The sequence below is a fragment of the Brugia malayi genome (assembly GCF_000002995.4).
Source record: "Brugia malayi strain FR3 genome assembly, contig: Bm_v4_Chr1_scaffold_001, whole genome shotgun sequence".
Classification (NCBI taxonomy): Eukaryota; Metazoa; Nematoda; class Chromadorea; order Rhabditida; family Onchocercidae; genus Brugia; species Brugia malayi.
In genome coordinates this window covers 11,134,701-11,278,879 of record NW_025062475.1, presented here as the reverse complement: position 1 = coordinate 11,278,879, position 144,179 = coordinate 11,134,701, and the positions used below count along the sequence as shown (strand labels likewise).

The window sequence follows — 144,179 nt, the reverse complement described above, 5'->3', positions numbered from 1 at the left end:
GTTAACATGCAAAGTAAGTAGAATACTCCTAAGTTCCTTCAAATTAGCTAACTTTCTGAAAAAATTTTCAAAAGAATTTATTTAATGAAAATTATTTTGAAGTAATTCATTATCAAAAAGGTTCTAAATCCAATAAATTGCATACTTTAATAAAGAAAATTTTTGAAAAGCTTTGGTGTTTTCTACATATCATTAGAACAAAAGTCTAAAAAGTAAAGGATGAAGAAAAGAACAAAATCAGATCACATCTGTCACATAATAAATATATCCAAAATTTCAAACCTCAAAATTTTAATTATTTGCTTGCAAAAAAATCAAATTTTATATTGATGATTATGATAGAAAAGATATATAATCATATGGGAATCGATAAAAAATGATTATAGCGATGACAGGAAGGAAATTTACTAGGAGACAAGTAAAGAATTGTTTTCAATAATTTGAAAGGAAAATAAAGACAGCTTTCAAATCATCAGTATAAAATGCAATTTTAAAAATAGCAAAATTACTCTCATATCATTTTGATCTGAATACAGAGAGAGAGAGGGAGAGAGAGAGAGTTGGAGAGAAAAAAAAATGAAGAAAAAAAGAGATGAATTAAACTTTAGCCAAAAATATTTTTCAGCCTTTACTGTCCTGTAAAATAAGATAAGTGATGAAGTGTGACCTAATTTCCACTTTTTCTTTCTTCCCTTTTTGATGAGTGCAATGTTATTATAAATATTTAAAAAGTAATTCTTAAAGAAACCATTGTTAATGAATGAATTCATGAAAAGAAACAATCGGAAATGATATAATGGAAAATAATGCATTGAACTGATGGATATATAAATGAACTGAAATTAAAATTTCGAAAGTTAGAAAATTGAAAACTTTTTGAAGCTAGAAATCAAAACAAAACAGTTATCATTCCACTAAGTTTCACTAGGAATTTTTATAATTCATTTATAATTTGTTAAAAATAGGAATAAACTACTATACATTAAACCAGAAGCAATAAATTTTATTATCATTTAATATCACAACTTTTTTCAGCTTATCTCATCCTCTCTCTTTCACTCTTTCTATTCATATCCTCAAAATTATTTTGAGCTTAATAGAATCTCAAATATTCCAATCCAATAGAACAATAGTAATTTGAAAGTATTATCATTTCCAACTTTAATCAATTAGAATTAATTACGAAAGTGTAAAAATAATAATTAAAAAAAAACAATAATAATAATTTGCCAAGTATTTTGCTAAATATACATGATAACATAACATTTTCAATAACCAATAAATTATTTAATAAATGAATTTTAATATAACCCATATATCATTTTAATATTCAAGAGAATGTGAGATGCATTAATCGCTTATATTTGTTTACAAATTTTATGTGTTTATTTGAAAAGATAACTTCCAACAAATCCTAACTGTGAGATGAAAATAATAATAACTGTTCAATGGTAACGAAACAAATAAAGAATGACAGATAGGATTTCTGAAAAGTTATCATTTAAAATAAACAATGAAACGGTCAAATAAACAAAAGTAATCGATGCACATTTTATGTTATTGTAATTTAGTTAAATATGATGGAAAAAAAGCTTTTTTTTTTTTTTTGAAATGACTAATTTATTATATACAGAATATGTATCGAAATGTAATTAATGTTTAGGATTAGCTGATTTTTAAAAGAAAAATTATTTTTAACGATGATAGAGATAGTGGTGGTGCAGGAGAAAAATATTCATTTTAAAAATTTGAACTGTTTTCAGTGTGCTCTTTCATATTATCGTGGTGAAAGACTATTGCAGCTATTCAATTAAAATGAATTATACAAACAAAATATATACTATTTGAATGTGGTAGAAGAATAATGAAAAAATAATCAAATTTTGTTGGTAAGACAAATAATACTTTATATTTATATGGTTTTTCGTCAAATTCATTCTCTCTCCCTCTCTCTCTCCCTCTCTCTCTCTCTTTCTTCACGAATAAAATCCTAGAAAAAGACCGATTATTTCATAAATTGATGTATCGAAAATGTTTCATATTTAGCGCATTTTTGCACTAAAACTCAATTACTATTATATTACTATAATAAGCGCAACTATCACATTATAATTTATGAACATAAGCAATATATTTGTCGCACTTATCTATAAGCAAATTCAAAAATTGAAATTGAAATGAAACTTTAATTTTGAAAGTTAACTCTGCTTGATCCCACAAGGAAGAATTAAATATTATTTCAGTTAATTAATATCTCTATAAACCATCGTTTTTGTATGTAATAAAGTCTTTGTAAAGAAAATATTGCAAAAATATTACAATGATAACATAGCAAATCATTAAATTTATTGAAGAAATTTTAAGGAAAATATTGATTAATTTTGAACTTTTAATCATTTTATATTCTTTACTGATTACTTTGATGTCTACTGCATAATTCATTATTTTACTAATAAATCCTGAAATATTTTGTGCATTATTATACACTTGTTATTATTCTTATATGCAGATGTTATAACACCTATAAATTCGAAATGAAATTTGAATCATAGATTTTAAAATCATCCAAATATTTAAGAAGAATAGCTATCCTAAAGAAAAAATTCTGATGTCATACTATCGTACCATTTGAAATTTTATTACTTGGATTATTTTTGACCTTACCTTGCAAAATCTTTTCTCTTTTTTTTTTTTTTTAAATTATTAAATAACTTGAAAACAGATTCATCATGTTCTAAAAAAAAAAAAAAGAAAGGACAATACTACAGATAACACAAATGCACCAGCACAATATATATACGACAACAACACATTCAGGATTACCGGTGATAATTTGTGTAACATCAAAATTCGTGATGTGACGGATTTACTGAGGAAGGAAGGTGCCTTAGCAATGGAAAATACTAATAAATCAAAGTCGTAATTTTATTTGAGGCATCGATAATTTTTATATAAGAAATGATCAAAGGACAAAAAAATAAATAAATAAAAGCACTAACAGCGCGCATCGTTTGTCAAGCGACCGATGCTCGATGTCGTCGTATCGTATTGCAATTTCCGGCTTTTGATTATGGTAGGAATAATAACAATAATGTTGATAACGGCGATGATAATGATGATAATGACGATTATGATGCAGCAGAAGCTGCAGGCCGCCGCGTTGCGGCCTTGAGCTGCGATGGTGATGCAACAGAGACGACGTCCTAAAAGTTAATGGCAGTGCAGTGGATACTGCAGCAGCAGTAACCAATTCCGGAAGTACCTGTTTCCTTTGTCTAAATTCGTCTTTGAAATTAGAAAAAAAGGAAAAAAAAAGTCGAATTTTCAGTGGACAGTGACGGAACGTTACGTTATTCTGGTGATAGTAACAATTGCTATAATGGTGACCTGAATTATATCAATTACCTTTTAGGATATGTTGATAATCTATCGACGTTTTCAGACGATAATAAAACCACAATTTCTTCCTTTAGCAAAATAACATCAGAAAAGTAGAGAATAAGTGGTATCAAAAAAAAAGTGAATTTTCAAAAATGAAATAATAACATATCACGCATGGAAGAAGTGAAGAAGAATATTCAACGTACACGTAGATGCAATTCAGATTTCCCTTTTTTTCTAACTTTTGTATTCAAATCTGAAAATGAATTTTTCATTTCTGAATAATTTAATAAGATGAAAAAAACAATACAAAAAAAAAAGAAAAAGCGCAAATAATACATATGGCATTGGATGATTTGTCTTCGATACCATATATAAATTCAGTAAATTGACATACTCATTGAACATGCAAATTTAGTAAATTGATGAAGAAATTTGCTTAAATGGTAGAATTATGCTAGAGGCGCATTCGTCGTTACATTTTTCTCTCTCAATTCCACCTTTCCTCTTCTTACGTTTTATTAGTTTATCTCTCTTTTCTTTTGTTTAAAACAAAAGGTAAAATTGTTCAGAAAGAAAAAAAAAAACTTCCTTTTTTCTTTTAGGAAAACTTTTCTTCAAAGAAAATTTTCCCAAGTTTATACATGTAATCAATAAGTAAAACTTCAAGAATCTGATATATGAAATAAACAATTAAAAAAAACATTCTCTAATATTACACTTACATGTCTTTGAAATATGCAAATTTTTGATTTGCTCTTTCCCCCAAATTTTGACATTTAGTTAAATGAAATCATTTCATTATTTGCTTTCGATTAAAAAAAAAAGAATAATAATAAAATATATCGTTAGCCTTTTATCAATGAAATAATTTAAAATCATGCATTGGAATGAGAATATTTTTGAATTATTCTCTAAAGTGACAAAATTTAAATTTGAAACATTTCAATAATGACAATTGTAAGTTTTTTCACTTTATTCAAAATCATAACATTTCAATTGAAATATAAAACAGTCATAAGCGAAATTGCTTACTTTTTTCTTTTATTTTTAATCTTTGAAGATCAATGATAAAAAATAATGGATATGATTTGATAAAAAAAAATGAAATTATATTAGTGAAAAAAAAAGACAGAAAAAGACATTAAACATTTGTTTTTTTTTTTTTTTTTTTTGAATGAAATAATTAGATTAGAAGTTTGCTTGTTTGTGCAATTTCTGATATATATTATGTAACAGAAATTGATTGGATGAATGAGGTAATGATGATTTAAATTTATGGAAATGAATTGCTGAAGCCATCAAATTCATTTCATTTCAATGAATGGAAATCAACACATAAGTAATCATTGCTAGTAGCTATTTTGCCTGCCTTACTTGATTCTGATATTAGCTGAAGTTCCTTCCTCAATTACTTCTCTTCTATGCTTCACATAAACTTAATGTGATTTAAGTGATGTAAACATATGAATAAGTAAGTATTATACAAAATATGAAGTAAGTATGAAAATTGTAAATTAGTAAAATTATTTGAAAGAAAAAGAAATTTGAATGCGATTAGGATGAATAAATGAAGGTGACATTTAGCTGATGAAATAAAAATAAAAGTGAAAATTATTAGAATAATTGAAAGGTAACTTAAACAATGCAGAAAATAATTATTTATAATTTATTATAGCGGAAAAATTTTATGATAATAGAAGCGATATTTTTAAATTTCGATCATTCAATGATAGCAATCCATTGGTGGCAACAATGATAATTAACATTTGATTTGCATATAGCTAAGTTATATCTGATTAGTCTATCAAGAGTTCGACGATACGACACGTCAATAATTTAATTAGCCATTCTTCCGCTCTACTGCATTTTGTAAGATGGATACCGGAATGTTTAACTGTTATATAGAAATTTACATCACTGAATCACGTCTTTTGAAGAAAATGTAGGGAATGAATGGAGATGAACGTGAGCTAAAAACGAGACAACAATTAGATATGTCACGTATCACGTAAATTCACTCACAAAAGAACAACTAAACGTAATTTATGCAAAGTAGAAAATAAATGTCTTTTTTGATATATCGTAGAAGCATTCTATAAGAATAAAAGCCACTTTTATAATCATTAGTGGACAGCAACTTACTCAGTAATGTTAGCATCCTAAGTTTGATATGAAAACAGCCAAGCTGCATTTGTATGATAATGAAATAAGCACAATATTGCAAAATTTAAACAGTTCAAAATTTAATTGACTTTTTCTGATTGTTTTTGTTGCATGAAGCACTCAAGAACCTTACAAGGATCATTTTACAGTGGGAAACTCTAACTGTTACCTATTCGATTTAATAGTAATTTACCACAATTTGTATAATTAACTGCGTCATTTAATTAATTACTTTATCGATAGATTAAATGAGTTTTGAACAAATTAAAAAGGTGTGATCATTATAAAGCTAATCTATTGTCAAGTTTTTAGTATAGTTTACTTCATGATTGCTCGGGTTAAGAAAAGGTCAGCTAAGGATCAATAAGTTGGAAAAGGACATATTCGTGACAGTCGGATTCTATGGGGAAAAAAGAGAAATCCTTATTTCTATGACATTGTTGGATAATAACTTACTTATCGATTACAGCAATGATATCTTAAGTTCAGTGTGGGTACGAGTACCACGTACTTCTCTGGTTGGAAGTGTTAACAAGATAGGCACATAATTGAAAAAATCACGATTCAGTGATTTGGTGGCTCTGGGGCTCCGTTATTTTTTGGAAGATATTTCCGGGAATATCTGAGATCTCTAACCGTTACCTGAGAGATTTAGTGATGATTTCCATGCAGGGAAAGAACTACATTTTGCACTATTGAGGTACGCCGTTGAGGTATAACTTAATCAGTCGATGGATGAAATGAATCTTAGCTATAATTATGCATATGAAACATCAAAACTTTCACTCATCTCAATAAATCCCATTTTCATTTCATATCTTTTTTATTTAAACACCTCAATTTTTCTTAATTTTACTATAATTATAATTCATTGGAATACCATAAATAATGAAAAAAATTCATTTATTCATTGATTTACAAGACAATCTGCTCATAAAAACCACTGATATGTTTAAAATCCAAGAAAAAGATCCGATCGATGAATCGCTAAAAATCTTCGTAACTTAGAAAGCTAAACTGAAATAATTAAAGGATGAAGCAATCAAAAAGGAAAAAGGAAAAATAATTATTAACAGCGAACTAGCAATGATTTTAGAGAAACTATACTAATTCACGGAGAATGACCTGAATATTATTTAGAGGTCGATAACTCTCTCTTTCAGAAAAGCACATATAAAATTATATTTAACTCAGAAGTAAAAATTAATGAGGAAATAACTCTAAGAGACTCATCATAGTACGTTACGTTCCGAAAATGAATTCATATTACTAAAAGATGCTGGGAAATTTTTCAAAAACATCTTGAAGGTATAATTTTTTTGAAATCTTTTTCGAAAAAATTATTTAGTGTAAGAAAATGAAATGAAATTTCTAGCAAATGATGTGTAAGAAGTTTGACTGCTTTTAAAAATAAGAATAAGATAATAATAAAGTCTCATTGTTTTAAGCATAACAATGATAAAGTGAAGGGATGGATAACAAATATTATTATTTATGAAAAATTTCCAAACAAACAATTAATACTGGTAGGAATGAAAGAAATCTCAGAATATTTTCAGGCAATATTACCTAAAGCATTATAAATCATAAAAATTTTAATAGTATTGTCAAATTGTTAAAGAAATTGAAAACTTTTTAGCTTTTTGGAAGAATAGGAAAAAATCCTCAAATGTCTCTCTCTCTCTCTCTCTCTCTCTCTCTCTCTCTGATTAATCATACTTCATCATAAAAGCTTTAGATCAACAAAGATTTATTTTGCGGTTTCTCACAGCAGTTGTCAGAATATTTTTTCTCAATTTATTTATCGATTAAATCAAAAAGTATCTGACATTCCAATTAGCATTTATTTTCCTACGATAATATCAAAAGTTATTTTTAGTTTCAAAGAAGAGAATACTATGAAGCAAATTTCAATAGGATTTCTCTATAAGTGTATTTTAATCCTATAAGAAAAATCGATATGTATTTGCACAGCTTATAATATCAATTACTAAAAAAAAAAAAAAATTCTAATATTAAATAAATATTTGAATGAAGAAAGTTATTTTCATTATATTAGGGATTTATCAACATTTTAAATTTTGCAAATTTTCCGAAAAATTTTCTATCTTACTGATTTATTATTATACCATTAATCTTTTATTGTCTATTGTATCAATTTTATCTGAAAATGATTTGTTAAAATTATTTTGAAACTAAGTTTTTTTATATAAGTCTTTCAAAATGAACTGAATTAGTCAAATGTTTACAAATATGTATTACAAACTCAAATTAATGAAATCTTACTATTATCTGATGCTATTCAAATATTCATCAAGAAAATTATTAAAAAAGAAATAAAAAATTTCTTTGAATTATTTTTTTAAATTGAAACTAAATCCTTTCTTCTGGAAACAAAGTTTTCTAATTCAATGATATGGCAAATAAATATATCACTGGTGGAAATGAAGAATTTTCGAAAATATTATAAAAAAATTTTCATAAAACCACAAGGATTTTCAACCACAACACATTTATGAAAGGTTTTTAAAGAAAATTTCAAAAAAAAGAAATAAATAAAAAAGCATTTACAAAAATTTTATGACTTTGCCGCATCAGAAATACCGAGATAAAAGGATATTGCAGTTAAAGAAATTTTGATATATATACGACTCTTCGTCATTTCAAATCTGTTAAGAATTTTTAAAAATTCAGTCTTCTATTTTATGAATTTTGCAAATTTCAATTGAAAACTTAAATTGTAACTGTGAAGACTAGCCGTGTAAGTCAGAAAAGTACAGAAGCTTATTAGTTAAAGTGATCATATGATAAGGGTGAAGTGATAAGCGATCAGATATGGTAGATCGTTTCATGATTTTATAAAAATAATGCAAAAATTAAATAATAAAATAAAGGACAAAAAAAAATATTAATGCAAACAATTCATTAGTATTATATAAAAGAAAAGAAAAAAATAAAAAAAAAAATAAAGAAAAATATAACAAAATAATTTTGTAACGAATAATTTAAATATTTAAATATTGAAATAAAAAGAAAAGAAAAAGTAAAATTTTAATGTAAAGCAAAAAAAAAAAATTGCAACGATTTACGCTTATTTAAGCATATTTTAATAAAATCAAAAGTAGTTTTTTCTTTTTCTTTTTTGTTTTTGTTTTTTTGTTTTTCATCATTTTCAATCAAAATTATCGAAGTAATTCAAACTACCTTTAGATTAAATCAACTTAAATAACAAAACTTCTACGAAATGCAAACAATAATTACGTCTTTCTTTTCAATCATGCTTCAATTCATTTTCTTCCTTTCATTTCATTCCTTTTTTTTTTACCTTCTTTTCACATTTCTTCTTCTCTTATTTTATCGTATTATTTTGCAAATGCACAAAAAAAAAAAAAAAAAAAAAAAAAAAAAAAACAAAACAAAACAAATTCATTGACAAGTAAATAAACTTTTTTAAGAGAAAAAGAAATGACTGAAAACAAAGAGCAAAAATCAATTATTGATTAAATCAATAATCAATTATTACTAGTAAGTATAGAACGAGGAAAAAATTGCAAAACGGAAATAAATTCCAAAATATGATATAAAGAAATGAGAAAGAGGTATTTAATATAATAATAATAATAATAGTAATAATAATAATAATGATAATAGTAATAATAATAATAATAATTAACTAAATTTTCTTCTTAACTAATTTCTTCCTTAAGTTTATTGTTCATTTCAATTGTTTATTTATTCCACATAAACAATATGATAATATCAAGTGATACAGTTATTTCTTTAAATTTCTGAAAGTACTACTGTTTAATATTATTATTATTAGCAGCAGCCAGCAGTAGTAGTAGTAGTAGTAGTAGTAGTAGTAGTAGTAGTAGTAGTAGTAGTAGTAGTAGTAGTAGTAGTAGTAGTAGTAGTAGTAGTAGAAGTAGTAGTAGTAGTAATAGTAGTATTAATAGTAGTAGTAGTAGTAGTAGTAGTAGTAGTAGTAGTAGTAGTAGTAGTAGTAGTAGTAGTAGTAGTAGTAGTAGTAGTAGTAGTAGTAGTAGTAGTAGTAGTAGTAGTAGTAGTAGTAGTAGTAGTAGTAGTAGTAGTAGTAGTAGTAGTAGTAGTAGTAGTAGTAGTAGTAGTAGTAGTAGTAGTAGTAGTAGTAGTAGTAGTAGTAGTAGTATAGTAGTAGTAGTAGTAGTAGTAGTAGTAGTAGTAGTAGTAGTAGTAGTAGTAGTAGTAGTAGTAGTAGTAGTAGTAGTAGTAGTAGTAGTAGTAGTAGTAGTAGTAGTAGTAGTAGTAGTAGTAGTAGTAGTAGTAGTAGTAGTAGTAGTAGTATTACTAGTAGTAATATTATTGATTATCACTTACTTCCATTAGTATATTTCGTTTCAATTCATAATGATTTGCAATTTTATTCTATTTCAGTCTTTATTTGCTTTATTTTATAGATTTTTTTTAAAGAATTTATTGCTATTGTACATAATACAAGGATAGTAATTGTTATATAAAATATAAAACGAAGATTTAATGGTTCATTAATATTTAATAAAAAAAAATAATGGAAAAAATATTTATTAATATTTAAAGTATTTAGCGAGGAAAGTAGAGCAAAATAATTTGAAAAAAATAGAAAAGTACTAAGCACAAAATAAAAAACTTATTAGATTAGTAATTTGAAAGATTGTTTACATTTGTAGATTTATTTGGTAAAAAGATTTAAATTTGTAGAATGAGTTTCGTTGGAGTGATAAACTTGAATCCAATAACTTTGCAATAATTAGATTATTATAGTAATGTAAAAGAATGGAGAAAGAAAAGAATTTCTAACTTTGCACATATTCTAAAATTAATATTTTCTTTTGAAATATATTTAAATCTAAAATAAAGTTATAATTTGAGAAAATTATTGTCAATAAAAAATATGAAAATAAAGAACGAAATGCATCTAATATATGTATGATATATATATCACTAAGATGAGGAATACGCCAAAATTAATTTCTTTAAATCATTTATTTAATTATAAAATTATTTTTGACTATAATCCTCGCAACTATAAAACATAATTGTAATACTTGACTATAATATCTAACAATATGAGAGCACTTTTTTTTAAAGTGTGAAAGAATTTTTAAGGGTTAAGAAGAAATCAATCGACACTTTTTAGCAAGATATTTTGAAAAACTAGCAGTTGCATGACTAATTTTGCATAAATGCAACATGCATTCACCGATAATGGACAGTTTTAATTTTTAGATTTAATCATTTTCATCACATTCATTTCAAAATGTAATTTAAATTCTGATAAGAAAATTTTTTTAGCAAAAATAAAAATTTGCCAGCACAATTAATGTTATTAAACATAATTAACATATAAAATATAAGGGAATCTGAATAGATAAGAAAAAAGATTTACAAGAAAAAAGTGAAAATTGGCCGAGAAGGGAATAGATGAATACATATATCAAATTAGTTCTTCAATTTTCAATCAAAAAATTTGATTTAAGAAGAAAAAATGATAATACCAAGAATATTACTTCTTCAAGGATCGATCTTCTCACCTTCCAGAGGTTAATTATTTATTCATTAAGGTAAAGCATGCACAGTGCACAGGTTGGCTAATATTAGCATATAAATATTACTGTAAGGAAGGAAATGATTTTCTTTTTTCGTTTTATTAAAAGGAAGAAAAGAAGGCAAATGTAAGTATTAAATGAGAAAGGAAAAAATTATTTCACGAAATAAATCAGTGGCACTTTTCTTCGTTTACTGAAAAGATTTATTTTTTAAAAACTTTAGCAAAGAAAAAAAAAAAGAGGAAATGTTGAGATACAAAAAAATTAATAAAAGAAAAAAGAAAAAAGAATGATAATGAAATTTGTGGCCTAAAATAGCCATAATGACATCAAAATTACTTATATTTATACATATATGTTTTGTTGAAAAAAAAAAAAAACAGAACTTCTTTAGTAATTAATTGCTAGTAATTTTGATTGATTGATTCAATCATTCATTTATTTATTCATTCATTTATATTATTGTTGTATTTGTTTTAGCAAATTGATTCTATTTTATCTGTGTTAAATTGATGAAATTAATTTCAAAGATCAAAATGATAGCAAAATTTACAGTCAAAAATAGCTATAATAACATCAAAATTGCTTATAATGATTATATATCGTTTCGAATGTGAAATTAGCTAAGAGAACTATTGCTTTTAATTTATTTCATATTTGAAAGTGTTTGATAGAATTCATTTTTCATTGCATTACAAACCTAAATAAAAGAAAGAGTATGTACAAAACAAATAAGTGTACACAATCATTTAAATGCCTAGTTAATAAAAGGATAGCCAAGTGTTCTCTATTAACAGATTAACAAAATTGCAATTTATTGAGCTTGTAAAAAAGAAAAAGATTTTAATATAGCAAATATAAGAATTACGCTTGATGATATAGCATTATGAAAAGAGATTAAAATTGGGACTAATTATAATTGATATATAACTTTAAGTTCTCTTTTGAAATTCTATGTTTTAATTCTTGATTTTCATGCTGAAAATTATAATCCATGCATATCATACAAAGTAATGCAACAAGCTTATACTAAGTTGGTTAAATTTATATATATACTTCACTTAAAATTATGCTAAGAAGAAACTTATATTTTACTTAAAACTTACAGTAAGTATAAATGAATTGTGCAAATTACAACAATAAGCTGTGAGGAGTGAGGAAAAAGGAAAAATTTTACTTTGCTTATAAATATTTTTTGTAAAAATAAAAAATGTGTAACTCTGATTTCAATAGGAAAAAAATTATTGCAATAAAGTGATGGTAAATCTAATTTTAAAAAATTTGAATTCAAGAAAAGAACTCGTTTTGATGAATGTTATCTTGTTTAGCATAAGTAAACATGAGGCCTATAGCTCTTAACAATGTACTTTCTATTGCATTTCATTTCAGATTTCAAAGATAGATGATAGATCAGATAAACAGATGTGATAAGCTTGAAATATTCCTAGAAACAAAAAAAAAAAAAAAAAAAGATAATAAAGTAAATATGTAATTTTAATTTCCTTCTTCTTTTTAAAAATTCATTTCTTCTCTTTTAATTTATGAACATGAAAAGGACTAAGTGATAATTATCAACATTAACATAATCACTGATATGATTAACAATATTGTTATCATTATTGCTCTCATATCTATAATCATTCCAGATGCTTCGCATCACAGTTTTGTAAGTTTATTGCTAGGATTTCGACCACTTTCTAATATGAGGTCAATAGCTAGTTTAATAGAGCAATGAAGGAGAGAAAAAGAGAGTTAAAGAGGAGAAAAATAAATGAGTGATAAGGTCATTATCACTAGTGATATGCGCAAACTGAACAGACAGATGAACGATGTGATAAATACTCACTTAAACATTATGTATTACTTATTGCTGATAAGTTAGACAATTTACTTCACCCATTAGCATTACATATCATAATTATTGTCAATTATTATCGTTACTACTCGTCATCGTAAGGGAAATGATTGTGATGTCAGTAATAATAATAAATATAAATGATAATAATAGTATGAGTGATAATGAATAATAATAATATTAAGTAATAAATAGTAGTAAAATATTATTATTATGTAAAATAAATCTCAAGAGTGGAATGAAATGCCTTAATTTATTATTCTGTGAATAATTTACAAAGTGCGCCAAATCATTATCACTCAATGCAAATGTGATTGCAACTATAAACAGTGGCACAGAATTATTATTTTATTTATTTATTTATTTTAATTTCAAATTTTAGCAATTGAAAATTGAAATAAGAAGAAATGAAAGAGAAATGTATATCAAATAAGAGGGAAATAATGTGGGAAAAAGGATGGAAAATAGTTTATCTTTTTTAAATAGAGGATAAAAAGTGTTGTTATTTGACCAACTATAATATGATTATAATATAATATAAAACAATGTTCAATTAAGATTGAATTAAATGGGTGACGAAAGTTAAGGCCAAACTTGTCTAAATTTATTAACTTTTAACTTTAGTTGCTATTAGGAAAATAAATGAAATCTTGTGCAAGTAAAATTTAATTGATCATAAGTATATTAATTCATTAAAAATTACACATTAATAAATAATAATTTAAAAAATACTCCTATCAATAATTATTGGTAAACAAGTAAACAGAATAAGTTGAGATAGAAGAATGATGGATATTTAATGGAACGATTTTCGCATTGTTATCATATAAACAAATATGTCATATAAAATTATAATTTTGAAATTTTTGAAAATAATATTTTAAGTAATCGATGATAAGAAGGATTTAACAAAAATGAAAAAAAAAAAAGAAGAAAAAAAAATGTTCTTAACAAAATTGGAAATGATATTTTAGACTTGTGAAATTGACCAATGAAATTTCATCGTTTGTGAAATTTGAATCTAGAAATTTTATCCTGATGAGAGAATTGATAGTGTCGTGTCCAAACTCATAAAGAAGCATAACATAACATATATTTTGAAAGATTTCAAACAAATTAACAATAATACTTTATTACAAAAATTGATGCCATATATTGTTGTCAAACAATGCTTGAATTATCAATAGCTTTAATCATTTATCAGTGTGTAGTAAAATAAAGTGATAAAAAAAAAAGCAAATAAACTAATCAAAAGATAGTATAAAATTTCACTTCATTTCTTTTATCCTTTTCTTTCTTTTTTCCTTTTTTTTCCTCTTTTTTCTTTTCAAAGGAATAATAAACACAGAATGAATTTGTAATTTAATTTCCTTTTTTTTTTTTTGAGATAAACAAAACAAAAAAAGAAAAAAGCAGAAGAAGCATTTATTATCAAAAAACAAATTAAGTTTTCCTTTCTTTTTTGCTTTTTGAAATAGAAATAAATGAGTGAAAAAGTTGGATATTTCGAAAAAGTTGGATAAAAAAAAAAATTTTTTTTTTCTCCAAAATGAAAAATACATGAAGAAAATTTGGTAGAGTTAAAAGCGATCGACACGCATCTGATGACAATGCCTACTGCACAGCTGTGGTAACGGCGTCATTAGCTCAATGCTCGAACACTATTCCTTGGGTTAAACCGAATGTTAGCTTTATGTGTATGTGATATGTATGTGTATGTCTGTCCCTCTACACACACACACATAAAAGTGTGTGTGTGTCGGCTGGCAGAAAACAGATGTGAGATGGATAATAAATAATCTGGCGGTGGCCCATCTCTCTTCTTTTGCTTCAGGAAATAAATCCTCTGAAAGGGAGGAGACATAAGGAAGTGAAGAAGGGTGACGGTGACGTACGCATTGGAAGGAAGGCTAAAGGACGATGAGACAACTTATGAAATGTTCATATTAGCTGCAAATTTGAAATGATCCCTTTTGTTTGTTTGCGCTATGAATGAGAAAATGAATTGGAACAAATGAAATGTGTAAAAATTTGTTTATCATAAATTAGTTAGAAGAAATGGAGGAAGAATAATTGATGATTTTATTGATATATTAAAATTTATGAAAATTAATTGTTATAATGATTGTTTGGAAAGGTTTTTTTATAATTTTTATATGATATGATTTATATAAATGTTGTTTTAGTTACTGAATTTGAAAAAAAAAAAAAAAAAATCCGCTCAAGATTTTAAAATTCATTTCTGAAAAATACATTATTACAAATTGTTTACAACAGAGATGACCATTTTGAGATTTAATTTCAAATAAAGGAGTCTTAACACTAAAATGCATTGATAGGAATAAGTTTAATTTTATTTCTTATTCAGAAAGATTTTTTTTTAGATGAAAATCCAACAAATAAGCAAACAGACAGAGTTATATGATTAATATCAATGGATGAATTAAACTGTCCTTTCTTTTTTTTAAAGAACTTTTGCAAGTTAAATTGATTATTTTGACAGTAATCAATCAATTTATAGCTCTGTATCTGTCTTATTGTCTAAATTGATTCAGTCTATGTTGAATTTAAATATTCTTTAGAGCTGTCAATTCAAATTTTTGTGATGCAATGATTAAAATGTTTTACAATTCAAACGATTGAAATAAGAAATTTGTTAGCTTAATGCTGCTACTGCTACTGCTATTGCTGCTACTAAACAAAAAAGTCGATGGAAAATTGGGATGAAAGTTTGAAGAAGAAGAATGACGTCAAAATGCTTTTGTTTTAAATGCTAGGACAATGATATATTATAGCAAATCCAAACATAATCATACATGACAGGATTTCATTTAAAAAAAAAAAAGTGGAATTGACTAGAAATGAAAAAAATTAAAAATCCTAATTAAGTTTTAAAGTCTGATAAAAACGAGCTAAAACTGATTATTAGCACACTAACGGAAATGTTGCAAAATTCATTTTTATTTTAATTTCATCATCATATTTTAAATTGTAAATATTGAAAATTCCTTTTTTTTTTTTTAATCGTAAAGACTTCCATTATTATCAGTAAAGAATTATTAAAAATACTTCTAGGATTAATTTATTCTGAATTTTATTAATTTTTTTTTTATTTGATAATAAGCATAATATTTTACAAATATTACAAACTATTTTCATCCTATTTCTTGCTACTATGATTGAATTATTTGAAATAAATCCTATCGAATTGCCATCAATTTAGAAGTAATTTATACTCACTTATACATAAATTGCGGGAATAATATGAGATTATGTATTAATCATTTCGGTAATTAATCTATTGTTTTGTTCTAAATGATATAGCACAATTCATATATAAATTATATATTATTTGTATCAATAAAATTTAATAATTTTAGCAAAATATAAATTAGAAATTTATTTTTTTTTTAAATTTTTAAGTTTCACAATGAATTCAAACAACAACAACAACAGAAATCAAAATAATAAATATATATCTTTTTTTGGCAGAAAATAAAATTCAAAATTTTATACACCTTAAATATTATACAATATTTATAATATCAACTAATATTTATTTTTATAAAATTACCCAAAAATTTACTTTATAAAAAGGAGAAAATACTTATTTTCAATACTTATTTTTATAAAAAAAAAAAAAAAAAAAAAACAAAAAATAGGTGAAATTAATTAACCGTTAATTAATCCCATCATTTATAGCAAATGTGCGCTTCCATGTATTTATCTATTATTAAGCTTAAAACTGATATGATTTGAGGATGTTGAAATTAATTAACGATATATAATGTTGTGTATTTTAATACTGTGTACTTTGATGCTAAATTTTCAAAAGATTTTGAAAATTTTTTTTTTTTAAATTTATCTTTCTTTTAGATTTGCTTAGCCAATCATTGAGCTAATCATTAGTTTTGTTCAATGAACCATTATTATGAATCAATTCCTTTTATTTTATCAGAAAGAATGAAATAATCGTTAAAGTTGTGAGATCATTGCTAAAAACAGAAAACAAATCAAATAGCTATTGTGAAAAGATAAAAAAAAAAAAAAAGAAATTTAGTTTCAGAATTTACAAGTGAAATATGTTTCTGTTAGCAGTGCAACTGTTGCAAAACTTAGAAAATAATAATAATTAAATAGCAGCACAAAGTGAATATAACACAAAAGTCATTAAATTACGACTGATTGAAATTTTTAATTTAACAATAAAGATTTAATGATCATTGCAAATACTAGAATTACTGATGCAATTAGCTAACATTATCTTATATAATTCAAGAATTTTTTATAGCTTTATTTATTAACGTTTATTTCTAACTACTTGTCAATATAAATAATTAATTATTAATATTGGAAATACGTAATCTTTGCTAAAATGCTAATTACAACGTTTCAATATTTATGTGCGAAGAGAAAAAAAAAATTTTTTATTATTTTTAAATAACTTCACAAAACTTCGAAAAAAAAAAAGACAGAATCAAAAATTTTATAAATAATATTCTTTAAAAAAGCAAATTAATGATAAAAACTTATAATCTTTTAAATATTTAATTAAATATTGATAGTTAAAATGGAATCCGGAAATTTGTTTTCAAAAGCAGATAAATGATTACAGAATTTAATTTAATAGTATATATCAAATATTTTGAAGTATTCATTGCAATATTTTGCATTCCAATTAAACAAGAAAACAGAGTTTAGGTCAATAACAATTTACATGCCATAAGTTCCGGAATTGAATTTAATTATGAATGAAAGAGAAGCATATTATTCAATTGCCAAGCAATTCGATTAAAGAAATAAACTTTAATCATCCTAATTATGCTTTAACAGAATAAACTTTCTTTTTTCAGTGTAATTAATAAATTAAAGTTTAAAAAAGAATAATTTAAAGTAAATTAAAAACTTCTAGAATTACAGAAGTAAAAGAAAAGGTATAATAAAAGATGTATTTTATCGCATTTAATTATTGAAGTTTTATAATCAAAATGATATTATTAGACTGACATACTTCCTTTACTTGCTTATAAGTAATTTGATGAGAGCAATAAATGATAAAAGTTTGAAAGAAATAAAATGACAAAAGAGAGAGAAAGAGAGAGAGGGAGGAAGAGAAGAAGAAAGGGAGAGAGAGAAAAAAAAAGAAGATCCGAATCGTTAAAGCAATAAATCGTTGTCGTACGCTTTTGAAACTATTTTAACAAAAAAAAAAAAAAAAAAAACAAATAAATAAATGTGAAACGAAATTAATAAAAAGATCAAAGAAATAGCGAGTGAAAAAAAAAAAAGAAAAAAAACGAGAAAATGTATTATTACTAATAATGAAATTATATATCAAATATGACTAAATATTAATTAAAACTAAGCTTTCTTTCTATTTTGAAAATTTTACAAAATTAGACAAATATTTTATTATATAATTATTATGTATTTTTGTAAAATAATTTTGCTTCTGTAAAAGAAAAAAAAAAAACTCTTTTTTTTTCTTTTTCTATCATTCTTAATGTTATTATCTCAGATGAGAAATGTTCAAAAATTTTTTTAAATTTAAACCTTTTAAAATTTAGTCTAATATTTCTATCAACATTTATCAAAATTGCCAAAAGTCTTAATCGTTACTTAAAAATGAATGACGCACATTCTATTGGAATATTATAATCAAAGCCAAAGAGAAACTTTGTTTCAAAAAATAAAAAAAGAAAAGAATGGAAGCTCATTTCATTCTTATCTTTCAAATTGAATGACATGATATGATGGTGATGGTAGTGCTGCTGGTGGTGCTGGTGGTTTAGCAGTTAGCAAATTTGTGAATGTTTTTTTTTTTTTGAGAAACTTGAATATACGAATTTATTGAATCAAATTTTGTCAAAAGAAAAGAAAAAAAAAAGTGAAATGAACTGAAATGAAATGAAGCATTTCTTAAATGAGTGAAATAAGCAGCTCAAAATCTATAATTTTTTCTTGTTTTTTTGTTTCTTTTTTTTGAAACAAATTGAATTGTTAAAAAGAAATCATTGCAAAATAATGAGAGAAAATAAATGTAAAAGTAAAAAGAAAAAAGAAAACGAAAAAACAAAAAAAAAACAAAAGCAAAAAGAAGAAAAGAACTGAAATATTAGCAAAGTTTTAGAAGAATTGAAAGTTTCAAGAAATCATTTTGAAACGTTGAAGAAATCACTTGAAATTTTCATTTTTCAATTTTTTTTCCCTGATGTTTAGCTTACTAACTGATACCTTTTTTTTCCTTTTCTTTTTGCTTTCATTAGCTAACCTATTTTATTAATCATTGTTATAATCTATTTTCCTCTAATTTAATTAATATAATAAAAGAAAAAAAATAATAATAACAACACATTTTATCATTTTAGAAAAAAAAAAAGAAATATTGCAGCTAGAAATTGTATTACTAATAAATGATATAATTATTGAATTATGACAAGATATTTGTACTACAATGTGAGAATCAATATAGAAGCAGTTATAAACACCGAAAGTTAATTTCCTGATATTTTAATTAATATTTTTTAATTGTATTATCAAGGTTCTAACTTTGTATATCAAAATGTAAATATAAATTTATTATATGAAGGAATAAATATTTGAATTTCATGTGACATTTATTATGACATTAATCGTAATTATTGATTTTTATTGTCGCAAGAAAAGTAATAAACAATAGAAATTTAAAAAATTAATCAATGTTTGTTGAAATTTATGAAAGATTAGAACTTAATTAGTGTTAATTAAATGAAATAAGTGAGTTAAGTATAAAAATAATATTGAAATGATTAAAAAATTTGTAGTATTTCTGTATCATACAGTAAGATAGAGCAAATTGTGATCGAATAATGAAAGTATAGGATGAGAAAAAAAATCAAACAAACTATTTTTTTGACTTTTGCATTTTAGCACTTCAATTTTTTGATTTTTCAAGAAATCATTGAAAAGATTATCATACTGATCTTTCATTAAATCTTTTAATCCAAATTATTCCTAATTATTTGACATAAAAAATAAGAATAAAAAAAAATAAATGTTTCCATAAAATTTTATTTCAATCGTATTAAAAAATAAAGTTTATTATTATTATTATTATTTATTTATTGCTAATTTGTTTGCTAATTTTTTTATTTTGATGGAAAATACTATTCAATAAGTTTTTGTCAGCAATTAATATCAATTTAATGCATGATCTTATCAGATTGATACTTAATTAACTCCATTAATAAGTTTTAATTTATTAGTTTAATCATTAATTGTTATTATTAATATTAATTTATTAACTTCACTAAATTTCTAAGTTATTGGAAAAAAGTGATTATTAGATATTTACAAGATAATGTTAAGTGAGATAACAGTATCAGTTCCAAAACTTTATCAAATCATTTCTTAAAAAAATGACTTTTCTTGCTTGATTAATCACTAAATGATTCATTCGTAGTTTTGGTGAATTTGATTGAAAATATATGCTAAAATTTAAAATAGCCTCAAACTGCAGAAAAAAAAAAAGAAATTACTTCTGTCTTTTTTATTTTTTAGCAAAAAGAAAAAGTCTATTCGTGAAAGAAAATATAGAATCAAAATATTTTTTTTAAAAATTCGTTTAAAAATTGTTTGAATTTGTATTTTTTTTTTCTTTTTCTGTTTTGGGATTAGTTAGAAATAGAAGGGAAAAAAAGAAAGCAAAATAGCATTTTGAGAAAAAATAAGCTGAAATGATAACAATGCTTGAAGTATAAAATGAAAAAGAGAGAAGTTAAGAGGAAGAAAAAAAAAAAAAAAAAACTTCCCTATTACTTTAATTTTCATCATTTATCATTGAACTATTTACTTAGCATACTTCCAGAAAAGCAATCTGATAATAATCTCTTTTTTTTGACCTTTAACTTTAGCGCATATCATTTCTCATTAATTTCTCTTAACAACCTCTTTCTCTCTCTCTTTCTCTCTCTCTCTCTCTCCATTAAAATTCACCTCTCTATACTCGATGCAAAAATTTGAATTAACAAATTTAAATGAATGAATGAATGAATATTGAAAAATGCTCCTAAAATATTCAATTGTAAAATCATTACACATTAAATTATTTATTGTAGTAAAATATTCTTATATTTATTCAAATTTTGAAAAGTACCAATTCAGAATATTTAACAAAAATATAATCATTAATCTTTTTTTATACTTTTTTTTTAAAACTGTTACTTTGTTCAAATTAAAACTCACAAAAGAAAGGAAAGAAACGAAATAAAGTTGATCGACTTATTAATTTCATTCTCAACTTCTAGATTTCGAAGTGTTATTCCATTAGTAATCTTTAAAATTTCCCCCTCTCTCTCCCCTCTCTCTCCCTCCCTCTCCCTTCTCTCTCCCTCTCTCTCGTTCTATAGATACATATATACATTAACAGTTCATTGCTTTTATCTTACAGAGATTAATCAAATTTTAACTGATATCTCTAGGAATATATGAAAATAGTTAAAAATGATTTGTATATGTATTTTTTTTAAATATTGGATATTATCATATTGATAAGCTATGACAGATAGTTAATAAATCAAATTATTGTTCTTGTGATAAGTAATGTCTTTTAGATAAGAATTTTCAAATAAATGATTGATAAGAATTCAGTAATAGCTAATTAACGGTGAAAATTGAAATGAAATAAAAATATATTAAAAATTTTAAAATATGATTTATAAATTAGAATTGTTCGTTGATCATAAATTGAAATTGTATTATAAAAATATATTGTAAAAAAATAGATTAGTTAAATTAGTTAATAGAAAGAAAATTGCCCCTAATTTGATAAATCTTTAAAAAATATATTTATTATTATTTGAAATAAATTCAGCCAGTTTTTTAATTTTCCTGAAACGGAATTTTTGAATGCAATTCCAGAAACATCAAGAAATTTCTAACGAGAAAAATTGATTTGCAAAAAACTATGTTTCATACTTTCTCATCTTTTCCACTAGCAAATTGCCAATGATAAAATAGATTTCAAAAAATTTAAGTTTTTGAAAACAAAACAAAAGAAAAAAAAAAACATTAAAGTTCATTTCATTCACATTCATATTAAAAAGTATTAATTGAATCAAAATTATATGAAACATTCAATTAATCCTTCTTTCAATTTATTTATTTTTTCTTTTTTCTAAAATTATTTTGCATCAATTTCTTAAACTTAAAATTTATTTTAATAAAGCAAAAATTCATACTACTTATATGATATATTGCCATCATCATCAATTGAACTTGCAGTGTCGAAACGATTTGTATGCATGAAATAATTTGAAGCATATAGAATTAGTACTCTTAGTTTTTAAAATAAAATTTGTTCTATATATATTTTTTTTTTCTTCTGAATTTTGAATGTTCAAATTTAGAATTTATATTTACATATATGGCTCATTTAGTGTCTGAAAAAAAAGATAATATTACGAATTTATATTATTTTGATTAATTTGCAAATGCTAAAATTATTTTAATTAACGATAGCGATAACATTAGCTGTTCAATTCATTTGAAACTTTTTAAATATGATTGAAATGTTTAGAGAGAGAGAGAGAGAGAGAGAGAGAGAGAGAGAGAGATTACTCTTTCAATGATTAATTTTTCCCTCGAATTTGTAACTTTTCAAAGCTCAAAGAAGCATCAATGAGTTGAAAATTTTTAAGAGTTATTCTCAGATAAATTTTTAAAACTTAGTTTGACTGATTTTCTTCAATTCTGCAAAACAATGCATTTACTTACATAAATTAATTTAACTCTGTTTCTGCTTGTCGACTATAATTTTTTATGTGATTAATTTCTTACAATGATCGTTGCATAATTTTTTAGAAAATATAGTAAAAACTTTTAAAATCTTTGAAAATATAAAATACGATCGTTTCATTTTGAGCTGATTACTTGAATGCTCGACAAATATTTGCAAAAGCATATAGTTCATATCAATTAATTTTTGAATTCAAAAATTAATTGATATGATTACTTTTGTATCACGTCGTATTACGCTATATTACGTCATTACGCTATATTATTACGCTATATTACGTCATATTCTTATGCAATGAAATAATAACGTCATGAAGATACACGTATTGTCTAATATTTGTTAGGGTGTAATTTTAATAAAATGACGAATTTTCGTTTTTTTTTTTAGAGTATAGAAAAAAATGCTTATTGTAGATGACATAATTTTGGGCAATGGCCTCTTGAGCGGCAATTGTTAGCCTGGTAAAGCCTAGCTTGGCCTGGCTTTAGTGAGGGTGGATTCTGAATGACGTAATTGGTTGGCAAAATTGCTGCCAGATAATTACTCCTTTGAATATATTTCCCTTTTGCTTATACTCGTAAAGTAATCAGCAGAAAATTATTAGTTATACTAAATTTTACTGCAAATTCATCATAAAGGCAAAAATATCATTCAATGACATAAGAGGTTTTCCATTTTGAAATAACTGAAAATTGCTACTTTTCACAATAAAAAAGTAATTTTAAATTTAGCTTTAAATTTGAGATTATGAATTTGAACGCAATTTGATTCTAAATTTAATCAGTGATAAATTCTAGAAAAAACTTTTACGAAGAAAGCTTTTAATTGTAATAAAAATGACCTAAATTTTTTTAAGTGAAGTCCAATTTTTTTTTCAAAGAAATTAATAAATGAAAACAAATTTTCCTGTCTTAAAAAATTTAGGAAGTTCTTTAAAAAAAAAAAATTATATAAAGTAAGCCAAAAAAAAAATATGATATGGTAGCATTTATTATACGAAAAGGAACGACATGCACTGCATTTTGAGTTTTTTTTTTTGAAATATCATAAATTTTGGAATATATATATGTAATAAAAAATGAAAATAAAAAACTTTCTCAAACTTTTAAATCCTTAAATTTTATCATATATTTGAAATTTTAATATATTTTGCTTTGAAACAGCAATTCATTTTTTTAAATACAAAATGATTAATGTTTGGAAAAATTTGTTAATAGAAAAAAAAAATGGAAAAAAAAATTTGTTAATTGATAAAAATAAAAATAAATTATTAAAAAATATTCTATTAATTTTAACTGATAAATTTAGCATATAAATAAATAAGTAAATAAATAATTATAAAAATTTATGTAGCATTAATGGTAAAAAGAGTTGTGAAAAGATGAAAAGAATTGAAGAAAAGATGAATGATGAGAAGATTGTGATAATGTGATAATGTGACAATGTGACAATGTGACAATATGACAATGTGACAATATGACAATATGAAGATAATTTTTTCTTTTTTTTTTTTGGAAAATCTGGGAAATAAAGTTTTAAAAAGGAAGTAGGGACAAAGGTTTGCAAGTGAAGTATATAGGCTCTTTTATATTAAAATTGTTTATGCATGCCTAGAGAATCTTCTTTTTTCCATTTGGATGGCAAGCATTACAACTTAAATACTTTTTTAACTTAACCAATAATGTAATACACACACACACACACACACATACATATACATACACACACACACACACACACACACACATACATACACACACACACGTACATATATAAATTATATATAAACAAAACATTAATCACATTTGTTGACATGTAAAGGTCCAATTAATTGTTTAATTTAGGCCAAAATTGTAAAATTATATGCAAATATTGGAAATAAATTTTTGTTTGAAATGAAAAGAGACGAAATATAGATGGGATAGAATAATGGCTAAGATAAGCAATAAAGCCAAAGATTTTTAACTCTTAAAATGAAGCATTATAAAATCCTTAGAAGAAACTAACCGAATTATGAAAATGAAACTTAAATGCATTTTTTTTTTTTTTTTTTTGAATTATGCCATTATTGGATTAATTTAAATAAATTGTTCAGAGGTTCTGATATTTTGATTGTATTTATAAATGATTGACACTATAGATGAATACATACATCCAGAGGTACATTTTTAAAGTTCAAATAATTATTTCAGATATCTTTCTAACTTACAAAGTATTAGTTAGAAATATCAAAATTTAATGATAGGTTTGCTGAACTGATAAATAAAGTAAAGACAGAGCTTTGGTGTTATCAATAGCTAGAACTCATTATCAGATATCGTTAGACAATTTTTCAACTCTAAGTATAATGTTTAAAATTTTCTCCCTCTAAATATTTCGGATTTTCACCGTATATGAAAAATTTCAGATAGTAAACAGGTACATTAAAATTTCCATATATATCAGTGATAATTTCGCAAGTCAATTTAATTCTTCCTACAAAAAATCAATAATATTAAATATATTTTTTCGATCTAGGATTTATCTTAGCATTATTTTTCTGCTATGTATTTCAGAAATTCTTTATTTATCCAAAAAAAAAATTAGATCCTTTAAATTTGTTTAAGAAATTTTATTAAAAAATAATAATATTTTGAGAGATAGTAAATGTTTACTAACTGCTCACTTTGGGTAAAAGGCGTGCTAAGTTAAGTTTTTTAATACTTTTTTCTTATAAATTACCTGTGCCAAATAAAATTATTATTATTAAGATTAAGGCCTACTATAAATCTAAACTCATTGTTGTATCTTCATTTAACATTTTAATTTAGATATTAAAACCTGTCTGAAATCAAATAATTATATTATTTATTTAATTATCGATCGAAATTTTCTAATGTTTAATTTTATTTTGTAATAATTTTAGATTAGATTATTTTCTTGCAGCAAATATGCCATGAAGTGAAAAACTCTTCACCTCATCTCATCTAACTGTAGGACAGACGAGAGTTCACTAAATTCTCGACTCAATAATTCTACCATTTTTCATCACAGCGATAAACGCTTCTTGTGGGTTATGAGCTATCATTAGCATAGGAATGTTTTCATTTCTAAAAAAAGACAATGTGCATTGTCTTATTTGACATTTTAACAATATATGTAAGTTAGGAAATGAGTCATCGTGCATGCAGTTGACGTGCATGCAGCGTTATAATGCTATTATGAAGTAAAACTGCCAGAACATGAAATTAATACTATGAATTGCCTTAGATTCTTATCATCTGATCAGTCAATAGAAAAAAAAAGAGGTGCAAGACGAGTAGCAGAATGCAGAAATGCATGTGGCGAAAGCATTTTATTGTTTTAGCAGATTATAAATTTAAGGAAACCTTAAGCAAAACAAAAAAAAAAAAATTCAAGCAAAAACATTTCAATTTTTTTGCTTGAATTTTATCCGTTTTAAATTTATTTTTAACTCAATTTTTTTTTTTCAAAATTAGAATTTTATTTTTGCTATAAATGAAAAGGTTTTAAAAAAGCCTAATTATTGGAAAATTTGAAAATGAAAACATTTTAATAATAATTAATTCGCAAAAATATATTCTAAAATTAATTTGCATAATTAATGTAAATTTCATATTTTATTTAAATTTTTTTCTCATTTATCTTCAAATAATATAAATTATGGGATGAAATAAAAGAAAAAAGAAAACATATAGCAAATAAAATTCGTATAATGTTAAGATAGTAAAAATACAGTCATTTAATCATCATAAAAAAAAAAAAAGTTATCAAATATATCATATTTGGATTATTAGAATATGAGAGATTTTAATGCATCAAATGATAATGAATCATCCGATTTTATAGTATTATTTGTTGAAATGTTAAAATGATTAGTTCAGATAGATAATTGGAGATAACATTTGCATATGTGATAATGCATGAGAAAAAGTTAGGCAGAACTTCCCACTACCATTTTAAAATATGCATAACAAAATTTCAAACATTCAATAATTTATATGTCTGCAAATGATTAAATTGTAAATGGAAAAATCTAGTTGAATAGAAGATGCATTTTTAGTAATTTATAAAAAAAAAATGGATAATAAAATTTTTAATATCGTGCACTAATGATAAAATTTAGTTTTAGGAAAACAATATTTTGATTTTTTTTTTTCTGAGGAAAATATTATTTGTTCTAAAAATAAATTTCATCACTAGTAGACGATTTTAAAACGATAATTTTTCTTTTACATTAATTGTCAAACTTTTCAAAGAAACAATTAGTTTCATTGTTAAATTTGAAAATTCTTCCAAAATTCTTTTTTTGTCCTAAACTATCATTAAATTATATTCGAATTTCAATTCAAATTTATTTCATCACACATTTAAAATTCTTATAAATATTAGCTTATATTTATTTCTAAGTTTTATGATCGCTCACACTTATAATTACTATAATATTGAAGAATGAAATTTCATCGAATTTATTGCATAGCTGAATTAAACAAGAAAAGCATGGCGCTTTCTTGTCGTATTCTTAATGCTAAAACTCTCAAATTTTTAAATGCGGAAAAAATTTCAAAAGTTTCAATTAAAAAAAGTGATTTTCAGTCTAATGTTTAACAATGAAAAGGAAAAAAGAGTGTAAATTGAGAGATTGAATTACAAATAAACAATGATGAAAGCAAACATAAAATTGTTTTTTATGTTTGAAACGAATTTCTTTGCTACATTCCTCATTTTTGAAGTTTTTAAAAATATTTTTTAAATTATTCCTCATCTCACTTATTCCTTTGTGACTTTATTTGTTACGAGTCAGAGAGAAGTATATAAGAGTTTAGTTGATTTAAAAATGTGAAATGAAAAGTGATATTGAAATGATAGCCAAAATATTTCAAATCATTTTGCTAGTTTTGATTTGATAGATGTAACAAACTTTGAAATTTTAATTTAACGAAGAAGAATTGAAAATAGCATTGTTTTCCCGAAAATTTTTTTCGATAAACTTTTTTATTGTTTTATAAAATTATATCAAATTTAACAAAATCATCTTTAATGAAATGCAAAAGAAAAAATGACTGAAACGTTTGAATAAACATAATCCAACATATTGCACCAATTAATTTAGAAAAGAAATAAAAATTGAAAATAGCACTGGCAATTTTCTTGATAAATTTTATAAAATTATTTTATAAAAATCTAATAATGTAATTAATATTAAAATCAAAATGATTTATTCAGTATTATAATTAATTATAGAATTGAAAAATTATTTGAATTTCAATTTTTATGCTTTATTCTTGATTTAAGTTTAGTTTTTAACTCAAAATTATTTGTTCCATTAATAATCAAATGAAAGATATTTAATATAAGTATGAATGAAATTATTGATCTCAAAGGACAACAGTGATTACAATTGATTCTCTCTTTATCACTTTACGTCTCCATGACAATAAGGCATTATTATTACAATGCAAAATTGCCACTATATTTCTTTATAATTACACTACGCTTAATGGTAAAGCAGATAAAATTGAAATGTTAGTAATTACGGCATTTGTGATAGATTTGACTGTCACCAATGCTATCCGTGTCATCAGTGCTTCATTAAGTACTTCATTAGATGTTTTAGATAAAATATTTTTAAATTAGATATTTTAGAAATAATATTTAATATTCTTGTATGAATAATTTTTCTATTAACTAATATTTTGTTACATTAATTTTTGATATAAAAATTTTCAAATTTAAAAATTTCATACTTTATTCTATTTAAGTTTTACTTTCAATTCAAAAATATTTATTCTCATTAATATAATCGATTGATATTGCCTAAAAGGCTAATGCTTTTTAATTAACTTTTCCAATTTTTAATTACAATATTCTATCAGATTTTGAATAAATAAATATCAAAAAATTCGAAAATGTAGAAACTTAAAATTTATTATATCATTAACAAGAGTAAAGAAAAGTATAAAGAAAATAAGTAACTTCTATAAATGACATTATAATATAATAAGAAAAAAATTTTTATTTATAATTATTTGTTTATGCAAATTTCTATGGACAAGAAATTATTGATTCAGTTGAATTTAGAAAAAAAATTTTTAATTTTTATCCAACTTTCTAACAATTTTTTTGCTATAGTTTACGTTGCATTCTAACTGAAAATTATTATAGATAAGCTATCATTTAGATATTAGCATTATTACATTTTTGTAAACATTCCATGAAATTAGATCGATAAGAGCCGTAATATCCACAAATTATATCCGTATGATATAGTATACTTTTATCTTCAATGAAAATTAAAAGACAGAAATTTAATATTTCAACGTAAATTATTTATAGCTAATTCAATTTTAATAATATATTTTGTGAAAAGATACAATAAGAGAATTACATAGAGTGTTATTTAAACGAAATTAAATTTCTTTTGTAAAATAATATATTACTGTTTTAAATGTTTGCCAAAAAAGAAATATAACATTAACAAAGAAATGATTTTCTTTAATTAGCTCTGTTTTACGTGATGTGACAGTAGTGTGACAGAGAGAAAAGAGGCTTGACTACTTAGAGAAGCGGTTGATAAAATAAAACTTTCTCGAATATTTAATTTAGTTACTCAAATAGCGTTCGACTGCGATCATATGAATTAAACTTCATCTTGATTACCAATTAACGCATCTTATAATGATTAAAGTAATGAAATGAACCAAAGTACTGTTACAAAAAGAATGTAACTAACCTTAGATTAATCGTTCACAATGTATAAATTCCGCAGCTTATTTAACATTAATTCTTGAAATTGTATAAATGAAAGCTGCTTACAGATAGTGATCTTCTTAGTTTTTAAAAGAATTTAAAAGCAATCGGCGATTAGCATTAAAATTTCTACAAAGGAACACTTGTGTAAATCATCAAGAAACCAATAACAATTCCAGTGAGCCTCTATTCCCGATCAGTTGCCAATAACAAACCTCAACCTCTCACCTACACCTTATATTTCAAACCACATCAACTAACATATTCGACTGGATATAACAGTGATGGATACGACCACTCAGCAAATTGCGCTCTTTGATAATAAAACTAGTCAAATGGATTATTTTCTCTTAACCACTACTCAGTTTTTTAGTGATTCGTCGAAATATGTTATCCCTTTGAAATGGTAATTAGCATACCTCAACATCCAGTCAATGCTGAACACAGACTAGTGAATACAACACAATACACGATGCAGAAAAATTTTTTAATACATTTCGAACATATAAAACCACAAAAATCCCCACAGAAAGTCAAAAAAGACTCTCATTTGGAAAATTCAATTGAATACAGAAGTATTGCTAAAGCGAAAAAAAAAAAAAACCTCAGTGGGGAAATTTGCTACTCAAAACACTGCTTATTAAAACTTTTCAAACAATTATTATCTCTAAAAAAAAACACGAAAAATAATACATTCCTCTAAGCTGTCATAACACGAAAAACAATACATTTCTCTAAGGTGTCAAAATATTTCATATTAATAAGATGAATACAAACAACATGTAGTCAGTTTTTTTGTTTGTCTTATCACTTTTTATACCCTGTAATACAATACTGTAGATAAAAGGACAATATCAGCAAAGATGTTTAGAGAAAGTGATAACGAGAAGTGTCAATCATACTGAAAATCGAACTTAACAAATTGTCATAAGTAGCTAACTGAAAACCTCTTTTTCCTTCTATTATATATTTAACTATTTTTATAAATTCCCATGTCATTTCGAACGTAACTATCAACTAGGTCCGCCTTAACATGTAAGGATCATATAATGACGAAACGGTGCATACTGCTAAACCCTAAATATGGGTTCATTTAAGCAATTCTTTTTTTAACATCAGCTAATATAGTATATTCAGACAAGACAATATAAAGCATTATACAGTGTATAAATGTCCTCTCCTAAATGTTCTACGTGTTGGCTAGTTTTGCGGCACTTGCATCACACGCTACTATTTTAACACGGTCAACAACCCCGTCTACCGGCTGTGTCACATCACGGAATTCAACGTTTTCCATTACAAATGTCCAAACATTGTCACAAAATCGATATGCTTTTAGTTTGTCAGCCTGTAATGAAAAATAGAAAGATGGATGTGAAAAAATTCCTTCTCTTCATATTTTTTATTTCCTCTAGCACTTTTCCATTCCCCAGAAAAGTTAACATATCCTAAGGTACAACATAGCACTAATTTTGCGTTCTTTAATCAATTTATAAACATGTCAATCAAATTTTAATCTTATTTATCCATCTCAATCGTTTACTCCTAATTTTACATTTCAATTTTTTCCCTTTCGACTGAAAACACTCGACAAAAACAAAAAAAAAAAGAACAAAAAAGATTCCTACGATATCTTGATCGCGGGAAAATTTCAAGGAAATCAAAATTAAATACCTATGACATATGAATACCTATGACATATGACATACCTATTTAACTTAACAAAGTTAAATACCTATGACCAAATAAGAAAGTACCGCTTGCCTTTCATCTGGAAACCATGTTTCATGAAGGGATTTTAAAGATGTTGAGTAAGACTAAAACTCACTTACCTTGAAATTAACCTTATTTTTAACTCGCTGGGATAATGCCCTGTTAATACATTTGTCGAAAGTTGTCAGTACCGTTTGAGCTAGGGATGGTGTAATTGTACCGTCCTGCAATCATGAATGATATATAATAGTTATGTCGAAACAGCACAATCGGGATCACTTTTGCGCGAGAAAAAATAACAGAAAATTAAAATAATAGAAGTTCACCTCGACAAATTCATCTAAGGTACTTCGAAGAGCTATCCCCAATGTTGTCGATCTATATAATTGGTAAGACATCTGAAACTTAAATTTAAAGTCACTATCAAAACGACAAATAATATAAATAATATATTAATATAAATTATGAAACATACGATACAAAGAGATCGCGTGTTGAGCAAAAGAAAAGAATGGAAAACAACGATAATTACGACAAAATAAATATATAAGATCTGGGACTCTTCTTTTCGCAACATTATACATAATTTTTAAAAATTAAAAAAATATATATATATATGCAACGATTCCTTCATATCGAATCATAGAAGTTTCGCAAACTCTAGGAATCTTTATTCATTAAATATAATACAACAATAACAAATGAAAAAGGGAAATGGAAGGCAGGACCTCGTTGATTCTTAGATCCTCAACTTTATAAAACACGTTCGAATCTAAACGGGTTTTTCTGTTTTACAATTAAAAATAACTGAAGAAAACTCTGATTTTCCAAATCTTAAACTAGTTAAAAACAGTGAGGTTCTAAAATAAGACCACCGAATAGAGTGATTTCACCGGTTTATAGAAGAAAATTTGCAAAGTTGTCCAGAACTATATGACGCGTATAAAATGGGTCCTTTCACAGACAAATCCATTGAGAGCAAATGAGAACCTTCCATAGCAATACTTTGTGACAGCATTACCTAGAAAAAATACAATCATTTATTTTTCAATTAGAAAATTAAACATTAAAAGTCATCCAAATATATGCAGGTTTCTGAAAATATGAAAAACAATGAAGAAATTTCAAATTTCTAGTTGAAAAATTATTAAGAATGTCATGAAAAAGGTGAATAATTTCCGGTATAATGTTTCATTTTTATATGAAATTTCAGTCACAAATCTTAGATTCTTAGGACAGGAATGACATCTTATGTGAGCTCAAAGACTGCTTCTAAATAATGATGAAAAGAACCTACTAAGACGGGTAATCCACTTCGACTATCCCAGATCTTAATCATACCACTATAACCAGCACCAATAATGTACATCTCATTCGAATCTCTCATGTACCATCGACAGGTAACTACCGGATCAGCATCATCTTTCAAAATATGGCGTAAAGTGTTCGCACTAAAATCATATATTGCCAGACGTCCAGAATTAGTACCAACGACGAACCACGGCTCTTTTGTTGGACAAAATTTCACGCATTCGATTGTTACTTCGAAAGACTGAAAATTGGTAAATCCAATAACTTAAAATTTAACACACTGTGAAAACGAGCGCTTTTAGAATAACAATCTATCACTAAAAAAAGTGCGAACAATATAAAGAAAATCTTTACCGTAACTCCTTCAACCACTGCAAATATCCTTAATATCTTGGCGGATTCTATATTCACAAAATAACAACGTGCCATAAGATCTCCAATAATTGCCACAGGTGAATTATGATGAACATCTATACATGTAGAGCTTTCAGCCCCTGTCACAATGCTAACTGATGTTTGATCTTTTAGAGACCATAATTTTACAGAACCATCCTCATAGCAAGAAAGAAGTCGTTTTCCATCACTAAGCAGTTTGCCGTCAACAGATGTGGTAGGTGAATCACACATGTACACCTGAACTTTCAAATACAAAAACATATTTTTGCAATAATTCTAATCACAAATATTAATGATCCACTAAACAAAAAAAGTGAAGCGCTAAATGCACATGAACAGTGCTATAAGGATAAAAAAAAAATAATAGAAACCTTTGTTTGTCGAACACTGTCGTTTGTTATAAGCCACATCCAAACACCATTTTTACCACCAGCAAGCAAAATGTCTGCAGATGAATGCCACCGTATCCATGATAACTCTTCACAATCATCAATCTTTAAATTAAATACTCATGTTATTTTAAAGTGGCTACTAGCACCAAAAGAACTCGGACGTAATGTCAAACAAACGATTAATTAAACAAATGAAGCTAAGAATCTTTTATTCCAAAGAAAAGAAAACCCATCTTTACACTTCCTTTCCGTCAGAGATGACATAAACTAAGCTTCCATTTTTAAAAAAGGGGGAGAATACCGAAGTAACGACAAAGAATTCTTCTACGTTAGTGAGTCTAAAAAAGTTGGGCAATATCTTCTGATTACAAAGCTTAAGCAATTCTTACTAAGAAACATCGTTTTAGGTCCTTGGTACTGCTTAATACAATCAGGCCACTCATATCACCAGTGGCCAACAGATGCCCCTCAACACTAAACTCTGCACATATTACACTATCCTTGTGTTCATCAATCTTCAGAACTAGTTCCAAACCTTAAAAATATTAATTGTGACAAGTGGAAAACATATAGGATTACATCAACACGTATTTTACAAAGAATACAAATTCTATTTAGTATATAGTCTCCGAAACCAAACGAAGTTATTCACAAAATTTCTGGAAAAGTTACAAAAAGAACCAAAACTATTTACCAGTAATTTGATTACAGACGTTAAGGAGTTTACCTCTATTATACAAAATTGGCTTATCAAAGGAAAGAAAAATGCAAGAGATCAGTAAAAACAAAAATTGAAAGCAGCTCAAAACTAATTAACTTGATAATGTAGGATTACTTTGCAGACTGTATAAAACGGCTTGATCATCTTTTCCACCAACAGCGAGCCACTGATCTTGAAAACATGTGACAACAAAAGCTTCATCTTTGCATGCCGATATTACATTATCAGCTTCCGTTATTGCATTTGAAAATTCTTCATTGCCATTCATTTCTATATCACTATTCTCAGCTAATTCCATATCTTCATCTAAATTTTTCTTTAATTGCAAGACAATTTCATATTCTCTTTTTTTTTTTTTTTAAAAAAAAAAAAGCTTTATGATATATGTGATATGTTTAAAAGCAAAAACATAGATTAAAAGAAAAAAATTAAGAAAAACTATTAAAAAAAAAAGTTCACACTGATACTACCCAGTCAAATGAATTAACATAGAATGCCTTTTCCGAAATGAAAAAAAAAAAAAAAAATATGCCAATCTATCGTACCATCAATCCCTGAAACGCCACATGTTGTATCGGATATTTCTGAGGAGCCATTCATGGTATCATGCAGTGGAATAATGTTTATAATGTCTTCTTCATTAAGCAATTCCTCATCTCCATCATCCATCTCCCTTACTTCCATCTCTAAAACAGCGAGAATGAATAACGATATCTTTACAGTCAAAAATAACAGTTTGTCCTTTTTTATCAGAATACTAACTAACTAATTTTTTTCTGTAATTATATTTAGTGAAAATATTTTTGTAATGTGCAGGCTGCCAACACTTTCAATTCCACATTATTTATAATAAACACCAATATAGTCAACAAATATGTAACATGCGGAGGAGAATGCGACAGAAGCGCCAAAAACACGGTCTGAAATGCCATTTCAACACATTGTGCTGTGAATCAAACATATCGCCATGAAAATTAATAATCCCGCGGAGTTGTCTTCTCTTTACAAAACCCGCCCTCTTCTTTCCTTCACTATTGATTCAGTTCGAATGATTTGTAAATGGTTTAATGCTGCTGTTGATAAGTGCCTTCATGAACTAACTTTAATTGAAATTTAGGTTAGTAAGTTATGCTTTTTCTTTTTTTTTTTTTTTTTTTTTGTAAATTTATTTTCAAGAAATTAAGCGCAAAATTTACGACTATATTTGGTATATCTTCTAAACATAATGGTACATAATGGTTACAAATGAGGAACAAAAGGATGATCAGGTATAGTGCGGTCTTCTTATGTTAAATTTGCTGCAATAATTCATTAATTTATAGGAGAGATATTACTGAAAATTCCTGAGTAACCTGATATATGGTGTCCTAAAAATTTCAATGGAGAAATTCGTCATTTAGATAAAAGACATCGATTTGTGCCCAAGACAGGAATGAATGTATTCTTTAGAGAGAGTGTAACAATCCGGTTAAATTAACATTTATCCGAGATTTATGATAATTTCTTATTGATCGTTTTAGACAATCTTAAATGCTTTGCCAATGCTAACAATGGATTAATTGTAAAAAAAAAAAAAATCATAGTGCTAAGTTGCATTTATTCCTGTTGTTCCTTTCCATTTCATTTCCGGAATTAGAAATTATATAATCACTCTATGATTTCAGGATTTTCTTGCATTTTCATGTACAAACCAGACGAGACGTTATGCAAGAAGTGCTCGAGATGGCTGTGTGTTATGACTGGATTTGACACAAACCATCCAGTCAAGTTGCGATTTGAAAGTGCAGCTTTGAAGCTTGCTGTGAATGAAGGTGTACCTGTGTGTGTGTGTGTGTGTCTCTGTCTGTCTGTCTTTCCCTTAACATATAGTGGGGTAGATGCACATACGCACACATACACATACAAACACGATAATAACATACACACATACAATACTAATATGTTTGGTGTGTGTATATGTGTGTGCTCCTGTTTGCATGTGAGCGTGATATGTGTGTGTATGTATGTTATGTGTGTGTCTGTATGGGTATGTAAGTATGCCACTATCTCAGGAGGAAAGCAACAGAAAAAGGAGCGCAACAACGATAACGACCAAGCGGCCAACGAATCGACCGATAGACCTACCGACAGACCGACTGATCGAGTGATCCAAATGAAATCAATGGAGAAGACTTGATTGAGGAGATGGTGTAGATGGATGGATGGATGGGTGCTGCTGATACGAGAATATCACTTTGATCAGTAATGACGATAGGTCACCTCTCCTTTTATTCTTCGTACCGGATAATGAAACGGTTCCTTGCAGTGTTGTTATTTATTCCGGTATATTTTTTCTACAAACATTTCAGCTTTTCTAAACGATTGATTATATCCTGACCGGTGGATAATAGATCAAATAATTGCCTCATGGACTACTTTTATCAACTCCTTGTCTCACCACCCGATTATCCAGTTGACACCTTTTTACCTGTTTACCTGTTAATCAGATTCAGTGAGAGGACGAGGACGACATTTTAGTTTGTGTAGATTACTAGTAGTGCAACCGTTCTCAGCGTTATCCAATCCTCTTATGATAATAATATATGCAATGATTAATCACGTAATTTTAGACTGCTCTGACGTAGTAATGAGTAACTGCCATATTATTTGTCGTTATTTTACTTTTTTAATGATGTCGGTTGAATTGAAGTCAACATGACATATCTCTAATGTTTTCTTCCAGTGTTTTTTTATTTCAGAGTGAAGTGGAAAATGGCCTGCCATTGCAAGCCAAGCAAATAGAAGACCTATTTCTGATTCCGGAAAGCAATAAAGATTGATACGAAACCATTGTAATTGTAAAATGTCTTAAGATTCGTATGTTAAGGTGATTTTATAATTATGCGTTAACCTTTGAACGAAAACACTCTGTCGAATGTGGTTAATCATACTGTTGAATTGGGAGATTACTGTTCAAACTGATACGTAAACACTGAAGATTATCACAATTTCAGATTCAAAAGTACAACTCTGATTCTTCCGACTTCCTTTTTTCTACCAATTAAATTATCTGTATGCCTATTCAGTATACTGTAATCTGTTTCTCTAGCCACTATTGTTTTGATTGAAATCGACAAAACATTGATTTGAATTCCTTTAGAAAAAGTGGAAATGACCGTTATTGGTCGAATATTTTGAAACTCTTAAGTTAATGTATTTTAGTGTTGAAGACAGAGTTGAGTTAAGCCAGCAGCTAAATATTGATTGTTATGTTGTCGTGTTTTTTTCATAATAATTTCAGCAAATCTGCTTGTAAAATCCTTTTCCGGAGTGCCGCTATAGTTGTAAAGGAGCATGAAGATGGATTAAAGGTTAGTAACGAGCATGTTTGTTTGATTTATAGCAGTTTAACTACCATAAGTAATATGATCATTTAATTTCATTTGGATTTTTTGTGATTTTTTTCTGCACATAGCCCACGTATTATCGAATTTAGTTTGAATTTACAGATTATATGAGACGAGTCATGTTTATGATGCTTGTTTTTTTATCGTTTTGTGATGCAGTCTTTTCACGAAAAATGCATAACAGGCGGTGCATATATCTTGAATCATCGAACCAGTTCTCGATGAGCATCGACTAGTTGTAATGGACTGTGTAAAGTTAGCTGTAAAAAATTGCCTGTCCTGAACTCCTTAACCATTTGCACATGACTCCACTTATTCATCTGTCGTATTTTACTCGCTAACATTTTTAGTCAAAATTGGAACTAGTTAATGTCTAATACCGCTTTCAGTAATTTTTTTGCATTCTAGAATCCTATAATTTAAGAAGCAGAATCTGGCAATCTATCTTTGTAGAGGAGCTCATATATTTTAGGTATTGTGCCCTTTTTGGATTTATGGAAAAGTTCGAAATTTTGGAGAAGTCGATATATTATAGTTTTGTTGGTGTCATTTAACCATTTTTTCTAAAGCTTTCCTAAAATTAAGTCATTATCAGAATGCCTTACTGCCTACTTGTCTAATAATACTGGGAAGGAGTTTGTTGCTCACATAATAAATAAATCACTAAGAATATGTCTTATCATCGCAGCGGAGTGATAATCAGCAAATTAGCTGAGTTTGTAGAATTGGTTTACCTAATATGTGTTGTTTCTTTATTGATATGTTTTGGAAGAGTTGCTTGAGGTGCTTAACTGTGTCATATAAGAAGCTGTGTTTGATTCAGGAGTGAAGTTTAATAGTTTTACAATACTAATCAGTATATAAGATTAAAATTCTTTCTATTTCACTTAAATCCTTCGACTATTTTAATTTTTTTAGAATTTGAAATTAGGAAAGTCAGAAATTTTCCTATCCAGAAATCTCATTTCCTTTGTGTTGTACATCCAGGTTTCGGTTTTATGTTTTGAATTTCAGATCGCTACACCTGTATTACTAGTATTTCTGGTTTTTCGGCTTTATAATACTTTTGAATTTCAGATCGTTATAGTTGTGTTACTACTATTTCTGGTTTTTCGGTTTCATAATATTTTTGAATTTCAGATCATGACAGTTATAGTGCTAGTATTTCTGATTGCCGTATATTCACCCTGTGAACATCTTTATTGATAATGGGACTAAATATCATACAGTATATTGCATTTCATATTTATTGGATATTCTTGCCATTAAGACGACGAGAAAATGGATTGTTTCATGAATTATGTGCTGTATAATAGTACTGAACAACCGATTAGAATTCTTTGTTATTATGGATCTGTTCTGGCAAATTTTCCTTTTTGACAATATTCGGAAGTTATGGATGTATTTTTTCCGAATATTTAAATCTTTCATAGGAATGACGAGTAAGTTTTTCTCTTAACTATAAACAGAACTGATGATGCTATCTTGGTGGATGTCGTCTGGTAAAGAAAAACTAATGAATATGCAGTTTACTTTTTTGGTCAAGTCAAATCTTCTCTTTGTGATGTTACAATTTATCTTAAATGTTTTTGCAAATTGAAAGTACAGTTCTACTTTTTTTTTTCCATTTTAGCTTATTATTTGATCAAGATTTAAGGAACATATAGTCTCTCAGTAATATTGTTATATAACTGTAAGTCCTGAAATTTCAGTAATCAAAGTCGATAAAAAAAAAATCTGTTATCCCGGAGTTTTTTTTAAGATTGTAACAGTTGTTGTTAAGTTTCCGGTTTGATACGGATAGTAGACATATATGCGTTTGATGCTCGTGCAGTGAGATTAGATTAATTTTAGAAGCTAAATTTTGTACAATTCGTTTTCACTACATTTGTTTCTTTTCCTCTAATTTCATTCTAAGAATAATATTATAAGTAATCTAGATTTAGATGGGAACATTGCTTACATTTGTAACCCAGAAAGAATTATTTTCATTGTCTAAATTGGAAGTTATATTATTTCGACGTGTTTTATGAAATCTATATTAATTTGCTCAAAATGACATCTTATGACTTTCTTAAGTTATTTATGGAACTCAAGAAGTCTTTCTTTTTTTCCCAATATGTGCAGTTCCATCTTATCTTAATGCTTAGTTTTTATAAACTGGCAGTGCTCTAATTCTCTTGTAATCTAAAAAAGCTTTATATTTTCATCGAGAATTTTAATTTTTAGTGAACATAAATATGTTACAACAGAAGCATAAATATGAGCGAATTTTATTTTTAGAATATGAATTAAAAATGGAATTATACGGTCCCTGCAAATGGGATAGATGTTTATCAAGTTGCAGTAGGACTCTTTCTAATCATTAATGTCCTTCCCAGAGACTTAATGTCCCACTTTTATGTTCTCCTTTCTGCATGATAGAGTTGCTCCTTTCAACACATTATAAACTATTTCGTTGATAATTCAAAGAGAAAATTTCTACAATTATACGGTCCCCTGCTAAGCATCCCTAACGACAGGTGTATGTGTGTGTGTGTGTGTATGCACGTGGATGACTCATAGCTGCTCTCCGTCATCATCATATCATTTGTTGTGCGTGCAGTGGAGGCGGTTGGGAGGGTGTGTGTGTGTCGGTAGTTGCCTGTTGGCGGACGAGCCAAGCGGGAGGTTCATGGCGCGTCCTTCCCGGGGAGAGAGACTGCTGTGGATACGAGGGACGGTCCCCCACTCTCAGCGATGGAAATTTTGTTGAGATGATGTTTCGTGCTGTGAGTCGCACTAATGTATCGCCTCTTCTCTCCTCACTCCGCACACTGTCTCTACAAACCGTATGGCGCGCTACTCTCTCCTCCGATTTCATTGTCTTTCCTCGCGACATTTGTTGTGTTGCCTGCTACGCACCCTTTGTCTGTCATCCCTCTCGCTATTTATTAAAGTCTCGTCGCAATCGATCGATTGAGAGCGCCCCGCCTTCCTCCAATGCATACAAGGTACACTTCCTCCATGTCTGTGTGCACATTCGATGGATTGCGTCTCTTCGGGAGGGCGCTCCCTTCCCCGGACATTGCCGCCGGCAGCAGTTATAGACACACTCTTCGCGGTTACTTTTGGCATACTCACATATACACACACACACACACACACATATATACACATACACAGACACACACATACATGTATGCTGCAGCACATTGCAGCGGGAGACCGACGATATCGTCAAATATTGAGCGTTTTGGTTGTCGTAGTAGTCGTATTTCTGCCGTTGAATTTGTTCTGAGAGAGAGAAGGAGGAAGTAAAATGGAAAGTTTGGAGAAGCCCTACTTCCCCGCCATATCGCGGAGGATGTTTTATTTATGACGTGTGTAGGCATATTTGGCGTTTCATGAGACACGATTAATATTACGCTATTTTCTAAATTCATGCAGTTGTATTGTTATATTGCCGAAAGGTCCGGGAGTGATGTTGTTCGTCTGATTTCAGTTCGTTATAATAATAGGTTGAACGGTGCCTGAAGGTGTAGTAGTAGCAGCAGCTGCTGCTGTTGCTACCCACCCGATACACGGTTGCGAGCCGCCAAGGAAGTTTATCTAAATTTATTGCATAAGCAAGCAGCAGCAACTGTATTTAACGGCGGTACTGGTCGCGTTATATTCCGCTACCACTACTATTATTACTACGAAAAGCACCATTAGTAGCCTATTTGGATTTGGCCTAAACAGGATAGAAGGAAAGGAGCGGTAGCAATAATACATAACATCGCAATAATGGCAACAACGAGTAAGCTGTCATTTCGGGCAAGAAATTTGGATGCGACGAAATCAATGCCCGTATATTGCGCTGATGAATTACCCGACCTGGCTGAATGTACACCGATCAATCGGGCAGTGGCACAAATGCCAACGGGTATGGAAAAAGATGAAGAAAATGTAGGTGCCCTCTTCCTCTCCCACATCAAACACTTCCATGCTACTTTTATTGCTTCAAAGAGTTGTCTGATTTTCTCTCCCTCTTGTACTATTTTCTAGTGCGCTTGTTAGCTTAGCAATTGCCGTATAGATAATCCAACATCTCTTCCTTTTCCCTCTGCTCAGTTAACAGCGATTAACTAACTGTTCTCTTACAACAGTTAAATTCGAACATTTTGCAACAACCAATAATCTCGCCTATTTTTTTCTGTTTTACTGTCTGTTGTCATTTCTTTTTCATGACATCTAATAGTTTTGTAGGTCCTGTAAAATGAGGAATTTTAAAATTCTCTGTCACTAACTGTTAGAATTGCTACGAAATTATTTATTGGGTCTTGGAGATTTATCATTATCATAAAAATGATTTATGACACTTTTATCTTCTTTTCTTGAACAGGAATGTAAGTCATCTGGCTGGTCTTCGAAGAGAACGGCGGAAAGATTAAAGAAACATTTAACATAATAGCTCTTTAGAGGAATTCACATCTTAAAGTCAGTTGCGTTTGGTAGATTGACTAACCTATACAATATTGTAGAGTTAATTTTAGAAGTTACTGGAACTTCCTAGGATTTTTATGGATTTTCTAAAGACAAATTGTTTACGGATTTTATTATATAGCAAGCATCGACGGGGATGGCGAGAGTGTATAAGTGAAATAGTTTGAGGATTTTTGTAGTGAGTTTTTTGAGAGTGTCTAGTGTAAAATATTCTTACCGTGTAGTATTTGATATCATTGTTTATCGCATGAAGCTGGTTTTCCAGGATTTACTTTACACCACTATTGAAGGACTTCTCTACATAACATTAATCAGAAAATAGCAGTAAAGGAAATTGGAAGTTTTATTTTTTTTCCTCCAAAAAAATCATTAATATTGTGTCTTACATTATTCTCAAGCTTCTTTCATCTACTCCAAATTGTAATGCTAGTACAATAATTGCTTTCGTTTTTTTCTACCACTGGAATCCCATTGTCATGCAGTATAAATAGATGGTATTTTCAATATGTTTAAAGTCTGAAGGATAGCTTTTTTCGAACGAATGATATATTACGTTGTTATTATACTGTTTTAACTTTAGAGACAGCTTCATTAATCTTCAATTCATTTTTTATTAGATAGAAGGATTTTTAACTTTTGCATGTTAATCCCTAAACAATTTTAACAGATGACGTTTTGTAGCAAAATTCTCGTATTTGAAAATTCTTTTGCGGAAGGCATTTCACAGTGTCAAATTAATCATTCGTAAACTGTTTGCATATTGTTCCATACTATGACAGATGTCGGAAGAAGACTCTAGTTTCCCCGATTTTGGGTCATTTTTAATACCACTTTAATATCACCTGTTCTTACCGGCACCATTTTTTATTAGGTAATGATGATGTAATGTGGATTGCAATCTGGTAGGCATGGGAGATTTCTCCTTGCATTGCGGTAGAAGTGTACTCCACATCAAAGTTGCGGCTGTTTTGATGTGAAATACACGTCTGCCGCAATACAATCAAAAATCCCTCATGTTTATTAGATTAGATTTGCAATCAAATTACTGTTGAAGATTCCTTTTAAAAAATGTGATAGCTGCAGTTTGCATCTTTGTATTCATCAGACCTTTTAATTTCATTTGAGCAATTCGTGCTCCATTTTCCCGTTATTTTGTGATTTGGAGACACTTTTTTCTTTGTTTTTTTTAAAATTGGATTGATTGATTCAATTTTAATTTCGGGTCTTTTTGTTTAACACTAGTTCAGTCCTCGGTTTTCATTTAAGTTGGTAAAAATATCTTCGACTATATATTTCAGTCAATCTGAAATCTGTACCAGTAGTAGAGAGTGTAGTAATATGGTTTATAGGTTAATATTTTGCAGTATTAGCAGTGGGTAACTTTTGTTGCAGTACATCTGTTCCTGATTTTTCCTTTTCTTCAACCATCTGTTTGCTTACTGGGCCATCCAGATTGCCTTCGATCTTTTATGCATAAGTATCGTAGTGTGTAGAACTTAAGAGTAGATGAAATTATGAGAGATCAAAGAGAACAGAATGGGCGAGGTATGATATAGAGGGGACAAGGAGCGCATAGATACGTCGGTCACAAATGGTTGTGTTTAGAGGTCAGCCATCACCTGATGCTGATGGTAATCAGGAATGCTGTAATAATGCAAGGTCGATTGTAAAAGCCCGATATCAACAGCAACAATTATAGCATTAGAGAATAAAATATTTCAAAATAGAAGTATTTTGTGCTCTTGATTACATTCAGTAATGAATTTATTGAAGTAAGGTAGAATAAGACTCTGAGTCAGCAGCTGAGATTTAATGCGGTGATACTTTCAAAATAACGTCGAACACAAGTCGGGAGGAAAATTGCCAAAATAGTTTTGGCATAACTAGAAATTCAGTTGTAGGTACCGCTCATGTTAATAAAATATTTCTAGTATTTTCCACTTTACATAAACTTTTTTAAGCAACTGAAGTTCATTTTAGGACTGTCTCTAACAGTTTAGAAAGTCAGATTGTAGTGATGATGATGACTCATGGCTTATTAAATATAATCATGTTTTCCGAGGACTTCCAATTAATGTTATTAAACTGTTGGTGGTTTAGAATTCTTTTTACTAACGAGCATGTATTTCCTTTTTAACATATATAAGTGTTCCTGCCGTTCGACATGTGGGATTGCAGTGGAGATTAAGCTGAGTTTGTTTTATATTGCTCGTTAATGTCTCAACATGTGTGGTTTTTTGAAATTTCGTTAAATTTTTTTTTATGTAGTACTTAGTTTACCATGACCAACTTTAATCTTTAGCCGTGACAATTATTAGTTCCAACAATCATTTTTGAACTTCTTATTCGTTTAATTTTTAGGTATAATGTTTTGTTGCTTTTACTGTTTATATCAGTAGAATCCTGTCTAAAAAATAGGGTGGATGCTTTATTTTTTTGCTGCAGACATGTTTAGAATGAAACGCATTTCTGAAGTGTAAATTTCAGTATATCTTAAGGGTTGTTTTATGATTCGTTTGTTCAGAGTAGTTGAGAGTTTCGTTCGCTCTTCCGGAAATTTTTGCAGTAATTTTTTGTTTTCAAGTTTTATTACCTATATTTCTTATTGTCAGATTGGATTCTGAATTTTGACGTTAGTCTCAATTCTAGGAGTCTCATTTGCAAGAGGCAATCCTTGCGCAGCAGGCCAGTACATCGGGTATTGCTGTAGAAAATCATGTCATACCAACGCCAAAAGTTTTTACTGTCGATTGCGGATACTATGATGCATTATATCCAGTACAACCAGCACCATCTATCAATCAGCTCATCAAAGTACAAGGTACGAATGTTTCGGCTCTATCATTTTTCCTATTCTTTAATTTCGTTGTGTACTTTTGCCCGTCTCCTCAGTTGGAAATTTCAATTTCAGAACTTTTCAAATTTTTGATGCATGAACTGTGCCTTTGCTTTGCATTGGTACATTCTATGCTCAGTATTTGGTAATGAAAGTACATACAATAAGCAAATACAAAAGAACCTTTTTTTTACTATGCACTTTAGTTTCTGTCTGGGAAAAGCTTAGGAGAAAGATGGGTTCAAATTCTGTTTGGTAACGAATTTATGATCAGCTAATAAAAACTGAAAGCATTTCGTTCTCCGAAGAAAAAGAAATGGAAAGGTTTTAGCATTTTCTTTGCCTTAGAGGAGTTTCTTCATGGGATAGGAGGAAAGGTCTTACTGAGAATTAGCGAATCCTAGTCTTTTCCACTTTTCAGGTAAATTTAGTTCAAGTTTCTAAATCTCTTTTTCGGCCCTTGCTTCTTTATGAATTCAGATTTACATGAATTGAATTTTGTCTGAAAACATCTTGGCAGTACCATATTGCTGTTATATTTATGTTTTCATCTCTACTTAAAATATTTTTCTCTAAATAAACTCGGCATTTCTTTCAGCTCCCAAGATTCTTTTTGGTCTGAAATAAGAAGTGATTTTAAGGAGAAAACTAAATTCTCTTAGCCAGACGTAGTTTTTTTTTTGTAACATAGTTTCGTGTCCTTTTTGAATACCGAAGTGAATAAGCGCCAACAGACTAATTTACGTGACACGATAGGACGTATAGTTGGTGAATTCCATACATTAGATGTAATGTTTGTACAGTTATTAAATAATATATTTCGTAAGATTTTGCTGGATTATATTCTATAGTGAAAATGGTGGACAAATTTTCGTGGTTCCTTGATTATTAATGAATGAACTCAATCATAAAAATTTTTTCGGGCATCTCTTATCAGATCGATCGTTAATCTCATTAATTTTAATTTGATTGAAGTTTTTTGAAGATTAAAGGCTGAGATTTCTTACTATAACCTTTCATAAAGTTTTTGCTGATTCCTAAAAGGGGAATGTAGTACAGTGGACATTTTTGAATCTCTCATGAGTGGGAAGTGCATGATTTAAGCCTAACGCGTAAGAAAATGAGCTGTACTGTTTCGGTAGGATTCCTACTTGAAGAAGCCTGGTCTAAGTCAGATTTCTAAGTAGATTGTGAATAACCCTTTCAAACTTTTAGGGTAATGTATTACTACTGGAGTTAAGGACTGATTTGAAAAGTGTGAACTCTAGGTGGTGGGTGTGAAGTATAACCGAAGAAACATCAATACATATGCTTTTATCTTCATTTGGCGGAAGCAACGTTAGTTTGGTGTTTGCTGTAGAGGTTATTAGTGAATCATAATTTTAATGAAAAAAATCATTAGCGAGCAAAAATGAATTTTGCGGCGGTGAAAAACTTTATGTTGAAAAAATTACTTTTTCGGTCCGGATCCAATCATATGAAACAAGGTACAACATTAATTTTTCCCAAGGTTCCCACATGTTGTGGAAAGAGAATGTTTCACAACTGTCGTTAAGTAAGAACTAAATTTCCCCAAGTGCGAGTTTTTTGTAAATGCCCTACTTGTTGCATATAAAAAATTCATTCGTGATTGTATTAATTTATATAGAGCTTGTACTTATCTCCTGATATTGACTATTTAGGCAATTAGCTATTGCCTGACATAATTGTTAATATTTGATTCTGTCTTTTGATCTGGTCAAATCTTCATTTGTCCAAATCCGAAACTATTTTCATCATTTCCAGGAAGAGAACATCAAATTAAGCGAAACATGTTATCTATCTATGAATTTCACTTCCCAAATCTTTCCTTTTGAAAGGACTATTGTTTTTTTTTTTTTTTTTTGGACATTAATCAGCTCATACTAACCGGTGCTGTTTACAGCTTCATTATCGCTTGGAAACGAAGAGCCTGATTATGATATCGATAGCGAGGATGAAACATGGTTGGCTGAACGTGGCGGATTTACTGCAGAGAGTGATTTCGAAAAGATGATGGAATTGCTGGAAGGTGCCAGCAGCGGTTTGCAAATATGTCAGCCTAACGAGGCGCGGTCATTGCTCAAAGATTTCGAAACAGATCTCGTTGATGATGTTTATGATTACTGGTTACAAAAACGCAAGGCTAGTTTTTCCTTCAGATCTTGGAATAATCAAAACTATAAATCGGAAAGCAGAATTTTGTGGTTTCACTTGTCATTTGTGTTAATACAGTGCTTGAAAGCAAACACAATTTTTTGTGAAATTGTAATATATTTTAGGATGCAGCAGCATCGCATAAGATTGCCTCATTGATACCACGGGTAAAAACGGATGCACGCCGAGATGCTTCGGGTTCAGATATTGCTTATGTTGCTTTTCGGCGGCGTTTAGAAAGAATGCAGACTAGAAAAAATCGTAAAAATGATGAAGATTCATATGAAAAGATACTGAAACTTGGCCACGATCTAAGCAGGGTTGTCATCCTCTTCGATATGCTTAGGCGAAGGTAAACAAACATCAGATTTTTGTCATACTGTATTTCCAAAATTCTAAGCGGATTTTTATGGAATCCAAATTTTATGAATTGGACTTATAAATAATTTCAGGGAACACACCAAACAGACTGTCATAGGGCTAGATGACAAAATCTGCAAATGTCGATGGACTGTTTGTGACTTCAGTTGTGTTCTGTACAACCATATATTGTCTAAAGTGAAATTAGAACGAAATGCGACGATGAGTCCTACGGAGGAGTCGCAGGTTAGCATTTAGTGTCTTATATTCCAGGAATACACTTTCCTTGACAGTAGTGCATGTTGCGAAATAATTGCTAATTGCGTTTTGGCGCATTTTGTCAAAGAAACGTGAGAATTTGATTTTGTTATACTTTGGCGCATTTTGTCAAAGAAACGTGAGAATTTGATTTTGTTATACTCATCAGTCGTGTTCTTATGGATTTGATGTTTTCATTTCTCAGGATGAATTGCCAAGCAGTATATCACCAACAAAAATCAAAGGGCAGAAGCGGAAACGACATTCCAGAACCTCAATAGCTGACACGGATAAAGATCTAGTCAGTCGGGCGTGGTTGAAAAGAAACGCAGAGGTAGGATTAATATCTGATTTGAGAATAAAAGTAATTCAAGGATTCAGAAATCTAAGTTGTTAGTGCGAGAAATGAATTCATTGCAGTAGGTAATGTTCAAAAATTACTAAGTAATGTAATTAAATGACAGTGATAGTTATTTAAAAGTTCAGTTGTGGAATAAGCCAGCAACTGCTGCGAATGTACTGAATGCCGGTGCATCTCCAAGCACGGTTTCAACAGGTGATGCGGAACGTAACGCAGAAGCAGCATTGGATGGCCGATACACATTTAAGAGACGACGTGGATGCATATATCGGTCCAGTTTATTCTCGAATCCACCGGAAGGTAGAGATTATAAACTTTCGTTGCTTTTGATATGATTGTCTTTTTCTTATTTTGTCTTTTAAAAAAGTTTTTTTTTTTTTTTTTTTTTTTTACAGTTCCAAAGATTAGTCCAGCAGAACGTTTCTATCGAACATTTATGCCATCTGCGAATGGTGTACGTTGTATTGGTTACGCAAGGCGAAGAATGGGACGAGGTGGAAGGTTTGTGTATTTTTCGGCAGGCTTTTCATGTTGGAACTTGTATTTGGTGATTCGAGTCATTCTGCTTCGTCAATATCTAGAGACATATTCTATAAGTAGAGATAAATGTAGAGCTTAAATTGATGAGATCAAATGATTGATAAAAATATTCTTAGAATTATATTCGATCGTGTTCTGCTTTCTGCTCCTTCAACGTCACAGTCCGCTCCGGATCCACCTTTCAGTTCAGTTATCGATACCACAAAGTTAGTTTTTTTTTTTAAAAAAAATGCTTGTAATAATGTTTTCGAAATATTAACGTGAATATGCTTGACTTTAATTTTATGAGCATTTAAAAATCATGCAATTATAAAGTGCTCGAAACTGTGCAATCGAGTTTTTGATTACACTTTGGTATATAGATTGTAGCATAAATTTTCTATATTTAGGAGTTATCAATGTAAACTGGTGGATGTTGATAAGTATGATAATGATTCTTCGGATTCTGATGAGAATCGTAAAAATTGGAATGATGAAGATGAGCGAGAATACAGGAGGCAAGAAGAGCTTTATGCGAGGCGAATTTTTGACATATCTGATACCAGTTCCACACAGAAACTTCAAAGTGGCGTAAGTATTTACAAATTAAGGATGAGATTTCAAAATTTATTAAAATTACATTGAAGGATTTTTATCATAAACTTTGATTAGGAAATTTGATTAGATTCATATTGGAATTGATTAGTCACATACGTCTTAATCATAAGTCATTTTATTTTGTAGGTGGGTCGAGATGGTACGTCGTCGCGAGGTACCGGTGAACAGGTAGTGGTGCTTGGTGAAGATAACGACGGGTCAGCTTCGGGTATTGGACAAAATGTCATGTCAGTCAATGGTGTTCGGGAACCAGATCGTCTGCGGGTTGTTAAGTGAGTACTGCTTTATGTTTTTGTCAAAAAATTGATGGATTTTCACAGTTTTTTCATAATCGGAAATGAGATTTGTGTCTCTTAAGTTTGCAACAAAATGGGCCGCCATTAAACGTTGGTGCAAGATCGGTCAGTGACTGCGGCCTGCAGCCCGTTTTGCTGACTGCATCTGTTGCTGGGAAAGTGGAAAAAGTGGCACCATTACTGAATGCATCGTCTGTAAATTATCAAGTAAGCAATCCTTGACACCATTGCCCATCTTTTAGTAGTTTAAAAAGAGAAAGATAAAGAATACAATGTAGATCATAGCATATTAAATAACAAATGGTTTATCAGTATTACGTAGACAAAATTTAGCCAATTATGACTTTAATAAGAACATCAGGGTTTCCTACATCTTCATTGCTTTTTTTTTTTTTTTTTTTCAGTTTGTATAAGGGATTATTTAGATGCCTGGAATAAAACTCGGTTTACCTTTGTTAAAAAATTTGCAGCAAAAACGGGTACATGATCATTCCTTACGCATTTCGTCACAAATGTCGTTATCATCCGAAACTAGCGAATCATCCCCGGTTTTTTACACGCATCTCCCGCCACCGCTACCTCCATCAACGAGGTTGCTGGCGACGGGAGAGCAGGCGGTACATCGTCCTCCTCGAACGTTTGAATTTGTCAACAGTTCTGGTATGTTGAATCAAGCTCAAACATTGATTGTAACTACGACGCAACCACCAAGGCAGGATCATCTGGAACGACAAATTTTGGCTGTACCATCTCAGGAAGTTATCATAAGTGGGCAAAATATTAGGCCACGAGTAAGTTCAAGAATCGGTTTAATGACTTAAATATAAATGGGTCAGGAGGAATTCGGTGTGTGGGATTTATTAGACATGACCATTCTTTATCCTTATTGTAGGCAGGTGGAAGGCGGAGGTCGTTTGCTTCTTCAAGCGTTTCACAGTTGTCATCCCTTCCGCGCCCGGAAATGAATCTGCAGCGTTTAAATACTTCTGGTTTTCATGCAGATATCGTAGCGCAAGCTACGCATTGCGTTGATACTAAACGACTTGAACTCGCGATAAAAGGTTCCGGAGCGCGCATTAAGGTCTGATTATTATCTCGTATTCAAGAGATTTTGTGAATTCTATTAAGTTGTTTAAGCAAATTAATTAGCCGTTTTGCAAGAAAACCCAAATTTTATCTCGAAGGAAGCCAGAATCTGTATTTTGTTGGTTTATGCCGAAAAAAAAGTGATACTAAACGATTTGAAGTTGTAAAAAGTTTTGGAGTCTGCATTAAGAATGAAATTGCGATGTTGAATGTTATCACATTACATTGCAGTGGCAATTTGGCTGGTTTATAGTACAAAATGCATGTGTATGAAAACATGGCTTTAAAATCCCGAAATTTACAAAAGTTTTGATATATGGTTAAACAGAAATTTTTTACTTTGAACTATACAGTTTCCTCAGTAATTAAATTACTGACTTTGACAGTATTTTACAGCCCTCCCCGATGATTGCTCATTCGCTTTTACAATCCTGTCCACCGGAAACAAAGACGCTTCGAGATCTTTTATTGGGAAGCGGGTTATCGAATACAAAAACAGCGTTAAGTAATGCGGCGGTCATGCCAACGGTTACCAGAGCATATACTGTCCCACAATATGTACCTGTAGTTGGTGACACTCATCGTTATGTACCATTCACTAATGTGGTTACGACTACTTGTAAGTTCTTTTTCCTTGAAATGGATTTTTTCGGGTTTCACGTGCATGAAAGTTTTTGGGCTGTGATTAGTAAAAGAACAATACGTTGGTTTACATCTGCTGATTTATTTACGTGGCTTTAGTATTGTCAAGTAGTTTTATTATCAAACTCTGGAATGGTAGGGTTGCATTTCATTTTCGTGCATATTTCAACCCAAATTTTTGATTTGAATGTTGTATTGGTTTATTTTTGTTTTGCAGCTTATTATGTGCCAGTAACAGATGTTTCCTCACCGGGCAGCGAAAGCATGTCACCACCAACACCGCATGCTATGTCACCGGCAGTACAGAATCAGTCAGCGCGGAATTATTTCGGAGTGACTGAGCCAAAAATCCAAACACCTGTTGCGGTAGTGAGCGCTCGACCATCTCTGAATGGAACTCAGGTTGATGCAAGACGTTGGTTATTTGATATTTTTAAGACGTCGGGCAGTTTTGTTCTTGAAGTTAATTCAAAAATAGCAGTTGCAATTCAGTTAGGAAATTTATTAATTTGTGATTGTTGAAGCATCTTTGGTTGAAAATAGATGTTGATCTGTACTGTACTGGTAACCTGAAAGTTTTTGGTTCGTCTTCATCCAGGTGTATGTTGGTATAGAAGGCATAGCACCTCAGTAACAGACGACATATTAAATGCATGTTGACTTAGTTGCAAGCAACGTAATTTGTACTTGTTTTAAGTTGATCCGCAACATATCTTTACTCTTAGTAACACTTCCAAGTGTTTGGAAGTGTTACCACTTACAATACATATGTGAACAAAGGCAATGACTTCTTTTGTTAGTATTAAGCCATTTTTATGAAATCATTTTGCAGCGTTTCTGACGAGAAAAAGAGATCTTACAGGTGGCGGCAGTACAATAAACAAAACAAATGGTGGCAATCGCGAGCGTGAAACCTTCAGTTCTCCGCAGGTCGGAATTGAGTTGCAATCACACCAGGCTAAATGCCGTGTTGGTAGTGCTTCATCGCCTTTAAATGCAATGTTAGCTGCCGAAAAACCTGCTGAGGGGAATGCTGTTAACCGAAACGGAGGAAATTCAGCAGCTGCCGCCGCAACGACACCTGCAGTTGCGGAAAAAATGTACCCAGAACCAACGGAGGCTGGAGAAAATACTTTAAGCAACAAAGTTACGAATAACCATCGTGATATTGCTGCATGTCATGGAATGGTCAATTATGTCATTAATTGATTTTCATGCTTTCGTATTGATGAGTATTAGATTCATTGACTACCTGCATTTACCTCTTTTTCCTCAAGTTTGAGTGGGGTATTAGATTGCAGGTGGGTTCTGTTGTCCAGTTCTGATAAATTTAATTTTTGAGATTATAAGTTTTTTTGTCTTCCCGTAAGTGTTCTAGGAAATTAAATGATTAGTTCTCCAGAATTAGGTCGGACAGGAAGTTTTCCCAAATTCTTATATTTGTCAATCCAATGTCCTGGCAACCTTTGCGTTTCTCGAGATATTCTATGAACTTATAGGATACAAAATGTGTTTTGTGAGAATGGGGAGATGATTATTTGGCACTGTATAAGATTGAACGTTATTGCGGGTTAGATTATAAAATGATTTAGCTGTATAGGTATATGGCTGTCATGACGTTTGTAAGGTGAAAATTAAAAGGGACTGGAAAGTTAGTAAAGTTTAAGGCCGTTTTTTTGACAGCTTGCTGCGAGGAATAGCTGCTTGTATTTCCAAAAAAAAAATTTGTTTCTTTGTACAAATAAAAAGTTATGTACATCTTTGCGATGCTTATGTCTGTAAAAATAGTGTCATAATTTGATGTGAGTTGTTGGAAAAATCTCTGTGAAACTTGTGTCACTTTTTGCTGACGATTTTATGCTCTGTTAAAACGTTGAAGTGCGTAAGCGTGCAATGTTGGAATAACTGGATAGTAGTTTAATCAAATTTTGATGCTGGATTAGGTGTTGATTTGATTTTAATCGTCGGCTCCAATTTTTGTTTATTTTTTGTTTCCCAGAAAAATACAGAAGGGGTTTCATGTACGCTCAAATACGTGTATGTAATTTTCTTCATTAGTAAAAGAAAACAAGCCTGAAGTATTGTGTATTGTAAATTCGTTTGTTTCATGGATATGTATGTCTCTGAGAGGACGCTCATTATTTGCTGCTGCGCTACTGTGAAATAGTTGGGAAAAGTTAAAATCGTAAAACAGTGCAAGTTTTTTTGGATTTCTAGGGATTAAAGAATAATGAGTTATTGCGGAGTTGGCATATTTTTGTTATTTTTAAAATTGAATTAATTTAGCTATTTCACGGGGTGGTTTTTCCTTCAGTGCTAGCATATTTATATTTTTTCTACACTCATGTCAGTGGTCTCAGTGTTTTCCTTGTTTCATTTATTTTCTGATTGAAAAACTCAATGTGTATAAGTTGCCCTGTCCCAAATCAATTCATTCATATAACTGCTGTTACATTAACCATTACTGTCAGCATCACATCGTACTTTCTATGATTTCCTGCTGTTATTATTATTCCCACTACGAAATCGTTGCTTTTTCTCTTCTAAGGAAATGTAAAAAAGAATTCACAATGTAACGGCTGTTTGCCATTAATTATTCACATTTCATGGAAGCACACATTTCGTAGGTTATTTCTTTTCCGTTGTTTGTTTTTCTCTATTATTTCTTGCTTGAAAAGTTAAAACATGGCGTATTTGCAAAACATAAAAGAAAGAAGGTAGGAGGAGAAGGATAGTTTGAATTCATCCTCTTGAAGGTAAAATTAGGATCAATTGTACGGATAAGGAATTGTTCATAAATGAGTAGTTTCACAAGTACGGCTTTAAATGCTGGGTTTTACTTTTACGAGTCAACGGTCAGTAGAATATGCTTGGTATGTAGAGGTATACCGTCCTGAATATGAATGAAGAGGTGATGGAAGCACTCCAGTTCTTTTATAGATTTAAATTATTTCCGTTTGGGTTCATTGGGGATAGTGCATGGCTTGGTTCGGTTTCTGCGGGTTGTGGCTATTGATATGGTAAGGTGGGAGTGGGGTTATTGTGGTGATTCAACGGTCTCCAATAATTTTCGTAGGTTGTCATTCCGTGGAAATTTCCAAACGCCGAGGAAGCGTATCGTGTCGCGGTGTGGTTTGCTTCTCCCCTTGCTACAATGGTTGCATTGTGGGTCCAGGCAATGTGAGACAGCGCTTCTATTTCATTTCGATTTGGTGTTAAATTCAAAACATTTCTAAGAGATGTGAGGTTAGGAGTTGTGCACTTTATCAGGAATGGGTTGAGTTAATATTTTAGACATAATTCAATTTCAATCTTCTTTCGTTGAAGTGCTGGAGAAAACTCATCCCTTTTGGTTGAATTTGTCTGCTTTTGAAATGTAGTCTTACTTTAAGTAAGGTAACTGGAAAGAAAAGTATATTGGGAAATACATGAAGAAGCTTTCGATGTGTATCAACTAGGTAGATATGTCCGCTGTTTATCATTAATACTATTTCAGTACCTTACTAGTCGTAATGATACGAGTTGGGAATCACGTTGTTATCCAGAAAATGGGAGGTGAACATTTACGCGTGTGTAAAATATCGCGAAAAACTAAAATTTTGATCGAAAAATTACGATTTGAAATTGATGGCGCAATTGATCAACCGTTCGGACTGTTTGAGGTAATTTTCGTGAATAGTGCTGCCCGACTTCATGGGTAGTTATTAGTACTAAATTTTTTTTTAGTACTAAATTTTCATTGGTGATATTAGTTATGGTATTTTAAATTCACATACTCGAACTGGTTTGTGCACTATAGTATATCCGTTTGATTAATATACTTTAATTCATACTGTTTAGGTTTCTGCGGGAAAATTGACACGTGTTACACCAGAAAGTGTTACGGATATTGCTGCTACATTCGATTTTGGTATATCCTACATGACATTCCATATATTAGATTTGAGAACAATTTTATTGCTCACTTGGCTAGTAATGCTTAAAAAAAAAATAATTTCGCAGATATTTTATGGATTATTTTTCGGATTGCTATTATTGTTTAATTTACTGCAGCCTTTTTCGTTTCCTTCTCTATAAACCTCCCATTCATTACAAAATTTGCTAATGTGTATTTAGGTCCTGTAATATTTTCAGATACAGTTGGCACAAGTTCATCATCCAAATTAAATGGTATCAGTAGCACAACGAATAATAGACGATCATCAGCAGAAGAAGCAAGTAGCGATAATGCAGCACAAACAAGGCAGAAAGTGACGCAGGATGAAATAATCAAAATGAAAGATACAGGCGTACCAGCGGAGCAGTTGGTAATGTTAGTGCATTATTGAATATTTGCTCAAAAAACAGAAGCTTGGATGGCAACCACTGGCAGGCATATTGAATATTTATTCAAATTATTCATTTATTAGCATAAATTATACGAAACTTTAACAACTTATTTTTTGGAAAAATGGGCAGATAAAGAATATTTTAAACCTAAATTGACTTTTTTACATATTTTGTACGTTAAATGTGGATGTTTTTTAAAATCTAGATCTGAGCTTTTTCGGATTTTAAATTAAGAAGTTTATAACAGGTATAGAGAGGTGAATAGTCACCACTTGTTATCTTATGCTTATTTTGGCTGAATGTTTCAAATTTAAAATAGTATTCATACAGTATGTCTAACTTTAATATTTATACTCCTCCATTTTAATCTTCTTTCCGATACTGTTAGATTTTACAGAAAAGAATTTATAGATAGCAAAATTGGTCGATGGTAGTGCATCATTTTCCGAACGCACGGTGTATTCACAAAACAAATATATCAATAAGAAAGCAAAGAAGCATTCAGATCACGTTTATCTTTTAAAGCCGACTCTACGCTTAATCGCTGAATCTTACTATAAGAAAGATCCTGAAAGAGTCGCACATCTAAGGTATGGTTTTGTTTTACTTAGGCCATAATTAACTGAGAATTTATAATGAATAAGCTCAGGGTGCACAGTTGATAACGCCGTTTTTATTGGAAAAAGATTACTCTGTATCAAAACATGGCAGTGGTATTATCATACATTACTTGTCATTGGATGCAGGTGGTGTTCTTCATAAGTGATTGATATGAGTTATATTTCATTTTCAGAATCGATTTGTTATCTCATCTGTTGGCTCTTAGTGGCATACACTACGGTTCACGTTGTGTTGTCTTTGAACAATGTTTGGGTTTGCTAACGTCAGCCGTGTTAACACGTTTGGGTGGGTCAGGTGCTTGTATCCATCTACATCGTGGAAATATAGCACAAGCGATTCCGTGTGTTGATAGTATGGATTTTGATAAAGAGGTTTACTTTTGTGATTTGTAAGTTTCGGAATTCTTTGTTGGAAATTAAGGTTTTGCGAACGGGTTTACTGGTTAGTTTTTCGGGATTCAAGATATTTCAGTTACTTTTCAGATTAGTTCCGTATTTTTGCCATTGTGCATATCCAGTTTGTTGGAAAAATCTATGGAGGAAACTGAAGAACCTATGAATTTTGATGCAAAAGAATTTGTCACAGTGGCAGCCTGCGATAAAAATCAGGAAGCAGTAATTGGAGTGGATGGAGAAGAAAGTTTGTTTAAGAAGGATGAAGAAACAGAAAAATACCAGAAGAAAAACGATGAGGATACTGCATATAATGATGATGGCGAGAAGGCAAGTTTTTATCTCGAGATTACTTGATATGAGATTTGAAATTTAATTTTTTTCAGGATGAATCAGCAGTTACTGATAGCTCGCTAGAAAGAAGAGCTGAAAGACAGCGCTTGCAAAGACATGCTTGGCATTTAATGCAAAATGGTGAAATTGAAATATTATTTATTGCTAGTAAAAATATCAATCCGGTGGAAATTCTGGAAAAAACATGGTCATTTTTGCGTTTATCATCAACAATTGTTATTTATTGTCCAATCGCTGAGGTAAATAATTTTTTGCCAAATACGCTCAATAACAGCTGAAAAACTGAGGGAGTCATTCGTTTACAGATGTTATAGTAACTTTATTTCTTATCGACAACATTATGTAAATTACTTGCATATCGCTGTTTTCTTCGTTTTATCCATGTTCATTAATGCTCCCTTCGTTTATTTCATACAATTAAATTTTCATTTCTTGACATGCCAGTTATTGTTCATCCTTGATGCGCTTGATGTATTACATGCATGCAAGTGTTCATCAGCTAACTTGTTTATTAGTTTGAAAACTTCGCCAAAGTTCTTAATGTTGTTTCTGGATTTGAAATTTATTAATTCAAGTATTTTTTCTCCTTCAGCCACTATATTCCGCATATCACTGGTTGAAAGCAAAGCATGCGGTACAAGTACACGTTGTGGATGCTTTTTATCGTAGTCATCAAATCATACAAGATCGTTCTCATCCGATTATGCAACAATTTATCACCGGTGGTGTTATTCTTTCTGCAATTAAAGTGGAACAGAGATGATCATTTTTTGATTGGAATTTGTTAAATTTTATTGTAAAATTTAAAAATTTTTAAAATTGTTTCTTACCTCAGCATATGTCATTCCGATGAAGTTTATTTTAACTACCCGAAGATAAATTGAGTTGAAAAAGACATATCGAATTATCTTTACTTCAGTATTTCGTGCCTGTTGTGTTGAAACAAATTTGTTGATAATTAAAATGGTTTCATGAATGAAAATGGTCAGAACACAACCTGAAGAAAGATAGTAATAAACTTTCACAAAATTGGTTTCATTCATATTACTCAACGAAAAATTCCGAAGAATCAAAAACTATGAGAATAAATATAATCCTATTTTCAAAATTCTCTTCTAAAATTTGTGAGAACTAGTGAGGATCTTTCAATTCAAACTATTGCTTAGTTTTAGTAATTAATCAACCAAAGAAGCCTCTTTTAGGATGGAATTGTTTGACTTTTAATGAGAGCAAAGTCTGTGTCTTTCCAAATTCTTTGAGGATTTATTCTTTTCTTTTTTTTCACCAAAAATCTTAATTTTTTTCTCGTTACTCTCTATCACTTGATGCTGTGGATTTTCGCTTTGCAAATAACTGGATACTTTGAACAGTATTCGTGAACTAGAGGTTTCGGAAATGTCTAAATTCTTGCTCTCCTTCCTTTTATGTCATTATAACATTAAAAGTGGAAGTTATTCAATCAAAGGAGCCTGTTTCAGGAAACAATTGTTTGACTTTTAATGAAGTTGAAGTCTCCGTTTGAATCATTATTTGAAAAAATTACAAAATTCGAAATTTATTTACCTATTTTTTTTTCGTCAAAATTTCTTTAATTTTCTCATTTTTATAATCAGATTTTGTCAAATTCGTATGTAGCTACAGATTTTTAGCTAAAAAAAAAAAAAAAAAAGAATTTTTATTTTAACAAAAACAAGAAAGTAAGAATAAGTGGATGTTCTCATATTATGTTTGGTTTAATTCATGAAAGGATTTAACTCTTCCTAATATTTTATAATTTAAAATGACATTTTTTTTTCTTTTAGAAGTTCTAACTTAAATACATTGACTGTTCGATTGTACGTTTATTAAGGTTTGAAAATAAAAGAAGAAATAGCTTAGACTTTTTTAAACTTTTTAATCATTTCATCTCTTTTATAATGTTACCTACCTGATCTATAAGATCCATAAAAATGATCTAAAAGCTTTGATATTCATGCTTGTTTCTATAAATATAAATAATCTAATCAAATTATATGAGTAAAATGTATACTTCTTTTCTGTCTTTTTACAATAAATGAATTGAAGGAATAATGGACGAAATAGATTATTCTTGAAAAAAGAAAACTCGGATTTCGTTCATTTTTCCAATTGATCTTTCTGTTGTTACCTACTTTTGTAAAATTAGAATTGAAATTAAAATCTGAAATTTTCAGATGACATAGGAACTTTTAAATCACATAATTATCCTTAATGATATATGTGAATAGAAAAACAAATTACTTCATAAAAGTATCGTCTTGTTATTTTCAGGTTCTTTCATGAATTTAACGTTATTATTTTGATGCAAATGATATTTTAATTGTTGCATTAATGATGGAAAGATTAAATTAATTACATTTGATGGAAGAATATGCAATTAAAAAATGACTCATTCTTTTTCATGCCCTTTTTCACCTGCCTACTTTCTTTTCTTCAAATGATATGCTACCCAAATTATCTACAAATTAGTAGATAAGTAAATTAGTAGCAACTGCAAGTAACTTACTGTTGAAATTATGAATTTTACCTTTTAGTTAAAATTAATATACTAATAGAGTAATTTCCAATTGCATGCATGTATTTATGATAAGCATAATCTTCTAGCAAATTTGTTAATAATTCGAATGATCAAAATTTCATTAAATATGAGCAAAACGATCAATTTTAACTCATATCAAGACTTAGTTAAATCTTAAATTGATTTTATCTTAAAAGAAAAAAGAAAAAAAAAACACAAGTTTTAGCACTGATTACATTAGGGCTAAATATGCTAGTAGCATTCTCTCCTAAATACAATCAAACCTTATTTTGAATTAATATTTGAAAAATTTACAATGAGAGGAGCATAAAACAAATAATACTAAATAAGCTTTGTTTTATTATTTTTATTTTTTTGAACTAACAATGAAAGAATGCATTGGAGGAATGTTTTGATTTTTAAGCTCAACCAAATTTGTGAAATATTATTTCGCTGTATGAAATTCAAATTAAAGCAAATGGAAAAGTTCAATTGATCATTATAAAACAGATTAAAACATAAAATACAGTAAAACAAAGCATGTATTTTAGCTTAGATAATTTTTATTCAATTTGAAAATAGGAAAATCTTGCACCTCGGGCTGTGATCAACCGGATCATACAAGTGCCTCATGCTGGGATCGAACCAGCGGCCTTCTGTTTACAAGACAGACGCTCTGCCACTGAGCTAATGAGGCGTCTACCGACTACCCAATTACATATTATAGAAAAGTTAATTTCAATAAAGTCAGTTAAACATTATAAAATCAAAAAGAGGTCAAAAGTTAAAGACCACTTTTATTATCAAAAGCAATCGATAATACGTACTAGTAATAAGTACTAGGTGGAACTAAAGAAACCTTATTTCTTCAATATACTAATTTAGTTTCATTTTACTATTTACTTGTCATTTAGTTCATGTGCATACAGTACTTTTCATTGTTATATTTAATGGCGGTAACTGATATTATAACTGTTATTCTTTTTGCGCTTATCATTACTCACATACCAAACAATTTAGAACAATGAATTTGATATACAGAATAAATACACTATCATTTTTACCGCTACGTATTTTCTGAATTTATTTGTTCTTTGCTTTTATCAAATTATTATTTTTCTATCAACAGCCACAGATCATTTCATTTGTGATTTTATCAAAATAAGTTAGGTCATAAATTAGAAATTGGATGGTCAGATTTATACTGTTTTTGAAAAATATTCATTTATCTCTAATTTATTCATTAAATATCAAGCAAAGATAGATCTTTTACAGTGTTTTCTATCTTCAAACTTAATTATGGATCATTCTCTAGGCAATGGTAACTTTAATCTATAGAAAAATCTCTCAACTTTAATCTATAGAAAAATACTCAAGTCTAAGACCAGAAATTTTAATAAGGCAATCATAAGATTACTTTACAACTGAAAAAAAAAAAAAGGAATAAAGACTACTATTCTTAAATCTTTATTTCACTTAAATTGGAATCTAGTTTAATGATAACACTAAGCTACGAACAAAAAGATTATTCTTCGCAAATGTAAAATTTGTCAGATGAAATTGATGAATTTATTAAAATCAATAGATTTCTTACTTATATCTGTGGTAAACGAATACCCTAAACATGTTAATGAGAAACAAAAATGCTTTTACCAAATTATTATTTTTCTATCAACAGCCACAGATCATTTCATTAATTAATTTAGATCATTGTGACAAGACTACCCTGCCGTACAATTTCAGGAAACAAACACGACTTTTACAAAAGAAGGGCTGAGCCGGGGATCGATCCCGGGACCTCTCGCACCCTAAGCGAGAATCATACCACTAGACCACTCAGCCAGTCACCGTCACCCAAAATGACCATCCAAGAATGGATCCATTAAATAAATTTAAAAATTAATGGATATTCGAGTGGGACTAAGGATCTACCCACACACTCCTCTTTATTCCATACCGTCCTTCCTCCCAAGAAATATCGGTACAAAATATTATCTTTGCTTCATAAAAATTAGAATAGAGAGACGAACCGGAGATCATTTTTGCAGTGCAGGACCGACTTTACTGCTTAATTTCGCTCAGATTACTAACCCGCTTACGAAACTCTTTCCAGAAGACTGCTAATTTAAATCATATTTAGCAAAATAGGTGGGAGACCTGACTGTTACTATGGTCATCTTCCGAAACACAGTGTTTCACCACAACCGGGCCATGCAGCTCGGAGCAGTAAAAGCAGTCTTAGTATTTATTTAAAGCCATAATTCAAAATTAATTTCATTGTTTTTACTGAATCTCATCAGGAAATTAGAAAATATTGTTATCACCAAAATCCGTGAGTGTTGTGTGATACGCATAACACAAAATAAAAAGCAAAGAATTTTCTTCATACTTTAAAATGTCAGACATTTTCCAACTGTTTCAAATTTTGATTCTTTTTTTTTAAATGTTACATTTTGATTTCCTAAAATTTTATTTCGTATTGAGTAATAATACTTGAACATCCATCACATTTGTCCCGGTAGGTCCGAAAATGATGTGCGATTTTCCATTATTAAATTTCTTCCAGAAATTATAAGAATCATTATTATCTATATATTCATCAATCACTGTTTTTTTCCATTGCGATCCCACTTCAAGAAAGTATTGCATATCATTACTGGTTAGAACAGCTCCAGCTGCATCTGTTGGTCCATCTTGGCCATCTGTACCAGCACTCATCAGTGCGAACTCCACCTTTTCCTGTCCGAAATTCGACTGCTCAAGCAGTTTCGAAAGGGCAGCAAGAACAATTTGTTGATTGCGACCACCTTTACCGCTTCCTTTTACCGTTACCGTACATTCACCACCAAATAGCAGAGCAGTTTTATCTCAAATAGTGGAATTTACTGAAAATTGAAATTTTTTAACAATTCAGTTAAATAAAATAAAGCTCTTATGATTTCTATCAATATAGATCAGTATTCACCTCCATATGGTGCTGTATTATTTGATATCATATTCGCAGATTGTAATGCCTGATAAAATGATTTTCCTGCTATCAATGCATTAATGATATTGGCAAGTTGAAATCCAAATAAGTTAGCGTCTTCCATAACAGCAGTGTTTACAACATGACATTGATAGCCATTTTTTCTTAAAACCTCACTGGCACCTAACAGTGCACTTTTATTGTTTGCAACAATCGTATTATGAACATCAATATGTTCAATATCCTAAAAAAGAAGATAATTTAATGATGTTAGGAACTTGTGCTTTTCTTTTTAAGTTTTGTTATTATATGTTTTTGTTATATTATATATACATATATATATATATATTTGTAAGTTTCGTTATTTTAAGTATATCGTTAAGAAGCATTCAAAAAACATATTACTGAATAATTGCTCATCACACAGGACAAAACAAAGAAAATGGTTGGTTATGAAATCTTTTTTCGAGAGCCCACTAATTCCCCCAAATCCAAAACTGAAGCAGTAAATCATAAATAAAAACATTGGAAATAGAAAAAACAAAAAGATAAGCACATGCTCACGTGAGCTGAATTCATTTTATAAGGCTCGCTAAGAGCGGCCTGCACTGAACTGGGTATAGCATCCCAAGCATTCAATCTCTTTAAAATAATAACTGGATCGTATTTATCTGGAGAAATAACAGTCGGACCACTGGCTATAAATTCCAATGAATCGCCAACAACATCGGAAACGATAATAGCTAAAATCTGCAAAAGACTAGATGGGATGTCATTCTTCATTAATTTATTAGCAAGTGAATAACTGTAAACAACTTTAATACGTTAAAAATAATTGCGTGTACACAAAGCTACGACTAGAAAATACTTTTAAGGTCGATCCTAATTCTAAACTGAAAGATTATATTGTTACTTTGGCAGGATGTGCTATTTGGGCCAATTTGCCACCTTTCAGTCGTGAAAGTGCTATTCGAACAATATTCACTTGCTTAATATCAGCTCCACGAGAAGTCATTGCATTTATAGTTTTTCGTTTATCATCAAGTGAAATAGAAGAAATTGGAGCTGAGAGAAGAGCTGAACCACCACCTAAACGAGTTTTCAAAATCTTTGACAGAAAAGTTCAAACAACAGTCGAAAATTTCGGAGATCAGGAAATTATCGCTATATGAGTAAATTTCTCAAAAAATCAATCTTTAGCTTCTCTTTTTACCCACTATGATTTATCCATTTTTTAAACAACGACTTGCTGATCTTCTTTTGAGAATTCCATAAAGTTAAAAAGTAAAGAGAAAAAACCTGAAACCAATACAAGAAAGATATCATTTGATGTCTGCAATCTCTCTGCCATTTCTTCAATCAGCCGAGCATTATTACAAGCATTCTCATCCGGTAAGTTATTTGTTGCACCTTCCAGGAACTTCGTTCGCAAATTTATGTTTTTTCTGACAAAAACTTAAGTTTGTTAAGATTAAACAATAAACTAGATTAAACCGCTGAAGTATTCCATCTCATCTAAATCAGTCTTCATTCAGTTTTATTGGTATACTTCTAAGGATGGCAAGTTCCGTTTCTCTTACCGATCATTTGGTAAAAATTGAATTTTATCAAAATGTACAATTTCTGGAGTGTGCCCCTTGGAACGCTTGCAATACCTTCGATGATATGATCGTCCAATGTATCCTCCGCACCACGTACCATATCCAACGCAGCCTTACCGAAAGCAGCTAAATGAATATTGTGGTTAACTTGATAAATCCGCTGTCCCACTTTGACACACCCATTTGTTAAGCATAGAGTCTGAAATCTTCAAATTTTTCTGAATTCCAAAATTTTAATCAGGCTCACCAAATGTGTTGCATTTAGTGAATTTCTATTTTTTTTTCCATTTTACAATTTCTATTTTAACGACTTGAAAATAATAATCGATCCGATTAAAACTTACGTCACGAACACGCTGATATGGTTGTGCACCGTCAATAGCGGCTTGAAATGCATGAAGACAGAGATCCCGTAACTCATTCATGGCAATACATGAATCTACAAATCAATCTACATTAATATTAAATGATAAATTTAACAACTAGAAAATATAAATTCAAGAAACATTGCAATTTATCCCTTCCAATAAACATAATGCTTACGTTCGAATATAAATTGAAAAATAAAACTTTAGATATGTACCGGAATTGTATAAACATAAAATGAACGAAAATAAATTTACTTATATATGGCGACTTATAATTAATTACCAGGAAAAACTGATGAATCGAAAAATAAAGAAAGAGAAGGAAAATTTTCAGTGTTAATTATTTCAAAAGAAAAAAAAAATTAATTAGATTGGAGTAGCTAACAACGAAGTGACAATACAAGAGATTGCGATTAATATAAAGAAACCAAATGAAAAAAGTTGGAAATCTGAATTTCTTTCCGTTATTTCATCCTGCACAACTTTTTTGAGTGGTCGGATTTGAAGGTGTCTCCTTGGAACACAGCACTAAGTTGGGTGGTCTGAGATGTATCTGTTCGGTTTTAGGGTTTCCTGAATGGCTTTTTTATCATTAAGTTGATCAGTTAGTTTTTCTTGTAAATTATCCATTAGTCGTGCGGTAGGATAGTTTTCCGGATTGTATGGCGTTGATGTTTGAGAAGTTTAATTCGAATTTTGGTTTAAGTTAAGACAAAGATTTTTCTCATAGGTTCAGTTAATAATGTAATACTTAGAATATGAAAGTGGCGAATTAATCAGTAAACTAGATGGAAGGACGGGCATATGACTGTCACTGTGGATTGTTAAGTTTTTATACAACTTGTAAAATTTCAATAAGCATTGGGTAAAGGTACAAGTGATTGGAATTCTTTTGATATTACCTGAGTTATTGCTTCATTGCATGTTATGTAATTCATTTTTTGCTTGAAATTTAGTGCTTGTGAAAGCTTTAGTTGGATTTGATCTGGGAAATGTTGAAAAGCAGTGACCAAATTGTGTTGGAAAGACGGCTCAAACCGATATATGGTATTCTTAATTTGTAATGTTGAAACTGATATGTTGAAATTTGAACTTTCCGGAACATTTCTTTAAATTTTAGGAGTTTGCGTGGCAGAAATTTATTGTTAAATCCGTAATAATTAAGTCCTAATAAATTAGGTAGGTGAACAAATGAATCCGCTTAATCCATATTTCATAGAATAGTTATAATTTTACTGTTCCATCTAAAAAAAAAATGAAAATATGCACGATTCAGATGCAATTGATGCAGGAAGTAACAAAAAAGCAATGCAGGAAGCAGACAAAGTCTTGAAGAAACATCCAACCACTCATTGTGCTAAGGTATTAATTGTTTGATAGATAAATTGTGATTCACTGTTTGGAATTACTCTCAGTTAATGTTTGTGTCAGGACAAAAAACTTGTAGTGAGTTAGGATCGTAAATGTAGCAGAGTAAAATGTCAGTGTAAAAGCTGCGAACCTCAAAATGATTTCTTTTTTTAAAGGTTTTGAAAGCACTAGCTTTGATTCGTGCTGACCGTGTGGGTGAAGCATGGCCACTGATCGATGAAGTTGAGTCAGTGAAAGATGATTTCGATGAAAATACTCTTCAAGCTTTATGTCACTGTTTTAAGGTTTCAGCTGAGCTTACATCCTATCATAATTATCGTAAGCCGCTTTTATCCTTTTCCAGTTGAAAATTTGGAAAAGATTTTTGTTTTAGTATAGTTTTATCTGTTGGTGTTTCAAGCAGAGTCATGCTAATATTTTCTATTAATATAATTTTAGGAAGCATATACACCTGAAAGAATATCTGTATTATATGAGAAGATCTGTGCTCGTTATCCTAAAAACGAACAGTATCTGACTCATTTATTTATGAGCTATGTTCGTGTACGAAATTACAAGCAACAGCAGAAGACAGCTTTGGCATTATATAAAGAATTTCAACGAAATCCATACTATTTCTGGAATGTTATGAGCATCGTCATGCAAGTCAGCTGTTTTTTCGATTTCAGCACTTTGCTATTTAAAAAAGGTTTTTACTGATTGAATAGGTATATGTTACATTGCGCTATTATGTGTCTGATTTTATTCCTGGTGAAGTTCAGGTTATTTTATTCCATTAGGTTTATTTCAGATTGCATTTACTTTAGTGTATTTAGACATCACAGTTTGAGCAAAGTTTGCTTGAAAATTAAAAATAGCATTTGGCGTCAATGTTTTTGGGTCAAGAAATTGGTTCCTTTAAGCTGTTCTCACTTATTTTAGATTAGGAACTATTTCAAAATACTTTTGTTTTGTCAGTGACTTACTACACTTGCTTTTCAAGTAAAGTTTCAAATAATTTCGATTAATAAAAACTGCAGGCAATTACGGGGGATCAGAATTTAGCTCAGTCAACACTTTATCCATTAGCTGAAAAAATGGTTACAAAAATGATCGAATCCAATTTGATACAAGCTGAGGCTGGTTTGTATTGCGATATTCCGATTTTAAAAGTTATTTTCATAAGAAATATATTTTCAGATGGCATGGTATGAATTTTGCTCAATTCATCTTTCTTGAAAGTATAGACTACAAGATGAACTTGGACAAAACATTATTCTCTTGAATTTCAGAATGTGATTTATACGTGCTTATCTTGGAAAATTCAGGACAATATGCTAAAGCTGCGCTCTTTCTTGAAAGTATATACTAAACATTTTCTTTAGATGTATATCCTACACGTACTTAACTATGTATATAATGTTTAATTCTCATATTTTCTGAAATTTTAAACCGAATGTTTGGTGGCAGTAAAATCATCTGCTTGCTTTTTGTACATATCATGCAGGAATCATCAAGGAATTTTCTTATCATGTTGCAAAGGTAAAAAGCAGTGATTAAATTAGTTTGATTTTTGGAATTGTCAGTATTTTAGCTGATAATTTGGCGCGTCGACATATAAAGCATCCCGCTCAGTTTCTGTTTTACAAAATTTTAAAATTATACCAACTGGAAGGTGATCATGAGACTGTTATTGAACGTAGTATCAATGAATTGAAAAATAAGTTAGTTTCCACTTCTTATAAAAGAAAAATTTGTTAAGAGTTTCAAAGAATCCCCACTTTGTATCTTTCTTATTATTATAAACGTATTTAATTTGCAGTCCTGACGACTGGTCGCTATGGACGTTTCTGTTTGATTCGGCATTTGCATCTGTGAAGGAATTTGAAGAAGAAGCAAGAAAAAGGTGCAAAAGATGACTGTTTGATTCAAATTCATTTTCTAAAGATCGAGAACGTCTAAATTTCAGCTTTTTTCTAAGAAATATTCAGATTGATAATTGATTCCATTTGACTAAACTGAAGTTATTTTTCAGATTGCTCGATAGAGTTGTCGAACGAATTTTGTCACTATTAGCCGAACCGCTGAATAAAATACTCTTACGTGGACCATTTCTTGCACGTCTAACACTGGTCAGGAAATTATTGGAAAATGAAATTGTAGCAATCAGTCTATTAGATACGCTTAAACTTAGTAAGTTACTTGTGTAGGAAAGAGTTGAATCTCATAAATAATTTTGTTTTTTGAGCAATTTTTATGGAATAAGCAATAATTGAAGATAATTATTCCGAGAATTCTGTACTTATAAGAGAAAGTATTTTTTATAAGAGGAACTTACAGGTAATCCTGATGAGTATATATTTGAGTATATCCGTTTGTTCCATAGCAAACCGTGTTGTTATGTTGATTTGAAGCCTTTTCTCTCCCTTATAAGAGATGACCAGGTTGATGGTTTTATACAGAGGGTTTCGGATTTTATCAGTTTATTAAAAGAAGAACATAATCAAGAGAAAGGGAAAGTAAGTCTTTCTTTAATTTTGTTCTATTTACAAATGTAGCAATTTGTGAACGAATTAGGAGATATTTGTTTAATAAAATGGATTCACTTTTAAATTAAATTTAATCGAATACTTCTTGTTTTGTAGACCACAAACATTCACTGGGCTGATATTATATATCAACGTTTACGGCGAGGATTAGGGCTTCATAAAAAGCAGTCAGCAGTGGAAAAAAGAAGGACGGTCACTTATATGATCAAAATGATTGATTACTGCTCAGATTCTGATCTTGCTGCAGCTGCATATGCGCATCTTGCTGCAAATTTGCTGTGGGACCTGTACGCTGATAACGGTATGTTTATTTATGCCTAAATTCGAAATAAAATTTTTGCACAATTTTTGCATTCGAATTGACGAGTAAAGTCAAAGCATCTCGAATGTTGAATTGTTTGCTTATTCTTTTATAGTAATCCTTATGTAGCATTGGAATGAAGCTGAAGATCATGCATATACATAGCTTATCAATACTTCAAAATCTGTAAAGCGCAATGATTTTGAAATTTAACTCGCAGAATTTGTATACTGACTAAGTAATATAATTTTTGTGAGTTCTATCTTTGGTGATCGCATCTCCATAACGTACTGTAATATTCTTTAACATATAACCAATTGAGTACGACGAAATAGAAATTATCAGCTCTATCTCATACCATTTTATGAAATACTCAATATTGTTGATGCTAGTTCCACTGAATTTAATTTCCAATTTTTCAAACACCGATATAAAATTTAGGTGATACTGATGCACTATATGAATTAATATTGCTGCTGGAATGGGTTGTTAAAAATCACCCATCAGATCCGATCAGTGCTATTGTTTTATGTAAAGCTTATTCATCTATTGGTGTTACAACTCAAGTACAAAGATTTATGCGTAATTTGGATATAAAATATATTCAAAGGGATACTTTAGGTTAATTCATTCTGCTTTATCAGATGAGGGGTCCTTTTTGAATTTGATCCAATTCTCTTCACCTTGTTGCTATAATCTTTCGCAGAAAATAAAAATGCGGAACTGTCTTTAAATTTTTTTTTGTTTTTAATGACAAGATTGCAGTTACACTGGTCACCTAATTTGATTGTGGCAGTATTTCAGGTTATCTTGTTTATGGTTTGCTGGAGCAGTACGGTAGGTTTAGTAGTGCTATAATTCACTATACAGAACTTGCCGCTTTTTTTGATCAAACAGAAAAGGAGGTTTGTTTAGATACTTTATCCAGCTCTTTAAATGTTTTAGAGTAAAAAACTAGGAATTGATAAGGTATTTTAACTGGAGTCTTGTTTTTTATTATTATTATTATTTTTCAGGAGGAATGGGATTCACTGATTTTGATTGTTATTTTGTGAATTAGTCATATCTTATTTACCAGGAAATCATATTTGGTTCCTAGTCGTTCAGTGACTTTTATTTCAATTGCAGGTGTCTGAATGTTTAACTACAGCTTACAAAAATGGCAGTTTTTTGCAAGTGCCAAGACTAGTTGAATTTCTTAATAAAGTCAGCAAATCCTTCCTTGCTGTCGGTGTTGATATACAGACCCGAGCGTTGAGTGCGTGTTTTGCAGTTGACAAAGTTCAGGTTGTTGTTGATACTATGTATGGTGATGAGGAACCAATTGGTTAGTTTTCGTTTAATAATGGAACAACTGTTTGAGTTGTTTTTTTTTTTCAAAAAAATATTAAGAAGTATGTTTTGAAACTTACTGCTCAAATTCTCTCCTTTTATAAACATAGTTAATATTATCCCTGACATTTTCGTAATTTTACAACGGTTTGTATATGTAAGTATTGGCTTATTTAATGGTTGAATGACTGATTGAGAATTATAAAGTAAAGGATATTTATATCAAATAAATGAATAAAAGATGCTGGAGACAGTATTTTATTTTAAAACAATTACATAGTAAGTTTAATCAGTACCAATTTTACAGCAGTTATTGCAAAAAGGCTGTTGGAACATTTCAGATTTTTTTGGACTTGAAGATAATCGTGATTTCGGTATCATACCATCGTTTGATGTTAATAGGGAACAGCAAAAACTTAACGAAATGAAGCAACGTACATATCATGAGCAGGTCAATTTTCATTTTGCTGAACTTATGGAGCTTCGAAAATCTTATTTGTAATATTGTTCTCCAAGCTTCAGTAATTTATAAAAAATACAAACCGATGTTTTCCAGTGTGATGCAATGAAATTAAGCCACTTGCTAATGAAGTCAATAGCAGCTGTAGGTCATTCCAAGTGTACGGTTAGAAATTTGTCCATTTTTTTGGAACAACTTAAGAAGCATATCGATCATTGCAGACAAACATATAAAAAGGATGAAACTTTGGTAAGGTTATTAAAAACTTCGTGATAAATTTGATTTTAGTCTTTGTGATTTCTAGTACTTTTTGAAATTTGATAAGACATTTTTGCAACATTTCTACCTTACTTTCAGGTAGCGAGCATTAGCTTTTTTTATGTTAAATATTCCTAATATGCACACCTTATAATGTTAAAGTATAATATGCGTTTTCGAGGTAATCACTATCTTCCTTAACTGAATAATGTGGTTTCAGCCCAATTTGTTACAATCTCCTCCACCAGTACATTTATACGAATTAACAAATACGCCAAAAATGGATTTATTATTGCTTTTATTAAAATCAGCTTCAAATGTGGTGGAATGTTCGGAACAAATAACCTCATCCAATGTGAGTTAACGTTTTAGAAAACAAAGCAGTTTAGTTACATATTTGGGGGTTTTTCTTTATGAATAAATACCTTATACTATGTAAACTTAGTTTTATGCTTAATTTTGTGATCAAAGTTTTTTTGTTATTTTCACAATCCTTATTTTTTGCATATGCAACATAGTATTATTGTTATGATGAGAGCGGCTGATGATTTTTTATAAGTTTGAAAAGCAGTTTAAAATTAAAGGGAAATTTAATGCAGATGAAGATATGCTGTGCTGTAATTAGAATTTTTAGCGTGTTTTAAGCTTTGTGACTGCTTTATTTTATGTTGAATAAAATGTATTTTCTTTTCAGCTTATTGAACATATTCATGAGGAAAAATTGCTTCGCTGTTTACCGGATGTTACCGAAGTTGAAAATTTAATTATTGGTAGGTTGCGTTAATTTTAAATTTCATTTTTTAGTTTGTTTTGAAAGTTGATCCAAGATTCGAAAGTTTTAATCGTAAGATTAGCTGCGCTTAAAAACGCTTAAAAACTAAAAACGTTACATTCCCGAATACATTCAGCATGTTATTTTGACTTCATATTAGTTGAAAGCCCTGTAATTTCAATTTTGATTTTTGGTGCAATAAACTTTATTTACTTTTAAAGTTTGTAATAATAACTGATCTTTTTTTTCAGCTGTTGTTGCTTCGAATGTTGCTACGGGTGCACTTTGTTTCCATTTAACATTACGTCACTGCAGCATGGTGCTACAAATTCTTTCATTTGCGCAGTTAATTGTCAAATTATTGGAAATGGTTCTGGATAATATTTTTGGATTTTCACTTGGTCAAGGAACTAGAAAAGGTAATTCCTCGAAAGTAAGTTCTATTGTATTTTTAAATTTTTTAAAGCTGTAACAGAAACAGTTCATTTCATTTAGTGATTCTGAATTTCTTTTATAAATGGTTATACTGCAGTTTATCATAGATCAACAATTAGTTTTCGTTTTTAACTTATTTCTCCAAATAATTTCAGATTTAGTGAGAGTCGCTGCATTTAGTTACATCTTGTAGAAAAGAATTCTATTTGGAGGGATTTGAAATATGTCTTTTTTGATTGAAGGAATTGGGAAGCGCAGTATATTCGCTTTCGATATTGTCGGAATAACATGGAATTTTTTCCTGTTTTTCCTTTAACATAACTTCAGAATCAAAAGAATTCTGTTCTCTTCCAGAATCAAAAGAAAAATGTTGTATTCAATAAACTGCATGAAGTGCGGACAATGATTAATAAAGGTGTCACATCGATAAACACTCAGTTATCTGATGTTCATAAATTGCTCAGAAATGATGATCTCATTCCAGAAGTTAGTAATGTTTATGATGAGGTAAGCACATTTTCAGGATATTACTTCGATATATTACATTTCCTTAAAATGCCCATTTTACTTTGCTTGATAAGTTACACTTCATGACACTGCGCCTTTCTCTAATAAGATTTGTTCATTTATGATAATAGCAAGGTAGCAGTGATGAATTGAAGCCAAATTCATTTTTACCCGACTATTTTTTAGGCAGTATATATCATATTGCTCAAAGAGCAAGCGCAAGTCGATTCTTCCATTATTGCCTCATATAACGACTCCATTACTGATATGCAAAAAACCGTAAAACGTATGCTAAATCAGTCGCAAGCGTGATTTTTAGAATTGAACTGTTTTCAAACTTTTTTTGTAAATAATATGCTCTTTGCACACCATTTTTCTTTTGTTGCGTTTTAGCAGTGATTAATTTGTATTTTAGTTTCTTATACATAATATCATTTTAGCGAAGAAAATTTAATTTAAACGTTTCCACTGTCTGCGTCTTAAACTATGGCAAATTTCTTTGATTTTCCAAGAGAGAGAATGTAATGCCTTCTCTCACTTAAGCTTCATAATTTAAAAAATGAGCCGTCATAAACTAGTCTCCAGAAAATCCGTCAAACTCTTTATTCAGAAGCTGTTTTTTTTTTTTTTTTCAAATTATGCTGGATGAGGGATTTATACAAAACATATCGCCTGACATTGCTATAGTTTATATATCACTCCTTTAAAGAAGGCTCCTGTGTTAGGATAAAAGATTAGTTCAAATAATTCAGTGTTGATCAGAATGCCCTCAGAATTAAGAATACAAATGAAAAAATTGGAGGTTGCTTTTTTATTTTTTGCATGTGCATCATTTTCGGGCAACGGATTTATCACAAAGAAATGTACAAGAACAAATTTGTTTATAAGAAACATAAACAAATTACTAGCTAGTTATTTTGAGTCATGTCGCGCATGCTGGGTTTGTAACGGATATTTTGCGCTTTTAATTCTTGAACTATGTGAGATGGCAACGTACCGGAGACCGAAACTGCGTAAATTCCTTTCACCTAAAAGAGTAATAAATTTCCAAAAAAGATAAAATAGTTAATCTGCAACATAAAAATATGTTCAGATTACTTTAGCAGTAGTAGCTTACTTTACGGTTAATTTTTTGCCATTTGCATACCCAGGATTCTTCCGGCACCGTCGCAGCTATCATTCCATCAAAATTTGAACTGAAAAGATGCTTTGGTAAGTTTAAAAAATTCTTGAATTTTCGAAAAATTGGGCTGCATATATACAGTAATCCGATGAATTTACGTCTAGTAATTTAGAATCACCTGGATTTATTCCTGTAATTACAGTCTCAAAAATTAGCGCTAGCTTAACTTCTGAATTCTGCTTAAATGAGTATGAATTTATTTGACTCAATCTAGTTCCGGTTCAGAAGTAACTGAATATACTTTGCTGAACATAACACTTAACAACGAAATAGATGTGTGGAGCAGACTTCTCATTCGACACTAGAATACTTTATTCCTTTATAATGCAATCATGCAAAGTTGAAATATGCACACACATCTAGTAAAAATAGTATTTTCCGAAATATAGTCCACACTTTTTGAGAACTTTAACACTAATTATAAGACGATTCACCTAGTGCATTCGCTAACTTTTTCCTCATCGCCCTTCATCCCCAAATATCTTTCACAGTTATCACATCCATCCAATTCAAACTGCTCCACACTCTTTATCATTGAACATAGTAAGCAAGCTCGTAAATTACGCAAATCACGAGGTATACTTTCTACAGACATTCTGAAAGATTCAATCAGTTTACATATGTGAAATATAGTAGTACCTTTCCCCCAAAATAAATCTATTCTTCCATTACCTACATCCAACTAGGCATTAATTTTTAATTAAGCTTAATAACCATCTGCAAATCAATTTGACAAACAACTCAAGTGTTTCAAGTCGCCCCATTTTCAAGAAATCCACTCATTACGTCTATTTTCTACTGCCACTGTAAAAATAAATTAAGTCTTAAGAACCTTATTTATGCTTTATAAAAAAACGTAGGAATAGGTGGCTGATAGGGTGGAGTATCATACTGCGATGCAAAATATGAGATATTATCTCAACTCGTTTTAATACGGGGAAGAATTGTCAAAGAAAAACGATTTTACAAGAAAAAGATATTTCCTTTTAGCACAAACGTTTTTTTGGACATATGACATTAAAATTAAAAAATAGCGATAATAACTAGAAATGTGGTAAAAACTATTCGCAAAGCAAATCCAAAGAATAAAGAACAATGTTGTTTCTAATCCTACCAAACCAACAAAACAATAATACAAGAATTAGTTTTTCATTGAAAACATTTTAATCAGCTGGAAACGATAAACCTCTTCTGAATTCTTTCAATGACATTTAATCAGCATCTCTTTTAAAAAAAGCAACTGCTTTGTTGTTATTTAAAAAAAAGCTTCTAAATTTTATTCCTGCTCTCTAATATTAATGAGATCAAAAAAGTCTGCTATTCCCAAGCAATATCGAAACACAGAATAGTCACTACAAACCAAGAAAATCGGTGGATGCGCTGTTATGAGAGAAAACTTGACAAGATCCAAAATGCTGAGAATAGTTATGCCCGATAACAACATATCAATAATTAGGAAGAGTGCCCAAAAGATCTGAAGGTATCCTCTGTAAGAACTGTTCGTAAATGGTTATTGTGAAAGAACACAAAATCCATTAAAATGAAACTGATTAAAAGTACTGGTTAACAGATAAAACAACATAACAAGTTTCTATCGTCAATTTCCAGAAAAAAAGTTCTCATCCGGATATCAAGCTGGAAATTTGAAAATAATATCTTGATAAAAAAGATTATATTTTAAATTAAGACAAAAGAACATTCATTTTCACTTCAATAATTTCCGGTTTTTTGCTCAGAAAATATCTTCCGGTGCATCGAGGTCTTTATATGTGACTGGTTCACGTGGATCACGGCGTCCACTTCCCGATGATTCCCAATATCGGGATGTTCCTCCACGATCGTAGTTTCGGCCACCATATGAGCTAGCGTATCGTCCTCCACTGCTGCCACCAATATTACGTTCATAACCACGACGATCACGATCGCTGTATGAAGAGTTACCACCACCACCACCACTTGCGCGACTTCGATCACCATCATAGTCTGAAAACCGAGAAATACATCTGCTGTCTTCATTTAGATATATATGCTTATGAACAGTCTCAAATTTAATAAATCCATCCTTTCACAGATTTTTTAGAAAAATTACCACGTTCGCGTTCACGTCGTTCTTCTCGTGGTGGTGCTACTTGCGGACTTGCTTGAGTAGGTTTCACCTCCAAATTTTGCGGTCGCTTCGAGTCAGTTAAATAATTGTTGAAATAAACTACCTACAAAAAAACCATTCATATTGAATAAGTTCTGATTTAATGAATATGAATGGCTGCCAATTACCAAAGAATTAAATGAGAAAGTAAAATATCTAAAGTAATACAAAGATCCGCAGAATATTATTCAAGACAAATCAATAAAAATAAACCTCCTGTCGAACTTGATCCAACTTCTCTCCATGCTTAGTTGTAAGATGTTTTCGTATGAATTCGGGTCCTTTAAATTTTTTTCCCGACAATGGACATAACCATTTGTCTTTCGCTAACTCGACACAATTCGCTGTGATAAATGATTCCACTTCTCTTTAAAACAGCCATTTAAAAAGAAACTTTGAAAACATCAAGTAGTTTAAAGTTTAAGGTACATATCGACAAAACAAAATTATTTAATAAAATATAATAAATCTTTCCAGTATGAAATCGCTTTCTTAAAAATACTAGGTAACTGAAATCTAAAATTTTTGAAAGCAATAATTTCTCACTTCTCTGTATCTTTCCTACCCAAATTGTCCAATTCCAATTCATTCAATGAAGTTTCACTCATCAAAGCCGTTTCTATCCGATTATTGAATCCAGCAATGAAATCAGTAACGAATTTTTGCGCAACCAGCGTTCTACCGTTGTCATCAGTACCCCACTGTGACGAAGATGGTGGTGCCCCACGAACGTGCATCATTCCGCATCTAAAAAACATAGAAGCTAATAATGTTAGATGAACATAATACACAGCATTATACAAATGATCCAGACGAACTGTTTAGAAGGCTGAGAAACCAATAATTCAATCTTAGAAAGGTAGCTCTTAAGATGATGTATAATCTCAAGTAAAGACTGGAAAATAACTCGTTCAGTGTGTCAGGTTATCCAACTTACCGCATGCAATATCTGCAAATGAGAACAAAGATAAACATACCTGTTCGGCATTACATCCTCATTAGGATATTCGCCATGATTATAGAAATCAATAGAATGTACAATGCGCAGATAAGTTATGATTCGATCAAGTCGTGCGATCAATGCATCATCGCGTTGAAATGGAACTTTCTGGTCTTCTTCAATAATACCTTCTGCAATAAATTTCCTCTTTCTTTTCTATTATTCTTGGTTATGTATTATTTAAACTGCTAAAATTATCTGCAAGCAAATAGTTAACTAATTATAGCAAAAGCAAAATTTGGATATGATTGTGCATGAATATTTGCAAAGAAAAAAAAATGCAAGCATCAAAATATTTCGTTTACAAACTTCGGTGTATTTCCTTTTGTATTCGAAATATACAAAATACTCACCACTTGATATGCCCAATAATTCTTCCTCTTCAGCATTTGCTTCTTCAATCAGAAAATCGGTAAGATTCTTTAGCAGTGGATTCTGACTTTGTGCTACAACATCCAATTCAAAGCTGCTTTGGCGTTCTTCTTGATTTTCTGATTGATAAAGACCGTTCTGGAAAGCGATGATTCCAATGACACCATAAAATTTGTTAATCGCTTATAAAATTAAAACTTCAAAGACTATATATTTCACTGTGATAAAACTTTCATGAAAACAAACTTAAAAAATGTTACAAAAAAAAGCTACCTTTTTGTCATATATAGCAGCAAGTTTAGCTGCTTGTCGCAGATCATTTTGAGCGACCTGTTTATGTCCCGTTATACCATTTACGGAGCGTACACGACGAGCTATATCTCGATTGATCACTGCACCAAGATCGCATTCCTTTATCTGTATATGATATTAATGTTTAATAAAAGTAACTTCTGATACCTTTTCTGGACCTTGCAAAATTATAATAGAGAAGATTTAACTTCTCTCAAAATTATTTAAGATAAAAATATGACTAGTTGTTCATACATTCAGCAAGCCAAAACCCTTAATGTAAGGTTTCATTTTCTTTTCCCCAATAAATTCAAACTGGAAAAACAATACAAAACCACTAACACGGACGCTATTCAAATTCCAGCAAATTTCTTTGATATTAACATCTCGTCTGAATGTCACCCATCCACGTCGATAGAATTTCCGATCAGGTACAGGATCTGCAAGACCAACCCGCAAAAATCCAGGGAATCGCTTACATGCCTACAAATATTTGACTGATCGCTAAAATGTGAATGATTTCTGGAAGAACCTAGTGTAAGAACTATTTCTTCAAAGCATGATATCAATTTCATAAACTTTACTGAAAACTGAGAAAAAAGGAACCGTTTCAATTTCTTCCATAGTAATATTTGGTGCAACATTCCGAAGGAAAATACTCGAAGTTTTATGCAGCAACATTTTCTTCTTTTGTCGATTCATCTCCTCTTCATTTTTAGTGCTTTCTTCATTCCCAACTAAAAGTCATAGAAATTTAGAGCGTTTGATAGATAATGAAAATTTAGTAACAAATAAAAGTGAAATTCCTACAGAGAGAAATTTATCTTAAGTGATTAAAAATTCTGAAGTGAATCAGCCAACAAGAAATTTCTTTTGTCGACAATTTTTTCAAAGTTGCATTTATTTGTAAGACAAATCAGTACCATTTCTGCACTGCTTTTCCTTTTCATCATCAGAATCAGTTATAGCACCATCATCATTCGGATTCTCGCCGCCTTTCTCCTGTTTTGACTTGTTCTCTTCTCCGTTGATTTCAGCAATTTTCTTCTTCGTTTCACTGGAAAAAGTAATCCTGACGTTAAAGATCAACTTCAAATCTAGGAAGGAAAATTTGGGACGGAAAACCTAAGACACGATTATATAATGATTATATAATACCATTTTTGGTGTAAATAAGTAAGTTATTATTTTTGGGGCTAAACTATTATCTCACCTATTTTACCGATAGAAATGTTTTGCCAAAAATTTCTTGGAATATCTGCTAAATTTAATAGCTAACTCAAACTCTACAGAAACAAATAAGAGGAAGCAAGAACGCACTTTTTTAGCTTTTTCAACTCCAAAACCGATTCATCATCAATTTTCTCACTTTTCAAAGCTGCAATATCATCTTCTGTGCCACCTTCCAATTTGACTACTACTGAAATGACTTTAGCATGTACAAATATGAATGATCAAATAAAAGTAAATTTACCCACAATTTTTACAGCTTTATCTTTAGAATTAAAAAAAAAAAAATAATAATACTAACGTGTATCCATGACGCGTATAATTTGTGGAGCATAATCGTAATCAATTTGTAATTTATCAATACATCCTTCATCATAAAGATTTTGGAAAATTTCCAGTCGACGTAATACATTTTCCTTCTGTTCAGCTTTTCGTCTACCACTATCTTCCGGATGATATTTCAGACGGAACCTATAAAAATTTTCTAAGACTCAAATCCACAAATCAAAATGTATTATTTGTGCCAAGTTCAATAATGCAATAACCAACTTAATGCGACATTATTATGACAACATATTTTACGCGAAATCGTAATCTGTATTAAATATATTTCCCATCTTCCATTTCCAAACACATTGATTTCCTTATTTCTACCATCTATTTTACAGAACCCTCATTTGGAATATTCAAACAAATTTGAGATGCGTGCTGCTGACGATGAGTAGCCGGTTAATTGTCGAGAAGAAAAATGCGGTTGAGATGAGAAATTGTAGTCAGCAAGTGAATGAAATGAAGAGTCGTTTGAAGTTAGAAGATAATGAAGTTGTTATGGATGTTTCGTCGACGTGATGTTGGCGTTACTGATGATTGTTGCTGTGATGAAAAATAGTTCCGAATTATTGAGTGACGTAATGACGTTTAACTGATGATGACTGCCGCGGCATACAGCGCCTCTGGTCAGCCAAGTTTCCACAGTGTTTTACTATGCTCTTCTTATCAAACCAAGACAATTTACTTACAATGAAGTATTGCAAATTGCAGTCATAAAAAGTGTAGCAGTCATCTTCCAAAAGCATATAAAGTATCCACAGACCCTTTCAGCATTGTCATCTCAAAGAACCACCAAAGATCTATGTGAGGTCCAAGAAAACATAAAGTTTGAAAAAAATACATGGAGTGTTTCTAAATTTCAAGTCCCTGCTTGATAATGAGAAGTCATTGCAGCACATCCCACTGCGATATAAGACAGAACTAATGTTTATTAAACATAAACATTGCAGGGAGCTTAAAGACTGCTGGAGAAAGTACTTATTTTTTAAAAATTAATAACATTGTGAAGTGCTTCTCTGCATTCACAAAAGGTTTGACTTAAAGCGCATCCTTCGGAAAGCCTTAAAAATTCATTTTGTGAATTAAGGCTACTTACACGAAGAAAAAATTGTGGAATCCAAATTTCTTGCTATTTTACTCGTGCTTCCACAACCCTATGTCGAAAAACAATATAAATGCGACAGGAGAAATTGAGAAGAGTTCAAGAACTTACCGTCAGCAAAGTAACCAAGTTATAAAAAAAGACCTCTGCAAAATGATCTTGTCATACGAAATTCGTCCTTAAATTAAACAAAAATAATATAAACACAAGATTAGTAAAACAATGAAGGAACTAGTAGATAGGGAATCTGTTCCATGACCCACCACTCTTCATCCTTATGTGCCAGAAAGAACTTGTGCAGCTCTTGTCGCTTAAATTCCAGTTTATATTCCGAATATTTAGCAATTGCTTCTTCATCGGTTATTGAATCATCCTGTGTTGCAAGAAATTTTTTGAACGTCATCATAACCGGCACTGGTTCTTCGTCCGCAGATGTTTTCATCACAGGATCATACGTATCGGACGCACTGCTAAATTCTTGGTTTAGAAACGACGATATGAATTCATTATTTTGAGTGTGAACGAAATATAGGATTCATTACTGCACTGCACTGTACTTGGCTACATCTTTCCGGTACAGAAGCAGTAACAGCATATCTAACGTCAGGGAAGCGGTGAATGATTAGAACTACTACAAATGAAAGTCTCACGACACCAAATATCTTAAAAAAAGGAAGAGCCGGAATTGATATACAGAAGATAAAGATAGCCCTACCATTAACTGCATATCATCAAGCATGCGCATAAGCATAGCATAGTGAAACATTAACAAAACCTGTCTTTACATTTGCATCAATATTTGGCTTACTCAATTCGGCTACGTTTCGTGCTGGATACATAATCATCGCGACGTGATGAAGAGCGTTTCATTGATGAACCATTCGCATAATCACTTCGCTGATAAGTATTACTTCCGCCACCACTACCGCCGCCACGTCTACAAAATAATTTTGTTTTCCGGATGAAATTTTAGTTTTTGTATTTATGACAAAATTTTAGTTTTTGTATTTATGACAAAATTTTATTTGTTCTTTTTTTTATTTTCGAAATAATTAAACTTTGCATCGATTAATACTGCATCTTTTCATAATTTTTAGTTTCTAAAATTTTTGGAGAAGTCCTGGTTACAGATTAGTGTGCAGCCAAGCCAAACATTTTACAGCCAACCAAACATTACCTATCATATTCATAATCGCGTCGTATTCGGTCTGGATAATCGTTGCGCTCACGTGCGAATTTATCACGTCCACCACGTCTATGGTATTCATCATCGCTATCACCCATTATTTTGCTTTTGTTCGCTAAGCTTTAACTAAAATATTACAACTTACACAGTTTATCGATTCATACCTACATAATATGATGTTTTTTGTCACCACTAGATCTGCAGGCAACCACAGCACTTTTAGATGTAGTAATGACTCTATTCTGATAAACCTACTGTTTGATTTTTAATTATTTCGATCACATGTCCATCACATACATTAAGCTAGCGCTTTCTGAATTTAGTTTCAAGAAAACATTTCATTCTTCCTCACTTCTAGCAATTGTTCTCATTATGTCTCAATAATGCACTCTACAGATTGCATTTGGGTCAGACAATACACTGACAAGTAAAGAATGCAAATAAGACAAACTAAAAAACAAGTAAATGAATACAGCGTATGAAACGATACCGAAATTAGTGAATAAGTGGACAATAAACACAGAAGCATTGAACGAAACCCAAATTAAGTGCAAAGTTACTTTGGTGTAAAAGTTTCTGTCGTTTTATTGAAATTTGCAGGAAATAAAGCATAGAAAGAAGTGTCAAGGAAATAATGGGAGGTAATAAACTAGAAAAGATGAAGATGAGTGACTAAGCACGTGAATAACAAACTTATAAGAGACGGAAGTCACGTCACGCACGGAGCCAGATAAGCGGCGATGGTGAGTGTCTGACACATCCCTATCGTGGTGAAATCCATTAACGAACCGTTGCAGCGCAAAATCCACTTCAGTGCCTGAACCTGCGCTTGTTATTTGCTTATTCGGATGACTGTTGTGCAGTGCGTACGGCTTAATATCACGTAATGAACGTAATGAACTTATATCTGAAACAGCTCCATTTCACGTTCACACAGTACTTTTCATTTTAAAGTTGGACGCATATGTCGTAAAGAAGCACTAATTAATTAATTATCAAAATAAAAAACAAAAGTAACTAAAAGGGACGAAATATAGTTTACTTTAGGGAAACTTATGACAAACTACCCGACTGCAAATACAGATATGAGGTGAGGAAGGTTACCTGAATATGTGATTGAAATGGAGGACAATATATCAACAGACACAGATAGTTGCATGACAAGAATCATGTAAAGAGGCTGTTGATATGTGATGAATCATGTAATAAAAGGACAGTATGACAAAGGTCACGTAACACTGATATGTAATAAGGTTGACAGCTAAATACAATAGATATGTCTGATGGATAATAAGCTTAATCTGGTACGATTGATGATAACCTTAATGAAAGCAAAATGTTTTTCTTCATCCTTGAAAATGAAATTTAACGCAGCCTATGCATGAAGTTTTACGTTTTTTTTTATTAAGTTTTGCATGTTGATAATTGACTGGGAGAAGATACGTGATGTATATGCCATGTGTTCATTATTCATAGAAATAATTGTGATTATTGTTTGCCTTATTTTCCGCAAATGCTATGCATTTTAGATTTTATCAAGCCACATGACACTTTGACCTTATCAGTCCTTAAATACTATTGCAACTGATATACTTTTATTTGTTGGTTTCCTCAATTTGATAACATGCAAGTTTTAATAATCACCGCTATTTCTTCTTCTTCGGAGCATTTTTTCGTGTAGAACTATGTCAGCTTTTTTTTTTTTTTAAACTCAAATTTTTTTAGAAATTCCCATCATAATATCGGTGACAGTTTTGCATCATCATCCTGCAATTTTTGTCATGTACTAAGTTCGTCATTGCATCGAATTTAGTTTCAGTGTTCATCATTTCTAGGTCTAAGATGGCAGAAACGGTAGGCATGACTTGTTCTGAAGTGGATGAAAATGATAAGCCGAGTCATAGCGTGAATATAACAGACATACCGAGTGCTTTTGATAATAGCGAAACGATCAGAGCTGGACGAAACAAGTGATTTTAACTTTGTTATGAAGAAGGAATTTTTAATTTCACTACATAAAATATGACACATCATTTCTTGGGATCGAGAATCTAAATAATTCTCTAGAGATTAAAGTCGAAATTGCTAAAAGGTGGCATTAATTTTGAAAAGAACTACTTTATAAGATTAACTAAAAGTAGTGTAGTTAGACTGAAGTGATTGTCGAGTGTTGTTAATGCAAATTATTTTAGTGCTGATATTGGTGTCGACAATTTAATGAGTAGAGAAATTGGTGAAATTATTACTTGTGGGAAGAGAAATAAGGATGAAATAACACGTTGTGCAGAACTGGAATTAGCTGTTACTTATTGCAAAAAACGTTTGCGGAAAATCGATGTAAGGTTTTGATGTGAATTTTTTAGGATATTTTAATGATCCAAATTTCAAAATAATGAGAGGGAGAGGAAGAATTTCAGGATAATATCGAACGGGTGCAACTCATGGAAAAACTTGTTCAGTGTCAACTTGAACTTGACGCTTTAAAGGTAGTATATTTTTTCAGAATTGTTGCCTCTACTTTACTGAAAACAAATAGAGGTATAAATATTTTTTTTTTATATAATTGCCTTCAAAACAAAACATACTATCGAATGGATCAACTTCAAAAAAGCCGATATGAATAAGGCATGCTGGTTTGTTTTATAGGAAGAGTTATCTGGTCCAGTGAAGAAAGTCCGAACTTCGCGTGCGATAACCATAATGGGGCATCAGTTTTTCTTGCAGTCAGCTACTGGTCGAAATCCATATTGTGAAGTTTGTTTATCTACGATTTGGCGATTGATACAAAGTTACCGTCGATGTAACAGTAAGTTCTTGTTGAATTGGGGTTTAATAATTTTTGTTGAGAGTTGAATGACAAACAACATGTGTGGAATAGATTAGTTTAGTTCTTTTATCTGGAGATTTATTTCGAATAGGAACTAGACGGTTCAGCTCTAGTAATAGTTCGATTACCGTAATTGGTAGATAAAATTGAATTATCGGCTTTACTTTATTTCCACATGCAAAATAATCTTTGCAGGTTGTGGTTTACGATCACATGATAAATGTGTGAAGCATGTCTTGCGTTACTGTGCTGCCACTAAAGCAAATGATATTCTTTTTAGGCTTGTTAATTATGATTTGTAAATAATAGTCCAGTGTCCTTTTTCATGCAAATATATTAAATATCTAGAAACACACTTTAAATTACATTTATGAGGAAACTGCATTATGATACGATATAATGATGTTTACTTCACTTAAGTTTCTGATCATATACGGTATTTTTTATGTAAATTTGCAGGCCAAGGACAGAGATTTGTGAGGAACGTGGACTTGATGTACAAACTTACAAATGTGCAGAATGCCACCATTCTTTACAATTTGGTGAGTTAATAACTTCTCATTTCGTTTGCACGGTTTTCATTATTATGTTGAAATTGAAGATGGTACAGCTGAGAGTGAACCACGGTTATGTGATTACAATGGCCATTATTACTGCCCACGTTGTCATTGGAACGATGAATGGTTTATTCCGGCTCGGATAATACACAATTGGGATTTCAGCAAGTATAAGGTAAATGGGTATGTTGCATTTATTTTGAACTTTCTTGATTAGAAAGCATTATTTTAAACTCTTCCTTGATTAGAAAAATTTTTGATTTGCATATACTATTTTAATTCGTAGGTTTGTCGCGCTTCGAAACAACTACTTGTTATTATTGAAAGACGACCAATTTTCAATGTTTCGAAATTGAATCCAGGACTAGTGAATTATGTTGATCAACTAGCTAGAATAAATAAGCTACGACGAAATATATTGTTGATGAAGTGTTACTTCATGTGTTGTAAGGTGAGATTCCAATATTTGCCGAAGACTTGCTGAAATGAGTTTTGTTGTTGTTAGATTCATAAACTGAAAAGGAACTCATGATAATTTGTAGAAATTTTCATTAAAGGTAGCCCGTAAGCAACGAATTTTGCAAAATTTGAAACATCGTCAACATTTCGTCGAAAATTCGGATATGTACAGTTTGATAGACCTAGTGGATTTGTATCAAGGTCGACTCTTACCGGAGATTGAAAGAATAATTCAGTTATATGCGGAACATATAATGAAAGATTGCTTAATTTGCAAAGGAAAAGGATTTAATTGCGAGTTATGTAATGATGCTACTGTAAGCAAATTCTTTTTTTTTTTTCAAGTATTTGAAGTTGTTCAGAATTTAAAGATTAAAGAGAAGAGAAAACTTAAAGTAATGATTTTTATTAGTGTTTCTTGTGATTATCCTGGAACTGCTTTTATCTTTTAGGTTATTTTTCCATTCTCCGATGATGCGACAGTGTGTCGCACTTGTTTAGCTACTTTTCATCAGGAATGCTTCAACAAAAAGAGCAAGCACTGTCCAAGGTTATCACTGCGATAAGATTACGTATTTTATGACTTCCCACTATGAGTGTGCTCGTTCTCAACAAATCTGTTTTAAATTGTTTTTTTATGAGAACAAGAGTTTCTTCATTACTTATTTCTATGGGCAGATAAAGCATTTTATTTGATTTGACAATTTTGGATTCTTCCAGTAATTGTTTTAGGTGTTTGCGACGAAAATCTCGTACACATTCAGTGTTACTGGTGGATGATATCACCTGATTCAAATAGTATTCCTCCATTTTTTGCTGCTAAGATTATTAAATTATGTTGGATTGTTTTTGTTTTGATATGCCAATATTTCATTTAATTCATGTATTTGATACTTTCAGTAACCTATATTTTGATCATTGTGCAACTGAATGGTTAGCTATAATTCTAGAGAGTTCACATAGTAGATATAAACTATTCACTGAGCACTTGTAGTTACTCACATATATAAGTTTGCAATTGCTCCTAGGTCCTATGTTTTTAATAATTAACTGTGAAACTTTGCTGTATACTATACAGATTTACTTTCGTAAACTGTATGTAGTGTGAAATAAAATCTTTGCTTGTATGCTGATATCATATGCGCATAACTGCAGAATAGTGGCAGTTTTGATGATATCTTTTTACGTAAAGATCAGAGTTTGTAGCTTTCATCATTTTTTGCTTGGAGGTAAAGATAAAAATAGTTTTAAAGTATTGTGTAATTGCATATGGAAGTTATGCTTCGTTTTGAGATTAAATTTCAAAAGGTTCCCTAGATTGTAAGTAGTGTTAAATATAAATTAATTTCCTGAATCCTGAATGAATTGACGGCCTTCTGCATTCTCTATAGGATTTGTGCAAAGAAAAAAAAGTGCAGAAAGCTTCAGTGCCAAAAGCCAGTTTACTTTTAATTTGAAGGATTTAATTGAATCTGTAAGAATTTGGAGATTTCTAATTTGTCGGGCAATTATGTCTATCCATGGGAACTTAGACCCTCACTAAATCGAAATTGAGTTAAATTTATTGGCAAGTCATATGTCCATTTATGAGTTGCTCCTGTGTGGACGTGATCACGTTATATTGAGTAATTCTGGATTAATCTTATGGTCAGTCTATAGGTGCATGTAATTATTACGGGATATCAAACTCTTCAGTATGGTGTGTCAGACTACTGCTCATTGAAATGCTTATTTAATAGAAATTAATTTGTAAAGCTTTCGACTATAAGACTAGTCCAGAACTACTGGATATGACATGATTAGATTTATTGAAAATTGGTTCTTAAATTTCTTGCCAGATTGTGTATTAGTAAAAAGAACTGTGATGAATGTGCCTATGCATAATGAGATTGCCAATGTGCAAGAACCTTCGACACAACGACTATCAGAGTCAAATATTGTTATGTCAGCTCCCAAAATTAGTACAGTTGTTACGACAGTAACACCACAAGCGTCATTATCTAATTTACACTTTCCTGTTCAAAATTCAACCGAGGAATCAGGAAAAAATGAGAGTAAGTAATGCTTTTAATTTTAATTTTTTAAGTACTTGACATTTTCGGATATATGTTTTTCCTTTTTTAATTTAAAAACTTCCATCTTGCGTTATTATAAATGGAGAAAAAAAGAAATAGCTATTTAAAAGTCGCATCTAACTCGTCATCTTTCTTATTTCCAGTTGACATTGGTCTCAGTCGTGTTCCTTATTCGGAAGCATTATCCGTTAATAGTTCCATTCCTATAGGGAAAAGTGCAGGGGTAACACAAACAGTTCCTTCAAAATCTATTGCCGGAGCAATTTTTGCTTATCAACCCGGAAAAACGTATCGAGCGAAGCGTATTTTTAAGGTATTTTTCTATGTTTTCGTTTATTTAAGACATTATCGTCAAAAATTCAGTAATTTGAATTCCAATCGTATTTAATTGAGTGAATTCTGATTACAAATTAAAGCAATCTGTGATATTGTAAACACTAGGATGGATCTTTTCCTATTCAATAATTCCTTTTTTTTTTTTTGTTTTCGAGCACTCACTTTCACTTTGATTAATGCATTTCAATAAATTTTTGATTTGCATTCAGGTTATCATATTAGGTAATGCTGGAGTTGGAAAAACATGTCTTAGTTTTCGTTTTTGTAATGGAAGGTTTCCGGCTCAAACGGAAGCAACGATAGGAGTGGATTTTCGAGAGCGTTGTGTTGCTATCGATGGTGAACTGATAAGAGTTTGTTTTTCTCTTTTCGTCAACGCATACCATATTTTTATCCGAAGTATTAGTCGGCTAACTGGGAAAGTATCCAACTTAGTTAGTTTTCTTTCATCTCAACCAATTTTCACATTCCGATTTCTCATGTCTATAAAACTCGTTTGTGTTAAAGACTAATTCTCCAAAAAATATTTTTGTGTAACAGGAATAAACAGAAATGCGATTCGAATATCTGGATGAAAGGATGAGACATTTATTTAATCGAATTGTATCGACTGTAGTTTTTTATTATCATAAAAAATATAAAAACATCTCGGATTTTCCCCAAAAGTAATAATTCATCCGTAATACCATCATCCTATAGGAAAGGCTAGAGGTTGCATCCTTTATAAATTTGTAGAACTAGATAAATCTACCTGACTTCATTTCCCAAAAATTCCTGTAATTTTTTCCTTCTGCCCATAGCGAACAAATCAATATGAAAATCAGTCATTCATTCTTGATTTACCTATAATAATAATAAACTGCTAATTGTGTGCAACATTTTTCTTATGACTTCAGGTGCAGCTATGGGATACAGCTGGTCAGGAACGTTACCGACAATCTATTGTATCACATTATTATCGCAATGTGAATGCCATAGTATTTGTTTATGATGTAAGCAATCCTTCATCGTTTCATTCGTTGAATGATTGGATCAGTGAGTGTCGCAGACATTCGGTTTCGTCAACAAATGATACACCGCATATACTAATTGGAAATAAATGTGATTTAACAGTGGAGAACAGAGTTAAAACTGATGTCGCTCAGGTTCGATTCCTTTAAATTCATTTTTTTTTTCTTTTTTAATAATAAATTTATTCAGTGAAGTATTTTAAATGAAGTATTTTGTGAAGTGTATTTTGTATTTTGATTAAATCGCGATTAAATCGAATTTCTTTCGGAAGTTCGATTTTGTGATTAAATCGCGAATTTCTTTCGGAAGCTAATTTTGAGGTGTTGATAACTGTATAATTACTTATGATTTATATAGCAATAAAAGTATAATAACTTAAGGTGGAAGTAGCAAAAATCTTAGTTGGAGAATGGCAAACGGGGCTTCGGAAAGTTTCTCAAACTGAATTTATCTTAAACCGTCCATTTTTTTTTCTTCCAAAATGTTTTATGCAGATGTTTGCTGATCAAAATGATATGGCATTATTCGAGACGTCAGCATTAGCAGATACTGAGGCGGATCATGTTGAATCAATTTTTATGACATTGGTTCATAAGTTACAACAAAGTAAACCAATGCATGTTCAAACTAATGAAGAAAGAGTACGGAAAGAGCAAAGATTGTTACTGAAAGCTGGCGATGCTACTGCAGAAACTGGTGGTGAAGGATGGTGCTGCTGAGAGATAGTTCTATTCAGAACTTCGTTATCTAATGCTATCTATTTATTATGATTATGTTTTTGAAGGTTGATATTTTGTGAAGATATTTGTCATCTTGGATTTTAATTAGGAGCAGAGTCATCTACTGAACCAAAATCATTAAGTCTTTTTGCTTGATTATTGGATATATAGATTTTTTCCTTAATTTTATAAGCAATATTATAAAAGCCCGGAGATATGAGTCTGAAACTAAATACAATGCTGAAAGATTGATTTTTGCTCTTTAAATTAAGTCTTAGATACTTTCGAGAATACTTATTTCAAGTACATATTTCGAATTAAGACCTATATTTAGCTTATGAGTGTGCCACCTTCAGGGGATATACTGAGGACAATTATAATATTTCTATATTCGCTAAGTTCAAAATAAATCTCTGTATTACTCTGCACTTATTAAGTGATTTGTTTAATGTTATTGCTTCTGTTTAGATTTCTATAAAAGTGCTCTGATTTACAATACTTTTATATGTTATTTGTTCAGTTTCGTACCTTTCTTATTTTCTTTTTTTTCAAGGGACCACTTTGTGTTAATTTTTTTCAAGATTTATTTTACCAGCTACATTGTAAATAGTTTGTGTAAATAAATTCAACATGGAATTCATACAGTTTATAATTGTTTGCATGTGAAATGTGATTATCATAGGGAATCTTTATTTTGATTTTTACATAATCAAATCTTATATGTGTAACTTCTGCACAGAATATGAAAATCCAAAAAATCTGCCTTCTCGAAATTTCAGAATAACCTTTCTAAATATAATTCCGGGAAAGTATTAGTTGGTCACGCAATCATTTCTCTCGTGTTTTTTGAGATATGAGTTGAAAGGAGTAGGAATATTTGATTGAAACTATCAAAAAACTTCGACTTGATATTAATTGGCGAACTTATTAATATAAATTTCCATGCAAGGTAGATCTTTTGGATCAAGATTAGAGATCAGAAAATATTTGAAAAATGATTAATAAGACTATCATCGTGACCAGGTAAACATTAAAAAAAAAAGAAAGCTGTTAAACGATAACAAAAATAAGTAACCAAATATGTATCTCCATGCTAATTCAATTGAGATCGGAGATCGTTGTGCATATAAAAAAAAACATTCACAAGAAACGACGTGGACAAATGTTTTCTTTGTTACGTAGATAAATTCTCGTATTAGTTGATAAATGATTTGCTTACGTACGGTGAACCAAAATTGAAATATCATTATTCTATGAGATTTCTAAATTTCCATGAAATTTCACCTGGCTTTTCTTTTTAAAGCAAGGAAATGGCAGTGATTCGATTGTGTCAGATACAGAATTATTTTTCCCAAAAATGAAAACAATGCGAGGAAACAGTACAATTAGTAGTTACCGGCTAAAGTCAAACAAGCAGATTTAGAATAAATTGGTGACTGCTGCTTCACTGTTGTCACATATATACAGATGTGATGTATAAAAGTTAACACTGAATAGTTTTCTATGCTACCTTTAATATACCTGATACCTATACTAAAAAAGAATTTCTGAATTTGTATTGAATTGCAGTATAGAAGCAGCAAGTATTGTACAAAATGGATTTAAATTTCAGATTTGAGTGCGTTGAAAATTTTTTGAAGAGAAAAAAAAAAAAAGAAAATCAAAATTATTTGAGTGATAAAATATTGCAATTATGTAAAATGTTGAATTTGTTTGAGTAAGCTAAGCTCCTCACATACATCATTCCAATGCCAACTACACCTTATTGCTCCAGATTTTTCTAAATTCTTATTCATACAGCATGCACAAGATCCGTGTACAAATTTTGTTTCCGATAAAATTTGCATAAATTGCATCCAAATTTGAGCTTTTTGAGGCATATTTTCAGGTATTGTAAAATGATTACCCAAAAATGCCCAACAAAAATCATCCGAAATACGTTTCATCGTTTCTGGTTTTAAAAATGCTGAACATGATGTTAGTTCAGCACATTGTGCAAAACGTAGGTAAATCTCGGGCTGAAAATGTGAAATTTTCTAAATTTAGATTTTTTTCTTTTTTCAGAAAAAAAAAAAAAAACTCTAATTTTAAAATTTCTGCAAATAATTTATTCAGTTAATTGAATGTATCAATACTGATCATTTCCCAACGATAAATGTATCAAAAGATCAAATAAAAGAAGGAGGAAAAGAATTTTTTTTTTTTTTTAAACACAATTACTACTAAAATGTTTTTCCCCTAAATTTAGGAAAATTATTTTACATATAGAAAGAAAGTTCTACCCCTAAATATTGGGTAAATTATTTTACATATAGAAAGAAAGTCCTAATTTTTCAATCATCTTTATCATCTTAATTTTTGAAATATTTACAATCTATCGCCTTTTAATTTTACTATAATTTTAGATATAAGTTAAACAAGTTAGTAAACTTTAACTTACTTCATAAACAATTATGGCATGCGTACGTCTATCTGGGTCAAGTACCATCAGTCCATTATGTTTCAACGAAATCATTTCTGTTTGATTGCTTAAAATAATCACTGTTCGATCGGGTACATCAATAATTGCTATATCCAATGGTATAATAGCTAGTGATGTCTGAAATTGTTAAAGATTCTGATGCTTCACAAAAAATTGAGTATTTCACTTCGAGAAAACACTCAATAACTTCATTTTCTCATTATATTTAACAAAATTATGGATTTTGAATAAATTTAATGTCTAAAATTACTTACTTTAGAGCTCTCAAAATTATAATTTTTAGCAACAACAATAATATATATATTTTTTTGATGTCCTTCTTGACATCATTACTGCCTTTCCAATAAAATTTGTTAAATCAGTGATAATATCAAAAAACTCTTCTGTGATAAACAAAACATACGTTTGTCACTTGTTTCATAATTGTTACACTTTGTGTCAATTTCAATCCGTTTGCAGTAGGAGAAACATAAATAAGCGGTAAACCAGGTTGTGTGAAATATTGCTCGAAAAATTCACCTGAATTTCAGTTTCAAATTAATAAATCAATAAACAGGTATAAGAATAAAATAGTAATAGAAAGGAAAAGGAACCAGCAAGGACATTATTAGCAGCTTCTTGGATTACTTGTCGCCATTCTAGCATTCCAGCATTAGCATAAGAGTAACGTTGCATGAGTAACCTATAATTAATCAAAAGTAATCAGAAATTTTAGAAATAATTCGAAACTTTCTTGGTGATATTTGGTTAACAACCGTGAAAAACATTTCGAGAATAGATATTTCAAAAATATTAATTCTAGTGGATAAAAGAAATTGTAGAAAATTATATAAATTACTTTTATTTAATGATATGTATTACTTAAAGCTAACCTCTATTTAATGATATGTACTATTTACTTTTTGACAAATTTAACAATACATCTTTTCTAATTTTTCACTTTTGTTCTTTCTCTCTATTCTGTAATGATGCAACTTTAATGATCACTTACTTAACCATTTGCGCCACTGTTCCTTGTCCAAATCCAAGTTCAAGCATCATAAAGAATGTTGCTGGCTTATCAAAGCATCGTGAAATCTTCAAAAGTTCATCCTTTCATCATGTCAAATATTTTTAAGCAAAATTGTTGATAAAAAAAGATGTGAAAATTAAAAGAAAAAAAAAATAGGAAATAAATTATCAAAAACTATCTGAAGAAAATGAAAAGTATATTTATAGGTTAGTAAATAATTACTAATTAGCAGGTAATGAACCTATCAAATAAAGGTGAACTAGATTAGAAACAAATAATAAATAAATTATGCATACATCCTCAGATGAACGAAATTCAGAAACGATAACTGTAGAGGTTGTACTATCTTTCATAATACCTTCACGACGTTTTTCACTAATTAATTCATCAATTTCGGTTGAATTATCCAACGATTTTGTGATCAACCATTCCAAATAGGTACTTAATCCTTCCTGAAATATAATTTTAGAATGCTTGGCTTTAATTTAATCTGTTTTAAAAATTCCGCATCATCATTTGTGACATGAAATTGTAAGTGAGGGAAATATGTAAAATATTGAATAAAAAGTTAAATGACAGAAATGAAAATGAGTTCTTGCTTTTTTTAAATCCAAAAACTTAAATTAAAATTTTATGAGAAAGGGAAAATTTTCGTGAAAAATTTTAATTTTTCAATATTAAAATTTAAACTTGAACTTCATTACTTATTTACTAATCCATTTATTTACTAATCGTTTCTATCTTTATGCAAATGGAAAAAAAAGTAAAATAATCCATTTCTTCCCCGTTAACTTATTTTAGTAAACTGCGACTGTTGCTGTAACCCCTGCTGCGCATCTGGTTTCTGGGAGAGGAATTGAAGAACTGAAAGGGAAAGATCGGGATGAAAGGTCAAATGTAAAGAAGAATCGAGATGGAAGGTCAAATGCAGGTGCTAGCACAGTTGCGAAGTGATTAGGAATAGTTATGGGTAATATGATATTTCAGGTATTAGCATTTTTTCCTCAAACTTTCTGGAAATTTTTTCCTTCCCATAAATGAAACTATTCTGAGCTATAAGACTTTTTAACAGAAACTAATTTTGAGAATGAATTAATTAATGTTATTTCCAAATTTTACTTATATTTTTTTTTTCAAATATAAAATTTTTTCCAGAATAAATTATTCAAAATAACATATGCTTAATATATAAGAAATTTTTAAATCGACAATAATAAGTAAATAAATTTAATATTTTCAATTTTAGCAATTTTATTTTATTCAAAATTTAAAATAAAAGTTTTAATAAATATTGCACAACAAAATACAACAAAGCATAACTTAGAATTTTTTTTTAGCTAAAATTTTGTTAATTTCATAATTCAGGCTTAAAATTATTTACGAAATCAAATTAGCACTTATTTTTTAAATTATTCGAGAAGATAAAATGTTATATAGCAATAATTTTTAAACATTGTGAAATTTAAAGGGATTTTAATTAAATATTTAATGGAGAAATTTTCTAGAGCAGTTTCATAATGGGTTATATGTTTAGATTGTAATAATTCCAATTTTAATTTTTCAAATTTAGCAGTATCTAAAGAGACACATGAAAGAAGATTGTATTAAAGTTTTAAATCATAAGTAATGTGCATGCTAATCTATCAACACAGTACATTTTGTAGAGAAATTTCATAAATTTTCATTTTGCTTATTAAATTCATTTCAATATGTTCAATACTGATTTAATCAAATATTTTATTGAGAAACTAATAGTCACTAAGAAAAGAAAAGTTCAATAAATGAATTTCCATCATTCTACCATCTCTTCATTAACCTTTTGATACAATGTTCAATCAAGTAAATATCATTTTCCTGTATTGTAGTAATTTATCACTTAAAACAGCTGTTTCCATCAGTTCGGCATCTTCTAAAAGTAAATCTTGAAACAAATGACTCCTCTACTTTCATTAAATCTCTCTATTTTTATGAATGCCTTGATGATGTATTCAAACAAAGGTCATTCTATTCCTTATTTCAACAAAGGTCACCCTATTATCAACACCTTTTTTAATGATTGATAGACGTACCTGCTTTAATCTATCATTCATTAGTGATCAGCTGATATAAGCTAATATAATCAATTATAACATTATGCCTCAAAAAAAAAAGTCACTCAAATTTATTGATAAAATTACCAAAACAGATATAAATAAATAGCTAAGTTATGTTTATAACTCAAAAAAAGAACTTCATTTAATAAAATAGAGTCAAATATTTTCGCATAATAAATCTTTGGAAGGATAGAAAAAAAGAAATGAATTAATTGTTAGATAATTTCGAATGAATCATTTCATTTCAGATTAAAAATTAGCCTAAAATCTTAAAATTTTAATCTTAAAAATTTAGCTTTTTGGTAAAAATAAAGAAATAATTTTTAAATGAATAAAGAAGCAAATATTATATTAACATAGATGATTTTAAGTAATAATAAATAGAATTTATAATAAATAATAGATAAATTAATAACCTGTAATCAATAATAAATTGTATGTACTGATAAATGGCGCAAATGCCAAAATTTTTCACCAAGGAATGGTCAAAATGCCAATTATCATCAAATCATCCTATTATTCGTTTATTGAGATAAGAATTTCGAATTTCCTACTCAATTCGAATTTTAACTTTTCCATTCAAAAAATGTTACATCACAAAATTTCAGATCTTATTTCAAATTAAAAATTTTTGTTTTTAATATTTTATATTGGAATTCTTAGCTAAGAAAATAAAAATTAAGTGAAAAGAATAAATTAACCTGCAAGCATATTTCTTTCCAATTTTTAACCGTGACAATATTGCCAATCCATTGTTGGGCAATTTCATGGGCAAGAATAGTATGAGCTAAGCGATATTTTGGATAAGCTACAAATCGTTCATCCAATATGATTAAACCCAAATTTTCAAGTCCATAAACGGGTAAAAATGATGCCATCAAATTGAGCTTATTTAATGGATATCGAAAATTGCTAATATTTGCCATTACTTTTAGCGCCTAAAATAAAGAAAAAAAAAGTATTATTTTTTATTAAGTAATTTATTCTATTAATCCAAAAATATTAAAGTATAAATTAATGTTTAATTCAAAATTTTAATAATTTTATATTTGCTATCAAAAAAAAAAGAGAGAAAAAACTTGCATACATGTCTTGTTTCAGTGCTAATCCAATCAGGTTTGACAACATTATCTTCTTCAGAATAGATTACTTCAATTTCAGGTAAATATTCTTGTGAATTTTCTGCCTCTCGCATTGAACTCATTCGATCAAATATTGTAAATGCATATAAGTAAGTACTCATTGCTGGTGTCGATTCAAAGCATGATTCCATCCGATTATTCATTTTAGAAATTGAAAATGCTTTTGTATTTGATCTAAAAAAAAAATAAATTAATATTTTTAGATTTGTCTGAAATTTTTTTTTTTTCTAAACAGATATATTTTACAGATAAGTGAAAATTTTGCTGAAAATTTAGCATTTTTATTCCAAAGAAATACCGTGCTTCAGTTCTCATTGGATGACTGATACACATTTTCATCGTTGCTTTCATAATCGGTAAATCGAAACACGGAAAAACTGAACGAGCATTCCGAAGTTGGAAAAATGTAGTAACTGTCCATGGCCTTAAAATAAAGCAAATTCCAAAGCACCAAAAAAAAAAAAAAAAAAAAAATTTCATAAATTTGCTAATTAAATAACATTTCGAGCATTCGAATTCCAAACATTTTCTACTTCTACAAAATTTTTCAACATTTTTTAAAACTTTCAACTTTAACAACAATTAATTAATAAAAAGAGAAATAAATTTACCGTTTAGGTTCCCATTTTTGTGGCCTTTTGACAATGAGACCAGTAGAAGCCTGTGAACTAGAAAAATTTTTAATTTGAAGAACGACAATATGTCCAACACCAATAGGTTCAGCAAGTTCCACTGATAATACTTCATCTTTTTGATGATAAACTATTGATGTGAGACATAAAAGCTCTCCTAAAATTTTTAAAATTCTATAAATTAAACATCCAGAATTTAATTTTTGTTCAAAAGAGAAATCCTTGTTAAAGTAGAATTATTTTTAATTCTTAATTCACCTGTACGACAATTATATGCTGTTATTTGTGATAAAGCGATATCAGAGATAGATCGGCCAACATGAAGTGATATTGATGAAGTTGTTTCAATAGCTTTAATCTAAAATATTTTGTTTAAATTTTAATCTCTTCTTCCTTCATTTAAAATAAATTCTCAACGGAAGTTACTTGAACAAATTATATTATATAATAGAGATCATTAAGTTTTATTGTTGAATATAAATTTACATTAAATATGCCTAACTAATTATCCATTCATTATTCAAAAATTCTTTCTTTCCACTTTACACTGTTAAGTGAATCATCTTTGAAACTAAAATAAAAATTTTACTACGAATATTTCAGTTGTTAAATTTTCTAATTGTTTTAATTTTAAATTTATTTACTTCAATAATTGAAATTGAAGGATAGAAACTTACATAAATAGTAACATTTCCTGCAAAAGATGTCCGTGCATCTCGATTGATGGTTATATTAAGTTCATAATGTTTCGGATGCCATCCCATGAAATGTCCCAATTGTGACACAAAATCTTCTGATGGTATATTCCCGTCACTGTAAAGAAAAAAAAAAAAACTTTTATTTTGACCAAATTTTTTTGAACAATTTATTATTATTATTATTATTATTATTATTATTATTACTATTATTATTATTATCATTATTACTACTAAACATAGAATGAAATAAGTTATAATCAGTTGTTATATTTTTCGTAAAAATTTCAATAATTGTTGAAAAGTTAGCAAACAAATAATATTTGAAAAAAAAGTAACGATAAAATGACAGAATAATGTTGAAAGTAACAAATAATGTTTGAAAGTTTTTCATCAATTTAATTTAAATTTAATTTAATATCATGCTTTCTAAAAACTTCTATCGTATCAGCAAAAAAAAAAATGATTATACTCTAATCATTTTCTTTTCTTTTAATGCTAAGCAAAATTTTAATTCATTTGAACAAACATTTAGAATTCATAAATGAAAGATCAATCGGTCTAAGCAAATTTCAAGGCAATGTAATATGTAATTGACTAATCATTTGCTCATTGATAGAATAAGTATTAATTATCTCATATGACTGTCTAATAATTCTCGCAAATTTCATTTAATAATATTTCTCGAAGTGTCATCCATTTGATTAATTAATTTTGAGACAGAAGCGCACACATTGCTCATTTTCACATTTTCATTTAGATGTGTGACTTATTTCAACAGAAAATATGAATTGTTCTCTTACTGCAGAAAATTGATTGCTAAGTAATTCATATGATATTGTAAGTAAATGACTACTTTACCTTCCTCAAAAGTAAATTAATACTTTTTCTCCAAAAAAAAAAGAAAAGCTTATCTTATCTCTTTTTTAGCACTATCAATTTTTTTTTTTAAAAAAAAGGGAAAAAATCAAAATTTATGGATACTGATACCAATTAAAAATGCTTAATCAAAAACATTACAGCAATGATTATAGGCGCAAAAGTTCAATAATGATAATCAGTAATAATAAAGAAAAAATTTTTTTGAAATTTGAGAGATTTGCATACTTTTGAAAATTTTTACGCTGAATTTGAAGACATTTCTTGCTTTCGATCAATGTAACACATTGTGATATATCAAAATTTTGTCTGCTAGTAGTAGTTGGCATAGATGTAAAATCAGAATTCTGCAAGAAAACAAATTGATTTATAAAAAAGAGAACACTAGAAGAATGGTAATTAGGAATAAAGGATAATTTCATTAAATTGAAAAAATGAAAATTACAAAATTTTTTGCGAACACAAAATGCTTACAAAATGCTTTTTCATAAAAAAAAAAAAAAAAATTATCAAGGTAAACATCAAAATTTACCGTTTGTAATGATTGTTTATCATATCCAATTTGTTGTAAAGATGAAATATTGGAATACTTATCACTTCTACTTTCATTTCCAACTGATACTTTTGAAGGTACATTTTTGTTGTGACGACCAAAGACCATAAATATACCAAATAAAATGAGTAATAAAGCAGTAATTAGTAATACATTTATGATGTGTCGCTTTTTATCAATTAACCATTTCTGATGTTTATGAAGAGAGTTAGTGATAGTAGTTGGTGAAACATTGATATTTGTACCATTGAGGATACCATTGGTACCATTGGTAGAAAAAGTATCTGGTGCTGATGCCATTGATATTCAAATGAGAACCAGAAAGAGAGATGTAATGGTTAATTGACAATCCTTAAGTAGTCTCTGTAACTTGAATATAATCCGAATTGAGGAATATAAAATGGGTTGGACTTTTGGGGTTGATATGAAATAAGTTGGAGAATTCGAGGGAGGAGCTGTAATTTAATGAAAATCATTGAGGAATGATACGTTATCTTCTTCTATCATCAATTATCACACTATTTTTCCGTCACTTCATTTCTTGTCATATGAAATATTTACACTACGTAAGATAATTTCTACACAATGCTAAATCATTTTATTATCTTTAGTATCAGATATCAATGAGCTATTTGAACTATAGTTTGCAACAAACAAGAATTTTATCTTTTAATTTTAAATTAAAAAATTTTACACAATGTAAGAAAATAAAGAATTGAAAAATTTTTATCACATTTGTTTTAATTTAATAATTTTTTGAATGAAAAGAAATGAAATTATAAACAATCAAAAATATGAAAAATTTTTTTCTTTTTAATATCAATGATAATATCATTTACAATAATAATTTAACAATTTTATTATATCTGAATTTGATGTTATAGTGAAAATAAATGTTAATTAGTGCTATCAAATATTCATTGCATTGTTGATATAATTGGTAGGTACTAAAGCTAATTTCTTCAATAATCTCTCTTAGATAGCACATTTTAATATTCAAAATATTCTTGAAGGAATCAATTTTTGAAAGTTATGCAATTTTCATATTTTTTTGTTTTGTTTTTAATTTTTTTTCACTTTTTCCTTCTTTAATTAAAAATTTTTCATAATTTCAACTTTGAAAATAATAAAATATTACTTGTTTTGCATATTATTTGACACATCTGGCTTTTCACTCTGCACCAATGAGAAGTAAATAATCGAAATTTGGCATAAACTAAAGTCAAAACTTTAATAATCATCTGCCATTTGTAATCCTCACACATTCATACAAGGGAGGTAAGAAGAGAGAGAGGGAAAGAGAAGTGGGAGAGAGAAGATGGATTGGATTGGTACCAATAAACTATAAACAATATAAATTGATCAAATCGAATGAATAATTGTGTGAATTTAATTTGATTATTATTTGTAAACAATTGTCACCTTTAAGTAATAATAAATTTTGAATTTAAAATTAGATTTTTTTTTAAATTTTGATTTAATGAAAGATATTTCTTATTACAGGCTGAGCAACAACTGTTTTAACAAGTGGCATTTTGTGAGATGATTGACTGATGTAATGCAATATCACTAATGAATTAGTCTCTTCTTGCATTTTCACAATTTTACATATTTCTAAAGGCATATAAAAATGAATCAAAAAATTTTAGAATTAATCTGTAATTTATTTTCATGTAGTGTATATTCATTATGTTTTATTAGTAATAACAAGAATTTCTATTTTTTTCTTCCCATTGCTATATTAATTAAAATTTAATTTTTTAATTAACAGTTCCAATTATTAAGAGGAAAAAAAATTAAAAGAGATATATTTTGAATGGTGGTATATTGAGAGAGAGAGAGAGAGAGAGAGAGAGATGTAAAGATGCAACAAAATTTAGTGTAATATGTCAGCTGATGGAATTTACTTCTAATCTCTGAATTTCTGCTGACCTGACCAGACCAGATTAACTGTACCTCACTATTTCATCCATATTCTTCCCTCAATGAGTACATCTGATAAGATAGACATAGACATGATGTCTCTTGCATCACTAATTAGTTGATCACATGAGTTAAATAAGTTGCATTTGAAGTTTTGTAAAATTGAAATTCAAATACAGCCAACTTTGATAGTTTATTTGACATCAATGATAACAGAGATATCATTGATTTAATCCAATAAAAGAAATATCGATGAAGAGAAGTTGCAAAAAAAAATGTGTGACATATACGAAAGGATTTTGCTCCTTCAAATCTCATTATTAGCGGCTTCTATTCCTTTGATGTTACACTGCGACATGATGACATATACATCCCTTATCTGTTCACGTGATTGCAAGCTAGATTAACAACTGTTTCATAAAAGTAGTAAACTGCCCTTTCTCAAACTTTATAGATTCAACCATAAAAAGTAATTGCCCGATTCTAGTTTTTATTTGTTGATAATCATTTGTCAAGTGATGCGATTATTTCACGTTCTACTACTACTCTCACCATGTGTCGATGCTAATGCTAGAAGATCAATTGCAACAACCAATAAAAGTCATATATTTAAAAATCTTTTCCAAGCGTCTGTCTTTTCCATTGTAATTTGTCATATTTTAAAAATAACAAATTTGACACTTCGTCATTTTGAAAGAAATCTAAATTGTTGATTTGTAGTTGAACGAAATGTTATGCATATTGATCAAATAAAACTTTTATTATTATAAACAAAACATTTTTAGCTGTCGACTACAGGATACAAAAAGAAATTACTGATATTCACTGGCTCTTTTTTAACATAAAGAAATGATAATTACAAATATGAATTATAAAATTCTTATATTTAATATCATTAAATACAACAATTATACAATTACATTACACTTTTGAACAAGAGCAAAATATCTGAAGCTAAAATACCTCATAATTAAATGCACACCAATTACAACGAAGAAATAATTTATCGACACCTTGCAATATTAAACTAGGAGTTTCTGAACATCCTCGATCAGCATGAGAAGTGAAAATATTTGTAAAATGAGTTGTTAATTCAAGAGGAGATGGTAATGGTTGCGTCAAACGCAACTGCAGTTTACAATGCTCACATATCAGTGAATATTCATCCGGAAAACTCAGACTGGCAAACTGAAATAAAAAAGAAAACACTTAATATGAAATCTTTTAAAATGGAGTTAAGTTTCAATAAAGCTGAAAATAATAAATCTATAAAATGGAGAAAAATTATGACCGATGACTCTTAATGTCATTTCTGATAATATGACCTCCAGATTCTAGTAATACTATGACAGGAGAATTCTACAAATCAAATGCAAGCTTACTTCAACTCAAATGGAATTTATAAAGACTGATTATAAATAGAGAGAACAAACAAGAGAAAAGAATAATTAAAAGGAAACTCCAAGCACTGCCTGTCAAAACTTCTTTAGATTGCCAGCCCATATGATTTAGACCATAAAACTAAAGCAAAGACTAATCTCTATTGGAATCATACCTGACATCTTGGACACAAGACAGCATTGTACCCACTTGCCAAATCTTCCAGTCGTTCTTGTTCATAAGCAATCATGCTTTCTATTTCTGAAAATTGCTGCTGAAATGTATAAAATTCTGACAATCCGATACAATCATATTCATGAAATAGACTTATAACAATACTCAGTGATAAGATGAGAAAAAAACCTTGTTGAGTCGTTTCGTCTCGAAATCGTTCAAATTCTTGAATAGCTTCATTCAGTTCATTCTCCGTGATATGCTCTGATAATCTTAAAGCATCAACTTCATCCTGTATTATGCTTTCAATGAACAAATCAGTCTGCCAACATTCAAACCCACCACGTGCACGATTAAAAATTTTCTCTCGTTCATCTCGGAGTCGTCGAATAAACTTCTGAAAGTTTTAAATGCATGCAAAATTGCAAAAAAGAAAAAAAAAACAACAAATCCAACATCATCACGACAGTAATTATGTGTTATTATTTATCCAAAATGAATAATTTCCTCAGGATATTACTTGTTTCCTAATCTACTGCTAAGCTTTTTTTCCCCTAATGCAATTGTTTTCATCAAAATTTCAAACATTTAAACATATCAGTTCTATAATCTTCTCAAGTCAATAAAAAGTGGTCAAATGTAATTTATTAATTACACAAATACATAAATACTATTTGCAAACCTTTCGCAATTCACTTTTCCAATCTACACTTTTCTTTTTGTAAAGATGTTGATGAGGTGAAACACACTGTTGCTGCGACATTTTTTCAAAATCTAAAATTTAAGTTCAAATTCAAATTAAGCATGAACTGTTGCAACATATATAAAACCTTTAAGCACCAATCAAAAAATTCATTCAAAACAAACAAATAGCAAAAATAACACCGAGAAACGAAAAATACTATTGGGTCATTTCTGCGTTGGTGATAAGATTTAGTGGTACGGCCAGTTGAACTTTTGACCGTTGACCATTGGACAGGGCGGATGAGCTGTAGAAGTAGTAGATGTGTCATAGATTAGTTGGTCTTTTATAAATGGAGGAGTAGGATTTGATAATATTATTATCATCTTATCAATTAATAAAAAACAGAAATCAGTTAGAATGTTTAAACCCGTAAATCAGCCAATAAATTTGTAAGATTTAAAAAATTTCTCTAAAACAATTAGTTCAGTGAAAAAAAAAAAAAAGAAGGAATTCAAAAAAGATGTTTCTTTAGAAATGTTCAGCTTACTTCCCTAAAATTTCTTGGAGAGAATATAAAAATTTTAAAGTTTTAGCGGAAATAAAAAATTTTTCATAATGTTCAACCGTATACACAACGAATAAGCATTGGAAATAATTTTCAAATATTGACAATTTCCTCGAAGGATACTTTCTAATAAATGTAAAACTATGATAGTTTGGTAAATGTTGCAATTTTATAAAAAATCTCATATATAATGTCTAGGAAAATGATGAAACTTCGTGAAATCTTCGTAGAGAAATTAATGAAGCTAATTTCAGCTTTCTACCCAATTTTCTTTATATTATATCACTTTAAAAATTAAGTCAATTAAAATTAAGCTATCAATGGCATGATAATAAATGTAATGTATGATGAAGTAACTAAAATCAGTAATTTTTGAAAATAATTCGAAATGTTCAAAAAATATCCTTTGCACAAATATTTAATAATAGAACTATTACGCAAATAATTTAATTACTTATTCTTAAATATTAAAAAAATTAACACATAAGATATAATTTTACTAGACAAAATTGATATGATTGATTTTTGAAAAATTTTACTTAAATTCAATTCCATTTTACTCCATTTATAATTTTTATTAAATTACTTGATGATAATTCTACGAAAAAGGCTTCAATTGGAAGCGCTGTTGAACTTCTGCAAATGCTTCTAAAGTAATTTGAAAAATTTTACAAATTAACCGAACGACTTCGGTTACTCTTACTATCAATCAAACATTTATTTCGCGATAATTGCAAAAATATTACATATTTTGTTAGATACCAATTACTTATTTCTTAACGTTTTTGTTTGTTGTGCAGGATGAGTACGCTAGGCGGTAATGGCAACGCAGAGAAAGAGAGAGAGAAAGGGAAAGAAAGTGATAACACTGTTGTGACTCTCAGATTAAAGTAAAGTAATGTACAATAGGTAGGTAAGGTAATCTGTGAGCTTTGAAGAATATAAGTTGGATGTCATTGACAACGCTTTTGTATCGTTCTGCATTTGTTCTGTGACCTTTATTTAACTTTATTTGACTCTTATTTGACAAAAAATTAATGAAGAATTAATTTTTTATTTATCGGACAATTTTGATAAATTACATTATAGTTGATATCAAAAACAATGTCAAAAATATAGATAAACTGTCCAATAAACAATGTGAAAAGCAACGAAAAATGTCGGAAATAGAATTCTCGATATGAGATCAACCTGAAATTGAAATTATAACTCTGTTCCAAAGTGAGAACTCATTGAAAAATGATAATTTTTAAAATTACTTTTAGAATCCTTTGTGACTAATGCAATCAGCATATCACTCATATTTGACCTTAAATTGACCTTTGCTTTTCTTACATTTATTTTGCTATCACCATGCTTACTTTAATTTTTTGGCTCAAATTATTCAATCAAATGACGAACCTGTGATGGTCGTATCCTCAGACAACTACATAAACATTTATTAGCTGACATTCTGATCATAGCTGACCTCAAGCGAAATTGATTCTTTGATCTTCTTATCAATAATGGTACTTCGAAATCATTTTCAGACTACAACAAAATGTGATAGTCGCAGAAATTCCGAAAAGATTTTTTTTCTTCTTTTCATAAAGTATTAAATTACAAATGGGTTATGGAATAATTTTGGAAATATTCAAAAAATTTGTTGTAAAAAAAAACGAATGCTTTTTCCTTGAGTTATTTATTTGAAATGTGACATTTGCGCTCTTGAAATTAAAATTGGTAACCTCATTATTGAAAGTGTAATTTCTAAGTTCCATTGCTCGAATTCTTTGTATGATTGGTGAATTTTCGGTTAATTCATAAAAGCAAGTTGTTGCGGTTGCTCTATTGTCCACCAGAGAGTTTCGATATCGTTCCATTAGATAACCTATCGTTGCATACTCTAGTAATGATGCAAAAACTGCAAGAAAACAATTTACTTTCAGTATTATTGTCAGCAAAATAAGCATTCGAAAGGATAAACTTATTGATTGATTGATTTCTGGCAGTTAGAAAATTCTAGTAATTAACAAAAGGATAAAATAGATGAAAAATTTGAACATGAACATAACTTACTGCTATCAAAAAATTAAATCAATTAAAAATAAAACATCGAAATCGGAAAATGAAGACTGTTCAGTTTTTAAAATATTCCTAAAATCTAGTTATTGTGCAAACTTACCAATGAAATAACAAGTTCCAAGAAAAATATCAAGACTTTTGACGTATGATACCTGAAATGAACTATTGATCTTCTTTGCTGAGCTATTGATCAGCTTGTTTTCTTGTTTCCGGTAAACCGGATATATTGCAAATATCATAATTCGTGTCAGATAACTTTATGACGAACGGTCATATAATCTAATTATATTTTTCTAATATCAGAAAAAAATTTTTGATTTTGAATTTGTGCAATTATTTAAAGAAGAATGATAATTTTAGCTTCAAATAATTTCTTGAATGATTATATGACACCTTTGGTAATGAGGCATTTGTTGAGGTCATCAATGTTGTCATTGTTAGTACTGTGGTGACACCTGTAAATTTTTTTTTTTTTTAATGAGATGACAAAGATTTGTTTGAGAAACTGCTTCGAAATGATTTATGGTAATTAAGTATTACTTGATAAATTGAGTGATTTCTGATCTATTAAAAAGTTATTAGAAAAATCGATAGATTATCTTTGAATAAGTTCATTCTATAATTTATTTATATGCGCTAAATGTTAAATTTGTTTTACATCTTACATATTTATGAATTTTTCGTAAACTTTTTTTTTTTTTCAAGAAATGTAGCAACAAAATTTAAACATACAATTAAAATTTTATTACCTATAGCAACTCGGGCTTGAGTAGCATCACGATTTAGCCAGAATGATATCCAAGAAATGACAACAATTAATGAAGAGGGAAAATATATTTGTATCAGATAGAAGCCAATATTTCGTTTAAATGTAAAATAAGTAGAAAGTCGTGAATAGTTTCCTTAATACAAAAATACCTAATAAACAGAAATCAAAAAGATGCTCTACCCTATTTCATTTTCATTATCATTTAATAAATTCTTCAAATAATTAATCTTACTCAATTGAATTACAATTTTTTCACTTTTTTTTTTTTTTGTGTAAATTACAATTTTATTTTTCAAACTTATTACTTATAGCTTGTAAGCTATGGTGGCTAGTTACTAAGGAGAGTAATTTTTGAACTTCACATATGGATAATCGACTAATTAGTAAAAAAAAAAAAAAAAAAAAATCATTGGAATAAATGTTTTAAATGAATTAAAGCAAATGAACACCTGTACTAAGCGAAATGACCCGTTCGACATGTCTGTGGTCACCAATTGTAAAATGAGCTAAATGTACATTCTCATCGATTGTCACCGAATTCTCACCCAAATGCCAATGATATATGATGTCGCGGGTGCTGTATGCATAACTCTGTAAATCATAAGTATGAAAAAATAAACAGAAACCGAAAATGAATAAACAAAGCATACCAATACTGCCAGTACTAAGGAATTGTCATTTGGTAGTAACAGTGTTCGAGTTGAATTAAAAATTCGAAAAACTTTCTATTTTGAATGTTAGATTTGTTTAAGCAATGTAAAATTGTAGTAAAATGCAAGTTGACGAATTTTATTATCACAAATTAGCGAAGAGAGCTATTATTTAAGTATAATGAAGTGAAAGCATAGTTAAGTAAGACTAATGTAATCTTTCTTAAATGGATGACATTGATATTATCTCTAAACAAATAGTAAATTTGAAAAAATGAATAGAAACTGAAATAAATAAGAAAGGATTAAACTAAAAATAAATAGAAAAATTGAAAAGGATAAAAGTGATTCTAACCGATGATAGCAAACGGATAATATTTCATGCAATTAGACGAAAAGTCTCGATGATAAGGGACAGTTAACTTTTAAATCACGATGATATGGATTAGACTTTTTAATAGGGTCTAAGTTCTTGGTGAACCAAAGTATTCTATCTTCCATTTCTAACGATATTTGAAAAATTTATTAAAACATTTTACATTTATTTAAAAAAATTTATTAAAAATATAAACATAAAAAATATAAAATTAAAAAATATTAAAAATATAAAAATATAAAAAATAAAAAAATTTATTAAAACGTTTTACATTTAAATTACTTAAAAAAAATGACTAACATTCAACTAATTAAGAAAGGCCTCGCATGAATAAAAATATTGGTTATTTGATTTATCAATTTTTACTTACTTTTCAAGAAAAAAATATTATTCTAAACATTTTTTACACTAATTTTTTTGTTTTTTAAGTTTGTTGAATTTTTGCGGTGTGCAAATATTTATTGTTAGAAACAAACTCCAAACTCCGAAAAGTATTGGAAATTTTTTTCAAAAAATGAAAAAGATTTATTTAATTTTTTAATTTTTGATTTTTAAAATTGAACTAAAAATAAAAGAAAGATATAAAAATGAAATTGAAATCAAAATTTGTAACAAATTTTAAAATTTAAATTTACTATCACATTACTATTATTTTTCGTTTTTATAAACTAAAGCAAAAAAAAAAAAAAGAAAGAAAAATTGAAAAATAGTTAGAACTTTGCGATTATGAAATGTACGCGTAGAAGAATATATGTTGAAAAGCTGATGAATTGATTGTTAGCAAAGATTGATGATCGAGAATTGTACCTCAAGTTCGAGAGCACAAATTTGAACATCCAATGGAAACTGAAATACGAAAGAGAAAAAAGAAACTTATGATGCATTAATTTTTAACTAATTTTTAATTGTAAGATATATTATTAGTCAGTTTTAATTAAATTATTGGGAGAAAGAGGGGAAAAAAGGAAAAAAAAGAAAAGAAAATGAAATTATGAAAATTTAGTTTTATTTGTTTTGTAAAATATAATTTTTAAAATACAAACGTAAATAAAAATATAGAAAAGAAAAAATTAAACAAATTTCTCAAATACTTCTCTCACTCTTTTATTATTTAACATTTTTCATTTTATTTTATTTTTATTTATTTTTTTTTTTAAGTTAAAAATTTAAACATACACTGTGTAAATTCATTGGACAATTAGCTGTTACTGTAAGCCTGCAATGAAATTTTTTTTTTTTTTTTTTTTGTTAAAATTTTCATAATTGTTTAATTTTCATTTAATATATTACTGTTATTTTATGCAATTATTTTAATTTTTAATTTTTCATTTTACTTCTTATCCTTTTTTTCTTAACTTTTATCACTATTATCAATGTAATGATAAGTTTGAGAAAATATTAGGAAGAAAAAAAGAAAGTAATAAGTATTACCTAATACTACGGAATACATTTCCGTGATTATCGATACGTAAAAAAGAGTTATGTGTTGTGGCTTCATGAAAAAATGATTTCTTTTCATTGGGAAAAAAAGTATCCGGAACCCAAATACTTTTTATTAAATCAATTCCGATTGTTAATTCCTGCTCATTAGCACTTTTAAATGCTAAACGATTATCACGCCAAAACTGACGTAAATATAATGCAACAGTGTAATCCTGTAAATTCCTATATAATTAAATTTTGCCGACTGCTTATAACTTTATTTTTTTATAAAAAAAAATTAAAATTATTCAAGAAATTATTATTACATAATTTATTTTTATCAAAATTTTAGTGATGTAATAAGTATCTTTAAAAATTTATAGCAAATTTTATCAGCCATTAATGTAAGTGTAATAAATAAAAAAAGTCAATCACTCTTCTCTTTCACTATGAAATAATTAAATGTTTGCTATGGAAATGTGATATATGCAATTAAAATATTATCTCGAAAAGGAAAAAAGAAAAGTAAATAAATAAATTATAAAAGGAAAATAAATTGATGAAAAGAATCGGAGAAGTTAAAATAATTATAAAATAAAAATTAACAATGAAATAGTACCATAGAAACTTCTGAGATAGCACTTATCGTAGTAACATGAATAGTAACATTTACTTCGATTGGTTCTCCTCAAAATAATCATTTTTATAAGTTTGTTTGATAGAAGTAATAATAATTAAATGATTACTTTTCAAAAAATAATTAAATTTGTTGAAAATTTCATTGAATGCTATAAAATGAGTAAAATGCATCTGTGAATTGATTTGTTAGCATTTTTACTTTTAAAATCTTTTAATGTAGTCGATGATTAATTCGAATGGTTAATATTTGCTTCTTTTATATTTATTAGTTTGTTTAATTAAACTAACAGAAGTGTAATCCGTATGATAAATAATGAAGTGTTAAACTTTGCTGAAATAAAAAACTATTTGAAAAATTTCAACTTTTTTTTTTTTTTTCAAATTTAAAAGTCAAATTAAAAAGTGATATATTAGAATTACTCATATATTTACTTATCTGATGATATAATATGATAAAACTAACGACCATAATTTGGTCTAATTCTGCGATCATGACTTGCGATCAGTTGATCAAGCAGACGACTAACATTCATTTCCAGATGGCGTTGTGACTGTTGATTCTGCTTATTTGAAGCAATTGGTTCTCTTGAATTAAAATAGAAATAAAAAACTGTTTGATGATGAGAAGAGGACGCTTACGTAAGTAAGTAACGTGAATTTTATCTGTCACGTAAGTGATATTTGCAAATAGCTTTGTTCCTTCCAATAAATTTGAAAGATTGGATTTTCTGAGAATGAATTTTTGAGAAATTTGCAGATATCATTATCTGATTAAATTATCAAAAAAGTCTCTTATACAAAATTTTAGGATTTTTTTTTTTTTTTTTTCTAAGTTATAAATATTTGAAATGCATCAAAAGCTAACGAAAATATGGGCAAAATTCTGAAAATTTATAGAGTATATGAAAAAAAAAAAAAAAAGAAAACTTACTGATTCTGTATTTTATTATATTCTAATTTGGCTATCGATGGCTAAAAATTCGATAATTATTAGCTTTACTCATAGCTAAGCAAATGTGATTATTAGCATTATTTCAATTTTTATATCTCAATATTATTGTTGCTTACAACAAAATCAAATTTCAATTATAATTAGTGCTTGAAAAAGTAAATTTATTTATTTGTTTGTTAAATAAAAACTCAAATATTACAAAATTAACAATCATAAATTTTTAAATATATTTCTTTCAAAAGTTTAATTAGCTTAGAATTTGGAATTATATTTAATTAAAATTTGAGCATTTGCAAAAAAAAAAAAAAAAAAAGTCTTAGTAATATTAGCGTATGAATTATCACAACATTATAATAACATTATTAACAAACAAAAATACTAAGAAAAAACTTACAGTAAACAATTTGTTTGATACTGTGATAACATTCAGAGATAATATAGCAATTATTAATGATTTATGAAAAAATTGTTGATAAATTGAAGTAATCATATCAGTTTTAATCCATTAATGAAAAATAATTCATTAAAATTATAAGAATGCAATTTAATTGATCGATATAATTGCTATGAAAATTCATATTTTATCTGAAATTTGTTTTCTGTTTATTTGTTTACTTTTTTTGACCAAAGACTTGAAGAAAAAATATATATAATAATTTTAAGCAAAGCGCCCTATTGTGCAAATTTCTACGAAAAATTTCAAAATGAAATTAATAATTTATTCTATCATTAATAAAATCACATTAATAACAAATTTATTTGTTATCAATAACGTGACTACACGTACGCTTCACAATAATCATAGTTTAAAAACAAAACTGATAATTGTATTATCATTTGGTACTAATTATATCATTTGTAATTCTTCTCATTTTTTCTCTGAGAGTTTACTAAAAATTAACAGTCAAATTGAAATGTAAAGAAGAAAACAGAAAAAAAGGAAAAATGAAAGAATAAGAAAAAATTTTTGAAATATTTTGAAAAAGAAAAAAAAAAAGAAGGAAAATAATAAATGGCAATTTATGAAGAGTTGGTTTGAAGAAAAAAAGAAGTTGAGAGAAGCAAAGTTTGTAGGAAAAGCTGAATAAGTTTCTAGGCTTGATTGAAGTCTATTAGCAACTTAGCTAATGTAAGTCTTTATGGCTCATTGATAAGTATTATTGTCATTCTGTTTTTGGCCCTTCATCATTTTCTCAAATATTTTTTTTAGGCTAAAATTCCTCAGAGATTTTTTCATGCAAACAATTTAGAAAATAAAAAAAGTTGGTGAAAAAAAAAAAAAAAATTGAGAAAAAAAGCAATAATATATCAAAAAATAAACATTGAAAACACTTATTTGTCTGGAAAATTTTTTTATTTTTTCTATTTCTTGTATTTTTATTATTTATAATTCTTTTTTTTTCAAAAAATTTACAAATTTTATGATAGAAACTTTGATTTCACATCAAAATATTAATTATTTATTAGCATTTAAAATTGCTAATTTAAAATAAAAATATTGATTTTTGAGAGCAATTATAATATAGGGGCAATTAGTTATATTGAAATTTTTTTGCACGCCTTGTCTTGCATGCATTCACGTGCATTTACACGCCTTGTCTTGCATGCATTAACGTGCATTTACACGCCTTGTCTTGCATGCATTCATTCGGTTGAATTTATAATTTATACTTCAATCTAATTTTGCATGTTTTATGATAATTTTGAAATTATTTCGATCAAATATTTAGTATATGTGAAATAGATTAAGCATAGATTATTGTGATTTTTTATGATAATTTCTAATGTTGAATGAATGATAATTAGATGGGAATGAGAAGTAGAAATTAGAATAAAGTAGAATTAAAGTTAAAGTAAAACAGAAAAGAATAGAATAAAAAAATTAAGTAAACGAATATCAAACAAAAATTTTTAATTTCTTTTCAAAAAAAGATTTCCAGCAAAATATATCACATAAATATGATTATACGAGAAAAAGATGAGAAAATTATCAGTATGCTTACTTTTCCGTTTTCATATTATTTTCTTTTTCCAAAAAAAAAAAAAAAATAAATAAATAAATAAAATGAGTCTTCAATTTTATACAAATTATATTTTTATTTCTTTTATTTTTTAATAATATTTTTATATTTTAATAAGCATTAACATTAACGATTGTGCCAGAATATACTATTAATAAAAATAACGTAAAAAAGTATGTTTGTGAAAGTAAAGTTATAGTGAATTTTTTTTCCAGCAAAATAATTCGAATAATTTGGTGAAAAGTTAAAATAATTTAAAAAAAAAAAATTTTTTTTTAAAATTTGAATGCTTGATACTTTTATGGCACTCGCAAAATGATGTTTGATATTAAACTTTTGATTGATAACTGATAATCACTTCTGATTGTGAAAAGTGTAAGTATGATAAAATATTTCAATAACTATAAAATTTTATTTGCTATCCTTCCTTTCTAGAAATGATAACCTATTAAAAAAAAAAAAAAACAATTTTTTTTTAAAAAAAGAAAATTGATTATTTTTTGTTGCATTTTGAAAGAGATGAAAAAAGATTGAAAGTTCTAAGTATTCAATCTATTAAAATGAAATATACTTTATGAAAATATTTTCATTGGTTTTAAAGCTAAAAAAGGATTACAAGTCTATTATTCTGAATCAGAAATGAAAGAACTGTGAAGAGGACAAAATGGAATACTTTTTCCTTTTTTACAAATGAAAAATGGAAATGTTCGATGGTGCAGAAGACTAAGCTTTTAGAATTTAGCCAAATGATAAATAAACTAAACAAATATACTTTGTTGAACTTTGTATACAACAAAAAATGATGCTATTACTAGTTAATGAATTCTTTTTTTTTTTTTTGAAAAAGAATAAATATTCATTTTTTTGTATGCAAAAATATTTCGAATTAAATTGTACATATGAAAATCTTATTTGAATAGTTATTTAGTCGTCTATGCATATAGTTTAATACGTTAATGCGTGAATATGTATATTTGAATACGTCTGTGGGTAATACGAGAAGAAAGTGTACGTGTATGAGAAATACGAGAAGAAAGTATACGTGTATGAGTAATACGAGAAGAAAGTATACGTGTATGAGTAATACGAGAAGAAAGTGTACGTGTATGAGTAATACGAGAAGAAAGTATACGTGTATGAGTAATACGAGAAGAAAGTATACGTGTATGAGTAATACGAGAAGAAAGTATACGTGTATGAGTAATACGAGAAGAAAGTATACGTGTATGAGTAATACGAGAAGAAAGTATACGTGTATGAGTAATACGAGAAGAAAGTATACGTGTATGAGTAATACGAGAAGAAAGTATACGTGTATGAGTAATACGAGAAGAAAGTATACGTGTATGAGTAATACGAGAAGAAAGTATAACGTGTATGAGTAATACGAGAAGAAAGTATACGTGTATGAGTAATACGAGAAGAAAGTATACGTGTATGAGTAATACGAGAAGAAAGTATACGTGTATGAGTAATACGAGAAGAAAGTATACGTGTATGAGTAATACGAGAAGAAAGTAAAAGTATACGTGTATGAGTAATACGAGAAGAAAGTATACGTGTATGAGTAATACGAGAAGAAAGTATACGTGTATGAGTAATACGAGAAGAAAGTATACGTGTATGAGTAATACGAGAAGAAAGTATACGTGTATGAGTAATACGAGAAGAAAGTATACGTGTATGAGTAATACGAGAAGAAAGTATACGTGTATGAGTAATACGAGAAGAAAGTATACGTGTATGAGTAATACGAGAAGAAAGTATACGTGTATGAGTAATACGAGAAGAAAGTATACGTGTATGAGTAATACGAGAAGAAAGTATACGTGTATGAGTAATACGAGAAGAAAGTATACGTGTATGAGTAATACGAGAAGAAAGTGTACGTGTATGAGTAATACGAGAAGCGAAAATTAATTTTAAGTTAACTTTATGCATTGATTTTATTTATTTTTAGACGAATAAAATATTAAGCAGAAATAAAAATTGTTATGAGATAATTTAATTAACAAATTCCGTCAATTAAGTATTACATGGATAATTATTCTAGCTGACCAATTGACCTAAGAGTGGACAACCGATTGACCTAAGAGTAGATAATGTGTTATTAATGCAACTGTAATACATTCACTGTAGTTATTTCTAATTAAATAAAGCAATACTCATTTCTAAATCTTTCTTATAAATGATTCAAAAAAATAAAAGCTTAAAAATTTATTTCTACAAAATATATTCATTAGATTTGAGAAAGAAAAAAAAATAAAAATTGTTGTATCATAATAGTATCATAAACTTATTTTCATAAAATTAAAATTGAAAAAGAGCTAAAATAATGATAAAATGTGCTTTCTAATAAAATCAAAATCAATTCCTTCTTTTGATATTAGAAAAATTTAAGAATTAAAGCTAAACTGAATAAATTTTCACTTCAAATGATAAATTGTGCCATTTATTTCAAAAAAAAAAAAAAATTTTTTTTATTTGCTCACATATAATAAAAAGAAAACCTTCGAAGTTTCATTTTTAATTGAACTAATTTTAGCTTTAGTTTGCATTGAAAAATTTTCTTCTTATAACTATGCTTATTTGTTAGGCTAATTAAAAAAAAAAAAAACATAATTTGTTGAAACTTCTCAACAAATTCTGACAATATTTAAATGTAATTACTTTTACAATATTATGTGTAATGATTTAAAATACATTAATCAAACGAAATTTTAAACATTCGAAAGGAATTTGAAATAGAAAATTAAAGTTTGAAAAATAATATATTTTATTAGAAACAGAGAAAAAATCGCTTATTAGTCAATTATTTATTGAAAATGGTTAAGTTAAATTGATTAAATGATGAAGAAAATATATTGTTTATACATATTTTATTCCTTCGTATATCATTTAGATTATTTATTGTTTTACAAATTAGTATCGTTTTTAAAAAAAATCTATTAAAAAAAAAAAAGAATTAATGCGAGAAAAATTTCTAAAAAAAAAAAAAAATTTGCTTATAATTAATTTAGCTTTTAGATAATAATTTTAAATCTGATAGCAAATTATTGTCATCTTCCATTAAAATTTTATAATTTTACTTCTTTGAAAATTTCACTTTTTAATATTTGATGCTTATTGAAAAAATAATTTAAAAAATATATGAAAGATGAAAAGATAAATGTATAATGATGATAATTGTATGAATGCATTGTAAAAAAGTTAAAGTAAAAAATTAAAATTTAAACATTTGTTATGAGCAATGCTTGAAAAGTGTATAATAAACAACAAAAAAAAAACATTGACAAAATTTTTATTTATTTTATCATATTCATTCGTTTTGAAATAATTCGGAGCATTACTTCATCACAACCACCAGCAATTGAGAATAATCGAAAATCTCGATGATAACGACTGATCAAATTATTCCAATCATATCCATTACCACCCCAAAACTGTAATTCATTTTACGCTTAAAAATATCTTCAACCATTTAAAAATTAAAAGTAAAAAAATTAAATTTTTGAATTTGAAATAATAATATTGTAAAAGAGAGAAAAGAAAAAGAAGAAAGGAAATTTCATTATCAATTATTTTGATTGTGTGTCATTCTATATGAGATATAGAAACATCATAGTAATAATCCGAATTTTTTATATTTTAAAACTTGTGTCAGAAAAGATAAAGGGTAGATTTTTAAAAGGTAGATTTAAAAGACGTAAATTTCTAAAAAAAAAAAAGAAAAAAGAAAAGAAAAAAAAAAAGAAAAGAAAAAAAAAATTAAAAGGGTTCAAGCAAAGGTCAGCATAGCAATGATAATAGAAAATTAACAGTAAGACTATAGCTAATTCATTATGTAAATAAAAATTTCGATTATCTTCTAACAATTTTATCCGGTAATAATCAGGAATTAATATCTTCTAACAATTTTATCCGGTAATAATCAGAAATTAATATCTTCTAACAATTTTATCCGGTAATAATCAGAAATTAATATCTTCTAATAATTTTATCCGGCAATAATCAAGAATTAATATCTTCTAACAATTTTATCCGGTAATAATCAGGAATTAATATCTTCTAACAATTTTATCCGGTAATAATCAGAAATTAATATCTTCTAACAATTTTATCCGGTAATAATCAGAAATTAATATCTTCTAATAATTTTATCCGGTAATAATCAAGAATTAATATCTTCTAACAATTTTATCCGGTAATAATCAGGAATTAATACCTGTATGCAGGAATCAGTCACTGCCCTAGCTAAACGTGAAGCTTTTAATTTACCCATACTAGCCAACATTGTAACATCTTTCCCGAGTAATCGTTCCATAACAGCTCGATATAATAGTGATCGAACTGCTTCAATATCTGTTTGTAATTCAGCCAAACGATAATGTACAATCTTAAAAATTTAAAACTCTTTTAAAATTTTAATAAAGATGAAAAAAAAAAAAAAAAAAAAAAAAAAAAGAGAGAGAGATTCATTTTTATTAGAAAAGTATATAACACTTAAATACTTGAAAATTAATCAATAAATACTTCTTCTAATTCCACTTTTTCTCTAGAATATTAAACTTTATGTATATTTTAACAAAATAAGTAATACTAAATATATTAAACTTTGAAAAATATTATTTATGAGTAAAAGTTAATGATAAAATCGTATAAACACTACATAATATTACTTCACATTTACTCTATCATATCACAAATAACCGAGCAATTGTTATTTTCATTTACAAATGTAAAAAAAAAAAAATCATAAATTAGAGAAAAAGGAAGAGAAGAAAAGAATTGAAATTATACAAACCTGATTATCTAGGATAGTTCCGTCGAAAACACGTCTTTGTCGCGTGTAATCAATTGTCATATCAATAATTTTCTGCATTGGCTCAAGTACTAAATGTAATGGAAAATCATTTGATAAGATTTAAAGTATGAAGAATATCGAAGAATAAATAGGCAATAATTAAATCTGATAAAAAATGAACATAAATTAGAAAGTTAAAACAGATTAAAAAATTTATCAATTTGTAACGAATAGTTGTAATAATGATGATAAATTATCATATTATAATGAATCATATCATATACATAAATAATAATAATATAATAAACTTACGCACAGCAATAGCAACAAGTCGTTCATCCTGAAATTGTAGCATTTGATAAACAAAGCCATGTCCTTCTTCACCAATGATATTTCGACTTGGCACTCGAACATTATTAAAATAAATCTCGGCAGTATCAGAACTATGCATACCAAGTTTTTCAATGCAATTCGAACGATGTACACCTGAAATAATTATAAATAATGTAAAACATTACACTTATTAAATATTATAATTATTATTAAATTTAAAAGAAAAAAAAATTTCATATTTATTTCATGTATATCACTCATTATTAAATTAATGTAAAATAAAGAAAAAAAAATTCAAAAACAAAATGAAAAATAAAAAAAAAAAACAACGATAAATTCTAAAAAATTCATAAAATATCAATAAAAATAAGTAAAAATAGTGGAGAAAAAAAAAGAAAGTATAACCAGGCTCATTTAATGGTACACATATAAGGCTCTTATTTCGATATGGTGATGGCTTATCATTTGTATTAGCTAATAAACAAATCCAATCTGCTTGTGTACCATTTGTTATCCATTGTTTGCTACCATCAATAATCAAATCATTTCCATGCCAACGAGCAGTAGTACGAATTGCTAAAAAAAAATAATTGTTAAAAAAGTTTAATTTTTCGTTTCTTTTTTATTTTATTAAAATTTGTTTAATAAAATTTTTTGTTATGTGTTATAACATTATGAAAAAAATGAGTAAAATTGACTTTCTTAATAACTAATTAATTAATTAATTAATAATCTTAAGTAAAATTTACCAGCAACATCACTTCCAGCACAAGCTTCCGATACACCTAAACATGCCACCAGGTCACCGTCTAAAGTAGCATGAAGAAATTCACGTTTCAAGTAATCACTTCCATGCATAGATAGCGCTGGTGTAGCCATATCTGACTACATTTTTGTTTCAAATCAAAAAGATAATTCATTTCCTATTTAATTATTAATTATTAAAAAATTTCATTTCGAAGCTTTCTTCATAAAGCTTTCCTTTATATGATTTATCATCAGTAATTATTGTTTCTTGTAGTTATTTTATGAAAAAAGTGAATTAAAACTACTAATTTTGAAAAATTCTAAAGAAAAGACAAAAAAAAATTTTTCTTTGAAACCTGAACAGCTATAGCCATCGGAATAGCTGCACAATTAATTCGTCCTAGTTCTTCAGCTATGGCTATCGAATAACTAAAATCCAGGCCAAGACCACCGTAACCTAGAAATAAGAATATTTATATCCACTTTTATGTTACTTCAGTTATCTTTTTACTTATTTAAAGCTATCTAATTGATATTCAATGTAATTTCATCAAATTTTTCAAGCGCAAATGACTTAACATGTCGACGATTTTGCGCAAAGACTTATTCAATATGTCTTATTAATACAATTAAAAAATAATGAAATAAATATAAAAAAAAAAAGTGATCGAACATTTGGCAGTGTAACTAATTTCATGATGGATGGTTAATGCTGGATTAACCGATTCAGGCATATAACTATCACTGCTAACGGTTGCTTCCAATCTTTTGCTTCCGGTATTTACCGAAAATTCCGGTATCTATCAAAAATGAAGAAAAAGAAAGAAACTTTACCAGCTGGTTTATTGACACCGAAAATTCCGAGCAGTCCTAATTTCTTGAACAAAGTATGTGCTGGAAAATGTTTCTGTGCTTCCCACTCGTCAACATACGGATTGATGTTTTTGTCGATGAACTAAGAATTAATTATTTTCAAAAATCATAATAATTAATTAACTGCACACAGAAATCGATGAAATTAAATAATTGAATAACTAACTGTAATTAATTATAAATATCTGTGATACCGCTTCGCTAGAAATATCAAACTATTATGCGACAGTCGGAATTGTTTTTATGTTTTTTTGCAAAATTTACTTCTTGTTATTCTTCGATTATAAATTCGGATTTTGCACAGCAAATTAGATGAATCAAAAAAGAAATTCGAAACTATTATTTAAAAAAAAAAATGATAATAAATAAATAATTGAAAGAGAAAAGAAAATAAATTTTGCATACCTTTCCGAGCACTTCTCGAAATTGCAAATGTCGTTGTCCATATATGGAATGTTGTGACAGTCGAGAAGCGACTTTAGATAAATTAGCTGCCATGTACCTAAATGTTTTAGACAGTAATAAAAATACAAATTAATTTTATTTGTTCCTTCTATTTGTAAAAAAATTCACTCAAATTTATGAAATTCTTTTCGAATAAATATTCAATCGAAAAAGGATAAAATTTTGCACTTTAACTAACAATTGACACACGTAACACTTCAAATGATTTAAATTGACAAAAAAAGAAAAGAAAATCAAAATAAATGAATAATGTTCATTCTTGAATAGAAGAAAATATATCCCACATACAATGTCTATCAAAAATGTAATGATTTTAAATAAAAATTTATCAGGAAATAACCTATTACAACCTATTTTGTGTAAATAATTTTAACGAAAAAATGACCTTCAATTTACTATCGTTTGTTTTTCTTTCCTTTTTCATTAAAAAGCTGCAAAATTTAGCAAAAAAAAAAAAAAAGAAATTGTAATAAGAATGTAAAAAGGTCAGCGAAATTGGGAACAATAAATGTTCAAATAAAAATTGAAAAAAAAAAAAAAAAGGACAAAAGAAAAGAAATAAAAGAGAAACAGTCAGTAGCGAATAAAAAAAAGGAAAAATTTGTTATCAAAAAAAAAAAATTTAATAATTGGGTAAGTGATAAGAGATGGAAAAGTGTACATTAGTGAACTTTTGAGAGACAGAGAATTTATTTGAGTAATTGAGAGAAATAAGAGGAACGGACAGGGTGAAAATTTCATTCTATTAATTAAAGATCCATTAATTAAAGCTGGCTGATCTCATACCCAAAACCTTTGTTTACATTCTCTTCACAGAACTTGTTTTATTCTAATCATAAAACTAAGCGAATACTTTAACTACTGATATCAATCTGTTATTCCACCCATTAGTTTTGTTTATCTCAAAAATTAAAACTTCCATATATTATTATATATTCAAAATTAAAACTTCCGTAAACTTCCTATCATTTATCATTAATTATCATTAAAGTTATCGATGAAATTATCAAATGATATCAATAAAATTATCAAATGATAATTATCATTTATCATTAAAGTAAATGAAACTACCAGAAGCATCAAGATGTCTCAGTGTTTCATATGAGCATTCTTAATGCACTTTAATCATTAATCGACATTTGCATCATTTTTGTTATCTTATCTTCAATTGATTTTATCATATCGCACATATTACAACAATAAATTAAAATTGAAAAAGTTGTCTAACTCCACTACAAGCTAAACTATGCATAGCTAATACCAATTTAAATGTTTTATCTATGCATAATAAAAAAAGTCATTGCAAAAAATCATTTCCTATTTTGAATTTGATTAAAATTATTACTAGTCGTACTAGTACTTTTTGTCATTAAATGAAAGAATAAGATGAGATAATGAAGAAAATGTAAATAAATGTAAGTCATAAAACCAGTATGTAACATTCAGTATCGCACCATTTTCATTAATTTTAGATGAATTTCTGTCATATGTCATACATGATTGAGCGACGTTTCGGTTTATTCTCATTGGCGGAGAAAATAGGCCTTAATGTCGCATTGAGTAAAAAAGGAATCCTTCCAACACGATCTTTTACCGGGAATGTCTTCTTAATTCTGTCTTCTTCTGCAACTTCATTTGTATTGTAAAAACATCAAAATTACAAAAAGTTTAAAATTCCATATAAGAATATTTATTAATCATACATTAATAAAGCATATATACATGTAACAAAAACATTTCTTGTGAAATGAAAACGGAATTTTACTTTCAGAAAAACTGAAACTAACATGGAATACTCTTCAACTCCACAAGTACAACAAGAAACTAACAAAATAAGAACAATATATTTGCGGATTTGCAAATTAAATAATTAAAGTTTATCAAATTTTTAAGGAGTAGATCAAATTTTCACACTTACATCAAATTTTAAAACTGCAACGCGAAAAGCACTGCAATATTATAATCTTATCTAATACAGAGCAACTCAGCAAAAAATTATAATCAAAATTGAATTCTTGCGAAGCAAGCACTCCTTATTAATTATGTAATCAATATAAATCAAACTATTAGTGTTTTGGAACTTAAGTCCGCTCCTTATCATCAATAAATGTAACTTCACTAAGAATAAGAATCTTGGATGGCAACGGATAAGGTTGTGGGCTTAGTACTGTCAGCTTTTCTCGTTCCATATCGACGGCCGTAATCACAATGAAACCCATCACGTTCGTTGTTAGCACTGACTGATCGACAGCTGTACACATTGAAAGCGACACAAGATGATGTACCAAATCTTCCGATGGTTCTATTGGTACTACCTGAAAAGTTTATTCCAAAATAGGAATATATTGAATGTGAGTTATCTTTTATACATATTTTTTATTTTTTGAGACGTGATTTCTGCAAATTTTTAATAACTTTCGAAAGAATATCCAATGATACTTGATAATTCTTGTATTTTTTTTTCTATTTAACATTCTTATAGGTTATCTTCTGTAAGCTGCATTTTATCAAAATTCGGTTGAAAAGTCATAAAATCAGATAAACAACTAATATATTCATAATTTTTTTAAGGCTACATCTAGCAGTGGAAAAAATCAAGCGAATACTTTTGTCCTGTGATCATCAACTTTCATCCCAAACGGCAAACATTCGATAGGCAATCGTTCGCAGCCAATTTTGCAGAATTGAACTTCATCAAATGATAACTCGAATGTATGTGGATAAAGTGGCATTGCGCGTGTACCATAAAAATACTGAAATTATTGCATTTCATTGATAAATTTAGTCATTTTAATCTAAAAAACATTGTGCATTTCAAAATAAATGTACAGTAATACACAATTTCTTGTCATACAGTTATAAACAAAACTCAATATTTCAGTGACGAATTTTTAATACAGAAACCTTATGTACAAAAGCATTGCGGCTCGATATTCTAACTTCTTTTGAACGATTCTCAACACCACCAGACTTCGGTTGATGTAAAATCTATAATAGTAAAATTCAAATATTTAAATAGCCAATTCTTCTAGCATTAGTTGCATTAAGCAAATAAATAATACAAAACCATACTATTAGTATTAAAAAATTTCGATTATTATTAAGTAATAATAATAATGATATTATTATTATTATTAAGTAAGCAGTTGCTCTGAATTGTGATTACACATCAGCGAAGCTAATAATATTCGCAGTCTCATATTGTCCTCTTTAATCTATCTCTTGAATTCGCTGCATAAGCAGATTTGTAGTCTTAAATCACATGCCATGATGACCTGTTTAAAAGTCTATTATTTATAACATGTTTTTGCTACACCAAATTTACGATATGTCCGGATCATCAGAGAGATATGACTAAAAGATGAGAATAAAAATTTAACCTTAACAAAAGATGGCAAGTCTCGCTGCAGTTCATTGTATAATCGCTCGTGATCTAATACAATCACAACATCAACTTCAAATTCTTCTGCTGCATTTACTAAACATGCATACCTAAATTTAATTAATTTTTAATTCTATATGCTTCATAACGTCTCTATTAGAAAGTCATCATAACTATTTCGAATATTCGTCATCAGACCCCAATAAAGTAATTATAAACTGGGTAAAAAAAATTATACGAGAAAAATACAACCATAAGGTTTTTAATAATAAATTACATAAATGACTTACCCTTCTCCTTTAACCCAACCACATGTATTAATTATTACTCCTCCATAAGTAGCATCCTGGCTAGATTTTCGTCTTTTTGATATTGCCTCCGCAAGTTGCTTCACCAATAAATCATACAGCGGAATGTTAGAACCGGGTGAAAGATTTCCAAACTATAAACTTTAAGATTATTATACAGGTTATTATAAGATATCTACAAAAGAACGGTGGATACCACCAAAGCAATAAGAAGACGAAAAAGAATCTTCAATTTGAAAACTAATTTAATCCTAAGCAAGAATTTCTTGTAAGTTGCTAGTTCGACAAATATTTGGAGGAATTCGACAATGGACTTAAACTAACTTATGAAAAATGATTAGAGATAGTGAAGTATTATTCATGTAAGTTAACTTCATTAGGAGAAATTTTAAAAGAAACTGTTCATGTATACAATAATGATACATCATATATGAACATACATGATAAACTAAAGGTGCTTTTTTATCGAAACCTTCAACAACATCGGCTGTTTTCTCAATATAGAGTGCTCCAACAGTTCCGGGAACAGAAATACTTCCCTGAAACCATAAAACCCATTCTCTGAGCTAATAAAATATAACCACTAATAAACCATTAAGCATTCAGATTAAAGAAGTTCCAGAAAATTTTCGAGGTTTGTTTCATTCTTTCCCACAAGTGATTTTAATCTTTAATGTTAATATCAAATCCAATATTAATATTAGAATCATTCCAAGAAGGTAATTACGACTATTTCGAAGTCTTAATTTTTCGTTTCCGCTTAGGCGAAAAATTACCTGTCCAACATCCAAATCGACGAATATTGGTGTTCTGCCCACTCGGACTGCATAATTACACAGAATACGACAGACCGTTGTTTTACCCACATCTGTTGGACCCACTATCATTAACGATGGCCCACGAGCTTGCTCTTGTTGCATAACTACTGATTCAGCATGCTCACGTAGTTGTTCCAAAGCTGCATGCGTATTCAAATAAATGATCTGAAATTGCCCATTTCAGAACATTTTTTTCTTGCTCGTTGAAAAGTTTTATATTTCGCAAGAAACATACAATTAAAAGAGGGAGCAATACAATTTTAAATCGAATTTTAATAAAATAAATCATTAAATAAACTGCACTAGATTTCGAGTTAAAACCTTTATTGATGCACATTTGTAAATGAAACAACAATTCATACCATTGGAGTTTGTTCGGCAACATACGCACTTTCTGTTTTCCCAACCAATTCCACAACAGCCTTTTTCCATGTAAATACAGCTACTCTCGATCCTGGAACATATAACTTCTATTTTCTTTTATAATTTTACTTTTTACTACATTCATATAACTTTTTACTATACTCATGAAGTTTTTTATTTTCTACCATTCATACCAACTCTACAATTACCTTGGAAAGTCTAACAAAATTTAAAACTTGCGTAAATTTACATTGATTCAAATAACGGGAATAATGACTGTAGATAAAAATGCCAATACCAGCTGGGAAGACATATTTCTTGTGCTGGATGAGTTCGGTCCCAAAAACTTCGGCTCGCCCATCCACAAGCTCTAGCATCACATCACCATTTGCGACCTGAAATAGGCCAAATTAAGTGATCTGTGGTTTGAACTACTCTAACCCTTACTTTTAATGCAAACTCCGGAAACATTCCTCTTGTCGTTTTCCTCTAAACATATGACTTTAAATGATGATGAGAGGAATTTGAACAAGAAAAAATCCAATATAAACTGATTCAAATTCAAGCTTTATGTAGTCATTTAGAAATTAGAAACCTCAAAACGCAGTTCGCTATCCTCTTTCAGAGTGAACTCTTGAAGATTCTCTTCCAGAGGTGATTTTCCTGACTCCATAATTTCTGAAAAAGAAGGATTGCATGTAACTTTGTATTATTCGTAGAGTACACTAATCATTTAAACTTTTACATGACTTTACGCATATTTCTCAATAGTTTACAATTTAATGTAAAATACATAAATTTGAGAAATGTTTAATGTGAAATTTGCATTAATTTTACCATTGCAATCTTCGTGAAATTCACAATTTTTATCAAAATCTGACATTAATTCTACGTGTACCATCCTTACAAACGCTTCACGCAAACTTTAATTATTAAAAATCAGAAATGTAAAGAATGAATTAACTATAACTTTCCCAGATCTAACTCCAAACCACTACCACATGCCATTACTTTGAAATGCCACAATACCAACGAGTAACGAAAGATGTCAATCGGATGTTAGAAGAGATTTTTGATGAAACTCTCTCCCTCTCTTTCTCTATAGAAGACGTTGCTATCTCTGTGACAAATGTCTGCATCTTGTTATTTCTTAATTTTCTCAATTTCTTTTCATATTATGTTTTCTATTTGAAAGAGATCCCTAACGCCTCCCCTGTTTCCTTATCATTCACAGTTACTTTAGCGACTCTAGAATGGGTATTATATTGGGATGCCGAACTATTTCGTCATTCCTCTCGTTCTCCGTTCTCTCCCACCATCTTGTTTTCCTTTTTTCCAACTTCATCAATTGCTATCTTCAGTTCCAATAGTCTCTTAGAGTTTGTATTACATCCTTTTGGCAACGGAAAAGAGAGATTTTGCGGAATGTACGACGGACATTAAATGCATTTCCTTATTAATAATGTTAGGGAATGACGGATGCGGAATGAGGCATTGCGGCATGTCGGAAGACAAAAGGGATTCAGAAAGATAATTTGGTGCATTTCTTGTGTTGTTCAAAGATATTTGTTCCTTGCTATTGCTATGTGTTGTTATCAAATGATTTGGTAATGTGATTGCGGTATATTTTCAGGTTAGTTACAAGATAAGGAATACAATTGGTGGAATTGGTGTGAGAATTATGGCCTTTGCACAGCCAAAAACATCAGTGGAAATACCGCTAAAAGACAGTACCGAAAATGTGAGTAAATTTAACTGTTAACAAAATCATAACACTTATGATAAGCAATTTTATAGAATGTTTAACTGTTGCCATCCATTTATCGTGTGAGATTTTGTCGTGTCATAGCTAAGAATATAAGTACGGAACGGTCAGTTGTTTAAGTAAGTTTACTGAAATGTTATTGATACAATTAAGACATTGCGCTATTATGATTTCTTTCTATATATGAATTGTAACTCGCTTGATTCTTTCATCATCCAATGACTGAAAATTAAAATTTGATTGTTGGAACTATGGAAAATAATATTAGGATATGCAACGATATGTGCGAGATTTCTGCGTAGAAATCTGGAATATGACGCAACGCTGGGAAGAATTAAACGGATCAACATACAACTTGTTGGAAAAAATCGTCAATAATCGTCTATTTCTCATATATGCGCAACCAGTGGATGTTGCAGAAGAGAAGAGTGTCGAGAGAGAAGAGCCGGAATCTGATCTAAGTGCTTTATTGCTGGGTCAAAAAGATTGGAACGGCAGCATTACAAATGTTGAATTGCAAAGAAATCGACTGGAACAAAGTGGAACTAACAGAACTGTTGAAGAAATTGTGCGGGATGTGGAAAAATTGGTGACGCTGGTCAATGAGCAAATGTCTTGGGTGGTTGATGAGCTTCAAAATATGCGTGAACGACTTGCAGGGTTGAAGAAATTAGAGAATATACAAGGAGATAGGCGAAATCTATCTGGTTTACAAAATCCTAAATTGAAAGAACTAAGTGAAATTTTGCCGCTTATTGTGAAAATGTATCAGGAAGAGTTAAAAGCAAAACGTGCTGCGCTTAATGATTTAGCAAATTTTAATAGTAGAGACATATTTTTGGTTATTACAGCATCTTGGTCTCATCAGGCCTTTATAGATCGTTCTACGTTGAGTCGTTTGTATTCTCTTGTTGTTTAAGTAATCTAAAATGTCGTGTGATAATTATTATAGGATTGATACTTGAATTGTTTGCATAGTTTATTGGAATTTACATAGTTCGTGATTTTATGCTTGTAAGGACTCCTTTAAGTTCAGGCGAATGAAATTCTCATCTCTAATGGTTTCTGAAATTAATTTCTATAGTTTCCCTTTAATTGTATGAAATACTGTTTCCATTGTTTTCGTTCCTTTACTTGAATAAATTTTCGCAAAATAACGGTAGTTCTGGAGTTTAGAATTTTATGGATTTCGCAGTACTCACTAACTTTGTGCAGTGCTGCTAGGAATACTAAGTTTAAAAGAAATTGTGTGCTTAAATTATCATCTCTCTGTGCCCTTTTGCGATTTCAGTCCTTAACAGTATACCTCAGTTTTTCTTTTTTCTTGGGAGATCTGAATTTGAAAGTAAAAAACTAACAAAAGACATGATTTTACTACACACTTCATCATCATCATCGTATATATACGATAGTTTTTCTTCTCTGTTTGAAATAAAAAACCAAAAAAAAAAAAAATGGAGATTTTGGTTACGTTGACATGCAACAATATTTTAGGAAATAATCGAGTTGGATTTTGACAATTTACCTGATGATGGCGAAGAAGTTCTTGCAATTTTACGTGGTGAACATGCAACATTAAATTTTTGGGTTGATTTAGCGGTAAGTATTCCGAGGTTGCAAATATTTAAAAAGGGATGATTGTTAGTTTTAATGGAGATGTTCTTTCTGTGGGATTTTTTTTATTTAGCTAGCTTACTATCGTCGTGGAAATGAAGCTGATTTTGTTCGCATTTTGGAAATGAGTGGTTCAGAAGCAAGTCTGGAATATCCTGAATATCATCAAGATCAGATGCGAGCTCTAGATACGCTTGCTGCTTATTATGTAATTCAGGTTCGTTCTTCGATTTTTGTTTTCTGAAGTTCAGCTTGATATACAGTTTGTCTTATCGTAAACCATTGAAAGTTATGTACTTACTTTCTTTTGGGGAATAAAAAATATTATTTATGAATTTCTTAATTCATGCTTGTATATGAAATCTTCACAGAGCCACAAAGAACGCAATAAAGACAAGAAAAAAGAATGGCAGACAAAAGCAACATTGCTTTATACTACAGCTGACAAGATTATTATGTACGATACATATCATTTGTTGGGAAGAGCTTATTTTTGTTTACTAGAAGGGAAAATTGACCAAGCTGAACAGCAGTTCAATTTCGTCCTCAATCAGGTGATTTTTCGTATTTGCTTACTATATTAGATCTAAGGATGATCGTGAAGTGAATTAATTCCTTCTTACATTTTGCGTATTGGCACATGATATTTATAAATATTTTATGGTGAAATAGTATTGGAATAAATAGGTTTTAATTATATATATATATATTTTTTTAGGTTGGCGAAAATATACCAGCGACATTAGGTAAAGCATGCATTTTTTTTCAACGAAAAGAATATCGAAAAGCACTGAATTGCTATAAAAGTGTGCTGCGAAAAATGCCTGATTGTCCGGCAGACGTACGCCTGGGTATTGGTTATTGTTTAGCAAAATTGGGTCGACTGGACAAGGCAAGGTTGGTATTTTCGTAGGTTTAGTTTACATGGTATTTCAATGCAATAAATGGAACATTTTTCAAATGTTTAACTTATTACTAGCATTAATTTTCAAAGTTTCTGAAAAAGTTAGCTTGTTAGAAATAAAGTGAACTCATTTTAATTCCTTATAAATTTTGTTGTTTTAGATTAGCTTTTAAACGTGTCTTGGATTTGGATAAGGAAAATGTATCAGCTCTTGTTGCTTTGGCAATCCTGGATATGAATACATTGGAGCAAGAAGCTATTCGAAGAGGAGTGGAATCCTTTGGACGTGCTTATCAAATAGAACAGGAGAATCCAGTTGTATTAAACCATCTTGCTAATCACTTCTTTTACAAAAAGGTTAAATATCCATATTTCCATAACTTTTCCCTTTTTTTTCGAATTCATTACGTTGATTTTACGGAAAAAAATCAACTGGAAGAATAAGTACCTATCAGAATTAAAAATTGACATGTCACTCAACGTACATTCGGAACTGTGTATATTACTCATTGAAAACAAAAGGTTGTAAGTAATTTTTGAGTGAACCAGTTATTGCATCTGGTGACATGGTATCATCATGTGTTTTTTTGTTATTGTTGTTTAATAGTTAGCTAGTTGGTTTTCAAGTAAATGAAGTGATTTCAGGAACTGGACAGAGTGGAGCATTTAGCATGGCATGCATTCCAAATAACAGATAATGAAGCTATGCGAGCTGAAAGTTGTTATCAATTGGCACGAAGTTTCCATCAAAGAGGAAACTTTGAGAAAGCTTTCCAGGCTAGCTATACCTTTTAACCTTTCTATTTTCTTTTTCAAAAAGAAGAATCTTGTGACGATTTTTATTGTAACATATTTCTTTCTTTCAGCACTACTATCAGTCGACCCAATTCGCTACAGCAAATTTTGTTTTACCTTATTTTGGTCTCGGACAAATGTATATCTGTCGTGAAGATTATGATAATGTAAGTCGATTTACTCAGCAAAGAGAATATGAAGTTTTTCTATTCATATTGTCATTTATTTGTCGATTTCATTTTTATCTCACAGGCTTCAGTAATATGAAATTTGGTTGTCAAGAAACAAAACATGAAGTAGCATCTTTTTGGAGTGTAATAACAAAAATTTTAGGCTATACAATGTTTTGAAAAAGTTCTCAAAGCTTGTCCAACAAATTATGACACACTGAAAATCTTGGGCTCGTTGTACGCGCATTCCGAGCCGGCCAATCAAAAAGAACGCAGTGAACGACGGAAAAAAGCTCGTGAAATTTTCAAAAAAGTTGTCGAAATGTGTCCGGACGATGTGGAAGCATTGATCGACTTGGCTCAATTGACGGAGAATTGTGATCCACAGGTATTTCTTCGCAGGTTTTGTTAAGAAATAAATGCAAATTTTCTGCAGCGAGTTTTTTTCCATATTTCTGATTTATGTGAAGTGTGGAAGATAGTATTTATCCAAAATTAGAACTCCATTTCGTAAACTTTTTTTCATGTTCCAAATATGGATTCATTTTGTCTATATTTTAAAAGTGCAGAAGATAAAATACATCTCCAGTCTTAAATTGTAGCTATTTTAAAACTGAAAAGTTTAGAGTTGGACTAATGAGTCAGAGACCTTATAGGATTAAAGGCATAAATTAGCTTTTCTGTCAGTTTACTTTTTCAGGGTTCCTTGGATGCGTATACAAAAGCTTCAACTTTTCTGAGTCAAATGATTGAAGTTGACATACCACCGGAAATAACAAATAATGTTGGCTCATTATATTTTACAGTAGGACAATACGAGAAAGCTAGAGTATGCATTTAGCTTAATTGATTTTGTACATTGTTTAATTTGATGTTTGCAGCTTTTGTATTTTTTTGTTTTTTAGGAATATTTTGAAGAAGCACTGAAAGAACTTGGTGAAGTTGTTTCAACCGGACAGACAGATTTAGCAGCTTTGCAGACAACTGTTACTTATAATTTAGCACGTAGTCTGGAGATGCTTTGTATGTTTGATGAAGCTGAACGTCTTTATAAAGGGATTTTGCAAGAAAAGCCAAATTATATTGATTGTAAGTTGTTATGATAGACTTTGCAGAGTCGTTACTCATTAATTTTATAGAAGACCTTTGTTTGAGCAATATTGATAAGGCATAATAATTCGACTCGAACTTCTTCTTGATGAAGGACCTTTCCTGCTTAAATAAAATCTTGAATGTATTCTCAAATGTTTTGCCGGCTACTTAAACAGTCATTTTCCAGGTTACATGCGACTGGGATGTCTTGCTCGAGATAAAGGACAAATTTATGAATCATCGGTCTGGTTTAAGGTATTCATTCTTATATTATTCTTCTTTCATTATTTCTTCCTAAAATTTTAGTTCCAGCTTTTGGATGTTTCAAAAATTTTTAGGAAGGGATGAGTGTAAACCAATCTCATGCTGATGCTTGGTCATTGATTGGGAATTTGCATATGTCAAAGTTTGAGTGGGCACCGGCACAGAAAAAGTTCGAATATATATTGAAACTTCCGGAATATCACGATGATCCATATAGCTTTGTTGCACTTGGCAATATTTGGCTTGAAACACTGTCTTCCATTCATAGAAAGAAAGAAAAGGTTTAGCCATACCTTTATTTAGGATATTTTTGCTTTTATTATCACTTTATCTATTTATATCTCTCGCATAACGTTTATGAGATATTGTTATAATGGGTTCAAACTCAAAATTGTTGCGTATGTACTTATGTGTTATGGAAATTTTTTTAGATCTTATTAATTTTTTATGAATGACGTGGATTTTTGATATTTACCATAAACCTGTTTTTATCATAATTTTAGAGATTCTAAACATAATTTTAACACATGTAGTGACTTATATTAATTTTAATATAATTTAGGATAAAGATTACCGTGAAAGAGCCCTGATGATGTATAGTAAGGCGCTGAAAGTACATCCGAAAAATATTTGGGCTGCCAATGGAATTGGTTAGTAGTACTTTTTTGAGCTATTTTGAACATTTCAAGCAGTAATCCTATAAGAATGTTCTCACTGTCGTTTGATTTGATTACATTATACATTGATCTGCATTTGATTTACTCTTCGTTGTAAGAATTATTTTAGGAAGGAAATTTAGTCTCAAAATATAAAGTTGTGATGAAAATATTTTCTTTTATTATTTTCAGGATGTATCTTAGCGCAGAAAGGAGCAATACAAGAAGCCAGAGATATTTTTGCACAAGTTCGTGAAGCGACAGCTGATTTCTCAGATGTGTGGATCAATATAGCTCATGTTTATATGGAACAGAAGCAGTATGTTGCGGCAATTCAGATGTATGATAATTGTATTAAAAAATTTAACCGACATAATGATGTGTCACTTTTGCTATATTTGGCAAGAGCACATTATAAAGCTGGAAAATTTTCCGAATGTAGACATATCCTTGAAAAGGTTTGTGCCCATCAATTATCCATATTCAGAGTTTTTTTTTTTTTTTTTTTTTTCACTATAGTTATTTGATGAATGATGATATAATCTCAAATAACTACTCTTCATTCCTTTTTTGCTCTTGGCTGAAATGGATGCTGTGGATTCTCACAAATAAAATTTCTGTAATAAATTGACGCTAATCAGTCAATTACATAACTAAGAATTTAACTATGAATTTATTACTTATTATTCTTTCTTCCAATTTAAATCTTGATTTTAGTATATCTTAACATAGTTGAATATTTTATAGGCTATATGTGAAGCACCAGATAACATGATGCTTAAATTCAATCATGCTTTTGTTTTGCAAAAATTAGCAACACAAATGCTTCGTGATGATAAATCATCACTTGAAATGGTGACTGGTGCTGTGGATGATTTGAGAACAGCAGCGACGTATGTCTCAGTTTTTTTTTTGGATTTTTATTGTTTATTTGATTATTGTTTTTTTTCTCTTATGTTTAAGTAACCAACAAGTTTAATTGCAGTCCTTATGATTCCAGAATTTTCGAATACATATCACGAAATAAAGATGATACAATGAGTCAAGCACGAATCGTTAGCCGAACTGCTTCTGCTAGCGAAGCTCGAGCATGCTATGATTTACTTACACAAGCACAAACTTACCTACAACGAGCCAAGGTGTTGCATACTGTTTTATCATGATTCATCAATGTATATTGAAACGATGAATTATCATCGTTTCTGTATACATTAGAAAAAATTAGTGATCTTATGCGCAAGCATATCACATTCAGCATCTAATTTAATATCGAGTCTGACTTTGTTCCTGTGACAAGTGCGTGCAAATATATTTTAGTTTATAATTTCTAGGCACAAGATGAGGAAGAACAAAGACAGCGACAAAGACAAGAAGAAGAACGACAAGCACTCAAACGGCAACAAGAACAAGAGGCTAAAGAGCGTGAAGAAAAAGCTAGACGGGAGCTTGAAGTTTTAAAGCAAATGCGACAAGAATATGTGGAAAAGACAAAAGAGATACTTAGGTTACCGACGGTATAAATAGATTCCTTGATTTTTTTTTTTTGTTTGAATTATCTTACTAGTTAATGATTAGATATAATTGTTTCCACTTCCAGGTTTGTTTTAATCTAAGTTGTAGGTCTTAATTGATGCTGAAGTCTTAATTTGGCTTTTCTAAAACATATTTGTAGATCGTTGAAGAGAAACGAGTACGTGGTAGTGGAAGACGTCGTAAAGATCGTGAAGGTGATGAATTCGTAAATGACGATAGCGATTTAGGTGACTGGAATGCAGGTGAAGGAGGAGAACTGCGAAAGAAGGTAGTTCTTTGTAAGATAATTGGTTGGTAGGTTAAAGAGGTCTTGAAGTCGTCCGACGAAATTTTTACAAGTTTTTCATTTAAGAAGGAAAGAAGGGGGCGTAAGAAGCGTGAGCGACGTGAAGTATCCAGTGGAGGAAGTGGTGGCGAAATAGATGAAATAGAAAGTCGTAATCGCAGGGAAGGGCGTAAATCAAAGAAAATGCGTTTCGATCGAAATGATTTTGAATTGAGCGCAAAACAAAAAACGAAAGGTTCTTATCTTTCCTGTTTTTAAATTCTCACAAAATTTAAAGGTTCGTTCTGAGCTTCAATCTGTAATGATGAAATTAGTAATTCTGTATGGATCAAGTTTTTCATAAATTTTTTGTCGTTATGATTCTTTTTTTGGTTTTTTGTTAGTGTTTTTTTGTCACATATTTTGAAGGTTATTTTTATCACATTTATTGCTTCCATTTCCATTCTTCATTTGTCTTGTATCATATTTCTACCTTTTTTTTAGTGAAAAGTCGTGAATTTGTACAATCAGATGAATCAAGTTCGGACGAAGATGCCAATAAGCCATCGAAATCACGACTTTCGGATGACAGTGATGATGCAGCTGGATCTCCTGAGCCGGTGAAAACTGCTGAAAGTGATAGCAGTGCTGCAGAAGATGCTATTAGACGAACAGATTCCGATGATGACAGGTTCATACATTTTCATTTTTTTAAGTTATACAATATATTAGGATAGTTTAGTAATTTATGAAAATGAGTAAATTCAAACAAAGCGCAACTTGGATGTGATGATAATGCTTTAGCAAATGTTGAGATGAGTTTTGATTATTTGTTTCTATTACATCAAACTCTGATTTTTGTTTTCGAACTTATTTGTTAAAATCTAGTTGTATATATTATGTTTGGATCTTTATAATCACTGAAGTATGATCACTATGACTCGCCTAGATTTTTATCTTATACGACATTTACTGCGATCAAATCCTATTTAGTGCGCATCTTTAAATCACTTGTTCTCAACTTTCATACTTGCTTCCTCACTTCATCCAAAAACTAAACTAAACCTTAAGGCTGGATTTTGCAGCGGAAAAAAGTTTCGGAATGGGTTTCACTGTCTTTCCTTTCGTAACAGGTCGTAATAGGGTAGCCTTCTTGGCTACCCTATTACGGTATTATTCCTTTTTAAAGTATTCTTGAAGTGAACCTAATGAATGAGTGAATAAGTAATCACTAAATGGGCAAATATGATTAGATTTTAGGATTTAATTTTTCAGTTTCAACTTTCATTCCGACATTCATTTCGTTCCGAATATAATTACTACTCATAAAAAATAATTCTGTTCAGTGACAATGAGCAACCAAAATCAAAACATCGTATAACCAACAATTCGGATCAGAGCAGTGCTGAAAGTTCAACAGAAGATCGAGCACGCTCACCTAGTGACAGCGATGATGATGGAGTCGAGAAAACACCCATGAAGGCAACCAAAAGGAAAAAAATAGTTTCATCAGATGAGGACAGCTCAGAAAATAACGGAATTGCTGAAAGTAATGCAGTTGTTGGTGACAGTGGCGTTGACGAAGATGCTGGTTTCGCGATCGCTGATGATGACTGAATCGGATTGGTATAGGTGGAACTTTTGTTTTGTAGTTGTTTGTGGTTTTTTAAATTGAATTGGTAATGGTAGTTTTTGTTGGAATCCAAATTCTTGTCAACTTTTTAGAAAATTTAGTCATAGTTTCTTGAACGGACAATTTGTAATTGAAAATGCAAGTTATAAGATTCTGTGTGGATTTAAAATTCAGCTGAACTGTTTTTTTTTTTTTTTTTCTTTTTGATATCTTTAATTTCATTTATCAAAATATTAGTTTCATTCTTTTCGAATCTGATCATATTTGTTTTTCAGAAATTAGGTGATGGTTTTGTTTTTTCTCTTCTTTAAATTGAATAGAGGATATGATGAGAAGATTGTTTAATTAATGTAACTTTTTCCAATACATGTAAGGGTATGAAAATTGCAAGGATTCAATTATTATAAACTATTTTTTCAAACAATAAGTATGTGCACTAGCTATGTACATTTTGCACTACTACTTCAACATCATGAAAAAAATTAGAAGATCTCGATGATGAATTATTTTCATAGCTTTGCTTTGTTCGTGTATGCATAAAATAGATTCATTTCGACAAAATGTTATAATCAAATTCAAATTTAGCGAACCAAAATCTCAAAAATATGATGAGATCAACGAATGAGACTTCTTCTGGAAATCGTTGTTACATTCCATTCCTTTTAAACTGAATCACAATAAAGTTTTGATAAACTACACTCCTAGTTTCAATGCATGATTCACTGAACATAAATATTGGCTCGTAGTTGTTTACGCCATTTGCTACGTCGATTTTGAAACCATACCCGAACTTGTGCCTCCGATAACCCAAGTCGTTCGGCAAGCATTTCACGCTCTAGAAAAGTTTACAAAAATTCTCGATAATTTTGTTAATTTTATGATTCAATTTCTCTCAGTACTTCAGAATTCTAAAATTTCTCTGAAATCATACTGAAAGGGATTTTCCACATTCTAAATTCATACACTATGATTTCAGCAGGACTTTGATTTATGAGATTTAAATTCGTCCCAAAATGCTTTCAGGTGTTATTAACTTTATCACTGACCTTTATTCATGCAAACGGGATTTATGGACGAATTCAAATATTTAAGTTTTTCGGTTATCTTAATTTTGTTCAATCTTACCTGTTCCAACCATATACTGTTGCTCCTCAAAAGCTTTCTCCAAAATTTTAGTTTGTGAAACACCATAAATAGTTCGTTGCTTTCGACCTTTGCCATTTCTTTCGTCATGCTGTTGCCGATTAGATGCCGGAATATTACAACGTTTATTCAGGGTAGATCCACCGCAATGTTTCCGGAGCAGTCGACTGATGGAGAAATCCGACGATCGTTTCATATCTGTTCCAATTGTATTATGATCGGAATTATTTTCGATTACGGAAAACTGTCTCGGAAGACGTGTTGTAGTTGAGGGACATCTAACAGGAGTTACCCATTCGGTTGGCTGTTGAAAATTGTTTCTTTCCGATATTTTATGATTAGAGGTCAAAGCAGAAGCAGGTGATGTCTGAGGAGTAAATAATGAATTGGAAACTTGTTGATCCAGTTGAAGTAATGTTAATGGTATTAAACTTTCCAAAGATGGTAATAAAGGATAGCAGGTAGCACTTGCATTTAATGTCGGTTCCTTTATGGTATTTACGTCCGTAAAAATATTTAACGTTTCAGGACATTGATTGCTATTAATTGGACTAAGATTTTGAGATTGTTGTAGTAGATGTGATTGTTGTTGCTGTTGTTGAAATGTTGATGATGTATTAAACAATGAAGAGAAAAGAGCAGATGGACCGGTTGGTGTAACCGGAAGTGGAAATCGGGAAGTAAGGGATGAACATCGGTTCTGAGTAATTGGTGGATTCACATAAGATGCTACAGTTATAGCAGCGCTACAAGGTGACGCATGTAGGCACATATTTCTTGGGCACACCGAATCTAAAATTTTCATTTTTTTACAACAAAATTTTAAAATGCAAATATCAAAGAATAATGAAATTTCAATCATATTAAAATGATCTTTTTTAAATTTAAAATTATAAAAGAATTTTTGAAATGGAAAAATGATTGAGTTTATTAAAAATTTCCAAAAATGGACCAAAATAAATCATAACAAGCATCTTAATAAATATTGAAATTAAAAATTTGAAATGGCCTTAACCTTAAGAAAACTTGATCATAGAGACAAATCATACTATAATTAATCTTATCTGCAACTAACTTATATGTCTGATTGAAAATATAAACTATTTATGTGTATGTGTATGTATGTATGTGTATATGTATGTGTATGTGTGTATGTGCGTGTATGTGTAATCCTATATTTAATAAATTAGAATGTATGTTTTGCCATAGAAAAGCCTATGTTTTTTTTTTTTTAAATTTGTAACAAGGATTGCCATCATAGAATTATCATAATGAGAGGTTATGAATAAAAGAAAGCATTTGCTAGGCCTTAAAGTAAGTATAAACTTAAAATTTTATCAGTCATTAATTCTTCAAATGACATACGAACAATTTCTCTCTCTCTCTCTCCCTCTGTCCCTCCCACTCTCTCTCTCTTTCTCTGCAATTATCAGTAAATTTGCAAGAATCTTCAATAAATCACATCAAATTTAAATTTTAATTTGTGATTTACTAAGAAAAAAAAGTGCAAAAAAAATAAGCATTAAAAATAGAAAAAGAAAAAAAAAAACTTTTTTTTTTTTAGAAAATTAAAATGAAAATCGAATGATTAACAATAATTGCAAATATTTTTAAACACATTTGCAATTATTTAGTTTTTTCTTTCTTTAGTTTAGTTACATAATAAATAGAATTGAATTAAATCAAAAAATTTTTAGAATAAATTATTTTATAGCACAAAAAAGATTGTTTATCAAAAATTGTTTGTCAATAATTAGCATTTTATGAATTCTGTATGACACAGTAAGCCATACAGTCCGTCTTCCGTATCTTTTCTTTCCCTATTTTCATTTTCATTTCCATTTTCCATACATATCTTAGAATTTTTTTTTTTTTCTCATAGAAAATTTCAAATTAAATTTGCAAGAAAAAAAAGAAAGAAAAAAAAAAAAACATATTAAAATGCAATTGAACTAAATCAAAAAATTTTGAAAGATAAATTGTTTTACAGCACAAAAGAAAATTGTTTATCAACTAGTCGCATCTGCATTTTTTGACAAAGAATGAGAATCATTTAGCTATTTGATAAGATGAAAATTTCATTTCAATCGTAAAAAATGACGGATCATTTATTCGCATCATAAATCATGCTTCAGTCATTATTATTTTTATCAATGATATAAACAATTGCTATTATTGTTATCAATCATTGCCACTATCATTAATCATTGTAATTTGACAAAGTTTGAAAAAAATGATAAAATAAAATAAGAAAAGAATGAAATAATGAAATGAATGAAAATAGAATATGAAGTAATTTATTCCATAAAATAATTTTTAAATAATTCGAGTGAAAGGATTTTTGAGACGTCATTACTTAATTATAATACTTAATCGTACTTCATTAAATTTTTTGAACTTTAAATATTATTATTAGTTAATTAACAAGTCAATTTATTTATTACTACTTAATTATTAATACTAATAACATTAATAATAATAAACACCAATTAATAATAATTAATTAGTTGATCATTATTCCTATTTGACTCCTTAACTTAATGTTAAATCTTGCAATTAATAAGAAAGTTTTACTTAAAACAATTGTCAATAACTTTTATATAATGCAAAAGTATTTGTAACTCTATTTTGGGGTTTACGTTAATATTTATTTCCCTCTACATTAACTCAATCAGTTAATTATTTCATTTCAGATATAAAAAAACAATTTATTAAATTTGGATTAAAATTTACATTCGATACAGTCACCAAATACGGTTAACAACAGATATTCAGAATATAACTTTACGGTAGTAATTAACAGAGATTTTAATAATGAAATTCGAAGCTGTAAAAAGTAATTATTTCTCATTTAATATTATAATATTATTATAAAACAAAATATTAAATATTTCGATTAAGTTATTTGTTTATCAACAAACTAACATTTAAATAAGCTATTTTTTTTAGCTCTTCAGCTAAAAAAAAAATTGAATCATTTAACTGATAATTTGTTAGAAAGAAATAGTAAAGAACAATGCGCCCTATAATGTGTCATTTGTTAAATTAAATTAAATTTTGTCTAATCTTTATTTTAAATTATTTTATTAGTTTGAAACAAAATTTCATTCTTTCCACTTTTATTTTATTTATTTCAAATATAAATGTTGCGTGATTTAATGAGTGAAATTTTTATTTATTCTTTTACAGTTTCTTTCTTCCTTTCATTCTCTTTCAACATGCAAACTTGATAAAAAAATTATTCACTTTACCGCCACTATTAACGAATCGAAAAATTTTAATATATTTTATATACTAACAAAAAATAAAACAAAAAAGAAAGAATGAAAAAAATGGTATATTTGAGTTCAAAAAAAAAAAAAAGGAAAAGAAAAAATGAATTCAAAAAAGAAATTCAATATTGGAAGAATATTTGACTGATGCAAAATGATGCTAAAATTTAATTTGATTAAATTTTACATAAATGAATTTAAATATATAGGCAACATTACTTCGTTTTTTTATTTCTTTTCTTTTCTGTTTTTCTTTTTTTCTTTTGTGTTTTTCTTTTTCTTTTTAACAAATGATAATAAAAAAATCAATTAAACATTAAATTGAATTAAGTGAATTGAAATGAAATAAAAACGGAGCAAAACTGAGAAATAGATTTTGTGAGGAAACAAAATGAATTGAATTAAATCAAATTAAATTAAACTTGAGCAAAAATTGAGCAGGCAATTAGTTATTTAGTTGCTGTAAATGTAATTGATGTAATTTTCAACCACTTATCAATTATCATCACATCAATCAAAGTGCTCTCTCTCTCTCCCTCTCTCTCTCTCTCTCTCTCTCTCTCTCTCTAGACAGTATATGTGAAAGGCGTGACAAGAAATGAAAAGAAGGAACAAGGCCTTGATGAACTGATCATAAAAATGCTCCAGCTAAACTGATTAAGGAGGAAGCAACACAATGTTTATGTATGTATGTGTATGTATGTATGTGTGTGTATGTATGTGTCTGTCTGTTTGTCTATTTGCGCATTTGTGTACTGAAAGTGGATGAGAAGAGGCGGAATAGTGCTAAAAGGCAGTAAATGAATAATTAGCACTATTAATCGTTGTGCATATATGTATGGCAGCTATAAAGGCAAAATCGGTGAATTGAGGCTGATTTAAAAGGTGGTAACTTAATTAAATGTTGCCTAAAGCTATGCAATTACCCACATGCATGCATGCAAATGATGCATGCATGCATGTATGCATGTGTATAGATACTTCTTTTCACTATACACACATATCATATCAATTAAAACATGCAAAATATGTATATAAAATACTAAATGAGATCATTTATATATTATTTATCACTCTTATAAGTGCTATCATTAAATTATACACAATTTATCACTGTTAATTATAATTTGTATAATTATGCAGCAACAGCTAATTGCTCCTTCTTTCCTTATATTTCAGTTGATATACTATATTTATTATTATTATTATTATTATTATTATTACTTATTATTATTATTACTATTATTGTTATTTATTATTATTATTACTTATTATTATTATTATTATTATTATTATTATTGCTATTATTACTTATTATTTATTATTATTATTATTATTATTATTGTTATTATTATTATTTATTATTTATTATTATTATTATTGTGACGATGATGATGATGATGATGCTAATATATGTATATCAAATTAAAACTGATATTTGAGTTTGAAGAAGAGTAAGCAAAAAGAAGGGAGGGAGATAGATAGATAGAGAGAGAGAGAGAGAGAGATGGAGGAGAGAAAGAAGAAAAGAGTTAATGAGGTTGAGAATGAGATAAACTGAAAACTATTATGGATAATTTCCAATAGATTCAATTAACGACTAATTAACTAAGATATTTGAAATATTTAAATGTTTCGCAAATAGAAGAATTATAGTGTGGCAGTTTTCAATATCAATAATATATTAATGATAAAAGACGAGAAATTCTTCATCTTTTGGAAATTTGCATGAAAAAAAAAAAAAAAAAAAGAAAAACAATGTTACAATGAATAACGAAATTTCTCTCATGAAAAAGAGAGAGAGAGGGAGAGAGAGGGAGAAAGAGAGCAAAAGAAAGACTTTTTTTTGTCTAAGAGGAAAGAGAGAAAGATGCTTATCATTAATATTAATTAGCAAAATTAAATTCATAAAATGAGCGAACTGACTGACTCAAATTGCTGTATACAGGCGGATTACCAAGAAAATTAAAAAAAGAAAAAAGAAAAAAGCATTTATAATTTATTCATTATAATCGGTATTTGCTTCCAACTGTTTCGCTCAATTATAATTCATAGGTATTAGACTATTGATGGTTAGTAATAATTATTTTAGGCTTATCTCTCTCTCTCTCTCTTTTCATATCAAAAGATTTATTTCGCTTATGGAATAAATTAGAAAATCTCTTTTTTTTTCCTATTTTAAATTTTAATTAATTAAATTAATCAACTTTTTATAAAATTGATCAAATGTTGGCTAATTTTTCATCACATTCATCCATTTTTCTTTGTTGTTATTTCATTTATATGTAAAAAAAAAGGCAAAAGAAAAAAAATGTAATTTGAAGAAACAAAAAACATTTTAACCGAAAAATTAATCGAATCATATTGACATTTTTATTAGTTCACACTGCAATTTTTACAATTTTAAAATGATAATTGGTAAAATGGAAAAGAATGGAGCAAACTAAAAAGTGTTATTTTCATTGGTTCAAATTTCAAAGAATTGTGAGATTTAAAAAGGTCAAAGAATTGATTTTGCAAAATTTAAATTTTTATTATAAGTAGGATAGATCTATCTTATTGGAAGAGTAAAAACAAATATTTGAATTTTGTAGATTTTGTACCTGAAAAGAAATATAATGTAATCTGTAAATTCTAACTGAATTCGATAAACAAATATCAACATTGTTTACTTTTTCCAATGCAATTGTATTTAAATATAAAAGCTTTAAATTTATTTATTAATTTTATGCATGATTTTCATTTGCCAACAATCGTTTTAGTCTAAATTATATCAGAATAAATTCATTCATCGATAAATAAATAAATTTTTATTTAGATTTAATTAGAAAATACACTAATTCAAAAAATGGAAAAAAATTTAATTAACTTTAAAGGAAATGGAAACTTTTTGAATCAATACAATGCAAACTTTTTTTTTAAAAAAAAGAAAGTTGAATTTCAATCGTTATTTTGACATTTCTTACTGATTAATTCCTATCAAACTCGGATTATTTTTTAAAAATTGAAAAAAAAAAATTCAAGAAAAACACAAATAGTTTTTTTTTTTTTTTTGTGCATGACAAATGGTTTAATTAAACTTTTTCAGTGAATTTATTTCTGATTAAAAGTTAAACAAGGTAGGCTTTTTTTTTTCCTTTCTATTTAATTAAGCTTTTAAATCATTAATTTTTAACAAAAAAAAAAAAAAAAAAAAAAAAACTTAAATCAAAAAATTAAAATGCATTGCACAATCGATCGTTTATGATATTCAAGAAGGATTAGAAACTGTTAAAAGTAATAAAAATATATTACTTTTGTTTGTCTTATTTTTAGGTCTTTTTTTTGCACTTTTACTTTTCTGACATTCCGTTGCTTAGATACTAAGCCTAAAGCAGTAAAGCATTGCAAATATTATTGTCATAAGGTGTAAGTAATACTGAAATTTGCAATGCATTCCTATAATTCTAATTAATAATTGCATCTTTAATTATTGATTTTTCTAAGTTTATCTAATTATTTCCTTATTGGTTCGTAATGAGAAGAATTGGTAAAAATTCATAAATTAATTCAAATATTTTATTAAATGTATAAATATTTTTTTATTCATATAAGGAAGAAAATCTTACAGTAATTTCTTTTTTTTTTTTTTTTTTTATCTTTATTTGAATGAAAAATTTATCATGTTTGTTGTGTATTTTTAGCATAAATAGTATATTTTATAATAGTTAATATATATATAGAATATGATTTAAATTATTAGTCTTTTTATTCAATTACTCAATTTAGATCAATTTTAACAATTTTCTACTAATCATTTAATATTAATAATTTTTTTTCAATTTAGATTAAATTTACTTTCCTACTATATAGCAATTATATGAGAAAAATTTATGAAGAAAAAAGATTATTAATTTTTACTTTTTAATTCTAAATAATATTTATAATTGAAAATGTTTCTATTTAGCATTTTTAACAATTTTGAATTGAATTACAATCATAAATGACATATATCGGAGTGAATAAAAGAGACATAATTAATGAATGTGAGTGAATTAATGAATTCCACTATTTAGAGAGTATAGAATGGAACTTAATTAGCAGATCATTACTGGAGGGTTACTTTTGCATAAGTGTTTATGATAATGATGATGATGATGGTGATGGTGATGGTGATGTTAAAATGTCCCATAAAGCAATTCTCTCATTAATGCTTCATTTCCCTCTCTCTCTCCCTCTCTCTCTCCCTTTCTCTCTTTTATTGTTATCATTCAATCGTATCAAAAACATTTCAACCGTTGAATATTAATTAATAGCAAAAGCGCATTATTGTGTTATATACAATTTATTGCTCATTAACGACTAATTCATTAGCATTTTATGTGAATTTCTTTCTTTTATCATATAAAATAAAACAAAAAAAAAAAAAGAACAAAACAAAGATAAAGAGAGAGAGAGAGAGAGAGGGAGGGAGGGAGAAAGAAAAAAAGAAAAAAAAATATTGCTTTTCATTTCCTTTTTACAACTTCTCAACTTTATCATTTTTATATTATTTCTTTTTCATTTCTATTTTAAAGCAAAAAAAAAAAGATTTTTGCTAGAGGTAATAGATGAAAAAGACTAATAATCGATTCAATTAGATGAAAGATTGAAAAAAAAAGGAAAGAAATAAATGAAAGGTTAAAATATCAGTGATCAGAAATTAAACTAAAAAAATTGTTTGATAATATGGTAAACTATCACAATAACGAGAAAAAAAAAATGAAATTTGATAAAATTAACATTAATAATTTTATTGTTAAAAAAAGGAAAAGTAAAAAAGAAAATGAAATTTGTTATTTTATTTATTATTTAATTTCTAACCAAAAATACAAATAAAATTGTGTAAAATAATTTTTTTCCATATCA

General features: G+C 29.0%; 17 protein-coding genes and 2 non-coding genes across 27 annotated transcripts; 6 read left to right on the top strand and 13 right to left on the bottom strand.

Moving 5' to 3' along the window:
* Positions 1-30,680: 30,680 nt before the first annotated feature.
* Positions 30,681-31,602, bottom strand: Bm14072 (Transcription initiation factor IIA, gamma subunit, helical domain containing protein; the record flags this gene model as incomplete). Its single annotated transcript, XM_043077498.1, has 3 exons — positions 30,681-30,839; positions 31,324-31,428; positions 31,531-31,602. The coding sequence occupies 3 exons, from the start codon at positions 31,600-31,602 to the stop codon at positions 30,681-30,683; spliced, it is 336 nt and encodes a 111-aa protein (XP_042933432.1).
* Positions 31,603-32,093: 491 nt separating this feature from the next.
* Positions 32,094-34,708, bottom strand: Bm7289 (the record flags this gene model as incomplete). Of its 2 annotated transcripts, XM_043077496.1 has the most annotated exons (7): positions 32,094-32,225; positions 32,502-32,756; positions 32,870-33,148; positions 33,283-33,405; positions 33,693-33,838; positions 34,139-34,330; positions 34,570-34,708. In XM_043077496.1, the coding sequence occupies 7 exons, from the start codon at positions 34,706-34,708 to the stop codon at positions 32,094-32,096; spliced, it is 1,266 nt and encodes a 421-aa protein (XP_042933430.1). The 2 variants fall into 2 exon arrangements, with proteins under 2 accessions (XP_042933430.1, XP_042933431.1); XM_043077497.1 differs by lacking the exon at positions 34,570-34,708 and having other exon boundaries at positions 34,139-34,322.
* A 997-nt stretch (positions 34,709-35,705) lies between these two features.
* Positions 35,706-36,200, top strand: Bm17405 (Uncharacterized protein; the record flags this gene model as incomplete). Its single annotated transcript, XM_043077495.1, has 2 exons — positions 35,706-35,835; positions 36,076-36,200. The coding sequence occupies 2 exons, from the start codon at positions 35,706-35,708 to the stop codon at positions 36,198-36,200; spliced, it is 255 nt and encodes an 84-aa protein (XP_042933429.1).
* A 4,978-nt stretch (positions 36,201-41,178) lies between these two features.
* On the top strand, positions 41,179-57,487 carry Bm7288 (uncharacterized protein; the record flags this gene model as incomplete). Of its 2 annotated transcripts, none has more annotated exons than XM_043077493.1 (26): positions 41,179-41,340; positions 44,527-44,698; positions 46,638-46,876; positions 47,014-47,240; positions 47,341-47,494; positions 47,712-47,840; positions 47,993-48,167; positions 48,263-48,368; positions 48,524-48,613; positions 48,797-48,977; positions 49,131-49,276; positions 49,363-49,507; positions 49,771-50,091; positions 50,193-50,381; positions 50,783-51,005; positions 51,246-51,443; positions 51,891-52,216; positions 54,105-54,208; positions 54,525-54,690; positions 54,869-54,938; positions 55,163-55,335; positions 55,769-55,947; positions 56,151-56,349; positions 56,461-56,700; positions 56,757-56,963; positions 57,317-57,487. In XM_043077493.1, the coding sequence occupies 26 exons, from the start codon at positions 41,179-41,181 to the stop codon at positions 57,485-57,487; spliced, it is 4,692 nt and encodes a 1,563-aa protein (XP_042933427.1). The 2 variants fall into 2 exon arrangements, with proteins under 2 accessions (XP_042933427.1, XP_042933428.1); XM_043077494.1 differs by having other exon boundaries at positions 51,861-52,216.
* Positions 57,488-59,885: 2,398 nt separating this feature from the next.
* Bm14596 lies at positions 59,886-59,957 on the bottom strand. The gene has a single exon. It is a non-coding gene; the product is annotated as a tRNA-Thr (tRNA).
* Positions 59,958-61,030: 1,073 nt separating this feature from the next.
* On the bottom strand, positions 61,031-61,102 carry Bm14595. The gene has a single exon. It is a non-coding gene; the product is annotated as a tRNA-Pro (tRNA).
* Positions 61,103-61,729: 627 nt separating this feature from the next.
* Bm2166 lies at positions 61,730-64,254 on the bottom strand (the record flags this gene model as incomplete). Of its 2 annotated transcripts, none has more annotated exons than XM_043077491.1 (7): positions 61,730-62,127; positions 62,226-62,472; positions 62,793-62,978; positions 63,142-63,317; positions 63,528-63,673; positions 63,847-64,028; positions 64,174-64,254. In XM_043077491.1, 7 exons carry the CDS (start codon positions 64,252-64,254, stop codon positions 61,730-61,732), a joined length of 1,416 nt encoding a protein of 471 aa, XP_042933425.1. The 2 variants fall into 2 exon arrangements, with proteins under 2 accessions (XP_042933425.1, XP_042933426.1); XM_043077492.1 differs by lacking the exon at positions 61,730-62,127 and adding an exon at positions 62,129-62,145.
* A 935-nt stretch (positions 64,255-65,189) lies between these two features.
* Positions 65,190-72,473, top strand: Bma-cra-1 (P120, putative; the record flags this gene model as incomplete). Its single annotated transcript, XM_001897185.2, has 21 exons — positions 65,190-65,244; positions 65,474-65,559; positions 65,724-65,852; positions 66,007-66,213; positions 66,588-66,690; positions 66,840-66,908; positions 67,142-67,271; positions 67,370-67,453; positions 67,583-67,740; positions 67,888-68,066; positions 68,193-68,397; positions 68,839-69,018; positions 69,202-69,302; positions 69,526-69,724; positions 70,071-70,180; positions 70,286-70,438; positions 70,668-70,802; positions 71,142-71,217; positions 71,471-71,652; positions 72,009-72,161; positions 72,348-72,473. 21 exons carry the CDS (start codon positions 65,190-65,192, stop codon positions 72,471-72,473), a joined length of 2,820 nt encoding a protein of 939 aa, XP_001897220.2.
* Positions 72,474-73,069: 596 nt separating this feature from the next.
* Bma-spt-4 (Transcription initiation protein SPT4 homolog 1, putative) lies at positions 73,070-73,939 on the bottom strand (the record flags this gene model as incomplete). Of its 2 annotated transcripts, XM_001897186.2 has the most annotated exons (3): positions 73,070-73,189; positions 73,279-73,357; positions 73,779-73,939. In XM_001897186.2, 3 exons carry the CDS (start codon positions 73,937-73,939, stop codon positions 73,070-73,072), a joined length of 360 nt encoding a protein of 119 aa, XP_001897221.2. The 2 variants fall into 2 exon arrangements, with proteins under 2 accessions (XP_001897221.2, XP_042933424.1); XM_043077490.1 differs by lacking the exon at positions 73,779-73,939 and having other exon boundaries at positions 73,279-73,341.
* A 1,137-nt stretch (positions 73,940-75,076) lies between these two features.
* Positions 75,077-81,099, bottom strand: Bm3078 (the record flags this gene model as incomplete). 3 transcript variants are annotated; one of them, XM_043077489.1, is made up of 15 exons in its annotated part: positions 75,077-75,327; positions 75,434-75,554; positions 75,704-75,857; positions 76,037-76,237; positions 76,468-76,621; positions 76,844-77,000; positions 77,136-77,279; positions 77,496-77,636; positions 77,760-77,890; positions 78,077-78,210; positions 78,474-78,573; positions 78,685-78,854; positions 80,079-80,285; positions 80,624-80,752; positions 80,993-81,099. In XM_043077489.1, the coding sequence occupies 15 exons, from the start codon at positions 81,097-81,099 to the stop codon at positions 75,077-75,079; spliced, it is 2,301 nt and encodes a 766-aa protein (XP_042933423.1). The 3 variants fall into 3 exon arrangements, with proteins under 3 accessions (XP_042933423.1, XP_042933422.1, XP_001897222.1); XM_043077488.1 differs by having other exon boundaries at positions 80,079-80,282; XM_001897187.2 differs by lacking the exons at positions 80,079-80,285; positions 80,624-80,752; positions 80,993-81,099 and having other exon boundaries at positions 78,685-78,694.
* A 1,744-nt stretch (positions 81,100-82,843) lies between these two features.
* Positions 82,844-85,634, top strand: Bm3473 (Def8 protein, putative; the record flags this gene model as incomplete). Its single annotated transcript, XM_043077487.1, has 11 exons — positions 82,844-82,971; positions 83,194-83,338; positions 83,419-83,487; positions 83,648-83,807; positions 84,024-84,108; positions 84,288-84,370; positions 84,430-84,560; positions 84,672-84,836; positions 84,943-85,161; positions 85,297-85,394; positions 85,577-85,634. The coding sequence occupies 11 exons, from the start codon at positions 82,844-82,846 to the stop codon at positions 85,632-85,634; spliced, it is 1,341 nt and encodes a 446-aa protein (XP_042933421.1).
* A 1,074-nt stretch (positions 85,635-86,708) lies between these two features.
* Bma-rab-33 (RAS-related protein F43D9.2, putative) lies at positions 86,709-88,985 on the top strand (the record flags this gene model as incomplete). Its single annotated transcript, XM_001897189.1, has 5 exons — positions 86,709-86,898; positions 87,063-87,232; positions 87,465-87,608; positions 88,152-88,400; positions 88,761-88,985. 5 exons carry the CDS (start codon positions 86,709-86,711, stop codon positions 88,983-88,985), a joined length of 978 nt encoding a protein of 325 aa, XP_001897224.1.
* Positions 88,986-90,676: 1,691 nt separating this feature from the next.
* On the bottom strand, positions 90,677-98,773 carry Bma-mnp-1 (Uncharacterized protein; the record flags this gene model as incomplete). The annotated part of the gene is made up of 14 exons (XM_043077486.1): positions 90,677-91,003; positions 91,426-91,584; positions 91,871-91,986; positions 92,061-92,149; positions 92,459-92,544; positions 92,776-92,931; positions 95,274-95,510; positions 95,660-95,888; positions 96,013-96,138; positions 96,326-96,503; positions 96,605-96,704; positions 97,024-97,159; positions 98,149-98,267; positions 98,453-98,773. The coding sequence occupies 14 exons, from the start codon at positions 98,771-98,773 to the stop codon at positions 90,677-90,679; spliced, it is 2,379 nt and encodes a 792-aa protein (XP_042933420.1).
* Positions 98,774-101,350: 2,577 nt separating this feature from the next.
* On the bottom strand, positions 101,351-102,713 carry Bm10051 (Uncharacterized protein; the record flags this gene model as incomplete). The annotated part of the gene is made up of 4 exons (XM_001897191.2): positions 101,351-101,584; positions 101,952-102,037; positions 102,140-102,347; positions 102,633-102,713. 4 exons carry the CDS (start codon positions 102,711-102,713, stop codon positions 101,351-101,353), a joined length of 609 nt encoding a protein of 202 aa, XP_001897226.2.
* A 1,594-nt stretch (positions 102,714-104,307) lies between these two features.
* Bma-lgc-38 (Uncharacterized protein) lies at positions 104,308-109,653 on the bottom strand (the record flags this gene model as incomplete). Its single annotated transcript, XM_043077485.1, has 12 exons — positions 104,308-104,391; positions 104,602-104,730; positions 104,928-105,103; positions 105,365-105,416; positions 105,658-105,719; positions 106,014-106,166; positions 106,483-106,624; positions 107,867-107,905; positions 108,236-108,275; positions 108,491-108,714; positions 109,101-109,168; positions 109,584-109,653. The coding sequence occupies 12 exons, from the start codon at positions 109,651-109,653 to the stop codon at positions 104,308-104,310; spliced, it is 1,239 nt and encodes a 412-aa protein (XP_042933419.1).
* A 5,745-nt stretch (positions 109,654-115,398) lies between these two features.
* On the bottom strand, positions 115,399-119,348 carry Bm1913 (isovaleryl-CoA dehydrogenase, putative; the record flags this gene model as incomplete). Its single annotated transcript, XM_043077484.1, has 9 exons — positions 115,399-115,536; positions 116,319-116,489; positions 116,898-116,986; positions 117,210-117,383; positions 117,636-117,806; positions 117,980-118,115; positions 118,334-118,434; positions 118,812-118,932; positions 119,256-119,348. 9 exons carry the CDS (start codon positions 119,346-119,348, stop codon positions 115,399-115,401), a joined length of 1,194 nt encoding a protein of 397 aa, XP_042933418.1.
* A 2,048-nt stretch (positions 119,349-121,396) lies between these two features.
* On the bottom strand, positions 121,397-124,859 carry Bma-clpf-1 (Pre-mRNA cleavage complex II protein Clp1, putative; the record flags this gene model as incomplete). Its single annotated transcript, XM_001895613.2, has 10 exons — positions 121,397-121,630; positions 121,922-122,068; positions 122,220-122,303; positions 122,696-122,807; positions 122,988-123,139; positions 123,446-123,544; positions 123,782-123,988; positions 124,186-124,277; positions 124,485-124,581; positions 124,782-124,859. 10 exons carry the CDS (start codon positions 124,857-124,859, stop codon positions 121,397-121,399), a joined length of 1,302 nt encoding a protein of 433 aa, XP_001895648.1.
* Positions 124,860-125,665: 806 nt separating this feature from the next.
* Positions 125,666-134,861, top strand: Bma-ctr-9 (the record flags this gene model as incomplete). Of its 3 annotated transcripts, XM_043077481.1 has the most annotated exons (24): positions 125,666-125,740; positions 125,820-125,927; positions 126,220-126,861; positions 127,446-127,550; positions 127,639-127,782; positions 127,937-128,119; positions 128,284-128,462; positions 128,631-128,826; positions 129,115-129,246; positions 129,336-129,431; positions 129,598-129,822; positions 130,135-130,263; positions 130,340-130,523; positions 130,714-130,781; positions 130,865-131,071; positions 131,353-131,440; positions 131,639-131,904; positions 132,194-132,339; positions 132,447-132,585; positions 132,778-132,960; positions 133,119-133,247; positions 133,332-133,500; positions 133,749-133,935; positions 134,591-134,861. In XM_043077481.1, the coding sequence occupies 24 exons, from the start codon at positions 125,666-125,668 to the stop codon at positions 134,859-134,861; spliced, it is 4,251 nt and encodes a 1,416-aa protein (XP_042933415.1). The 3 variants fall into 3 exon arrangements, with proteins under 3 accessions (XP_042933415.1, XP_042933416.1, XP_042933417.1); XM_043077482.1 differs by lacking the exon at positions 125,666-125,740 and having other exon boundaries at positions 125,868-125,927; XM_043077483.1 differs by lacking the exons at positions 125,666-125,740; positions 126,220-126,861 and having other exon boundaries at positions 125,868-125,927.
* Positions 134,862-135,596: 735 nt separating this feature from the next.
* Positions 135,597-136,825, bottom strand: Bma-ceh-23 (Homeobox domain containing protein; the record flags this gene model as incomplete). The annotated part of the gene is made up of 2 exons (XM_001895615.2): positions 135,597-135,712; positions 136,003-136,825. 2 exons carry the CDS (start codon positions 136,823-136,825, stop codon positions 135,597-135,599), a joined length of 939 nt encoding a protein of 312 aa, XP_001895650.2.
* Positions 136,826-144,179: the final 7,354 nt, after the last annotated feature.